This window comes from Rhododendron vialii, chromosome 5a (genome assembly GCF_030253575.1).
Source record: "Rhododendron vialii isolate Sample 1 chromosome 5a, ASM3025357v1".
NCBI lineage: Eukaryota > Viridiplantae > Streptophyta > Magnoliopsida > Ericales > Ericaceae > Rhododendron > Rhododendron vialii.
Window position 1 is genome coordinate 1,406,673 of NC_080561.1, and position 107,690 is coordinate 1,514,362.

The 107,690-nt window shown below is 38.2% G+C and overlaps 9 protein-coding genes and 1 long non-coding RNA gene across 36 annotated transcripts in view; 4 read left to right on the top strand and 6 right to left on the bottom strand.

The window, feature by feature from the left end:
- Positions 1-1,359, top strand: part of LOC131325375 (UBP1-associated proteins 1C) — a 3,640-nt gene extending 2,281 nt beyond the window's left edge. The window contains exons 4-6 of the mRNA XM_058357597.1: positions 1-500; positions 709-822; positions 918-1,359. The exon at positions 1-500 is cut by the window's left edge and continues 23 nt beyond it. Of these exons, the coding sequence (XP_058213580.1) occupies positions 1-500; positions 709-822; positions 918-980 (677 nt within the window). The 3' untranslated portion in view covers positions 981-1,359. The remainder of the gene's footprint in view (positions 501-708; positions 823-917) is intronic.
- A 16,631-nt stretch (positions 1,360-17,990) lies between these two features.
- LOC131325376 (pre-mRNA cleavage factor Im 25 kDa subunit 1) lies at positions 17,991-24,021 on the top strand. Of its 2 annotated transcripts, none has more exons than XM_058357598.1 (7): positions 17,991-18,151; positions 18,310-18,355; positions 19,109-19,202; positions 19,303-19,376; positions 19,444-19,530; positions 19,616-19,726; positions 23,510-24,021. In XM_058357598.1, exons 1-7 carry the CDS (start codon positions 17,991-17,993, stop codon positions 23,705-23,707), a joined length of 771 nt encoding a protein of 256 aa, XP_058213581.1. In that variant the 3' UTR covers positions 23,708-24,021. The 2 variants fall into 2 exon arrangements, with proteins under 2 accessions (XP_058213581.1, XP_058213582.1); XM_058357599.1 differs by lacking the exon at positions 23,510-24,021 and adding an exon at positions 20,117-20,591.
- A 478-nt stretch (positions 24,022-24,499) lies between these two features.
- Positions 24,500-25,145, bottom strand: LOC131325377 (uncharacterized). Its single transcript, XR_009199675.1, has 2 exons — positions 25,047-25,145; positions 24,500-24,758 (listed from the first exon to the last, which is right to left on the bottom strand). It is a non-coding gene; the product is annotated as an uncharacterized LOC131325377 (long non-coding RNA).
- A 7,916-nt stretch (positions 25,146-33,061) lies between these two features.
- LOC131325379 (mitogen-activated protein kinase kinase 2) lies at positions 33,062-38,518 on the top strand. Of its 5 annotated transcripts, none has more exons than XR_009199676.1 (10): positions 33,062-33,318; positions 33,510-33,594; positions 35,215-35,349; positions 35,709-35,933; positions 36,036-36,218; positions 36,321-36,544; positions 37,044-37,089; positions 37,192-37,290; positions 38,135-38,238; positions 38,344-38,518. XR_009199676.1 is itself a non-coding variant. In XM_058357603.1 (9 exons), the coding sequence occupies exons 1-8, from the start codon at positions 33,242-33,244 to the stop codon at positions 37,279-37,281; spliced, it is 1,065 nt and encodes a 354-aa protein (XP_058213586.1). In that variant the 5' UTR covers positions 33,062-33,241; the 3' UTR covers positions 37,282-37,290; positions 38,135-38,518. The 5 variants fall into 5 exon arrangements, 3 of the variants coding, with proteins under 3 accessions (XP_058213586.1, XP_058213588.1, XP_058213587.1); XR_009199677.1 differs by having other exon boundaries at positions 37,192-37,289; positions 38,124-38,238; XM_058357603.1 differs by having other exon boundaries at positions 38,135-38,518.
- A 1,281-nt stretch (positions 38,519-39,799) lies between these two features.
- On the bottom strand, positions 39,800-43,848 carry LOC131325378 (protein phosphatase 2C 53-like). 3 transcript variants are annotated; one of them, XM_058357602.1, is made up of 5 exons: positions 43,706-43,842; positions 42,061-43,293; positions 41,597-41,950; positions 41,386-41,491; positions 39,800-40,324 (listed from the first exon to the last, which is right to left on the bottom strand). In XM_058357602.1, exons 2-5 carry the CDS (start codon positions 43,015-43,017, stop codon positions 39,987-39,989), a joined length of 1,755 nt encoding a protein of 584 aa, XP_058213585.1. In that variant the 5' UTR covers positions 43,018-43,293; positions 43,706-43,842; the 3' UTR covers positions 39,800-39,986. The 3 variants fall into 3 exon arrangements, with proteins under 3 accessions (XP_058213585.1, XP_058213584.1, XP_058213583.1); XM_058357601.1 differs by having other exon boundaries at positions 43,399-43,838; XM_058357600.1 differs by having other exon boundaries at positions 42,061-43,848.
- Positions 43,849-48,571: 4,723 nt separating this feature from the next.
- On the bottom strand, positions 48,572-62,514 carry LOC131325380 (uncharacterized). 13 transcript variants are annotated; one of them, XM_058357618.1, is made up of 16 exons: positions 62,250-62,511; positions 58,707-59,222; positions 58,537-58,630; positions 58,357-58,449; positions 57,099-57,370; positions 55,127-55,312; positions 53,646-54,404; positions 53,430-53,521; positions 53,272-53,331; positions 53,097-53,185; positions 51,661-52,242; positions 51,261-51,335; positions 50,632-50,702; positions 50,486-50,543; positions 50,086-50,362; positions 48,572-49,636 (listed from the first exon to the last, which is right to left on the bottom strand). In XM_058357618.1, exons 2-16 carry the CDS (start codon positions 59,093-59,095, stop codon positions 48,948-48,950), a joined length of 3,786 nt encoding a protein of 1,261 aa, XP_058213601.1. In that variant the 5' UTR covers positions 59,096-59,222; positions 62,250-62,511; the 3' UTR covers positions 48,572-48,947. The 13 variants fall into 13 exon arrangements, with proteins under 13 accessions (XP_058213601.1, XP_058213600.1, XP_058213599.1 ...); XM_058357617.1 differs by having other exon boundaries at positions 58,351-58,449; positions 58,537-58,627; positions 62,250-62,510; XM_058357616.1 differs by having other exon boundaries at positions 58,351-58,449; positions 62,250-62,510.
- Positions 62,515-65,975: 3,461 nt separating this feature from the next.
- On the bottom strand, positions 65,976-80,399 carry LOC131325382 (uncharacterized). 4 transcript variants are annotated; one of them, XM_058357621.1, is made up of 14 exons: positions 80,038-80,399; positions 79,053-79,227; positions 77,779-77,862; positions 76,552-76,793; positions 76,178-76,421; positions 75,038-75,117; positions 72,129-72,213; positions 69,957-70,088; positions 69,762-69,875; positions 68,787-68,837; positions 67,920-68,004; positions 66,801-66,851; positions 66,466-66,703; positions 65,976-66,346 (listed from the first exon to the last, which is right to left on the bottom strand). In XM_058357621.1, the coding sequence occupies exons 1-13, from the start codon at positions 80,211-80,213 to the stop codon at positions 66,612-66,614; spliced, it is 1,611 nt and encodes a 536-aa protein (XP_058213604.1). In that variant the 5' UTR covers positions 80,214-80,399; the 3' UTR covers positions 65,976-66,346; positions 66,466-66,611. The 4 variants fall into 4 exon arrangements, with proteins under 4 accessions (XP_058213604.1, XP_058213603.1, XP_058213605.1 ...); XM_058357620.1 differs by lacking the exon at positions 67,920-68,004; XM_058357622.1 differs by lacking the exons at positions 65,976-66,346; positions 66,466-66,703 and adding an exon at positions 67,241-67,383 and having other exon boundaries at positions 66,815-66,851.
- A 7,187-nt stretch (positions 80,400-87,586) lies between these two features.
- On the bottom strand, positions 87,587-89,354 carry LOC131325383 (protein ALP1-like). The gene has a single exon (XM_058357625.1). It carries the CDS (start codon positions 89,186-89,188, stop codon positions 87,746-87,748), a length of 1,443 nt encoding a protein of 480 aa, XP_058213608.1. The 5' UTR covers positions 89,189-89,354; the 3' UTR covers positions 87,587-87,745.
- Positions 89,355-94,495: 5,141 nt separating this feature from the next.
- On the top strand, positions 94,496-98,485 carry LOC131325384 (glyoxylase I 4). 2 transcript variants are annotated; one of them, XM_058357627.1, is made up of 5 exons: positions 94,496-94,732; positions 96,390-96,570; positions 97,359-97,442; positions 97,540-97,743; positions 98,243-98,485. In XM_058357627.1, the coding sequence occupies exons 1-5, from the start codon at positions 94,685-94,687 to the stop codon at positions 98,335-98,337; spliced, it is 612 nt and encodes a 203-aa protein (XP_058213610.1). In that variant the 5' UTR covers positions 94,496-94,684; the 3' UTR covers positions 98,338-98,485. The 2 variants fall into 2 exon arrangements, with proteins under 2 accessions (XP_058213610.1, XP_058213609.1); XM_058357626.1 differs by having other exon boundaries at positions 94,513-94,732; positions 97,344-97,442.
- A 669-nt stretch (positions 98,486-99,154) lies between these two features.
- LOC131325388 (U-box domain-containing protein 34) lies at positions 99,155-106,900 on the bottom strand. Of its 4 annotated transcripts, none has more exons than XM_058357636.1 (10): positions 106,582-106,900; positions 105,193-105,314; positions 104,998-105,113; positions 104,174-104,301; positions 103,792-104,075; positions 103,553-103,654; positions 102,180-102,608; positions 100,950-101,699; positions 100,045-100,239; positions 99,155-99,495 (listed from the first exon to the last, which is right to left on the bottom strand). In XM_058357636.1, exons 1-10 carry the CDS (start codon positions 106,775-106,777, stop codon positions 99,487-99,489), a joined length of 2,331 nt encoding a protein of 776 aa, XP_058213619.1. In that variant the 5' UTR covers positions 106,778-106,900; the 3' UTR covers positions 99,155-99,486. The 4 variants fall into 4 exon arrangements, with proteins under 4 accessions (XP_058213619.1, XP_058213616.1, XP_058213618.1 ...); XM_058357633.1 differs by having other exon boundaries at positions 99,155-99,632; XM_058357635.1 differs by having other exon boundaries at positions 99,155-99,636.
- Positions 106,901-107,690: the final 790 nt, after the last annotated feature.

Below are 107,690 nucleotides of genomic sequence, written 5' to 3' on the forward strand. Positions count from 1 at the left end.
GTAAGCAAACCCTGCTTCTCCATGCTGAGGGTAAAAAGCACAGAGCGAAGGCCCGGGCTTTCCATGCAGCTAACAAACAGCCTGAACAGGCAGAAAAATCCACTCCAAATGTCGTGGCCTCACCAGAAAGCAACCAAAAGGATGAATTGCCCAGCAATAGAAACATAGAGCCACCAAAGGGAGAAAATCTCCCTAAAGTTGCTTCTATGCACAGCTCTGAAGCAGAAAATTGGAGTGTGCAATCAAGTAAAAAAAGAAAGCTGGAAGCAACTGAAAATGATAGCACCAGGGATGTGTCCGGAGGTGCAGTGTCAGGTGAATTAGGCAATGGGGAAGTGATTCAGGTTGAAAGAGCAGAGAAACAAAAAAGCAAGCATGAAGATAAGAAAGCTAAGCACGGTGTGACGGAAGAGCATAAAGTAGTGGAGGATAGCTCAACCAAAGAAGATGCAAAGAAGAAACTTAAGTGGAAGAAATTGATCAAATCAGCCTTGAAATCGGTATATACTTCCATGTATTTGTTGTTACTCTAGCATTACTGTTCGATTTGTCCAAAAGATGAAAAGATCCATTGCCAATTGGCCATGTAAACTAGTTTTGTTTTTGGCCAGTGCCCTATGAATTTGAAGTTGTAACACATTATAATGCATGCAGGTATTTTCAAGGTTTGTAATGCTAAAACTTTTATTGCTTTTTCTTGTGGAACAGAATCCGGATGGAGTTCTGAAATTGAGGAAACTGAGAAAACTTGTTCTGGGCTCTCTAAGAGAGTCTGGTTTTATAGAGGATGAAAGCCAACTCGCAGATATGCTTGAGCAGAAGGTAAACCCATCTGATAAAATGAGCCTCTTTTCGCCGCCTTGCAAGAAATAAGGAGAATTTTGGTGTTTTGCTTATGATATCTGTGTCTTATGCAGATCAATTCAAGCTCCAAGTTCACTGTTGATGGCAAATACGTCCGTTTGGTGGCCAAAAGTTGAGGATGCCTTTTTTGTTCTTACTAGGAGATTGGAAACCCTCGAAGCTTCACCTGCCGCCTACTGTAGTATCTTTTCCATTGCAATCCTTTCTTTATCGGGCAAGTGGCAAGCATTCAATTGGCTATACTTTTCGGATCTTTTGATCGAGTTCTATATATTCATCTGTTGTTGGTATGGAAAATCTGGGGTTGTCTTGGAACAAGACCAATTGTTTTTCTCCTGCATTTTCTTTCCTGTAAGAAGGGTTTGGAAACATTAGTAACCTAGTGTGAATTCAGTTTTGGTGAATTAACAATCTGTTGGAAAATAGGCGAGTGCAAAAGGACTTATTTTACTTTGGATGATATTCGATAATGGAATTCAAATGATGTTATTGTTACCTTTGCTTACGCTAATGGGCAAGGATGGAGGGGACAAGTGGCGGCAGCCGCCACGATAAGGATTTTATAAAATACAATTATAATTATAATTATTATATATAAAATGTATACTGTATTTATTCCAAATTATATAGACCCACCATCACTAGAAACCTTGACATCCGTGGCCTCAGGCTACGGCCACTTTGAAAATGCCGGGCCCAATTTTTTGTTGGATAAATTATATGATTGGAAAAATTCTAGAAGGATACAAATGACTAAATACAAAATAATAATCAACCAAATATAACAAATAAATATTAGCAAGAGAAAGATAAGAACAGCCTGCGGGGTGGTCGAGGCCGGCGAATTATGTTGTTTTTAAGGAAGGATACGCCTCTCCTGCACATGATTGAATGATGCTCTTTCTCGAAGACATGACGACAACCTTCGAACTTCTTTTTGTGCATCAAAGAGAACTCACGAATCGATAGTTTTGCAACACTCAAAATATCGTATAACAATAATGTGAATAACAAATTAAGCTCTCGTGTTTCATATCACTTGTGGGAAGGAAAAGAAGTTTGCTTGTTTGTAAAGAGGAATTACTCTAATAAGAACGTTAGTTTGTTAGGGATTAATGACATTACTCCAACAAGAACTTGGATAAGAACTATGCTTGTTTATTTACTCCGATAAGAACATTAGTTTGTTAGGGATAAATGACATTACCCCGATAAGAACTTGGAAAAGAACTTTGGTTGTTTGTATAGAGGAATTACTCCGATAAGAACTTTAGTTTGTTAGGGATTAGCGACATTACTAAGAAATTGGAAAAGAACTTTGCTTGTTTCCATTAGTGGAATTACTCAGATAAGAACGTTAGTTTGTTAGAGATTAACAACATTACTCCGATAAGAACTTGCTTGTTTATATATAGAGGAATTACTCCGATAAGAAAGTTAATTTGTGAGGGATTAACGACATTACTCCGATAAGAACTTGGATAAGAACTTTGCTTGTTTTATATATAGAGGAATTACTCCGATAAGAACGTTAATTTGTTAGGGATTAACATTACACCGATAAGAACTTGGAAAAGAAGTTCGCTGGTTTCTATTAGAGGAATTACTCAGATAAGAACATCAGTTTGTTAGGGATTAACGACATTACCTCGATAGAAATTACCCCGATAAGAACGTTAAGTTTTGACCAAGAGAGTATTTACTCAACCCCCTTCCCCTCTTTATATCCAGATTCCCCTGAACAATCAAAGCCGACCAACTCGCCGTCTTCCTCAGCATCTTCGTCGGCAACCCCTCTCTCTCTCTCTCTCTCTCTCTCTCTCTCCCTCCCTCCCTGAATAATCACCCGTGTTCGTAATAAACCTTGTTTTCCTCTCTCTCTCTCTCTCTCTCTCCAACACCATGGCAAGTCGTGAAACCAAGCCCTTACCCCATGACGCCGGCACTCCGCCGGACGCCACCAACGCTGTCACAAAACCCTATTCTGATCTATACGAAAAATGCGTAATTCGCGGTTTCGCGATATTCGCGGTTCTGTACCTCGCCGCTCTCGTATACGCCATCGTCCTTGGTGGGGATCCGTATAGCCCCGATATCCGCGTCCAGACGGTGTCCCTCTCCCTCGACCACGACCTCTCCTCGTCGCGGATATCCACCGCGGGCGAAATTACCTTTAATTTATCACTAACATTTTTCTCCACCCAATTCGACAACGCCACGGAGGTGTCGGTTTTGTACCGGAAAGAGCTCCTCGCCAAGACGGTCACGGATTCCTTCCCTCGCGATACGGCGTCCTCCCCTTGCAATGGGACGGTCCGAGAGAAATTGGCGAAAGCCGTTTTCCCTCTGTCGGAGACGCCGGTTTCGGATGAGTTGGCCGGGGACTTGAGCTCGAGCAAACCGGTGGTCGAGTTAACCGTCCTCGCGAACGCGAGGGGGAGCCTGCGTAAACCGGGGGAAGACGAGCGTCGCGGGTTTAACATGACAATTCGGTGCCCGGGCGTGAAGCTCAGATTCGACCCGAAAACGAGGGCGGGGATGATGGCAAGGGAGCCGTCGGAATGCAAGGTGAGCACCGTGGTGGAGTACAAGGCTCGGTACGATGATCCGCCGAGGAGAGATGATTGGGGCGATCAAGGATTCTACAGGATGCAACATCTCTAATGTGCCATAGTACATTAGGAACTATCGTGTATGGTACAAATTCAAGTTGTACCTCTGTTCTTTTACATTTTCGGTTGTTGGATCAAGTTGGAATAATTTTTATCCCTTGATATATTTTTACATGATGTGATGGCAAAAAAGGCATTGAAACATGGGTACATTTGATTTTCGGTGTACGGATTTATTGGGACTTGTGAGTAATCTCTGTTGATGGATGCCTTTGTGACAGAGGCGTCAAGATTATGTACCAAAAGTCATGTTTTATGTAATTTATTGATATTTGACTCGTTATTTAGAAATTAATTTATCCATTTCTCTGATGAGAATCTTAATTTGGGATCAGATTGACTGATAAAAATATACAGAATAATCTATGCATAATAGAAGCACAAGTTGGCGCAATGTTCATTTTCGTTATGCTATTTTCGTCCAAAATGTGGCTTTGGTGCATGTTACGTCGTGTAAGCATTACATAATAGAGCCCTTCCCTTTTTTTCGTCATGCTTCGCATTTTTTCTAGTTTTGTAAACCATAAACTCTAGACTCATTTTTTTCTTCTTTGTTTTGATCTGCAAAGATTATTAAAATTCGAAAGGGTACATCAATATAAGGGTAAACAAGCATCGCAACTAGATGCATACATCCCACAAACCAATGGGATCTATATACCATTTGGTCAACGGAAATTACCAATGGGATCTATGACTAGGAGGAGACCCATTTCTAACTCAAACCGTTAGATGCATATTTTAAAATGGAAGTCGGAAGACTCATAAAATCTAGTTTTTTGAAACAGTTGAATTATTTTCTCGAATGACAGTTCAAGGAGTGACCCGTCATACCTAAATAAAAACGAGCAATGATACGAACAAAACTTTAAAATACCACGAGAGAAACCTATTCACAGAGAAGCCGTAAATAAGCTGTTCACAGCAAATACACAATTTCATCCATCCATTTTTGCAATTAGCAGTTGAGATATGTTTGTAATTTTTGACTGATAATAGATATCTCTTACAATAGTTTGCAATAGTTTGTTTTCAATCCGAATCGTCCCAAATAGCTTTGGACGATCGAGATTGGCTTCCGTAAATAAATTTTTTTCCCTAAAATAGAAGCCCGGACACTACTGGATCAAGAATAGTTCAGTGCATATGGATTCACGTATATCAAATAATTTCGGGTACAATTGTGTTTAGAACGTATATTCCTAAAGTTTTTCAATAAAAAATGAAAGTAGAATGAATACTCTATTGCCATATCCACGTGGACGGTGACCTTTTTCAGACCCACAGATTTCTCTGGAACCGCCACGTCTCAAACCACTACTCTCCTTCTCCCTCTGCTCTGGTCTTTCCACATCCACGGAGGGTGTTTAAAAATAGTTTCAAGTCAAACAGGTCAAGCAAGGGATAAAAAACCAGCTTTCGCTTCCTCTCCTTTTCTACACTCCTCTGCTAATCTCTCTCTCTCTCTCTCTCTCTCTCTCTCGATGGGCGATGAAACGGCTGATAATGATCAAATTCACGGCAGTAACATCTTGGAGATTTAGGCTCTGTTTGGAACTCAAAGAAAGGAAATAAAAAGAAAAGAAACTAAAAATTTTTCTCTTCTATTTTTGGTTAAAAGAGAAAGAGAGAAGAAAATAACAATTTTAAAATTTAAGAATAGTAAATTTTTCCTTCTTTTTTCCTCTCATTTTATTTTATCTGCCACAGGTTCCAAACAGAGCCTTACCCTCTTGGCTGTTACTACTTCAGCTCCACACAAGCCCTCCCTTTCAAGGACGAGACCTTGTCCGATCGCTTCCACCGTTTGAAATCCAACTCTCTCTCTCTCTAAAAGTATACTTAATTATGTGTATATAAAGTTACCGGTGTTTATGGTCCATAGTTCAATTGGTTAAAGGTTATGGAAAATGGAATTATCAATTATGTTAATTCGAAGTTTTGTAATTTGTAATTTCAGCTATGCTGCTCACGGGATGAGGACTTACGTGGAGGCAGTTATTCTGGTTAACTCTTTCCTTTTTATCTTTGGTTTTTTTTTTTAACCACGCATTTTTTCTGTCCTTTTATATGTTAAGTAATTTACAAGATTAACATTTCGTTTCTATATTCTTCCACACTTAAGTTGGAAAAAAATTGTTACTTCACATTGCAAGAGGACAGAATAGTGGTGCATTTATTGAAAAAGGAGTGTGAAAATCAATTTTTCTTTTTCTTTTTATCTTTCTCGTTTTGGTGTTTAAATAACAGGCAATATGAGGGCTAGGGTATTCATTAGCTACACTAATAACTTACGCATTCCGAGTTTTTTTCGCCAGTCAACTACTCAGATCACTAAGATGAATAACCGCTCAGGTGTTATCAACTCATATGGACATGGCTCAGTCCATACATACAGAGCTTTGCTTCAGCTTTAAATGGGGCCACCGCTAGTAGCTAGTGGGATGAGTTTCCAAGAAGTAATTAAGGTGGGCGAATGCTGGCTCTAACATCCTGAGATCCTGGGATAAAAAAAAGACAGAATACTCAATGTCATTGCTGTAAATGGTTGTGATAAAATTCAATAGCATACGTTTTGCTAACTTGGATCACAATGTAATTTTGTGTCCATTACTGTGACTCCCTATGGGTTGTAAAGTTACTGTAAAGCAACTGAAGTTGAGGGATTTATTATGCTCTTTACTTTGATGCAGAGAAACATGAACCAAGGGATTAGATAATATGATAGAAAGGTGTAGGCGCCTTTTTGGGAGTTTGATTCAGTTTTGAGGCTAAATAGGGACCTTTTGCACCACGCCACCACGCAGTTCTTCTAATTTTCGAATTTCATTTTGTCTTAGTTCAATAATCGAGTAAATACATTATTATAAATAAATACATATTTGTAAAAGGGGGGGGGGGGGGGGGGGGGAAGGGGGTTTGGTTATGGTAAAAAATTCATTTATTTCCGTTATTTCACAAAAAGAAAAGGAAGAAAATCAGGGATCTGTTGAATTTCAAGTATTCTGTTTTACCAATAAGATACGAAAACTTTCCTTACATCTGGAATTGCACAGAAAAGACTATCTGTCTACAAAAAATTGTGGTCGTCGGCACCTCTGTCATTAGATCACTAACTTCCTTGACCTTCCGACAATGGGTAGGCATAAGCCCTTGTACATGGTCTTACGACTTTGCGGAGACCTGTGTTTTTGGTAAACATTTGCCCAAGCCTGGTCACTGCGACCCCCTAACAAAGTGCTAGGGGGCACCCCTTCTCCAGAAGTTACGGGGGCTATTTTGCCGAGTTCCTTAGAGAGAGTTGTCTCGTGCCCCTAGGTATTCTTTACCTACCCACCTCTTTTCTATTGGTTTTGGGTGACTATTCCTTCAAGGATAGTTTCGATGTTTTGACTGTATCGCACTATGTATCATTTGATAACCCCATAAACCCTCTACCCTTGCCTCAATTAAAATTGAAAATGGAGAAATTCAAAAGAAATTAGTAAGCTAGATTTATTGTCATAATCCGTATTTTCCAAAAAAAAAGAGATCTATTTAAACCACGAGCATGAGCAAGTGCATAAATATACTCCTGAAAGATAAGCAGATATATGAAGTCATGTTGCTGAGATCTACAAGTCATCTATTGGCTCGTTTCGTAGGATACAAAGAGGTAAAGATGTGTTCTTTTCTCCCATGCAAAAAGTTGGTCAACAACCAACAAATATGGATGGTTCAGGGCATACTTCGATCCTGCCACTTTATCTTTTCTTTTTTAATGCTGTCTGATTTCCCATGTTATGGCTTAGTATAATGTCCTTAAATTATTCTCTTCATTTTAGTAATTTGTTTAAATCTTTGACAATACACCCAATTGCTTCGATTTGCATTATCCAAAAGAATTGATGGTTCGATTTCTCAATCTTTCTGACTTGCTTCTACGGAACCCTATATGACATGACCGATCAATAGCAATAATCCAACACCGCACATTTATCATATATTCCATACATCACACTAGATAGATATCAATATATCATATTCATGGAATACTATTCACTTTCAAGATGCCGAATAGGAAGAGAGCGTAATCAGAACTAATCAGAACTTTTCTTGTATAATCAATGGAACCAAAGTATTATGTGACTCTCGTTAATAGAGTTGCCTCCAAGAATTTAGAATTGCCTCAAAAGAGCGGAGATGGAGTTAAGGGGAGTCGAAATATTCCCGATATGAACCATGCATGTTATTGAGCTAGACCCAGTTCACAAAACTTGGTGTAAAAATGTGATATATACATATATGTATATAATTGTATTTTTTGCCTAATTTTTTTCTTATGTTTCTTAGAGCAACTAAAAAGAGCATGAGGATGAATGATCCCGGATTATCCATAGATAAATAGGTGAAAAGTGCTGCTTTGGAATACAATCCTAAGTTTTTTAGTAAAAGCATTTTCCAAGTTTGGCAGAATGATTAATGACTTTTCCCTTTATCATGTAAGGTTTGGAGCATCCAAAGTCGATCCAAACGATTAAATGGGTACCCACATCATATAAGGAGTACTACATCATTGCTAATATTAATTCTTGGACCACATCGATCGATCAGTACCACAAGAACATCTAAAACCTCTGGAGCTGGTTGAATTCAGAGATGATCAATACTGTTCTCTCTCTCTCTCTCTCTCTCTCTCTCCAACTCCAAACTCAGTGGTTTCTGATTATGAGGAAGTACCCACCAATCTGGCACAGATCACTGCATACTTCAAGTATGCCCATATCCGTTGAGGTGTAAAGTGCTAAGAATTTTGCTAAATAAGTCAATTTGTTGTTATGTTCAGGAAAAATATGGTCCGAAGGGCCAAGGGAAAGCTCCAAATGGAACGGCTGCAGAGCCAAAAAATGAGGCAAAGCAGAAACCGGATTTCGATGTAAATGTTGGATTATCTGAACGCCCTCCATGGTTTTGTAGGTATGCTTGCATGGTTGAACTTTTTACTCCTTGTTTCTGTACGCGTACTGTTCTTTGGTTGCGACAGGAAATATAACTAGACACCTAACAGATTGAACTATTACAGGGCCCATTTGATTTTTGGCTTGACAAAAGGATGAAAATTGTTGAATGCCTGAATTAGTCGAGATTCTGTAAGTAACGGACAATCGTCATATATTTGAATTTCAAGAACTGTATTTGTCCATGACTCCACGTATCTTAGCTTATAACACCATGATTTTATGACAGCATGAAATGTATAATTGCAGGGGTCTATTTTTAGCTGTAACTTGAGGGGTATTATAAACAGTTAACTAGTAACTGACTTGTAAGTTTGTATTGAGTGATTACCACGTTGTAGAGTGTTTCTAGTGGAACTCCACAAGGCACATAGTAGAACTTCCCCCACTGTTCCAACTTCCAAATGTAATACTATCTGTAGTAAGCTCCCCCTTGTGTGGTGCTCCAAAGGAGTGGATTGGACATCACTAACCTTGAGGCCCTTGGAATTATTTGTGCAAAGTAGTTCTTCCAATCTTAACCCTATGATGGTCCGAACTTCTACTGTTACACCATGCAATGGGTGATGTTCTTAGATGATGAGATCGCAAATTTAGTTGAGGTTTAAGAGTCTTGGTCTCATTTTACTCTCTGTTATCATGATTGGGGTCTGAGTTATATTTATGTATATCTTCTCTTCATTTGCCGTTTCTGTAACACTAAGGCTACTAGTAAGCAAACCCTGCTTCTCCATGGTGAGGGTAAAAAGCACAGAGCAAAAGGCCCGGGCTTTCCACGCGGCTAACAAACAGCCTGAACAGGCAGAAAAATCCACTCCAAATGCCGTGGCCTCACCAGAAAGCAACCAAAAGGATGAATTGCCCGGCAATATAAACATAGAGCCACCAAAGGGAAAAAATCTCCCTACAGTTGCTTCTATGCATAGCTCTGAAGCAGAAAATGGGAGTGTGCTATCATCAAGTAAAAAAAGAAAGCTTGAAGCAACTGAAAATGATAGCACCAGGGATGTGTCCGGAGTTGCGGTGTCAGGTGAATTAGGCAATGGGGAAATGATTCAGGTTGAAAGAGCAGAGAAACAAAAAAGCAAGCATGAAGATAAGAAAGCTAAACACGGTGTGACAGAAGAGAAAGTAGAGGATAGCTCAACCAAAGAAGATGCAAAGAAGAAACTTAAGTGGAAGAAATTGATCAAATCGGCCTTGAAATCGGTATGTACTACCATGTATTTGTTGTTACTCTAGCCCTACTGTTAGATTTGTCCAAAAGATGAAAAAGATCCATGGCCAATTTGCCATGTAAACAAGTTTTCTTTTTGGCCAGTTCTCTATGAATTTGAAGTTGCAACACATCATAATGCATGCAGATATTTTCAAGGTTTGTATTACTTAAAACTTTCATTGCTTTTTCTTGTGGAACAGAATCCGTACGGAGTTCTGAAATTGAGGAAACTGAGAAAACTTGTTCTGGGCTCTCCAAGAGAGTCTGGTTTTATAGAGGATGAAGGCCAACTCGCAGAAATGCTTGAGCAGAAGGTAAACCCATCTGATGAACCGAATCTCTTTTCGCCGCCTTGCAAGAAATAAGGTGAATTTTGGTGTTCTGCTTTTGATATCTGTGTCTTATGCAGATCAATTCAAGCTCCAAGTTCACTGTTGATGGCAAATACGTCCGTTTGGTAGCCAAAAGTTGAGGATGCCTTTTTTGTTCTTACTAGGAGATTGGAAATCCTCGAAGACCTGCCACCTACCTGTAGTATCTTTTCCATGGCAATCCTTCCTTTATGGTGCAAGTGGCAGGCATCCAATTGGGTATACTTTTTGGATCCTTTGATCGATTTCTATATATTCATCTGTTGGTACGGAAAATCTGGGGCTGTCTTAGAACATAGACCAATTGTTTTTTCTCCTGCATTTTCTTTCCTGGAAGGGTTTTGGAAACATTAGTAACCTCATTGTGAATTCAGTTTTGGTGAACTAACAATCAGTTGGAGAGACTAGGCGTAATCTTATTATATACCCGGGAATGGGAATGGTGCTGTGTAGGAGGTGCTATGCACCATCCCAGCAGTTCATTCGGTAATCCAATGGTCTAGATTTTATCTTGGCAATGTACGGCTCGGATGTTACACGGTGGAGATGAGATTTGGACCGTTGATTGCCGAACAAACGTCTTGGATGGTGAGCACCGTCTTAGAAGAGAAGAGAAGAGAAGAGAAGAGGTGAGTACACAGGACTTCTTTTATTTTGGATGATATTCTTTCTTCTTTTTTTGGGTACGTCGGAAATCCTTTGGATGATATTCGATAATGGAATTCAAATATGTGCAAATGCTCGTTGCCTCGTCGCTTAAAAGCTTGTAAACTTTTTATGTTTGGACGGAAATTTATTGATGATGTTATTGTTACGTTGCTTGCACTAATTGGCAAGGATGGAGCTAGTGGATAAAGCAGCAGCGATCGTCATGATAAAGGATTTTATAAAATGTAATTACTATTTATAAAAAATATATATAGATCCACTATCACTAGTAACCTCGACATCCGCTGCCTCAGGACACAACTATAAATGCCAGGCCCAATTTTCTGTTGCATAAATTATAGTATGATTAGGAAAATTCTGGAAGAATATACAGAATAATAATCAACCAAATATAACAAATTAATATTAGCAAGAGAAAGATAAGAATAGCCTATGAGGTGGTCGAGGCATGCGAATTGCGCTCTTCTTAAGGAAGAATACGCCCCCTCCTGCACAGGATTATTGAATGGTGCTCTTTCTTTAATATATGATGATGATCTTCGAACTTTTTTTTGTGCATCAAAGAAAACTCACGAACCAATAGTTTTGTAATGCTCAAAATATTGTATAAAAAACAGCAGCAAATATAGACGGAAGAAATAATGAAAAACCGATCCGCATACGAGGCAGGGAATTAGGAAGATTTATAAATGGAGCATTTGCCATATATATTTTGTGAAAACAAAGAACAATAATATGAATAACAAATTAAGCAATGTTTCTGAGAATAGATCAGATCAAGTAAGTTAGAATATTCACCACAAATCTTGTGAAATGTAAGTAGTGGTTATAACAAGTTTGAATGTAAGTTAGAATATTCACCACAAATTTTGTGAAATGTAGGTAACGGTTATAACAAGTCTGATCAAATAAGTCAGAATATTCACCACAAGTTTTGTAAAATGTAGGGAATGGAAGTAAGTCACCACAAATTTCGTAAAATGTAGAAGTCACCACAAATTTCCTAAAATGTAGGTAATGGTTATGATCGATTCCATCGAAAGAACAAGGAATAGTTTGTTTTAGGGACGAAACCACAAACGCCTCTCTTAACTCTCTCTCTCTCTCTCTCCAAATCCAAGGAAAATAATCCAAGTATGTGTCCTGAACCCAAGCCCTTCCCCCACGTACGGCACACCCGGCGCCGGCGGGAGGTCAATACCCGGAGGCCCGACACTCCGACGGACGCCACCAACATTGTCGCAAAACGCAAATCTGATCCATGCGAAGTATGCGTAATTCGCGGTTTCGTGATATACGCTGTTCTATACCTCGCCGTTCTCATATACGCCATCGTTCTAGGGGGGGATGCGTATAGCCCCCATATCCGAGTCCAGACGGCATCCCTGTCCCTGGACCACGACGTCTCCTCGTCGCGGATATCTACCGCCGGGGAAGTGACATTCAACTTGTCTATCACGTTCTTCTCTCCGCTGTTCGACAACGCCACGGAGGTTTCGGTTTTCTACCGGAAAGATCTCCTCTCCAAGACGGTCACGGATTCCTTCCCTCGCGACACGGCATGCTCCTGCCCTTGCGACGGGACGGTCCGAGAAAGAACGGCGAGAGCCGTTTTCCCTCTGTCCAGCGCCACCGTCGGGACGCGGGTTTCAGACAAGATCGCCGGGGAGTTGAACTCGAGTGCTCCGGTGGTCGAGTTCTCCTTCGTCGCCAAAGCAAGGGGGAGCCTGCGTAAACCGGGGGATCCAGAAGACGAGCGTCGCGGGTTTAACATGACGATTCGGTGCCCGGGCGTGAAGCTCGAGTTTGACGCGAAAACAAGGGTGGGGATGATGGCGGGGCAGCCGTCGGAATGCAAGGTGAGCACCGTGGTGGAGTACAAGGCTCAGTACGATGATCCACCGAGGAGACCTAGAGATTGGGACGATCAAGGATTCTACAGGATGCGACATTTCTAATTTGTTATACATTAATGGTAGAACTATGGTGTATGAATTTCCGTTTGACCGAGGAAAATAAATAAAAAAACCTATGGTGTATGGTAAAAATTCAAAGTTGACAGCTGAAATTAATTTGCTCCAAAGATTTCAGTTTATCTTGGTAATAATGTTATTGGAAAGACGTGAATGGATGAGATGCTTGAGAATTTGTTCCAAATTTGATGCATTTTGCTTGCCATATAATCTGGTTTTGAATTTTTCCCCCCCACCGGATTATGAGCCTAAGTGGATATATAGTAGTTTGGTTTGAAATAAACAAGGGGAATTTGATGTTCTAGAGTGAGGGAGGATCGATGTGAGTTCAAGCCCTCCATGCCAACTATCCATATTCCTTTGTGTCCTTTGTGCCTCTGTAATTTTTTACATTTTCGGTTGTTAGATCAGGTTGAAATATTTTTATCCTTTAAATTTTACATGATACAACAGCAAAAAACACACCGAAACATGTGTACACTTGATTTTCGGTATGCGGATTTAGTGGGGCTCGTGAGTAACTAGCATGTGAAAGAGATGTTGAGATTATATTATACCAAAAGCCATGTTTTATGTAATTGATATTTAACTCGTTTATAAATTAATTTATCCCTTTCGCTGATTATAATCTTTATTTGCGATCAGATTGACTAACAAAAAATATACAGAATAATCTCTATATAATAGAAGCAAGAGTTGGCGCAATGTTCATTTTCGTTCAAGTTGCGCCTTTGGTGCATGTTAAGATTTTGCCCGTCTCTAAAATGACATTGTGTAGGCTTTACATAATATAATAGAGCTCTTCCCTTTTCATCATGCCTTTGCATTTTTCTGGTTTTGTAGACCATAAACTCTAGACTCTTTTCTTTTTTCTTTTTCTTTTTTTATCAGCCAAGGAAAGAAATCAACAAACAAGTAGCTTTCGGAAACATAATATAATATTTTTTTGAACAGCGAAACATAAACATAATTAAATAAAGCAGGAAAGAAAAAAAAAACAATCCAGATTTTAACGAAAAGACACTAAATTCAGAAACTAAACTCTCCTAACTTAATTTATTCAAAAGATCTCATCGAGCAGCTATGATATGAGATCTCATCGAGTAGCTACGATATGATAAAACCTCATAAGAGAAAAACAAAACGAAATCCTAGACATTCTAATTAGACCACAGATATTATTTTTTTCCTTCTCCCTTCTAACCACTAATCACATGCGTCGGGATACATATCATAAATAATATAAGGGCCACCAATACATTGACCCCATTGTTGGAAAATACTGCAACAACGCTCCTTGTCAAATTGATGAGCCCAATATGCCCTAACGCAATCATAGAAAGAAAGTTCATCGCATCCCAAAGCCGGTGGCGGCTTTGGAGTGGCCGGTGGCGGCGGAGTTGGTGAAGGCTTTGGAGTGGCCGGTGGCAACGGAGTTGGTGGCGGCTTTGGAGTGGCCAGTGGAGGCTCCGGAGTGGCCGGTGGCGGCTTCGGAGTGGCTGGTGGCGGCTCTGGAGTAGCTGGTGGTGATGGAGTGGCCGGTGGCGGCTTTGGAGTGGTCGGTGGTGACGGAGTGGTTGGTGGCGGCTCCGGAGTAGCTGGTGGTGACGGAGTGGCCGGTGGCAGCTTTGGAGTGGTCGGTGGTGATGGAGTGGCCGGTGGCGGTGATGGAGTGGCTGGTGGAGGCTCCGGAATGGCCGGGGGGTATGGATAGTATGGGTTAGGGTATGGGTAGTATGGTTGGGGTGGATAGTATGGGTACGGTTGTCCATATCCACCGAAGTTGAGTGATTTGGATGGCGACAGAGGTGACTTAAGTTCGGCATTGATGGTCATCCACATACCAATGCAAACTAACATAAAAACAATGGTAGCTGAACCTCCCTTCATCATCATGACTCAAATCTCTTTCTCTCTCTAATTAAGTTTAATTTGTGGTGATAGTAGGATGAAGGTTTGTGATCACCTTTTATAGCCTTAATTAAGTGAGGTAAATGGATAACAACAACTATAAAATTCGAATGGGATTTTTGAAATTTGAAGGAGATAACAATTGATCAGATAACTAATAACTAGATAAGTTACATACCTACGTACTTATCTTATTTTCTCAAATCGTATTTTTATTTATTTTTATCGACAAAAGTAACGTTTTATTAAGGGAAAGGATAATAAAAATTTGAAGAAGATAACAATTGATCAGATAAGTAATAACTAGAGTTACATATTGACCTACATACTTATCTTATTTTCTCAAATCGTATTTTTGTTTTTTGATCGGCAAAAGGAGTATTTTATTAAGGGAATGGATAAGTTACATATCTAAATGATCTACGTACTTATCTTATTTTCTCAAATCGGACTTTTGTTTTTTTGTTTTATCAGCAAAAGTAACGTTTAATTAATAGAAGGGAGATAGGAAAATCCAACCAAAGATTGAACATTACAACCGGATGGGACACACCCATACACAACACCTAAGGGCGAAGCCCAAATCGTATTTTTGTTAGCTAGGTTATCCAATCCATCGAATCAGTAAAAGAACAAACGAAAGATATCTCTCTTGTGTTCGAAATTTTTAGCATGAACCTTGCTTGCAGTATTTGAGCAAACTTCTGGTTCTGGTCGTCTTTCTGAGTTTGTGTTTTAGCATATGAACATGCTATACAAGTGAGTATGTAGGGTTAGCCTTAGGCATATGTCCACAAGACGACCGTCTAGGGCCTTACATTTTTAGCCAAATAATTGAGCCCCAAAATAGAAGAATATAATAAATATTATTTATGTAAAGCATTCAACAAGTAATCTGATGTGGCGTAGTGGTAAGGTTTGCGCGCAATAGGCAATAGGGCCGCGAGTTTGATTCACAACCTCATCACTTTTAAAGGCCAGTAGTAATGACATATTCGAGACTCAAACTCGCAACCTAAGATATTAAATTGCCGGTACAACACTTTAGCCACTAAACCACAACACTATCTTGTTTCTTTATGGAACAAATAATATGTATATTAACATAAAAGGCCCCATTTTCAAAGACCGTCTAGGGTCTTGAAAAACTCAGGGCCGGACCTTGAAAAACTCAGGGCCGGACCTGTGAGAATGCCTTCTAATGACTTGGTTCTGGTTGTGAATCAATCAACAGCTTTTGCTCTTTTAACAGGAATACATACCAGTGCTAGAAATTTACTCCTATCTCTTTCCATCTCCTGCTCTGCAACCATACACAGTGATTAAACACTTTTCCCTACCTATTGCTTTTGTTCCTACTGATCATATTCGACCATCATCTTTCATATACACATATTTGGTTCGGCATTAATTATATTTGGTTTTTGAGTGTCGGGAAACCAAACTGTTCATGAGTTCAACTTACTGCACGGAAGAGAACTTAAAGGTCGATGTATCTTGAAAAATGAGTACCATTCAACCTAGTGTAGGAAGATTGGCCTCTTTTGGGCATGTAAGCGACGACCACCATTTTGGCTGGATTCTCCAAAAAATGCCCCCTAGCTCTTGTCTTTAGTGCTTTCGGTTGTGGGGCTTTTGGTAATTTCGCAGCTTTCGGGACTACTGTTCATGCACTGTATGTTAAAACGATGTTTCATGGTATGCCTATTTTGTGATGTTCTAGAGTAAGGGATGATTGATGTGAGTTCAAGTCATCTATGCCAGCTACTCTTTTCCTTTAATTTTTGTAACTATCCATATTGGATAATTGATGCGAGTCCAAGTCCTCTACGCTAACTATCCATATTCCTTTGTACCTTTGTTTTTTTTTTTTGCATTTTCAGTTACGTAGTTGAATCAAGTTGAAATATTTTTATCCTTTAGATTTTTACATGACATAATGGCCAAAAACACACCAAAATATGGGTACACTTGATTTTCGGTATGCGGATTTATTGGGGCTTGTGAGTAACCTCTATCTGTTAACGGATGCCTTTGTGATACATGCGTAACAAGATTATATACCAAAAGCCATATTTTATGTAATGTACACCATATGTACACTCTTTCATCTGTACTCTTAGCATTTCTGATTTATAAATCAATTTATCCCTTTCTCTGATGAGAATCTTTATTTGGCATCAGATTGACTAGCAAAAATATACAAAATAATCTCTATATAATAGAAGCATGAGTTGACGCAACGATCATTTTCGTTATGCTATTTTCGCCCAAAATGCGGCTGTGGTGTATGTTGAGATTATGCCCTGTCTCTAAAATGGTTTCATGTAGGCTTTACATAATAGAGCTCTTCCCTTTTCGTCATGCTTTGCATTTTCCACTAATTTGTAGACCATAAACTCTAGACTCTTTTCTTTTCTTTTTTTTTGACTGGCAAAGGAAAGAATTTTATTAAAGCTCAAAAGGATACATCAAGACAAGGTTAAAGAAGCATCGCAATTAGATGCATACATCCCACAAACCGATGGGATCTATGAGTCTATGGCTAGGAAGAGATTCATTTCTAAGTCAAACTGTTAGATGCATGTTTTAAAAAGAGTTTTTTGTGTTTTCATATCCTTCAAGCTATCACATTTTTTCTACTTCGTCCTCAAACTATCAAAATCACTCATTTTGTCCTCAAACTACTACCCGATTGCATTCTATTTAGGCCAATTGGTAACGACATCCACGAATTTGGACGGAAAATTGCTAATCTTTGAAATCTTCTATGCAGTAATAAATTTTAATCGTGATAAAATATGATAATGCCAAACTGTCGTCACTTTGCTAAAAGCTACTCCGTATGTACAAAAACCGGAAAATTAGTCATTCCTGTAAATGAAACTCAGTGCAATTACAATTTCATCACAAACTCAAAATCGTGTAGTTTGGCTTGTTTAGCTAGCCTACCATACATTCGACCAGAAAAATAAAAAAGAGCAATGATACAAACATAACATTAAAATAAAACCCCGAACAAAATTGCATCTAGAACTATTCAGAACATATGAGTTCAATTATATCAAACAATTTCGGACACAGTTGTGTTTTTAGAGTTTTTCAATAGAAAATGGAAGCAAAGAATGAATACACTATTGCCTTTTGAGACCCCAGAACTCTCTTGAACCGCCACGTCTCAAAACCACTCTCTTTACTACTCTCCTTCTCCCTCCTCTGGTTTTTCCACATCCTTTCCTTTCCTTCTCTATACACTTCTCTCTCTCTCTTTCTCTCATCGGTGAACAGCAAGGGCCAATTGGGGGAAGTTGAAGATGGGCGATGAAAGGGCTCTACCGGTGGTCGATACTGATCGAACTCACGGCAGTAACGTCTTGGACATTTACCCTCTTGGCTGTTACTACTTCGGCTCCACCCGAGCCCTCCCTTTCAAGGACGAGACCTTGTCCGATCGCCTCCACCGTTTGAAATCCAAGTCTCTCTCTCTCTCTCTCTCTCTCTCTCTCTCTAAGTATACTTTAAGTATGTTATGTGTATATAAAGTTACCTGTGTTTGTGGTTCATAGTTCAATTGATTGAAGGTTATGGAAAATGGAATTAGGTTAATTCGAAGTTTGTTACGTGTAATTTCAGCTATGCTGCTCACGGGATGAGGACTTGTGTGAAGGCAGTTATTCTGGTTAACTCTGTGCTCTCTTTCCTTTTATCTTTCTCGTTTTGGTGTTTAAATAACAGGCAATATGAGGGCTAGGGTATTCGTTAGAGAAAGTACTAATAACTAACGCATTCAGATTTTTTTTCCCTAGTCAACTACTCGGATCACTAAGCTGAATTCCGCTCAGGTGGTATCAACTCGTATGGACATGGGTCAGTCCATCCAGAGTTTTGCTTCGGCTTTAAATGGGGCCACCGTTGGCACACTGTGGGATGAGTTTCCAAGGAGTAATTGAAGTGGACGAATGCGGGCCCGAACATCCTGAGATCCTGAGATAAAAAGAAAGATGAATTAAATTTCATTGCTGTAAATGGTTGTGATAAAATTCAATAGCATGCGTTTTGCTAACTTGGATCACAATCTAATTTTGTGTCCGTTACTGTGACTGCCTATGGGTTATAAAGTTACTGTAAATCAACCGAAGTTTAGGGATTTATTATTAGGGGATTAGATAATATGATAGAAAGGGCCAAGGGGTAGGCGTAGGCGCCTTTTTGGGAGTTCGGTTCAGTTTTAAGGCTAAATAGGGACCTTTTGCGTAGTTTCTTATTGTATAATTTATTAGTGAGCTCAATATCAGACCTATTGGTGTTGAGCTCTTTTATTAGGCACTTTTTTCGTGAAAGTTGCTCACTACTGAACCTTGTCCTCAAAATTAAGCATTGTAAGAGCACATGGTATGTTACTAAAAGGTTCTTTCAAAAATGGTTAAAACAGGTTGAATTGTTTAAACACCCCCATCTATTACTCTTGCAAGTACGCAATTCATTGTTTGAGCTCCCTGGAGGTCGCTTACGACCAAGTGAATCAGGTAAAACACTTTCTTCTCTTGTGAAGACATTTTTTAATTTATAGGAAACAGTATTTAGATGTATCAAAAGTCCAAAACTACACTTCGTGTTACTTTGCAGAAGTTGATTGTCTAAAACGCAAGCTTTCAAGTAAGCTATCTGTTGATGAAGAAGGAAGCGTCCTTGAATGGGAGGTAAATGCATTTTCTTACGTGGTTCATTGCAGTATTTTTGTTGAGTGCACTAATTCTCAATGTTTAGGTGGGAGAATGCATTGGAATGTGGTGGAGGCCTGACTTTGAAACCTTGATGTACCCATATTTACCACCAAACGTGAAAAGGCCTAAGGTAAATTGGTAGCTCTAACGGCTTCTTTTGAGTTTTGCTTGATGGCATGTTCCTAATTTAGTGTTCTTGGCTCTTTTGTTTGAAGGAATGTACAAAGCTCTTTCTTGTCAAGCTACCAGAAAGTCGAAAATTCATTGTACCAAGAAACTATAAATTGCTTGCCGTTCCATTGAGCCAAATTCATGAAAACAACAAGGTATGTAAATTCCACCTAGAGTGAAATATGCAAAGTTGATAGGATAATTCAATGTTCAATGGTTATTGAATTGGTATTTTTATCGCAAACTGCGTTGGAACTTGGAAATAGGTCTGGTTTGTTTGCTTATGGGTTGAGCAATCAAATGCACTGGAGAAAGTCTTGTTTATGATCTTACTTCCATTGGCATTTGTTGCTGTATGGCATCTCCATTGTGAATTCCAACACTTTGGAACAATAGAGAACCTGAACATCACATGCATATTCATTTTACATTGGACATCTAAATACCTTTTTGTTACTGGATACCGAATGCTGGAATTGGTATTGACGCTTACTGGATACCGAATGCTTGAATTGATATTGATGCATTCAAGTTGTGTTTTGTAGACATATGGGCCGATTATATCTGGAGTTCCACAACTGCTCTCAAAATTCTCCTTCAACATAATTGGAACCTGAGGTAGGCTATTGCTTCAGAATTGATGTTCTGTAAGGTTAAGTATAGGGATAGTTCGTAAATACTATCTTTTGGTTATAAGTGAGAGAGAGTTTGAATAACTTCAATGAGTATTGGATAGGGATTAGGGGCCATACCGTCATGGCAAACAATATCGATTGTCATCCTGAGCAAACCTTCGTAAAGGACATAGCTTTGTTAAGAATAGTATATTTGCTGTTTTTGTATCCTTGGATGAAGCAGTATGATTGCGTATCGTAGTTCTATTTTGATGGTTTTTGCTCAAACTTAATCGTGGCAAAGAGTATCTGTAAATAACTTGATTTCCTAAACTGGGTTCAGCTTATGTTACTATGTAGCTTCAATCATGCATGAATATTCAAATTCAGCACTTGACCTAGTAAATTCTTACTTGTTGGGCGCTTTTCTCTCTTTACATCTTCTATCATGTTTGTTCCCTATAACTCATCAGTCCACCCAGGCTTCAAACTCATGTGTCGAGCCTTCACTGTAGCCGTGTAGGGCTTCCTTGAAAGCATCTCGACAACATACTTGAGTCAAAGATGCTTATTGTCTCCAGCTACTGCCTTTTCCTCAGTTTGCTGCTTGTGCTTTAGATAACACATTTAGTTGCACGAATTCCTTTCCCTAGAAACTAGCTAATATGGTAATCATAATCCGTAAAGTTTTGTTTGCCAGTCTGGCAGCTCGTTTTTTAGAAACTGATGTATGCCAATAGTTATCTTTCTCTCTTTCAATTTTCCTGACAATCGGAGATGGTTTTGGGAGTGCTTTTAACTGAATTCTATTGTTGAGCTTTTACCGAATTGTTGCCTCATGCATTCTTGGATTGTTTGATGGTTTCTATTGATTTTCCTAAATAACGAAGACTTCCAGTTACATTGGGGCAGTGAATTTGGCACTACCATTTGCAAGGCTGTGTTTTCTATTGTTCGATCTCAAGTTCAAGTCCAACTAGTTTAAGGGGCTAGTCTGTGTTGGGTGGGTCCCTCCTAATTTGGTGGGTTCCCAAGGGCTTATTTATTAAGTTCAGAAAGATATGGGGTCCTCTTGTTATTTCTTAAATAACAAAGGGGTGAACTTCTGATTTATCACAAATGATAAAGGAAATTTCTGGAGCCTTTGTCTCCCAAGTCCAGTACGTGAAAACTGGATAGTATACAGAGAGCAGCGAGAGAAAAAGAAAAAAGGGGCAAGGGTTTTGCTCAAGCTCAAGCCAACATTGGGTGTTCATCTCTTATCCGATTTTGATGGGTTTTTGGTATGTTCTTCACTTCGATTAGCTCTATGTGTTTATCAGAGCGGATCGGCAAGTTTCTCTCGGGATCTACGAGTTTGAGATATCCATTTGGTGAGACCTAAAATTGCAACTTTTGTTGATATTTGTTGAAATCCACCTTAGAGTGATGTTTGTATGCCTCTAGTTGCTTGCTAGGGAAGAACTCTTGTAACCCAATTATCATTATAGTGGAAGATTTGGTAGCGATTACGCTCCCGTGGATGTACCTCTAATTTAGGGGGAATCACGTAAAAATCTGGCTCTTAGATTTATTGTTAGTTATTGCGGATTGCAATATTTAGCTTATAATTTTTGGTTTGAACTAATTTCAACAGCTAGGGTATACCTGCGATTGTCTAAGAGTGTTTTTAACAGCTTGCTATTTTCCTGAAATTCATCCATGTATTGCATGCCTTGATAATATTCCTGCACTTTTTGAAGCATTGCGTACTCAATAGTTGATTTCTTCTTGAACTTCCAAGGGATTCTTTATGTTTATTTACTGGTCTCCTATATTCTACAATTGGAAGGATAAACGAGACTTGCTCAACGTAGTTGAGAAGTTCTCTTAGCAATCCATTGAGGATTTTAAGATATTGGTTGTATATGATACTTACTCTTCCTCGCAAGCAGCTCCATCTACGCATCCTTCATTCGGATATTCGATTTCAACTATGAAAAGTTGGAAGAATAGGGTACAGAATTTGCCACAAACCGACCCTATGTATGTAGTGCATTACTATTCGCACAATTCTAAACGATGCAAAGGATCTAGTGGTATTTACAGGTTGAATAGGTGTTGCCTTAACCATATGAGAGTGATGCTCATAATGACTGCGACCAAAAGGCCACCGAAGACGTGCTCATTCTTTTCCCTAGAGCTCTGCTAGCAATTTTCAATAGATTGATAGTTGCTTTAAATCGTTAATCACCTCCTGCATTTGGGTTCATATTCATATTATACACGACCACTTCTAATCAGTAGTTTTTGCATTTTGTATAGGAAAAGGCTAACAGTGGTTTTGAGAGGGGCTTTGAAAGACGGTTTGAAAGAAGGCATGGTTTAGAAGACTTATCTTGGTAACTTGTGGCTGCCCCTTCACTGGTGAATCAAAGTCTGCTACAAAATAGTATTCGAATATTTTTGACGTTTAAATTTCGGTTGAGCTAATAGATGGTGTTGCATGATTCGCTCGTGAATCGTGAAGGGGCAGCATCATCTTTTAGCTCATCCGAAATCAAAACGAGAAAGTATTTGAATACTATTTTAAAGCAAACTCTCGTTGATTCACCGGTGAAGGGCAGCCACAAGTTACCAAGATAAGTCTTTTAAACCTTGTCTTCTTTCAAACCATCTTTCAAAGCTTCTCTCAAAAACACTTTTAGCCTTTTCCTATAGAAAATGCAATAAACCAAGTGATTATTTGTATAATATCAATACGAACTCAAATGCAGAAGGTGGTTGACGATTGAAAGCAACTATCAATCTATTGAAAATTGCTGACAGAGCTCTAGGGAAAAGAATGAGCAAGTCTTCTATGGCCTTTTGGTCGGAGTCCTTATGAGCATCGCCTTCATAGTGAAGACAAACACCTATGCAACCTATAAATACCACTAGATCCATTGTATCCCTTAGAATTCATCGAATAGTCATGCACGGGGTCGGTTTGTGTCTGATTTTGTACCTTAATCTTCCAATTTTTCTGGAATCGAATATTCGGATGAAGGATGTGTAGATAGAGCTGCTTGCGAGGAAGAGGAAGCATCGTATACTACCAATTTCTTAAAATCCTCAATGGATTCCAACGAGAACTTCTCAACTACGTTGAGCAAGTCTCGCCTATCCTTCCAATTGTAGAATATAGGAGACCAGTAGATAAACATAGAGAACACCTTGGAAGTTAAAGAAGAAATCAACTATTGAGTACGCAATGCTTCAAAAAGTGCAAGAGTACTATCAAGGCATGCAATACATGGATGAATTTCAGGATAATAGCAAGCTGTTAAAGGGTCTTATCCTTAGTTGCAGGAATCGCTTGACTTGAAGCTGCTCTCCCGTGAGAATTGCGATGGGAGTGCATTCCTGTTGAGACTGGATCGCATTACTAAGGGAAATGGGGGCTTACAGTTCTCCAATATCTCTCACCTCAACATAAATCCCCCTGCGAAAGGTAGACGAAAGATGGTTGAAAGTCGCCTCAGAGTCGCCCTACGAGGTTGAGAGTCATCGAAGAGGGTTGAAAGTTGTCGGAGATGAATGATCTGGTTCACAGTATCTTAACCGAGATGGAAAAGGCATTGTTAAAGGTCTGGTTCACAGTATTTTGCCCGGTAAGTGGGTTGTCGGTAATAGTTGTTCGAGAAGAGGAAACAACAATATCCTCTATTAAGTATGGAGTATTTCATTTTTTCGTGCATTCTTCCCTTTTTGTTCTTGTACATGGGTGACACGCCCTTGGTGTCCAATCCATGATACCTTCTTATGTTACAAAACAGTAATTATTTAGTAAGTGTAGCCATACAATATTGTAGTAAGTGTAGCCCTAGTGTTGCCTTAGCAAATGGTATGTAAACCCTGTTTTTATGGTAAGTAATATTGCGATTTTTTGGTGAAAAAATAGCAAAATCTTCTTTTTTTTAGCAAATTCACCTTACTTTTTATCGGTGGTTTTGATCTAACGGCCGTGACTTACATATTTTTCAATCGAAGGGTCCATATTCAACAGAAACATCATGCTCCCATACCTCTTCGGAAACATGGCAGAAATTTTCCTACTCAAAACGTTGCAGTATTTGTTCTCCTTTTGCTGAAATATACAAACATAAGGAAAAGATGTGGAAGTTGATGTTCTGGTTTAAAACCGAATGGACTGAAAAATACGACTATATTGGTTAGTTATGGCTGGTGTTATTTGATTTTGTTATTCTGATAATTATGGAGTGTGTAGATGTGTAAGCTCAATGGGTGTTGGTGATCTTTACCTTTTATGAAATCGTTATGTAATGGGGTCGGTTTGTTTTTTACGAATTCTTGTATGCATCGTTAATTTTAAGTGAAGCGTGGTTCAAACTGGGACAGAACCGTTACTCGCTTGTTCGGCTTGGTCTGATCTAAGAGTTCCACGGACAGGTTGGTTTTTTAAAATTCTAGAAACGTATGGAGTATGGTTCAGTCCCATGTTTAGCTGGAAACAGGACTGGTCCCTCCATGAGTGCCCCTAGCAACAACTCTATTCCATGTGAATATCCAAACTTGGGAATGTGCCCGCTCTCTTTTCTTACGGGCCGTGCCGTGAAGTTCAATTGTATCGTATGTTAGTTGGGACAAAGGCAAGAATTCCTGGCCTGGTCGGGTAGAGATTCACTGCCTCTTCCTGGTGCAGGGACAAGGATTCACTGCCTCTTCCTGGTGCAGGGACAAGGATTCCCCTTTCGAACAAGAAGACGTAGGTGAATAGATATCCTGGTGCAACGGATTCAGCTTCCGGTGAATAGCCATTCCTGAAAGGAGTCATTTATTAGTGGAACCTATGACTGGCAGGCTTAGGAAGAATTTCAACCAACTTATGATGAACTTCGCTCGCAATCTAGCTATGGCAATCTTGTGTACTGGAGATCCGAGTAATTTTAGTTTGGGAAGAATTCAGCCACCAACTTATGATGGGTTTGGGAAGAATTCGGCCACCAACTTATGGGTTTGGTAAACCAGGAACATAACATAAACTAATTAAGAGTCATACAAAGTCTAGGGTACTCTACCTCACTTTGGTCATCGCAAAGATGCGAAATAATACAATTTGGAGCAACATCGAAGATATGAAAGTCTAAGCCATCATTGATGGACTTCACTCGCAATCTAGCTATGGCAATTTTGTGTACTGGAGATCCGAGTGATTTTCTTTGTGGCTACAATGTGAAAAGGTTAGTAAGTTCTACTGGGACCTTTTTAAGAGTTGCCTGATCACAGAGTACCAAGAAGCTTTCTGCCTGAATGCCCTCTGCTTCATTTGAGCGGAAAGGGGTTCTGGTTTCTCACCCTCGATGATCTTACCCTCGATGATCTTTAGGGAGATTTTACAAAAAGTTTGATGCTCCAAGCTTCACGTTGTAAATGTATCCATGGCCCAGCAAAGGACCAAAGCTTAACAGTCTCTAGGCTCCGGAGCATGGCCTCGTGCTCTACGTTTACACCCTATGCCATAGTTCTTCCTCCTTTGGCCCAAAATGTTTTGCTCCTTTACACTTCACTGTGTGCCATAAAATGTTTCTATGGCAAAATAATCGTACTCAGCTCGAAGTGCTTGATAATACTTTATACTTTCTAACGATAATTGGGCTATGGTTGACAAGACCAGGGGAAGACATCATTCATGCCGCTTCTCTTTTAAGTTCTAGCAGCACCTTGATTAATTATATTTTGTTTTGGGTTTTTCGATAACGAGTCTCGCTAGCTTAAGCACGTACATCGACTAATTCCAAATTCTAAGGTTAACGATTGGGTATGCCTCCGGTGGTATCTGAAAATTAAACTCTTTTTACTTGTGATGCTCCTGCTCGACCAAATTCACTTTATTTGTTTCCTCATTAAACGTGTTTCGAGTGACAGAAAAAAGGAAACAGAGGGAAAGCAAAAAAGAAAGGACTAAGAAAAAGAACAAATAAAAAAACCCAGCCTGACATGAATTCATCTGCTGCGATTGAACTCATTTTCCTCATTTTTCAATTGTAGCAGATAAAGTCTACACCTTTGCATACCCATAAAAAAAACTTGTTTACTCAAAAAAAGGGAACGTGAAGCCTTAATGTAGTAGGCCTCAATTGAGATTTGAAATTTTGCATCTTAAATTTTTTTTTTAAATGTAAGCATAGTTTGTTGTTATTGGGTGTATCTACTTTTTAATTGTATATTAATTATAATTAATGTTAAAGTATAAACCAAATTTAGTATTTTGACAAAGCTCCAATGGACAAAACCCAAATATGATAGCAATAGATATTATCAAAAAAGATATAAATGTCTAATTTTTAGAAACTCTAAAATATTTAGCTCTAGAAGCTCTAGAATATTGTTGTAAAATAGCTAGAGTTTTTTTGTGAGAATAGTCACATGTGTAATTCTAGAATTATCTCAAAGTTTATGTTGTATAAAAATATCTTTGTACTAGAGTCTTCCATGGAGTAGTATAAACCATTTTGCACCAAGCCAAAAAAGTTTGAGTTCATGTGACAAACACTCTTCTTCCCTACTCTTGTCTTTTAGTATTCTCCCTCTTCCAAAAATATTGTCTAAGTAAACAACCTTGATCATGATAATCTTCCATCGAATTGGACTTTCTAGACACACTATTCATCTCATTCTTCAACTGGTGTATATGAGATCTTGACAGAGAAGTGAAGCGTTTTTCAAGAGAAGACCAAACCTCATTACTCGTATCATGATACAGAATAGATGTATAATTTGAAGGAGATAGCGTTGTTGTGATACAACTAAGAAGATGTGCGCCGCCCCCGTTCCACTAACCTTGAAGGGAGTTGGGGTTGTCGTGAACTTACCCTTTAACCCTAACAAAAATATTGATTGGAAGCTAAATTTGATTACCTCATTTCTTCAAGGTTAGTTTTGTACAGCTTCATATTTGCAAAAAGCTTGTAAAATGCACGGAGCGCTGGTGATTCCTTTGGGAACTGTCCATTGACTCTGGTGATTCCTTTGGGAACTGTCCATTGACTTCAATTTGAGTAGAGTGTCTCTTGACAGCCATCTTTACCAAAGTTCTCAAATCCTTCATGTCCTTCTGCAACCAATTGCAAAATCTGAAAACAAGCACCAGATGTAGCTAAGAAACAGAAAAACAAAAGGACAGAACAACGACAACAATCAAGCACAAATATGATATGGCTGCATCAAAGCATAGCAAAATTGGGACATGAAGGATTTCAGATGTGCTTTTTTCTTGGGTTAGTTAAGAACTTAAAGATTTTATAGAACCACCAAAAAGCTTGTAAGAATTTTTTGACCAAAAAAACGTATATATTGCTTACGACAGAAATATGTTTTATATATCAAGCAACACTTTCTATGTTACATGGCTTCTTTTCCTTAAGAAACACTTACTATACTTGTTGAGAACACTTATCACGTTACTGACACACTTGCCATAGAATAAGAAAAAATGACTTGGGAGTTGGGAGCATCATAGCTGGAGCCGTCTTGTTGACATACTTGAGCTACATACGCTTATTGTTGCTGCCCTCAGTATGCTACCTGCACATATTTAGTTGCTCGAATGTTCCTTTCTCCAAAAACTATCCAATAGAGTAATCTGTAAACAATTGTTTGCCAGTCTCTGGCAGTTCATTTTTTAGAAATTGATGTATGCCAATAGTCATTTTTCTCTCTCTTAATTTTTCCTGACAATCGGATATGGTTTTGGGAGTGATTTTAACTGAATTCTATTGTTGAGCTCTTGTTGAATTGCTGCCTCATGCACTCTTGGACTGTTTGATGGTTTCTGTTGATTTTCCTAAATACTCATGGAAGACCTCCAGTTTATATTAATTGGAGCAGTGAATTTGGGACTACCACTTGCAGGGTGTGTTTTCTGTTGTATCATAGCACTTTACTTCAAATCCAACCCTACGTTGTTTCCAAAATTTTGTTTTCGGCTTTTCGGTAATTGAGTGTCCAAGTCCCGCCAGTTTAAGCGTGCACCTCGACTAATTCCAAATTCTAATGTTAACGACTGGGTATGCCTCCGGTGGTCTCAAGAGTATTTTTTATTGCAACCGGAGATGAACCGGCTAAGCGGCTAGCTTGAAACTAAACTCTTTTTATCTGTGACGCTCCTACTCGACCAAATTTTTTTTTCTTGGTAATAAATAGAGAAGCAAGCACAAATTCATTTTATTTGTTTCCTCAGTAAACATATTTCGAGAGACAGAAAAAAGGAAACAGAGGGAAAGCAAAAAAGAAAGTAAATATAAAAATAACAAATAAAAAACTCAGCCTGACAAAGTCTACGATTGAACTCATTTGCTGCGATTGAACTCATTTTCCTCAATTTTCAATTGTAGGCTTGCAGCAGATAAAAAGTCTACACCTTTGTTTACCCAAAAAAATAAAAATTGTTTACTAAAATAAAAAAAGGGTCTACCCCTACGGTCAAGTTGTGCATGCAGTGTTACCATGTCAACGTGCTTGACACAATATGAACGGGTTTGGGTCAACCTTTAAATAGGTTCACATGAGCCGTGATGAGTGTCACTTGGGGCATTTCTTGTCATTTTTTCCTTCCGGGTATGTTAAAGCATCCAACTCCAAATTAATTGGCGAAGAGTGGAGGCTCATAAATTCCAACACTCCCCAACACTCCCCCGCACGTGCGACCCCCGATTCGCACATGGAGAGGTTAACAAAGGATTCGGAACACACGGATCACAATGAAATAAAGTACAACTATGACAACTATGGCACAAACAAAGGGGAAAAGCCTCCGAAAGTCTAGCTCTGATACCATGTTAAAGCATCCAACTCCAAACCAATTGGCGAAGAGTGGAGAGGCTGCCCAGGCTCATATACTAGTTTTGGAGGAGATAATTAACCGATGTGGGACAAATCCCAACAGGATAATATATGGGATTCCGGACCAGCTTGCACACGACTAGTCCCTTCCACTCTCTTTCCAAGATTAATTACACAAGAGGTGACTAATGGCCTAAGAGTTGCTGATAAGGAGAGTCGAACTTGAAATATTAAGAAAGAGCAAACTAGTTGGGGTCATTTTTGTCAAATTGAAGAATGATATGCAATATTTTCCGTAATAGGCTGGGTAGAAAGAAAAAAAAAAAGGCCAAGAGATCAATGTTAAATTTTGGAGATTAATTGCAGGGTGCAACTGAACAAGGTGCAAGTCGTCTCAGTAGTTGACATTTGATAATGGCTTGAACAGTGGCGAATGTGGTGGTGGTTAAGCAACTGCCGGCATGGCGGCCTGATACACAAGGGCGGAATCATGAATGTAATCTGCTTTGAATTAAAATGGGTTGGACTAAAATTATTTAGGCTAAATTTTACACATAGAATTTTCATTTTATTCAAAGCTGACTTGGTCTATAACCCGCCCTTCTATACTTATAGTTCCGCCCTTGCCGAGAGATTTCGTGGCTCAAAGTAAGCGTACGTAGTTGGTTCATGGTCCTCATATCTCAGTTCAAAATGTCCTCTGTGGGTCTCTACTTTGTGGAAAGTAAGCGTATGTAGTATGTAGTTGGTTCATGGTCCTGATATCTCAATTCAAAATGTCCTTTGTGGGGCTTAGCTACTTTGTGGAAAACAATGAACCATGCTAGTGGTACAGATAATTTGTGCACAGATTTTGTGGTGGGGCCCACCACGGGTCCCACACAAATGATTCGAGCCGTTCATTAAATGTAAAATATTTTTTCAAGAGTCTCCGTAAAAAATCAGCTCAATCTAATACCTATAAGTGCTCGATCCAATTATCTAAATTTTCATTCAGATTTCCGGATAATAAAAAATTAGATGATTAGATCAAGCACCTTTAGGTATTAGATTGAGCTGATTTTTTATAGAAACCCTTGAAAAAATATTTTACATTTAATGAACGACTTGAATCATTTGTGTGGGACCCATGGTAGGCCCCACCACAAAATCTGTGCACAATCTGTGCACAGATTATATGTACCAATAGCATTTCGGGAAAAGAATTCACAATAATATGCTAGACAGTTATCAATTCGCTATGTCCTGTTGAACATTTACGCAGTTCCGCGAACCAGGTCTCCAATGTGACGTTTTCATGTCATCGTCAAGAGCGTGAAAAGAAAATGGTGCTTTCTACAGTCCTATTTCGATGATTACGATGATTGTTCATTTTAAAGAGGCTCGATCTAAAAAATGTTCATGTGATAAACTCGACTTTATTAGATTTCAATAGATATCTAGGTGAATCGTAAAATTTGTTTACGATCATTTCTCTAGTGACAAATAGAATTTGTCAAGATGTATCAGATCAATGTAGTTTTTTTGCACGGATTTAGTTTTGAGATTTGACTTTGTTCAATTAAAATTTTTGAATTTTAAATTTTAATTATTATTCTATTTTTTTAATTTACTCATTATCATTATCTCTAATTATTACTTCTTCTTTTTTTATCTCTTTCCAATCATTATTACCTATATTTTCAATTATTATTTTATTTTTCTATTCTCTCGTTAACTACAAATTTAAATCCCAAATTCCAAAACGAAAGGGCCGCACTGACCAGGAGAGGATTCCATTTCAGCGTCAGTAAAACTTGTTATTGCTGACGGAATTAGTAGAAAGGACAAGCCTATTTATAGCCTCAGGCCAAGGTTTTGACTTTTGGCTCCATTTGTTCTCAGAAGTTAGGAAAATAATTTTGTTTTTGTTAATGTCACTCCCTTGCAAGTGTATTTTTGATGCAAAAATATATTTATAGAGAAATGATGTTAACAAAAAAGAGTGTGACAAAATCAGCGACCCAAATAAAGCCTTTTCTGAAACATTGAAGTACTGGACCGGGGACATAGCACCATGTGGAGGAAATAGCATTAGGGTGAGTTCCAGAAACCTTCTTACGGAGTATACAGTATATTATAAATATTTATTTTGGAACTTCTAAAAAAAAATTAAAAGAATTATTCCACAAAACCTAAATAAATACGTGATTCACATTTTCAAACTCAAAAATAATGTAGATAAAAAATAAATTTTCAATTTTTTTGCACCATATTAAAGATCTCAATGAGATCTATCAAATAAGATACATGTTGATAAAAAAATTATTTGCATAAGCAGATAATTTTTGAGCTCGAAATTATCTTTCTAAAAAATAAATATTTAATTTTCTTTTGTAGAACATGCTTTATTATTATACAAAAAAGAAGAAGTATTTATATACATTGCCTTACTCCTACTAAGAATCAATCACTAATGTGCTCAAGGCTGAAGTGAGAAAATGATTTTTTTTCTTAACCGAATGTCCAGAGTTTATGTGTATCTCGACTAATTTTGGGATCCTTAAGTTAACAATCGGATAAATTCTCTGGTGGCTCCAAAGATTGGAATATTTGGCCTTTGTGGGATTCAAACATGCGAGCTTGGACAATCATTTATTTGCTTTCTCATATCTACTCGGCCAAATCTTACATGAAAATTCTACGACTAACATTGAAAGTGGAAATCAATAATTTTACGACCACACACAAACAGTTATACATACACTCACAAAAAGAGTGTGCCCCATACTGCACACCTCTGTGGAGCTCACCCCTTTATGAATGTGTGCAAGTGTTTGTACGTGGTTATAGTGTTGGGTGGAAATACCTCCACTAAACTCCAAAATCCCACATGTAATTTGGCATTTCATTTTTCGTATATCTAATTTGACATAACAAAGAGTGACATGACATAGTGACATGGCTCTATTTTTTTTAGTCATTGGCACGTGGGTCTCCCCACATTACATATATATTTTCATTATTTTCATCTTGAGAAAATTCCACATTTAAAAATAGTTTATTATAGTACTAACTAACAAGGCTAGACGTATTGGTTGTAATGTCAATTTTTAGAGGGGTAAAGTGCCGGACTGGGAAATGCTGGCCAACATCTCCCTGGTAGCATTCTCAGTAGAGCGGTGCTGAGTAGCCAATCTGGCCGTTCATCCCGGTACGGACGATTCGGATTGAATTTAAGCGCATATCAATCTGAATCGTCCATTACTCGGTTAAGATTTGAATCGTCAATTGCAAAAATGAACGATCAGATCAGCCGTTCTACACCCGCTCTACCAGGATGCTCGGCAGCATCCCCATTCTGTGTGCCACGCTAACTTTTAAATAAATATGACATCTTTAAATTTCATATTTTATGTAAAAAAAAAAAATCATATTATGGGAAATAATTATACTAGTATTTTGGCAAAACCAAAAGAATTGGGATCAAGCGTAACTACCGGCGGGGCCCTGTAAATTTGTCCAATTACTTGAATAGTAGTAAGAGATAGCGGCAAGGCAAATAAACCAGTCAAGTTTCTCACCATCTTCCTCCCACCCTTCCTATTTTTCCATTTGTTGACTGGACTCGCAGTCTCTACCCACCCTTAAAAATATTACTCCATCATACAATATATAATCACATAAAAGCATTTGCGTGATCTGAGCACGAAAAGGGCCTTTAGAAAAACATCTCAAACTGCTCAACTTCCACAAGAGTGAGAATTAGAAGAGAAAAATAAAACAAGAATTGAGAGCTGAAAGGGAAAAACGTCTTTAGAAAAACACAGACTCGTTTCAGAACAAAAATAAAAAATAAAAATATTTTTTAAAAAGACAATTTGAAAGTCAAAATAATGAGTTTATTAAAATATAAAAATATGTAATATAGATCTTATTTGAAAGAATTAGATGAAATCTGTTATACAGTATAAAAAAATTAAAAAACTATTTTTCACTTGTATTATTTTTAAATTTAAAAATCTAAAATAAGTATATATTTTTTAAGAATGTTTTTTGGAACGTGGCCAAATCGCTCAACTTTCACGAAAGTGAAAATTAGAAGAGAAAAATAAAATGAGAATTAAGATCTGGAGCGAAAGATGTACCATTAAAAAGCTTATATTACCATTTGGAATTGAAATTGCAAAACCTTGAGAGAGAGAGAGAGAGAGAGAAAGAAGAAGAAGAAGAAGAAGAAGAAGGAATCACAAGATGAACAGGGGCGCTCTAGGCCCGAGCCTCAAGCTCTCCCTCCCTCCTTCCGATGAAGTCGCTTTCAAACAGTTCCTGTATACCTCTCTCTCTCTCTCTCTCTCTCTCTCTCTCTCTCTATACATGTATGTTTGTGTGTCTGTGAGATGATATACGGATGTGTATAAGTGTATTAATACGTAATTACATATCGCTGTTTCTCTGTTTTAACATTTCTGCGTGGTTACTTATCGAGAAAAAAAAAAATTCTGCGTGGATTTTTGTGCAGAACTGAATCAGGAACGTTTATGGACGGAGATCTGCTGGTGAACAGGGATGGAGTTCGAATTGTGTCGCAGAGCCAAGTCGAAACCGTAAGATATGATTTTCCCAAATTCAAATTCAACGTATTCAACTTTAATTTAATAGACTCTGATCTATGGATATTGCATTTGATCTGCAAAGTTCTATACTATCATAATCGACCAATTCAGTACGTCAATTTGTATCAGTTGCTTGTTTTGACGCTCGTTAGCAGAATTACGTAATGACCAGTTCGCTGCAAATTGACGTTTTTTGTCTCGAAATTGCATGATCAATTGAAGCCAAATTAGCTGCAAGTTGAAGTTTTTATGATGAATTTGCGTGTTATTTGGTATAATTGATGATGATCATAAGCCAATTTAGCTGCAACTTTACGTTTTTAAGATGAATTTGCATGTTATTCGATATAATTGATGATGATTATTAGCCAATTGAGCTGCAAGTTTACATTTTTAAGATGAATTTGCGTGTTATTTGATATAATTGATGATGATTATAAGTGTGCCTTTAGCAAATCGAGTTCGTATCTGACCGATGGAACTGTATCTATAAGATAGTTTGGAAAATTCAAATACAACTATTACCTTCTACTGAATCGAGTTTGATACATTAATGTTGCATTAGATCTGGAAGGTTCTACACTATCATAATTGATAGATTCACAGCATATCAACTTGTTTCATTGGTATGTTGTGACATTTTGTAGCTACTTAATGACCGGCTTACTGCAAATTGACGTCTTCACGAATGAAATTGCATGCTTTTTCTTTTAATTAACGATCATTTTAGCCAATTTAGCTGCAAATGGATGTTTTTTAATGGTGAATTTGCGTGTTCTTTGCTTTAATTTATGATGATTTTAACCAACTTTAAAATACAGTAAGCCTTTTGCAAATCAAGTTTTTATGTTACTCATGAATTTATGATTCATGCTTATTAGAACTATGAACATTTATTTCCCACTGTGAACAAGAGAAAGTTTGGCTCTTTATTAGATTTTGACCCCATAACAGGAATTTCGGCCCGGTCTCTGAGTTGACTCGTCTTTAAATTCTAGTTATGTTGGCCTAGACACCTGAGTTATCAAAAAATATTCTAGTTATAGTATAAACAACTAAACACCAATATAGGCCTTTTTAGTTGCTTCTTTGTACTCCCACCGTCCCAGTTTGTTCCGCCTGTTTCCTTTTTGGAACATCCCAAAAAATTGTCTATATCTCACAATCTATAATGTTTTTTATGATTTTGAAAACTTTGTTTAATAAAATAAATTAAGATCTATCAAACAAGATTCATATTGAATATATAAAATATTATAAATTGTGAGATATAAACAATTTTTTGGGACGTTCAAAAAAGGAAACAGGCGAAACAAAGTGGGACGGAGGGAGTAATACACAATGTCTGAAGTGGGTGTAAGACAATAAATGTGTAAGACTCCAAATGATTTTGTAGATGTTAAAGTTATTTGGCAGTTTCCTCAACTATCTAACAAGAAAAAATAGACTCAAAAGGATGATTCTGTAGAAGTTGAAGCTATTTGGCAGTTTCCTCAGCTATCTAACAAGAAAGAATAGACTATCAAATAAGGATGCAATTGGATAATTTTGAGTGTGTGCTACCTTTGGAAAATTCCTAATTGTTTTATGGTTATGTGAATTTGCATTCAGCCACCACTTATAAAGCCATCAGACAACCAGATAAGCTTGGCTGACTTTGATGCATGTAAAGTCATTGGAAAGGGGAATGGCGGTATTGTGCGACTGGTGCAACACAAATGGACCGGGCAGTTTTTTGCTTTGAAGGTAAATTGCTTCCATCTATCATATGTATTACCTCTGTTTCCTTCATCCCTCTCCCCCAACTACAAAGGGGGAAAAAGAACAAAAAAAGAAAAAGAAAAAATGGGTGTAATAAGCAGACTTGCCTTGCTGTTCTAGGCTTGTGGTCTTGATCTGATAGTGATGGACACAGCGTTCAAATTTCATCAAGTAATCATTTTCTTTGCTTATCAAGATTTTTGTTTGGGCTGCATTGCTTACTTTCTTTTGGACTGGCGTGAAAGTTGGACGCTGTTAATTTTCATATTTGTAGCCATCAGTATATCTTAGTGTGTTTACCACTAATTGGGAAGATCAGTTCTGATATTTTCTCCAACATCCAGATGATCCAAATGAATATCGAAGAGTCTGCTCGGAGGCAGATTGCACAGGAACTGAAAATTAATCAGTCGTCGCAGTGTCCGTATGTTGTTGTCTGTTACCAATCTTTTTATGAGAATGGTGCAATTTCTATTATCCTGGAATACATGGATGGTGGATCTCTCTTAGATTTTTTGAAACATGTCAAATCAATTCCGGAGCCATATATTGCTGCCATATGTAAACAGGTGGGAACTATGCAATTCATATTAACAGTCAACTTTTTGTATTCTGTTATTTTAATAAATTGCAATAGCCTTGCATGATAGTTTTTGCTTTCTTGAATTCAGGTGCTCAAGGGCTTGTGGTATCTTCATCATGAAAAGCACATAATTCACAGGGACTTAAAGCCTTCTAATTTATTGATAAACCATAGAGGGGAAGTCAAGATTACTGACTTTGGTGTGAGTGCAATACTGGCAAGCACCTCTGGACAGGCCAATACTTTTGTTGGCACATACAACTATATGTCTGTAAGTATGTTTGAAACGAACTTCCTATGTTCATTACCATCCAACCCTTCGATCTACTTATAGCAAACTTAAAATTTGATCATGCTCTATTCTGAGGTGTAGCCAGAGAGAATCAGTGGAAGCAGATATGGTTACACAAGTGACATTTGGAGCTTGGGGTTAGTTTTGCTCGAGTGTGCATTGGGCCATTTCCCATATTCTCCACCACAGCATGGTGAAGGGTGGACAAATGTGTATGAGCTCATGGAAACCATCGTCGATCAACCCCCACCTTGTGCACCTGCTGACCAATTTTCGCCCGAGTTCTGTTCTTTCATTTCTGAATGGTATGTATCATACATTTCACATGTTTTGTACTGGTGATGAGAAGTAAACCCTCAACTGACTTAACTGACTTTGCGAAAGGTAACCATCCAACTAGTTCTGTGGACCATAATGACCTGATAAGATCATGCTGTATTAATTTTCCCCGAAATTTTAGTAGTGGACTTGAGTTTAGAACCATTTTATTGCACTTTTCGATGTGAGCTAGTCTTGAGAAATTTTTTCACATGTTCATTACGACATCTTCACTTTTTTTTAATCATCGCATACATGTATTCTGAATGGTCCATCATTTCCATTTTATGTAGAAATGATGTGCGCTATTGAACTTCCTTCCATCTTATACTTCATCAGTAACTCGGCCACTTTAGCGTGTTGTGTGATCCTGTTAATTACATGTCCGTTGGAACTAAGTTGGACTCCCTCTGGCATTCTGTTCGTTTTTACCTTTAGTAACTTCCATCTCTGTTATCTTGTTGAGTCGGTTCATGTCTATTTCAGTCTACAGAAAGACCCAAAAGACAGGCGGTCAGCAAATGAGCTCATGGTATAAATGAATGTACTCAACTTTCATTTCTTTCCAAGTCGCTACCCTCTTTTTTAAATCTTCCAGGCCAACTAATTTAATTGTTTGTTTTGTCATATATAGACACATCCTTTTATCAACATGTTTGAAGACCTGCATATTGATCTTGCATCTTACTTCACCGAAGCAGGATCTCCACTTGCAACACTTTAGCATATGTTGGTATGTCTCCACAGAAACCCACACGTATAGCTTCCCTGTTGCAGCTCTTATTGATATTGTGCAAATGCAGAGTAAATGACAGCATTTTCTTTTTATGGCCAGAATTGCATTTCTTCACTATGTTAGTTACTTCAGCCTCTTGTTTTCTGATTGTAGTGTGTATGTAAACATACGATCATTTCCAAGCTGCACCTTTTGGTAGGAAGTAAGCAAGGAAGTAGGGATGGCTTCTTACTGCAACTTTATGTTTTTTAGATCAAAGATTTGATAATTTTCCAGTTTGTTCTTGTGCATAACTGCATATTGCTTCCATTTTTCGCTGCAGATGTGCAAGAGATATAACTACTGGTGCAGCTTATACATTATTTATTAGATAATTATAAGCACCATCTTTCTACTTTTGGCACCATCTTGCCACTTTGACACCATTTCCAATTGTTCTACAAACATTACCACTTTTGGAAGTTCAACCTACTTTCTTACCCTGCGTTAGTTGCATCCAATGATCCCCATCTCAACATTTCTACTTACAACCACCTGTGTATCGTCGATGTGTTTCAATGTTACATTAACATAATTGCAATGAGTGTGGCTCGTGTTACCTCTAAGATTAAGAAAACAGCTTTTAAATTGAAGTATGGATGTTACCTTTTCAAGTATGTATGAGTCCGAAAGGCGATTGTTAGTATGTAACTATGTATTGGTCCATGTTACCTTCCAAGTGTTTTAATTTGAAGCATGAATGTTATCGTCATCAAATTTGGCTTTGAACTATCTTTCATAACTAGTTGGTCATCTGGGCTAGAAAACTGGTGCTGACAAACTTTTTTTCGGCATGTGACAGGATAAGGGGCAAATCTATTTAATCCATAATGGTTCTACTTTGCAAAAGATCATGGTGATTTCTTAAGTGGCAGGGGTGATTCCAACCTTACTTAAAAAACAAAGGTGAGTGCTGTGATTCCATCCCGTCACTACAAGGGAATTATTATGGTTCTTGTGTTATTTAGAGTGACAACCAGTGAATGTACTAATTATTGGCGGGATTACAAGGAATAACGCTGCCAGAAGAGCTGTTGTGAGAAGCTACTTTCAGAAATCTGAAGCATGGAAACTAGTGTCTGTAAACTTTCATGTGTAACTGTAACAGCTAAATTAAATCCTCTCCAGGAAGCATAAGTTAATTGTATTAGATGTTCTACCTCCTGTCTATCTGTTTCGGCACAAACAACTCAGCTTTGGAAGCTGTTTTTGATTTGATTATGACATTGCGATGAGTAGTGATTCAAATTCTATTTTTGGTTCTCTGCAAAAAAACTAGTACATTTCAACCAGTCTGTTCTGAGATTTTGCAGATTTTCTGGATGAATCATTATAATGACTAATGGATACCAAATTGTCTTTGGATTGATCAAAATATCCTTTCACTTGGTCCCCAAAATGGAGCATCCACTACTTACATAGTCATTGTGATTGAGATTGTGTCCTATGTCTTCTTGTTAACAAGTCAACAGTGGTATCATTACTAGCACCACTACAATGATTAATGGATGTTGATGATGCATTGATTTTTTTATGGGACATGATTGAATTTGGTATCTCCTCTTTTTTCATTCGATGGTCAGGGGAGTCTGGGGAGTCTGGGCTAGCTTACGTGCACCTCAACTATTCCCCTCCTCAGTCCGGTCAAAAGCAGTCCAATAACGCCGGGACTTAGGGTTCATCCTTGTTGCCACTTGAGCTACCTTTTGGTTAATTTGTAATCTATTTGACAATAAGAGTTGTTTATGTTTTCTGTTGATCCACATTTCTTTATTTCCTACCTACTGATGCAAAAATCACTCTTTTGTTGACCTCTTGTTCTATTACAACTATTGGATGATTAACAAAATTGGCCGAGTCATGAGCCACTACTTGTACAAATAAGAGTTGGGAGGAAAAGAGCACTCTTCCATCAATTACTAAAAATGACTCCAAATTCCTCCCCCTTTCTGTTTACTTCACAAAAATGCTGTGCTAACTGTTTGTGTAAACTAGAAACATTAATTCACACAACACCTCAACTGCATTGGACCCATCATTCAGCGTTTTAGAAAAAAGAGAAGAAAAGAAAAGAAAAGAAAAGAGAAGAGGAGCAACCAGGATAACCCCCACTACAGTGTTATGATGCACATTCTAAGCCGTTCAAAAGTATTTTTAATAGTCAAGATTTACTAAAAGCATCCTACAATCTTACCTGTACAATGCTGTTTGAAATCTAAATCTTTGATTGTAGAGATGGATGGACGGCTCAGATTGCTCACAAGGTCCAGGTGCGTTCCCGGGTCCATAATAACTTGCCTGATCAATTTGTTCACCAAGATCTTTTGACGCATGTAGCAGAGAGAGAGAGATTGCTCACAAGATCAAGGGGCGTTCCCGGGTCCATAATAACTTGCCTGATCAATTTGTTCGCCAAGATCTTCTGACGCATATAGCAGAGAGAGAGAGAGAGAGAGAGAGAGAGAGAGAGAGAGAGATATTTCTATTTGAGGAGGATTTGTAGCATATACAACCAGTTCTGCACTAAAGATACAGTTAACCAGCATGAATGGCAGAAGGTTCTATTCCAAATTAGAGGAATTTTTATAACTTGCTATATAGTAACAAAGATAGAAAAAAAAATGAAAAAACAAGAAAGAAAACGAGAGCTTAGATCAAGTTTTCTTCTTAAATTTTCTTTGAGCTTTCAAGTCCACCACAATCACAGAGATGTTGTCTCTGCTTCCTTTATGGAGAGCAAGTCTTGAAAGGTAGTCTGCTGCATCTTGAGCCGCAGGATCGATTCCCTCACCTCTTTGCTCAGGCGGGTTAGAGCCGATATTTCTTTTGTGCCAGAGAAGTATTCGCTTTCGTGCTACCTCACAAGCCTCCTCATTTGTCATGACATCCCATAGCCCGTCGCTCGCTAGGATAAGGCATTCATCTTCTTTTGTTCGCGGAACAAACATCATTTCTGGATCCGGAATAACATAGGGTTCCAAGTAACTGTCACCTGAAACCCACAAAGAATCACAGAGAATGTATTCAAAAATAGGGCAGTTTCATGTCAGATAAGAAATTATAATCAGAGTCAATCGGTCACCTCAACGTGCTTTGGAAAAATACTTGAAAGTGGGTGGTGTAAAATGTCAAGTTACCAATTGCTACCAATTGTCCAAAAAGCTTAAGTTGTTAGGAAATGGACCCAACAATATACATCAAGCTATCTAATATCCTCCCTCACAAGCGGATGCAGATATCCATTAATCCTACGAAAGCATAGAAAGGGGAGAAACATAGAGCAAACGGGGTACAAATGCAAATAGAGAGACATAAACCCAAGACCTCTTGCAATCTATGCTAAGTAACCAATTGTCTAAAAAGCTTAAGTTGTTAGAAATTTGACCCAATAATATATATCAAGCTATCTAAACAGACGGGAGTACTTTCAAATAATACATCAAACTCTTTGAAAATGTGTGAAAAGAGCCCCAGGAATAACCTTAGCCATAAAGGTTGAATCATCATCAAAAATGTGAAAGCAGATGACCAGATTAGCTATTGTAAGTTTGTAACAAAAAAACATATTCATTGCTGATAGGTCACCTGACTCGCCTCACATGACAAGCTTCGTAAAAACAATCAATTAACAGGTACAAAGAAGAAGTTTAGAAAGGAGGTAGACCGGGGACTTGGGAACTACAACTCACTCTAGCAATCACTATAGTCTATAGCACATGGACTGAAGTGCAACAATGAAGGTGGCCATATCTTTGATCCAAGTATCAGATGATTTGGATCAACATTTTAGACAAGTATATGATGCAATTCATCTCAAGTTTGTCTTGATCTGTTCCTACTTTCTGTCTGTATGGTTCAGCTTACGACTTTCTCTTACAGCTCAAGGAACAGTAGTGGATGTCAAGTGCTCCGCATCAATGGTTTGATTGTACTAAAACAATAAAGAGATAATAATGGAATCTCATTGTCTCATATATTTTTTAATTAGGAACATGTAAATCACAGCAAGATCACAGAAGAATACTTTTGGTACTTGAGCATCGATGCGCATACCTATAGACCTTGACATTGCAAGTACACCTGAAACACGAAATCCCATCCATTGAATGACCTTGCCTCCTAAAGCTTCTATCCTTGCACGCTCATCTTCTCTGTCTGGCTGCAAATAATGCAAAAAGGTATTAAAGATCAACATTCCAAACGGATCTCATGATAAAAATGAAAAATCTAATTAAAAGCAGAAACCCAAAAACACAATCCCTACTTTATGGTCTACTGACAATGGCAGCGCTACTTTCCCTCGACATAGAACTGCCCTTGAATCACCACAATTAGCGATAATGAGGTGGGTTGGACAAACAACGGCAACCACAGCAGTGGACCCCACAGCACCGGGAGCAACTGGTTCAAGATAACCCTCAGAGGCATCCGCAATGCCATGGTTATCTATAGGAGCTCCTCCAACCTCAGCATTTACTTTCAGAAAACAACTCAAGAAGGCTTTCTCCCACATTTGTTGCCAATTACTCCCGAAACTCCCTTTAAGCAAATCCTCCTTTGCGATTTCCACCTCCTCAGCCAAAGCCAAATGAATGCGATCACGGCAATAATTAGCAACCTATGCCAATAATGAGAAACCAATTTAAGCATTCAATTTTCCAAAGAAAACAAGATAAAGAAAGGAAGACACTGAAAGAGAACAAGAGAGGGAAATGAAATGACTTAAACCTGAAAGCCCCCGTGTCCATCATAGACTCCAAAAAAATCAGCCGTTACATGACTTGGATTTTGATTCATCCCATTTGAACTCTGAACACCAATTATCATTTGAGAAGGAAATCTCAGGAATCTTGGTAAAGCCACTACAGCATCTTCCATTTCCGAGCTCTTTCCACAGATAGATTGGTATCCCCAAAGGGGTACACAACCCAACTCAAAGGAATTTTCACTGCATAATCTTATCTTCTTCCCTTGCGGCGCCTCACTAAGTGCAATAGAAAAATTCTTATCAGATTCAATGTCCTTGCTCTCATGACTCACAACCGCTTGTTCCGTATCCCCAACATTCTTGGACATGGTATTTGTCAAATTCTTAACAGATCCAATTTCCTTGCTCTCATCATTCACAACATCCTTTTCCAGATCCCAAACATCCTTCGACATGGTATTTGTCTCCAACAAAATCGAACCATCAACCGTCATTTCCTTGCTCTCATCATTCACAACCACCTTTTCCAGATCCCTAACATCCTTCGACATGGTGTTTGTCTCCAACAAAATCGAACCATCAACAGTCTCAATATTTCCATTTATCTTCCCGACATCCACATGAATTTTCGAGTCTGTATTAGACTTCTCCTCCAGATCAGAAGTATCACTTGAAACCAAAACGATTTCATCTTCAACTACCCTCTCTGTGTCCTTTCTTACTTTCTTGAATTCTTCTATTGGCGATAGTTTCACTATTGTAGCTCCACTATCAAGATTAATACAATCATAATCATCATTACCAGTGCTAATAGACACTAAAGGACGCTTGGTTGAAGCGGGTTCCGTTAACAAGCTTGTTTTACTAGTTATAAGCTCGAACCCGGCTATTTCCACATGGGTTGTAAGCACTGACTCCTCATAGATCAAATTACCCAGCACAAATGGCACAGCCATTGCTGCAGATATTTCCTCCATCTATTTAACCCTCCAAATGATCCAAAATCAAATCAAACCACTACCCTTCCCAACCTATCCCTTTCTTCTTAATTGGGTCGACTTCAAGTCAACACATGAGGGTTTCAAAATCCATTGACTTCTGGTTGCAATCCAAGAAAGAACACAACTTGATTCCAAAATTAAATTCAAATGGGTGGTCTGATCTAGAGGTTCTTGATCCAAAACTTCAACAAACAAATTAAGAAGAAGACCAGTGGAGATCCAAATCCTCTTTTCCCAACCTTAACCAGTCCTCTGATTTCACAACAAGAAGTACACGAATCAAATCAGACAATAGGAAACAATGAATACCCCAAACTGCTAAATCACAAAAAAGCACAAACAAAGATTACAACTTACAAATCAAAACCCCAAAGAAAAATCTGGGTTGAAAAATCTCAAGGATTTTTTCCCTTCAAATAAATCTGGATCAGAGCCCCTCCTCTCTTTCTTGTGGGTTCTCTCTACTCCTCTTTTAAAACCCACTAATTCAATCAGAACAAGAACCAAGAAATTGAGTTACCCTCTACTTTTGCTCACCTTCTGAGTCTTTTTCCTCAAAATTTAACACGCACCATTACAATACAACCAAAAACAAACAGCTGTATGTCACAATCTTTACACAGGTAAGTATGATGATTAAGCAAGGGGTAAGTGAGTTGCTTACCGTTCCAAAACACTCCCTTGTGAAGAAGACCCAGAAGGGCAGAAGACCGAGAGAGAGAGAGAGAGAGAGAGGGAGAGAGAGCCACGTACGTGTGTCAACCAGAAGATAGTCCCATGTTACTATACTATACAAAGGACCGGCCGTGAGCTTTCACTGAGCAGAGGCTTTCCCCTAATTGTTTGGTCACGTGGGTCCCACCCAAGAGACCACGTGTCCACCTAGATTAACTAACCAAAGGGTTGGATGTGCCTTTCGGTGAACTAACTCTCGATCACTGGGTCCCACTGTCATTGATGATGCGCCACGTAGTGAAACTGGTCTTTGTGAATCATGGGATTGGGTGGGTGAAAAAAGGTAACGTGTGTTCAAGTAAATGGTTGGGATAGGGGTGCTTTGTGTAGTTCTTGAATACTTTTGGGGGTGGTTGTGTAAAGCCAGTTGACTACATACATTGCACTTGAATGAAGGGAGAAAAAATATCTTTCCATTTGGGCCATAAATTTCGGTGTAGTAAAGGAGTATGACAAAGAACAGTGTCATCATCTTTTTGTGGGCCCTTGAAACGTGTTCCAATCCTGAGATTTTGAATTTTTATTTTTTTTTTGATCAGACTGAGATTTTGAATTTGAAATCCCAAAAATCGGAGTATGACAAAGAATATATTTTGAACGCTGCTATTCGCAGCCCTTTATTTTCTCTCATAGTCCATTACATTTCGGTAATTGATTGTTGAAAATCATACATAACATTTCGGTAAATAGCTGTTGAAAACAAGATTATATTTCGGCAACTACATGTCGAAAATATGTTCAACTTTCGGTAAACAACTGCCAAATATACATTTTTGGTAAATAGCTGTTGAAAAAAATATTATATTTCGGTAATTAGATGTTGAAAATATATCTCAATTTCGATAACTAACTATCGAATATAATTGAAAATTTTTAACGAGCTATGGAAAAAAATAAAAGGCTGCGAATAGCAGCGCCCTTTTTTTTTTTGTCTAAAATATTGATATTCAAATGGGTAAATTATGTTTTGCATCCAGTGTTTCCCCTGAAATTTAATTTTGCACCCTTCAACTTAGGCATGTTAATGGATCAGATTGGATAGATTCAAATCCAAAATAGTTCAAATATGATCTGAATCCGTACTCGATATATGTGATTTCAGTAATTTGAATTTGAAAACCGGATATTCAATTCAAAAATTCGAATCCGATCCGATCCCCACCCCCCGCGCAATTATACATATTTTTAGAGTACAAGCCACAAACAATAGAAAAGCCCACAAAAATTTCCGAAGCCTAGTCGTATATATATTTGATAGCAACCAATTTCCCACAGAATTGGCAGAAAGTGCGAAGTGCAAAAGCTGCCTTTTGGAGTACAATAATTAGCTTTTTGCGTTTTTTAGATCATGAGAGCAAATTTGATACAATGATTGGAGAAGTGTTGTAGATACCAAATTCGAAGGTGTTAAATTGCCACATCGCCACATCAGCCTCAAAAAATTTAATATCTCCAATTTGAAGCAAAAACTGGAGATGCTATACGTTAACAAATTTGTAGACCCAAATTCGTTTTGGGCAAAAATAGAAAACCACACAAACTAACCTAAACATGAACTACGGAAGTTAAAAAGAAAGGTTTCCAGTTTCCACTGAATTCTTTCTTTTGAACAGCAGGTTTCCACTGAATCTTATCCTTAGGAACTGAAAACTATGAACTTCGACAAATTCTTCACCCATACCAGAACTACCATTCAAGAATACCAAGAAACAGAAGACCTGCAATGCAAGGGCGAACAAAACAAAGCCATAACAAGAAACAAAAACAGATACTAACCGACTATAGGATTGTACGGCATTCAGGGGATTTGACAAGATGGTCGCTAAAGCCGTCTTCAGTAACATGCAGCTTTTTACGCTTTCTCCAACCAAAAGTTCTGAATGGTTTGACAGACCTTGGTTTCAAAGCTCTAGCAATGTCATGACTTTGGTGGCAGTATTCATTTCAACCAGCTGAAATTGGAAGACATGAACCCCACACAGCCAAGCCTTTTTAGTCTCACAGCCATATCTAGGGATTCACAAATCCACTGTCAAACTCATGAAGCGCCGATTTGATGTGTGAGATCATATGCCACAACGAAGTTTATATTTCTCATCGGAGGCTAGTATGATTTCAGGAGGACAGTTTAGAGATGATACAATGATCTCGCTCTTTGATACTCTTGTCCAACTTAATAGAAGATTGAGACATTAATTCAATATACTTCAATCCTACAATCAATGATAAGCATTTCAAAGTGCATCCGAATGCTGGACTAAAGTTCAAAATGAATGCGAGTGTCCACCAAGAACGTTCAATTCTGTTGATGGAAGTCCGTCAAAAGGAAATATCATCCATATCCAGCAATAGAATGATGAAATATATAAGCCTGCACACTGAATTAACTGGGTAATAGTGTGTTTCAGGAGCCTTGTTAATGCACCCGCATGTTTCCAGTCCACCCATTACACGCCCCATAAGCCTTGTACATCAGCAAAAGAATACGGTTGTTGAGAGAAATCTTGGAAGGTGCATATAGAATCAATCGTGCTCTCGCGAAAACCTGTGTACAGAAGTTCTTTTTGCACATCTAGTTACAAAGAACTTTAAGAAGAAAAAGAGTCGTGAAAAATGGTAAGGACAGCATATAAAGGAAAAAAAACTTGGATGCAAAATGGCAACAATAAATTTTGTTTTGCGAATTGTTAACAGAATCATACTCCTGCTACTACAAGTCTAGACTTTTCCACCCAAATATGCTACCTTCATCTTTTCTGTATCAGCAAAGCTTAGTTAGATAAATTAGTTAGTCCAATAGAACGGGTAACGAGTCAGCGCATTAAGTAGAACAACATCGTAAAGAACAAATCATTTGACATGCCGAAACATCCTGGTAATTCTGTCCTACAACAAAATTAAACTGTTTTTACCTTCCTTTACAAGTGATAATGCAGCAGAAAGGTAATACGGCAAGATCCTTACTAACACTAGAAAGTTGGAGAAGAATTGCAGCCCATAAATACTTACAACAGTTTTGCAGCTTTACCAAGCTTTTGAGAAAGTTGCATGGTCTGAAAAAAACCCTTCAAAATTAGGCACTCATAACAAAGGTTGCTTCTATCAGTAATGAGAACACCCTCACAAATGGTTTAAAATGGCCATCATGGACTCGCCATCGAGTAATATGACCTTGCTGGCAATGCCCTAGTTTAGCAAAATAGAAACAAAACAAAACAAGAAACGACATCTGTCAGCATTATGCAGTTAATAACATGATGACATAAAAAGGCCTACTCGAAAAGAGGTGAGAGATGCAACCAAACTTCATTACATATCTAGAAGCATACCTCCAGACTTCGACAACACTGACACATGAAACCCAATAGTACATGGCAGGTATATAGATACTTCAGAATGTGTTTCCAAATGTGAAAGAAACTTGTAAATTTCCTTATTTTGGAAACATCACAACACTTGCTTGTGCTTAAACAAGAACAGTGCCGTATTTGTACATAATTGTCTACTTCATTTTCATGGCAGGAAGAAAAAGGTGATGTGCAAGTGGCAGTGAAATATGAAAGCAGGGCCAATGCAAAGGTGCTGGGTGTTTACCTTGTGATTGAGATGATAGCCTCCACACAGCCAAGAATGTCAGTTTATCTGAATTTTGGCCTGCCCAACAGTAACGGAGGCCTGCCACTTGACATGAAGCTCTCAGACAAAAATAAAAATAAAATTACATACTGCGAGACAATCAGTTGATATCTAAAACAGCCCACTCATTGACCTCAACTTACAAGATTTATACCACAGTTTGGGTCAGACACTCTTCATCACTTTGTTTTCTCTTAGTACAAAGTACTATAAAAAAACAGAAGGAAAAAGGTAGGCAATACTATGAATGATTAAGTAGTAACAATCACATTATCCATCCTAACTTTGAAATGTACTTAATCATCACACAGTAGTTCTGAAACCATAAATGAACAGAAAAAAAAATGAAGGGAGTGAAATTTTGGTAGCCCCAATTCCAAAAAACAAAAGTCAAAAAAGAGGTTCCAATTAAAACACAAGCATTAAAGAGCGACACCCAAGTACCAAATGAGTCAAATGTGGTAAGATAGGCTTAGAAAGACTCTTACAGCTGTACGTTGCCTCAACGCATCAACTGGAAGTAGAGACCTCCAGCTGCAGCGCCACTGTGTTACACAGGCAAGGATTTCAAGTCAGCTGACATAGATCTGTTTACCTGTCTGAACTCTGAAGATAGAAATAGGATTTGAAAATTTAACGAAGACATGAAACTAAATTGTAAGTTGTTGCCCTACTCAAGATGGCACCTTTGAATGATATACAAACAGCAGATAAACCTGCCAAAAGAATTCAACACACGACAATATATCTTCCGACAATTAACTAGTAACAAGAAAAACTCAACACCTGCTAGACCCGTGTATTATTAAAGCACCAAAAACCTGCACTACGAACTCACAGTAAAATCTGCACCAAAGATGCTAAGCAGAAAACTATTACCCAAGACCTGATACTATCTTTTTGCTCAAAACTCGGAAGTCACCATCACAGATGAAATCACAACTCTTCTTGGTAGATTATCCTTTACCCACCCTCCCAGGAAAAAAAGAAAAAAAGACTTGTACCTTGGAAAAGAAATCCTTTATAAACACACGTTGAACAGGTTACAATGCCATTCTACACAGTTTTGGCAAAAACTGCAACTAAGTTGGTGGTTCAATCTGAAAAGATGGAACAGTAAAAAGAGATTAAGAGAAACATATATTATGCACACTGCATATTACTACACAGAGAGAGATGATTTTATTGGAACACAAAGCTTATGTACAAAAGGTATTGTTCTCTGATTTGTAAATGCTACAACCAGAATACAGTGTTTACTAAGATATAATGACTAATACATGCTGGCTTACGCGGTGAACAAAAAGATCATTACAGTCAAAGGTCACCAACTTAAAAGGGGAGCAAAATCCAAAACATCCGACAGGCTACTTGGAAAGCAACTTGTGCAGGAGTCTCAGGAATGATCTACAGTCTAGTTATGGACCAGAGAGTCAAATGACCACTCAAGTAGTTGGTCATTCCTAGGGCACAGTGACTTTGGTTTTCCTTTGAACACCATACCGAACACGGGAACATACAAAGGAAAAGTAACTTCAAGCCATCATATTTAAGTCTGCTAGGTCATCCATTGGAATTTCAAGGCCATTAAAGTTATCAAGATCTTGTAATCCATCATCATCAATGTTCAACCATGAACCAATGTCCTGCCCTTGATCACCAAGATCATCAGGAACGCCTAAAACATCCATTCCAGGGAGTTGCAAATGGGATAAATCGATGGCCTCATGTTCTTCTAATACACCCAAGCTGAACTCATCCTTCTCCTTAACACTGCCACTTCTAGTAACCTCACCTGACTTTGAAACTGAGGATAATGTCACTTTATTTTGCTCTGGTAACTTGCCAAGTAAGCCATTGACAGAAGCAGATAATTGAGTTTTCTGCTTAGGCTTTGTTTTAGACTTTCTTTCCCCCTTAATATTGCCCGATGCAGGCCGGCCGATTTTAGCAGTACCATTTCTAGATGAAACCTCTCTGTTGTTTCCTTTACCCTCTCTATCCCTCTCACTTCTTTTTCCTTTTGCACTGCTGGAAAGAGAAGTTCCAATACCTGAAGGAGCTCCAACATCATCAAGCAACAACTCCCTTTTCTTCACCCTATTTGACCATGTGTCCTCCTTACCATTAGTTTGTTCAGACGAATGATTAGCAGAAAGGAGTGGATTAGAAAAATAGATGTCATGGTTGTTGAAAGAAGGGCTTTGCTGAGCACCCATCGTAGCTGCAAAGAGGCAATCACAGTTAAAACTGACATCTTGCATTACAAAGAAAAAATCAATAAGGCGAGAAAATCATGCAGCGAAGTTTTACTAATGCACAATACTCACGTTATTCCCTGTCCCTCAATGTATTTCCCTTTTGCAGATTCAAACTTTAAAAAAAGATGTGCAATAAATGCAGTGAACTTGACTAAAAAGCATTCAATACCAGTTGTACCCCTTTATTCCATCTTTTGAATATAATATTAGCCCTATGTGGAGATGTTTTTGAGAAGTACAAGTTTTATCCTTCGACTTCTCAAAGAGGACTAAGAATTTGCAACATCCCAATAAAAAAAAGATGGGCTGACAGTAAGGGACAGGGGTAGAAATAAGGTAAGCAAATTTATAGGCATGATGGACACATAGCCAGCTCCCAAGAAATTTAGCTGCAAGGCCTCAAATGAAGTACCTGAAACTCTAACTTCCAAAGAGCAACCAGATGTGTTGGTATACTGTTTGCTCGATTCAATAACAGCAGTATGATCAACTAGTTGCACATCATGGTGGCGTGACGAACTAGAAAGGAACATATCCCTAAATAAGGTTTCACTGAAGCAGCTCTTGCCAGAATCTTCGAATTTTTGGCATCTCTCCAATGTCCGTTTAACAAAAGCTAGAGCAGCTTGCTTGGCCATCTTACTGCTGGCGCTCTTTCCCCCAGAGGAATTGGAACCCCGGCAATTCTGCTGAACACAAACTGGGTCACTTTCATGTTTTTTTTTATTCGAAAGGCAAAATGGGAAAAAAACAAAATAAAGAAACGCAACTATTTACTTCAAATGATAAAGCAAAACATCCGAAATATTTACCATATATTTCTCAAAAGCCATAGCCACAAGCTTGTCAAGAGCACGATGTTCAAACTCCCTACAACACCAAAATGAGCAGATTAGAAAGATGTTGCTCAAATTAACAAAAGCTCTGAAGCAATCAAAGTTATCAACAAAATCATTACTTCTCTTGAAGCTCTCTCCTCGCCAGAGCAGAGTTTAACAGTTTGCCAAGCAATGGTTTCTTCTTTGTAACCTATGATTATCAACTAAACTGTGAGAGAAGTCCCAAGGAATCAAAATAATTCATTACAAATCAATTGAATAACCATAGCTATCAACAAAAAGCTACATGATAGAAATGCTAATTACTGTTCCAATTACCAATCTAAATCTATTGGCACGGCTATAGACTGTGGAAGAATGGGAAAGCGACAGTTTCGATATGTGTTCACAGGAGATAAGACATAGGAGATGCCACAATTCTGAGAAGTCAAGTCTCAAGGTGTTCGTTCCCAGATACATCTGATCTACTATCACCTTCATCAAGGTTTGATCAGGTTTACTGATATCTACCGTGGTGAGCAACTCCAGTGGACCAAAAAGAAACATAAATGCAACCAACTCAAATGAATCCGGCAATATCATTATTGCTTTATCCCACCATGCAACGCATATGTATGCAGCAATGTGCACACATTACAAAGGGTGAAAGTGGAAAAATGTACCATTATTATGAATAATATAGAAAAACATACTTGTGGGCACAGAATTCAGAGAGAGAGAGAGATTTCACTTCGCAATCAGAAACTACCTGCTCATGGTACATGTCCTCCAGCGTACTGATTTCCTCACTGATTTCTTCATCCACTGTTTGGGTTAAATCAGGCTGAATAAAGGGGGAAAATCAACATTAAATATAAACTCAAGCGATTGTAACAAAGCTGAAACAGCATCACCGCACTAAAAAGAAAATTCATCATGTGCCCCTTCAATAAAATGTCAGGTGGACAACCATGGTCTAAGTTTTTCTATTTTTAATTATTATGGGTGGGGGGGAAGAACTGATGCCTTCATGGCTGCCAATCTTTTTGATGAAACAAGCAGGTAAAACACAAAAAACATCCCTCCAGCCCCTCAACACAAAAATCAACATGGAGGAAAAAGGAGGGGCCGATAGAGAAAAGAAAGTATCTGTGTAACAAAGGACATACCACTGGCTCTAGATAAAGTCCAACACTTCGCATCTCCAGGATAATTCTTTCATCTATGGACAGGTTACCATACTCGGTCACAGAACAGGTCATGTCAGGCGCCATTTCTTGGTCAGAATGCAAACCATTTTGCAAGTATCCGAAATTTGAAATCAACCCTTTTCCCGGTATAGCAATTACATCAGTATCTAGCAAACTGTGGTCCAGCTCATTATGGGGCCTCTCATTGGCAGTTATCCTATAACCGTTCAAACCAGAACGTCCAGCGAGCTGAAAGTTCCCTAATAACCGGTTATTCAAAGCGTGGGATTCTAGTGGGTCTAACTCAACTCCAGATCCATACATGTCAAAGTCAAGGTCTTCACTCCCGCTGTAGCAGAGCTCTTCGTTTCCTTCTTCTGAAACTAGGGCTGCTATGAGTCTCTGGCAGAGGGGAATCTCTTTACTTCTTGTTGCAGGGTATTTTGTTTCACTTGTATCTCTGTCGGGTTCAACCAATCCAGATCCATTAGGGACAGTACTGAAACTCCCAAAATCTACTTGTACTGGTAGTGGCGCAGACGCAGCAGACCCACTATTTCCCTGTAACAGTAAAAATTGAAGACTATTCAGAATAGTTCCACTCTAAGTTCAATATGAGAAGAAATTCCCACTTTGCAATTTCAATCAACTATCCTATAATAATTAAGCTATCATCTAGATTTGCATTTTATGACAAGAGTACGAGTGAGTTCTACAATATATCCAATCAAACTCTTACAAGACATCATGAATCCTGAACAGAAGGCCATCATGCTTCAAATAGCATCAAGTGGAAAAGTGGTACTATTCGAAGTAAATGACTGAAGGGCACCTTCAACTTGGTATTACCAAATCTGTAGACCATGTAAATAATTAGATGCTAAGATTTTCATTTTTTATCATGAGTTGCTGCACTGGTCAACACTTTAACATATTCTTACGAGTGGGCAATAGATCATTGATTTCAAAAATCACACACTACCCGCATGTGTTTGGCCCACTAAAGGAGAAGAGCATGGCCACATGTGAGGGGCATGTTGAGTATATAAGCAATTTAAGCTTTTAGAACATTTTGTGGTCACTGGCCAACGATAAGAAAAAAGAACTGGATCTTATGAAAGGACAAAACAATTCATATTCAAAAGCAAAGGGAAACAATGGAAAGAAATTAGAACTGTGCGCTTTCCTTCTTTCTTTTACGGAGAACAATTTCTCAAAGTACCTACAACTAGCCCATACTAAAATAGGTATAACAACATCAGCTACCAAATTACTGAAAAAACATATTCCTTTCTCTCAAACAGTGCCCGTACCAAGTATGATAGACAAAAACGGTAAATATAGTTACTTCCTATACAATGCATTTCAACTAAAGACAATTTTGTGTAATGTAATAAGAAAAAGCAATAAAATACCTGTTGTTTTAAATAGGCTATGTCTACATCTGATATAAAACTAAAGCACGACTCCATCTTCCTCCAGAATGAGCTGGTAAAGCAATGATCTGCATGAAAAATTAGCTCAATCAAAAGTTCAACTTAGAATAAAAAGTATGTTAAAAACAATGAACTCCTCGAGTGAAAACAGCACCAGGATTAATAACAGCCTCTGCTGCAGCCAATAGTTCTTCATGCCCATCATCTGAACCAACTAATGAAGTACAGAAAGTGGTCAGAGGACTAGGGGAAAAAAACACTCAGTTCAGAATGACTCATAAAGAAAATATTGGATAACTGGGATATAAGTACCAAGAAAATCTGCTGTACTGATTGTAGTATGCTTCTGACGTGTGTAAGCCCTACGGTCAGAAAGTTTCCGAGTTGGTGGACGACCTACTTTGCTGAACAAGACGCAAAATGCATGGTAAGAGATCAATCAGAAAAATCGAAAATCATCAAAACAGAGAACAACAGCATCCATTAAAGCAAAAACTCAAAAAGACTGGGAGGAAGAAAATATCCAACCTTTCAGACTTATCAAGACCAAGTCGGGTACTTCTGAGTTGTTTTGCAGTTCCCACATTGCTAATCTTTTCTACTGCCATTGGCATCAAAGATCTTGAGGAAGTAAACCCTCGTCCAGTCCTCCCTTGCCTACGAACGCCGTCTCCAAGGTCATCCCCACTGACCGGCTTATTCTTTCTTTGTGGGACCACCAGAGTTGAAACCCTTTGAACATTCTGACTGGCTTTCTCATCCACCTCCTCAGCCTTTTCACCCTTATCCCTGGACTTAAATTCAGCAACACCAGACTCCTCACTTTCTGACAATGCAGCCGTTGAAAAATGGTCACCCTTGGATTTAACTTGCTGTGGAGAATTACTGGACAAACGTTTAATTAAGCCTGCCTCAATTTCATTACCAGCAACCTCAGATGTGGCATCCAAAGCAGGGCTCTCATCATTACTCGGAACTATAGGAACGAAATTTGTAATTCTAGCGGTGCGGGAAATCTTTTGTGGCCTTCGGCCAGCCCAATGGGTAACAGGTGGTGATGAAGAGCGAGTTGATGGAGTGCGTTTGCGAGTGCTAGCACCAACAGCAGCAGCAGTGCTCTTGCTTGTACAATGAGAAAGCTCCCAGTCATTGGCAACAGTAGTTCGTTGAACAACAGGGGACAACTTGTGCAAACCATTTGAAACAGATCTTGGAGCCCTAGCAGCAGAATTCATTTTCGTGTTTGATGTAGGGCTAGCTGCACTGAAATCGTCCCTGGAATTTGTCCTAGACAAAGTAAGGATCAAGGTATGTAAACACTACAAGATCTGCATAAACCCCCATGATAAGGCTAAAATCTTACAAAAATCAGAAGGAAATTGGCTATAGAAAGAAAATACTACCTTTCAATGAAATGAGAATCCGAAAGGGAAACACATAATGCATACAATATGTATGTACACATGAATGTATGTGCATAAGCATATACATATATAATTACACACATACAATATGTATGTACACACGATTGTACGTGCGCAAGCATATACATGTATAATTACACACATATACATGAGTAGTACCGATAGAAGATAGTTCTCAGAGAAAATCGGCCAAGGTGGTTAGGTCACATAAACACACACTGAGGCCATGCATCAGTTAAGGAAAATTGATAAGATCACTGTTCATGGCAATGCTAAGGGGAGAGAAAGGCCGTCATTAACATGAAATGCAATTGTGAAAAAAGATATAAACTTAGTAAAATAATGGATTAACATAGCCCTTATAGAGCAGAATCGCTAAAAAGGATGCATGTAGCCGACCCAATTGATTGGGAAACAAGGCTTGGTTTGATTTGCTTAGGTATAGGCATACATATACAGAGAGAGAGAGAGAGAGAGAGAGAGAGAGAGAGAGAGAGAGAGAGAGAGAGAGAGAATGTTAAACATTTGAGAGTTTGAGAAGTGTATTGAAGTAAACAAGAGATGTGTTTAGGATGCTCTGCATACTTGTTTACAGTTCTGACATTCACCCTTTCTTTGTCTGAGGAAGCAGCCGGACGATCTCTTCTATCATGGAGAATGGAGCTGTTGTCCTGGTCAGGCTTAGGCATGGAAGACCGCATGCCTAAGCTAGTTGGTTGCGACACGGCATCTGCTTTTCCAACTCCCACTGCTCCATTAGCAACTCCCGGCCTACATCCAGATACATATGAAAATCGGTGAATGCAAACTAGTGTCTCTTTTAATAGCCCGTTCCAGAACATGTCCACTGAACCAAAAACAGAACTAAAATATTGCCAAAGAGGTTAAATGTTTTCGAAACAAAACTACATAACCCAGATCTTATGAAGACATTTTCTTTTCTGACAATTCAAAGGAGGACTGGGTCTCAACATCTACTCTCAAAACATTACAACATGCAATAGTGCCAATTAGCAATAGGTAACAAACAATGATACATCTGGTAAACAGTAAACTGAACGAAAGTTTTTAAGAAAGGAAATCGTTGTACCCCAAGAAAGTGCCTCTTCACATTTTAGATCATGTGCCCGATTGTTCTTGCACGTGGGCCTGTGTGGCCCCGAGTCCCTTCAGATTCAAGAAAATGTTGCTTAGGGAGGATTTTATAAGATGGAGGGTCTCCCAACTTCTGCTTTGCAAAAAAGTTGCAAATCTCGAATTAATATTTGAACATGTGGAGTATGCAAACTTTTGGTTAGGTGTGTTACAGCATCCAACTCAAAACTAATTGGCAAAGAGTGGAGAGGCCGCCCAGGCTCATATACTAGTTTTGGAGGTTGTAATTAATCAATATGGAACAAGCTCTAACACTCCTCCGCATGTGAAGAGGTTAACAACTGATAAATGACATGCAAATCACAACGAACAATGAAATGAGGTGTGATTAAGGCACAAAGAACGGGGCAAACAATCGAGAGAGTCTTGGAGAGGCCGCCCAGGCTCATATACTAGTTTTGGAGGGTGTAATTAATCAATATGGGACAGGCTCTAACACTCCTCCTCATGTGAAGAGGTAAACAACTGATCCATGACATACAGATCACAACGAACAACGAAATGAGGTGTGATTAAGGCACAAAGAACAGGGCAAACAATCAAGAGAGTCTTGTCCAAAATCCTCCGAAGCCTAGCTCTAATGCTATGTTAAAGCATCAAACTCAAAACTAACTGACAATGAGTGGGGAGGCCGCCCAAGCTCATATACTAGTTTTGGAAGTTATATTAACCAATGTGGGACAAGCTCTAACAAGGTGGAGTTGAGTGGATGGCTAAACTGTCAAGAAGTGAAGCACACAAATGAGAAGGAAGCAAGGGAAGGTATATCAGAGGGTACAGAGGCTGAGAGGGGTGGGGGTGTTAAGGAGGTTGATAATTTATGAGTAGGTGAGTTGGAAGGGTAGAAGACTAGATCATTACTTAAAGGGATGAGATAGAAACACCACATTTTTCTTTCTTTTTTATTCATTAATAATAATAATAATAAAAACAGCTAACACCCAAAAGACCTAATCACATCAAATGTGAAACACTGAAAAAAGGGGCGAATTCGTAACATGAAGAAAGTGCTTAACGAGGTTGCAAGATTTTTATGCAAGCTATAAGAAACTCAAGAAAAATTAAACTTAGTGAAGAGACATTATCAGGAAATTTAGGCCAGTTATGCTCTAGCTCAATTTTTATTCCTATCTTTAATTTCTTTACGTGGGTATTTTGGAAATTCCAATATTTCTCAGCAGGGGATGTGCTTGGGTTGTAATATGGGTCAAGCTCACAGTAGTCGACTTTATTTTGTAAATTAGCTCTATCCCGAATCAGGTGAGGAGTGCATGGAGCTTACCTAGGTTTCACAAATGTATAGAAAATACACACAAGATGGGGAAGCACACATTGCTCAATGAAATTAAAAAGGAATGAGCCCACAAAATGAGTTGTGTAGGGCCTGATGGAAAAGCATTACCTGAACCCATCGGAGGCAAGAAGCCTTGGCTGCATTCCTTGCCTGGGTTCCCTGTAGCCATCAATAGGTTTGGGTGCCACTGTACTTGGAGAAACATCTGGCTTTATCCCAGACCGCTTCTTCTTCATCTTTGTCTTTTCCCAACCATCACCGCTGGTTGTTAATGACCGCTCTTCAACCTGAGCTGCACCGCTATGTGGAAGTCTTAACACTTCCCTATCCCTGTCCATATTCCCAGATGGCCTAGCAGGAGTATTTGCCCGTACATCAGTCTAGATCAATCAAAATTGGAATGTCAGCACCCTTTGGAAATGTTACACTCTTCCATTCATAAGTGGGAAACAAATTGTCAGCGAAGAGCATTGTCACTCATAAGCACACATTGGGAACTAACTCAAGGAAGTTATAAATACAACAAAATGACAAGCGTAGCGGACTGTGACTCCACAAATACGGACACGGCACGACACAGTCAAGCGGATACATTATTATTTCAAAAGCTAGGACACGGACACGTTGGGAGATGCGAATATTTAAGTACCTATATGTCATCAATGTATCTCAATTGTTGAAAGTATAAGTAATAAAGTTGCCCCTCTCTCTAACAGCTTAAGCTATTTGAGATGAGTTGGTGGTTAACAATCTACTATGGTATCAGAGCAAGCAATAGATCCTGTGTTCGAACCTCACCGCCTACCCAATGTTAAAATATTTACATGTGTTTAGCCTGCTTATGGAGGAGAGCCTGGCTACACGTGAAGGGGCGTGCTGAAAGTATAAGTAATAAAGTTGCCCCTCTGTCTAACAGCTTAAGCTTTTAGATGAGTTGGTGGTTAACAAACTAATATCAATAACTCATATAAAATAAAAGGAAAGTTCTCTACCAAATCAGTATACAAAACACAATTTATATTGACGTTGTCAAGATAAAAACCATCATTCAATATGTATTCATTAAATATGCATCCAGGTCATAGACAAGTCCATGCTTCTTAGGACTGTGTAATGGACCAACACCAATAAAAAAACAAAAGACAAATGTGTTGATTGCATAAGTAGTACATATAATGAAGATCTAGTCATGTCCATGCAATCATACATATATGGCATTATTGAATGAGATCACAGTGTAAAATTGAGAAAACAGAATATGCCATCACAAATATGAATAGGGAAGCTTTTTACCCTCTTTTGATAAGAAAATGGCTCAAGGAAAAAATTAATTAAAGAACAAAAAGTCCGAGTAACAAACCCTCACATCCACCATAGAAGTTCGGGTCCGTTTGTTTGGTATGGCAATTTTGGTCCTTTCTTCTGACTTTGGCGGCTCTTCAAAACCACTTGAAATGGCATGACTTTGTGTTCCCATCTTACCAATGCCTGACCCTAGAACTGCCCGATCAGTAGGGAATAAAGTATTCGATCGATCAGCAGATAAAGCATCTGACCGAGATCTCTTCCTTGATGGGATGCTCGGGAAACACTTGTTCACGAGGGACAAGGCATCAGTGAAAATCTTCAAACGTTCCCTGCTACATTAGACAACATCATAAACTAAATACATCATCATTCTTATGTCAAAGTATAATATTACATACAAAAAAATACCTGGCCTTGATGGAGTTTTCGCGAAGACCAGCCTTGAGCCGTTTGAGTTCGTCCAGAGGAGGAGAAGATGTAGGCTTGACTTTTGAAGAAGCAGATAGAGAATCATCCACCGGAATGCCAACAGCAACACTTGTGAGACGCTTAAAATCAACTTGTCGGCCAAACTTTGGATCAAACCGCAAGCATTGGAGGAAGTTGTGCACGTCTCCTTGTGATATGGCAGAACTGCTTCTTGACATGCTCGGAAGTGATGATAGGATTGGATTCTCCATATTCTCACGGAAGCTACCCGATCTGTCCAATGAAGCAGTGGTATAGGACCCACGCTGGGCATATAATGCCCTATCCGGGCTACCAGAAGACATATTGAACTTACTAGACGCTGCCATTGCTCTAGGTTCAGCAGACCCTCTATTCTATAACCCCAGAAAACCCAGTAGTGCATGACAATTTGCACGAAGACAGCACATCAAAGCCAAACTCAAAAGTCTTGATAAGAATGGCAGAATAATACACCTGTAAAGGGCGGTGAGTTGAAGGATACAAAGACAGCTTCAAATAAACTAAAATTACCGACTAAGAGAGTGGAAAATAATGAGCTGGAACTAAACTAGATAAGAGCGACAGTAAACCACATAAAGGTTAACACTTAACAGAAAGCAACCAAGCTCAAAATCTTACGTAATTCACGGGCCCTAGTTAGCGAAATGCCTCGTTCCGTGCATCACTAATCGAAAATATTTCCAACCTAATACAAAATATTCCGCTGGGTCCGGTCACAAGTATTGACAATTGTATCCATGCTATTTGGTTAATCAGTAAAAGCATTTAATGATGCATAAAAGCATTTAATGATGCATAGTCATGAAATAAAGTTAAGGCCATTACCCAAAACTCTTCAACATGTGAAACATGAAGACAAAACCGATTATTGGACTGCAACTACCCAATTCCTTCAAAAATTCAACCAATCAGTTTCATGACTTCCTGTTTTGAATTGATGTCCACGATCCCCAAAGTAAACTATACACATAAGTAATTTTGCTCTTGACTTATTTCTCACTTTATGCTCTTCGTAGAAGATTCATTTTTCTTTCAAAAAATTAAGTCCATGTAAATGCTATGAGCTTATGATTCAAATGATCAAAATGGCAGAGTTGCCATTCTAATAACCATTGCTATTGTTCCTTTGTTGCAATAAAGCTACCATTTCTGAAACTTCAAACCGTGATGCAACATAACATAAGAGAGGGTTTTTTTCCACTATTTTTTATTTGTTTATAAGTTGGTTGTTTTCCACTATTGCTTCCAACTACCATCTGTTCTATCATTATTTTAGTCGTATAATAAGACTGTCTTTCACCGCAAGTAAAAATGAATAAAAAATCTTACCCCTGAACCTAATAAAAATTGATCAGTTGATATACTTCTTTGATAGCTCCCTAGACCATGAATCGTGTCTATTTACTAGTGGATGCTTTTCATGATCAAATGCCTTTCATGATCAAATGCCATCGCCCTACTTGACCCATCAATGAGGAACACTAGCAGGAGTAGACCATGCATCGAATATATCCTTCTACATAGAAAATGACCATTCCTTTCTTCTTGTGCTTTTGCTTAGGTTGGCGTGCCCCATGCCACTTGATGAAGACAGGATAAAGGGCACAGCCAAGCCAAACGTTCGGTTCTGCGGCTACAAGCGCGGGGCGTGGAAATAGTTCCCATTGGGTCGTGCGTGACAGCTGCCAGCTGGTATAGATGAATAAAGGCGGGCCGCTTGAACGGAAAGAAGGAATAGAAGAGGAGTTTCACGTCTTTTTGGAATCTAGAGTTCTCTTCTCTGTCCCATCTTCCCATCACAGAAACTAGCTATGAATATTCTACTCTACTCGCCTGTTTCAAGCTATCCTTCCATCTTGCTCATTTACCTAGCGGCAGCAGTTCTTTGAGCGAATGAAACAGTATGACACAAATGCAAAGGCGTCGATTTTGTGTAGGGAAGGGGGAGCAGAGCACAATTCTTCTTGGAGGGGGGTTGGTGGCAGCGCAGTGTCTCTTGAACCCATGCAACCGGATTCAAATAAGAAAGAGCAATAGAAGCAATACATTATGCTGAAAACAAGGGTATTATCGAACCAAAGTGCAAGTGAGTTTCTCCAAATATACAAAGTAAAAGTTTACAACTCGTCATTTCCGAAAATGAGTTCAACAATTTCAAGTTGTAGACACCATAAAGTGCATGTGAATCAATTGAGAATTGCAAACCCAAAACTGGAAAGGCAATATTTTTAACCATGTCTACCTATTAACAATAACTACTCCATTTTGTTTCCCACTAAATACTCCTTACATTATCACATTCCATCAAGCATTTTTTTCCCTGATATACCCCCAATTGCAATTATCCAAATGTTCACTTCCTCACTTGAAAGTTAAAAAATCTACGCAGTATCTATAATTCTAGGCAATAATCGTAACCATGTCTTCCCTATTGAATAACTGCTACATTTCGTTACCCATTTTTTCCCTGTTATACCCCCATTTACATTATTCGTGTTTCCCTTAAGTTACTTTTCCTTCTATTTTACCTCCATTTTTCATTTGTCCTAGCGTTCACCTCCTCACTTGAGAGTCGAAAAATCTACCCTATAACAATAGTTCTGGACCATGACAGCACATTTACAATTACTCAAACTCCTATTTACTCCTTACATTATTTAATTTCCCCTAAAGTATTCTCTTTTTCTCTGTTTTGCCCCCATTTTCGATTGCTCTAAGGTTCACTTCCTCACTTGAAAGTTGTAAAAATCCCCATAGCAATAATTCTGGACCATGACAGCACATTTAAAATTACTCAAAACTCCTATTTACTCCTTACATTACTTACTTTTCCCCAAAGTATTTTTTTCCTCTGTTTCACCTCGTTTTCGATTGCCCTAACGTTCACTTCCTCACTTGAAAGTTGAAAAATCTACCCTTTAAGTTATAACAATAATTCTTCGAGACCATGACAGCACTTTTGAAATTGCTCAAACTCCTATTTAATGCTTACATTACTTACTTTCCCAAAAGTGATTTTTTCTCTCTGTTTTGCCCCCACTTTCCATTGCCCCGGCATTCACTTCCTCACCCGAAAGTAGGAAAAATCTACCCATAACTATAATTCTGCACCATGACAGCACATTTACAATTACTCAAACTCCTATTTACTCTCTTACATTATTTCATTTCCCCTAATGTATTTTCCCTCTGTTTGGCCCTCATTTTCAATTGCCCTAACCTTAACTTCCTCACTTGAATTTGAAAAAATCTACCCTTTCAACAATAATTCTTACCATGACATCACATTTACAATTACTCAAACTCCTATTTGTTTCTCTGCTTTTCCCCCGTTTTCGATTGCCCTAATGTTCACTTCCTCACTTGAAAGTTGAAAAAATCTACCCAATTGCTACAATTCTGGACCATGACAGCACATTTACATTTACTCAAACTTCTATTTCTTTGCCTACAAATCAATATGTCGATCAAAGGGCTTACCTTTACAGATTAATTCTCCAGCTTGCCCAACCTCTTCAGAATCTATCTCTGAATCCCTCCAAAGGGTTGTAACCTCTTTTCGAAACTTGAATGGTGTGTGGATCGGACATCACAATACTGTTCCAAGGAGTGATTATTTACTAGGGCCCAAAACATGTCGTGTTTAAGCATCTAAATTAACCATAAAAGAAAACAGCAAACAGAAATATAGACGATGAGAGAGAGAGAGAGAGAGAGAGAGAGAGAGAGAGAGAGAAGGGTACCTGGCTCGATTTTGGGTTGGTTCTAATCGCGTAGTAATTTTTGGATATACGTGACAACGATTACAAAGAAAACCCTAGAGTTTGAACCTGGTCTCAGATTACCCCTCAATAGTCATAAATATTTTCAATTCGAAGTCACATGACTTCTTAACAACAATGTCAACCTCAGTTGCTGCCGTCTATCCAATCATTTGAGGGCTATTTCATACGGAGCATCTGCTCCGATTTCAAACGGGACTCCGCTAGTGGACGGTGATGTGTGTATGCTGGTCGTTATAATAAATATAAAAAAATCGTCAAGCTTCTATAATAGTACTACTCAACTTCTTCAAGGGAGCTACAATATTTAACCATTTGAACTTTTTGTAAATGTTTGATACACACTTTAATCAAAATCATCTTTAAGGTACCACACCACATCACGAGCAATTCGTGTTCACATTCTAATATATTCATGTATGTGGAAACGAAAAATTCTCAATTATTACTCGTAAACTCCATTTGCAAATCACTTTTTTTTTCTCATTCTTTTTTTTTTCAAACACAACAAAATTGGTAAAAATAATAAATTACGTATATAAAACTGTTACACCTTATTACAATGCTTAGAGTTTGAGTTTCGATAATTATGCTATGATTAGTGTTGTAATTTAGAGTTGAGCTGGTCATGGTTGGGTGTTGTATCTATTTATATCATAGTCATCAATCGCGAAACTCAAACAATAGACGCCGACAGATGATAGAAGAACACAATAACAAATAGGTGTTGACAAAGTTATCTGATGTATGCATACTAAGGACCATACTATAAGTACATGATTTATGAGGGTTGAAATAGCAAAAAAAAATAGTACTTGAGTGAAAAAATTGAATGTGTAAAATATCTGCAACAAATCTGCGAGTTTGAGGAATCGGGAGTTAGTTAATTTTGGGGATTCTGAGACGTGGTATTTTGAGCTCACCAGGTCAAAATCGAAGTTTCATTCAAAGCCATGGACTTGGATATAGCTCTAAACTAGTCGAGTCGAGCTTTGTCGAGTTTGAATTTGGCTTGTTTATTGAATTAGAGAAAAATTTGAGCTTCACTCTTAACGAGCCGAGTCCTTAACGTGTTGACTTTAGTCATTTATTAAATAAACATTTTTAATCGAGTCACCTTAACGAGTTAAGTTTTTGTCGAACGAGCCGAGTGAAGCTAATTTTTGCTCGGTTCATTTGTAGCCCTAGACTTGGAGGACGAAATCGACCTCGGCAATGATAAAAAAGAAGAAGAAGTAATCAATACCAAAACGATTGGTCTGATGGTCAATACGTGAGTTTTGGGAGTTTACTCATTCTAAAGATCTTAGATCTGAAAACTTCTTAGGTTCTATTAACTTCGTTGGGGTCAGTTCATACAAAATTTTGCTTTATCTTGATGGCCTGAATGCCTGGCTTTTGGTGAATTTTTTTTTTTTTTTACGAGCAAAAGTTAGAATTGTTAGAAAAATTAGATTAGTACATTGAAAAAGGAATTTAACTCCTACACCTATCTAATCATAGTCTTGGTGAAAGTACAAATAGGCCCTTTGTCTGTGCCGGCGAGGAATCGGGGAGGTATGGTTTTGGGTAGGGGTAGTGTTGGAAGATAAGTGTTGAGTCGGCTTAAACCAGCTCTAGCCCTTTGCTTTTTTAGTAAGTAATTTCATTTCTCCAAAAAGCAAGGAAGCTACAAAATTTTCGAGGCATCCCTCGAACAATCAATAATATACGGCTCTAGCCCTATTTTTGTTTTGTTTTTTTTTATCATACTTCGTTTGGGGTGGATGTCTGAAAAATATTAGTATACAAAATATAGACCCTTTTTGTTGTACAATTGTGGTCCGTAAACCCAAAGAAAAATAATATGAGGGAATTTTTCTTTTCTCTAATTTATCTCCCAATAATTTTCTTTCTTTCCACGGGTTTAAGTACAGCGTTCCAATTCTTCTTTTTAGCGATTTCACATCGATAGGGTTGGATCAGAGACCAACGCAAGTCGAGTTTGTTCTACTACTTGCTAGGGTTGAATCACACACTGGGGCGTGTCGAGTTTGTTGCCAAGGAAACATATTTGACTTGGGGGTTAGGCCTCATTTGCACTAATTTTTGGCTATTTTTTGTATGATTTTTTTGATTGTTTCTCTTAAGTCTTGTTAGATTTCAGTCAAATTTTTTGTGTGATTTTTTTGATTGTTTCTCTTAAGTCTTGTTAGATTTCAGTCAAATTTTAACATCACCTAATTTGTCTCAATAATAGGAATCGAAAAAGCATTACTTCTAGGTAAATAATGAATTTGAAAAAATTTAAAAATTAATCTTCATGTGCACAATAGAGATTGTGGTCCTTCCCTCACCTCTCTCCTAAACTCATTACACACATTTTCAAACATAATAAAAAAAAAAATAGGGGAACGACTTCAGTGTCTCCACTCTTTTTGGAGACACCGTAATTTTTTGCATAACGGAACCATTACAAGCATAACCAAAAACCATTACAAGCATAACAGAAACATAGGAAGGCATAACCAATGCAAAACAAAAATCAACCAAGGCATAACCAAAAACCAACCGAAGCATGACCAACTAAGTTATGCCTTGTAATGGTTTTGGTTATACTTGTAATGGTTTTGGTTATGCTCATAATGATTTTGTTATGCCAAAAATTACGGTGTCTCCAAAATGACCGGGGACACCGAAGTCATTCCCTCCTAATGTTATAAATCTTTAAAAGTACGATGAATCCCTCCTAGATTCTCTTATAAAGTGTAAAAAGTGAGAATAAATTACAAAATTTCCCTCCAATATGTCACATCCATTCTCTATTTTGAATTTTTAGAGATGAGTTAGAGATGCTCTAATGAAAATATAATTTTGACAGCCTCAAGGGTTAATCTAGACGGTTGGTAGGCTTGCTCCCCACATAATTAAACAAGGTTTGATTCTTGAGATCTGACCGCAAGAAAGTGATTTTTTGTAATACTACAAATACCATACTATTAAGAAATAACGAGTTGAGAGAGAAGAGAATGTAGAATGAAAATATGGTTCTGATAGCCCCAAGGGTTAGTCCGTTCGGTAGGTAGGCTTCCTCCCAACAAAATTGAACAAGGTTTGATTTTTGAGATCTGACCGCAAGAAAGTGATTTCTTGTAAATCCCCTAGTCCTGGCGTGAATGGCCAGTCTTTGCCCAGGCGGAGAAAAAATTAGTTAAGGTGCGTCTAAGTTGATCCGGATACCCTGACCTTCGAACCACCAAAAGAAACAATATATTTCTGATGTAGCTAACTATAAATAGAACAATGTGGATTATGTTCAAAGTTGATTAACTCCTACTTTATTTTATTTTTCCGAATTTTTCTTCTTTATCTAGAGATCAATCTCCTGGTAGGAAGTAAGAAATGCAGTCCTAATCTATAAAGATGAATATACCAACACCAAACAAAACGAAAAAGAAAATCGCTCTGATTACCAACTGTAAACAATAGTCTTCCACCATAATCATACTATTGAATCTCCCAAAATAACAACTTAGTTTCCTGTCTGGATAAACCCAACACCAGGATTTCCACAAGATCTAAGCAATCAAGGTTTTATATACAGCGATCTCACACTGCAGAGCATCTAAGCATATCAGCTAGGGGAAGAAAGAAAAAAACCGCAAGCGAAGGCATGTTTAGCTCTGCCAACCTGGACAGTTAGACTTCCACAAAATTTTGAGTTATATTTACGGCCATTTCTACCAACCAACAATACGACCGGCTTTTTCCTGGAGTTCTTGCAACACTACTGACAGTTCAAACTTGAGAGGTTTTCTGCAAAATATATAGAAATCAGCTTTATCAAGGACAAGCTCAAGGATGGGTATGGATCATGGATTTGAGAAAAAGGATATTGACAGGGAGAATTATTTTCTTATCCCATTCTTCGTTACCTCATTGTTTCTGTCCGTAATTCCCTCCACTATCAATGCCTAAGGCAAAACCTGACAAAACACCATTTTGATATGCATACAATCCACAAGAAAAGCTTGTCCATCTATCATATAAGATGCTTTCCAAGCGTATGGTGGTCTGCTTATCACTGTATAATAGTATCTGCGGATGAAGAACGGACCAGTGTCTCTGCCCCATCAATTGCGTATTTGGCAGAGTAGTCAACTCCAGAATCACCTAGAAAGTTGTCGTAGAACATCAGGAAAATCCAACCCCATACTATTGTCAGAAAATGAAAATAAAAAAAATAGTGTATGTGATCAGAATCCATTACTGAGGATGGAATCAGTAGATGAACGTGGTGGTGACGTGCCTTTCTTTCTATCTGCAAGGGTAAAACAATCACTTGAGATCTTTCACAAATATTATTAACCTGAAGTAAGCTATCCATCCCAAGACCAGGAATGTAATAACATTACAGCACACACATGAACTTAACTACAGAACCAATACTAGCAAAAAATGGAACGCCACTATCTTAGGAATTTCAAAAGCTTATACTGCCGTCAGTGTTTGTATTCACTCCAAAATGTTTCCCCTAATTATCTTGGGCTGTAGAAAAGCTTTGTGATATAATCATAAATGCCCATCTCTATAACACTGAGTAAACAAGAGCTGCCCCAATAGATTTCCGTAGGCCCAATAGTTCTTTAGTTGTCATTCCGCTGCTCTTTCCCCTCCTTAAGAGCCATGATGACTAGTTTCGAATCTTACCACTGCAAAATGCAGCTTCACATTCCCCCTTCTTCTCTCTTATTTTTTTGATCATTCATTCCCCCTTCTTTGTTTAAGGGCCATTCATCTATGACACATTGAAGACCAAGCGGTCGGCCTAACTGCTAAAGCCCTGACAAAAGCTATCAAAAGCTTATTGTCATAACATTATTGCCATCCGATTTTAAGCTGAAAACAGGAAAAATTACAACGAGCAAATACATAACCAGAAGTAAACCAGCGAATAAAATGCCACCATGCCCTGACTTCATAATCAAATAAGAGATTTTTGGCTAATCCATCTGAGTCATCTGACTATGCATCTCCTCGTACTTGACCAGTTCTGGGAAGAGATCTCATCTTTTTTGTGATCAGAGGGGTAGAGATCCATAAGAATTTTCCTAATTCATGTGGCGTGAATCACAAGCCTACTTTCTCCTTAGTCACCAACACAATACTTAATGTACCACACCAAAAGACATTTATTTTGGGATCAGCCTATCTAAACCTTAGGCCTCAGACTATGTTCAATACCTTAAGTTACTAAGAAATACAAGAACATATCATAGAGATATTAGCAACTATTTGTTTTCCAAAGATAGCATGCAGAACAAACAAGATTGAAACAGGACCATAAATAATCGACAAAATAAACCATACTTCAGCAGAGGTCACATACCAAACGAATAACGTAACCCTTTCACAGCCTCAAAATTCTTGTATGTATACCCAACAAAATTTAAATCCTTCGGAGTCATCAACATCTGTCCATAAGTTCAAACGAATGGAATAAAATGTCATGCCGGACTTTTCAAGCATGTTTAGAAGCAGAGAAAAACAAATTTAAGTAGAAGCATACTTAAATAGGCAAGTGCTTGAAATGTGATCTATGCTCCTGTTTTAGGTTACCATGCTGCTGGTCAGGTTTTTTGAGTGTGCTATGTAAATACAAAAATATAATTTTACTCTGTTGGAATACAGCATAATATAGCATGAGAATGGGGTATAATCTTGTTGACACTAGGGAGAAGCTTTGGGAAGGATTAGAAGAGTTTAGCTGCTGTTGAAGAAGCCGTGAACAGCACTATGTGAACAATAACAGAGGATTCATATGTGTTTTTTTACTTTTCGTAGGCTGTAGGCAACACGACGGAAGATTCTTCATAGTAAGTAGGAGGGTTTATTTTATGGTGAGAAGGGTGGGGGGTCACAAGTGGAAGGTAGTCTGAGCATTTTCTTAGCCAAGGAAAAGAAACTTGCTCATAGAAGAGCATTATTCTACTCGTTCTGCCTCAATATTCAAGATGAGAGGCTTGATATAAAACATTCGTGATGACCATAGAGAAATGCAAACAATAAAAGCAGACAAAATCCTAGCTTTTGGGGTTCAAGAATAGTATACACCTAGACAGAAACCCTCACCAGCACACATACCCAAGCCCAATTACCTCAAATATGAATAGGAAAAAGAAAAGAAAAAAGAAAAAAGAAGCATCAACCTGTGCAAATATGGTTTCCTTTTCCTTAGTACAGAAAAATAACCCACCTTTCTCAAGGGTCCAGAACCCATTCTAGCTCCTGCAGCTGGAGGATACACCTGGGGTTGTTTTTAAAATATATTTCAGAAAATGGAAATCAAGAAGACAGTATACTGAATATAAGAATGACAGTGTAAACATCCATATTTAAAAAACAAACACAGATACAAGCAAATGAAGAAAACTAATACCACTACAAAACCCACATAATTCACTCCATACATTAGCAAGGGATAATTAGCTTTCGGCCAATATGCACCTTCTTACCAGAACCAAGTTCTTAGACGAATGAATAGACTGACAGTTGCAAAATCATGAAGACCGTGTTTCTGTGTGTTTGTGCTGCAGTGGATGGTGTTGGTGGCACGAAGGTGGGGGTGGTTGGGGAAGGGAGGGGGGGATTACAACCGCAGACACGAAACCAACTCATAAAATTCTAGTAAACTCGGACAAGAACTAGACTCCCGAAATTACAGTTTTCAGGTTGATGCTGTCAATTGCAAGTGACAAGCATTTCTTTAAACATAATATTAGATTTTTACTCGTAACATGAAAGGCTTACCCTTCATGATCTAGAATTATTAGTGATTATGTATGTGAACGAGCTTGAATGTGCTAGACTTTTTTCCAAGTCTTCCTCTTTTTTGATTAGCACGAGATTTTAGTAAAGTATACGCAATTCCAGATTTTATGCACAAAAGAAAATGTTCCATACTAATGAAGTCGGGTCAGTAACCACTCCACAACTTAATTCCACTCAACAAGCCGTGTTCCCCCTCACTCAGGGTTGGCAGCATGAAAGTTCCAAAAACAAGAAGCCTTACATAGTCAAATAACACTTCAAGAACCCTTCAGATAAGGATAACTAAGCCATAATACCAAATGAAGTAGAAGTAAAAGGTTGCAAGGATAAAAGATGCAAAAAAGAAGAAAATATAATGATGGCTTGTTATTAGAAGAAACCATTACGCAAGACAACTTACCTCATCAAATTTCATGAAATTTTGAGTATCAAGTTCCCCATTGACCTCTGGTTTAAATGCTGCCTCCATTTCATAGAGTTTGTCCCAAACAACATCTTTGAACCAGGGATGAGCCTGAAACGAATCAATGAATGTTTAGCACAAGATAGCAAATCAAAAGAGAAGAAAAGAATGCTACAGTTAAAAAAAACATACTTTTATTTGGTGTGCCCCTCGAGTACCTAGCCTATGTTCAACATCACAAAGCAACCTACAGATTAGATCCTTCGCTTCCGGAGTTAACCTTGCTTCCTGGGGAAACTTTAAGTGATTTTTCCAATGCACAATCTGCAGATGTAGAACAACAAATCATGGAACAAGAAATGCATCCATTTGTTTAAACAAGTTAATGCCTTAGACAACTAATAATACAAAACAGAGCTCTAAAGTAACTTTTCAAGGTGTAGAGGAACCTTTGCATAGGGCTTAAGAGTCTATTTGTTTGCTACTATTTCCAATGGATGGTTGTCTGAGAAATCTTTCCCTGATCTCAATCAAATAGTAATTTTTTTATATTTTCGTCCCTCGTAAGAATCTCTTGAATTTTAGGCCTCATTTTTCAAAGCAGTGAGGGTTATCACCTTTGACCTTTTAGTTCATAAGCAGCATCCTTTCAGATGCTTATATTATATATAACTTGCTTTGCTTAGCAAAAAAATTACAGTTTCTATTTATGGAAACATGACCAATTTGAGAGACCAAAACTGTGTCATGTGTCATGCTTTTTCTTCCAGAATATATTTCACTTAAGGAAGTTGAGTGTATTCACTTTGATTCTTTGCTTCAGTAGGAGTTTAATGGAAATGGCACGAGAAGGTGATAAAAACGAGGCACCACACTCCCATTGACCTCTTGCATCATGCTTCGAGGGTAAAGTGCTCAAGTGGTGGGGCTGCTACATTGTGGAGGCTTAACTAGAGTTGGGTGATGGCTAAGAAAGTAAAGTTGATTAAATCTCACATGAGGGAGGTTGGAAGGAGTTGTTTGGTGACTTGCATGGTCAGAAATCTAAAGTTACAGACATCCAAAAGTGGAACAATAAGAAGAACATAGTTGCGTAACCGTTTGAGTCGAACAACAAGGAATTGATTCCAAAGCCTGTACCCGAAACCGAACTAACGGTTTATAGTATATCTAAGCCCTTAGACCTAGCTTAAACACTCTTGCAGATGAGGAAGCTATGTACTAAGAGAAGGCCAAGGCAGAGTTTGGAGGATTATTCTAATACACGAAATTAGCTGGAGGCAGAAGGCAAGGGGCATATGACATAACGAAGGAGACCAGAACACCATTTTTTTCTTACACTATGCCAACTCACAAAGGAAACTAATAACGTTGGTCTGATGGAGAGTGTACCAGGAGTGAGGGAAATTCCTGAGGGATTGGAGCAGTGAGATCTACAGAGAGACTTCTTTGACAAGACATTAGAAGGGGAGATAGCAGATTAGGAACTCTTTCCTGAGTGAAAGTTCTATTTTCTATTAATGAGTGCAAAGGGGATGAGATAGACCTCCACAGTTTACTGTAGCATTTTTGTTGGCTGGTTGGAGTTCTATTTGGGTGAACATTACGGCTCCTTTTCACCATTTTGAGACAAGATCTCTTGAGAGAAGTGTTGATGCCTCTTTCATTGCATTAATTCCTAAGAAAGGCAGAGCTACACAGTTGAAGGACTTTTGACCTAGCAGCTTGGTGGGATTCCGGGTGTTACTTATGAAAGGCAGAGGCAGTGGACTACAGATTGAAGAATGGGGTCCCACGTGTTATTTATTATTGAGGTATACAGAAAGCTTAGACACATGGAGTTGGGGGCATTCTTGTATGTCAGCACAGAATTGGCTTCAGGTTATAAGTTATAACGGAGAACATGGATCATATGGTGGGTTTCACTCACATTCTCTGTTTACCGGATGATTCTCCCGTAAGCACTAAGGCCTGAGTCAACAGGTGAAAATATGGGAAAGTTAGAACTTACAAGGGGATTATGTAAGCCTAGTTGAGTAGACGCTCATAGTCGGTATTAACACTACAGAAAAAGGGAACAATGAAAAGGAAGAACAAAAGTTTCACCATGAGTGGATCTAGGAATGATACCAACAGAAATCAACGGTAATGAGAAAAGATATAAGAGAGAAGAAACAAGAGAGGAGGAGAATGAACAATTTAGGACTGAGAAGGTGAAAGAATTTAGGGGTCTCCCCTTTTCACATGTATTTACACTGGATATCATTCAAATTTCAAAGTACAAAAATACCCTCATAACAAATACATGATTAACATATAACTAAGACTTCGTAGGACACAATATAAAGTACATAGTGTGTTCACCTTTCTACATGTTGTTATAGGATCATCAGAGTAGAATGGGGGGTAGCCAACCAGCATCTCATACATTATGGCACCAAGTGACCACCTGCAACCAAGCTAGTGTAAAACTACATGACAGATTGTACTAAAGGAGAAAATTCCACAAATCATCCACCATACTACCGCATTGCACAGAACTGTATCACACGATTCACCAATTAAAGCCACAATGAACACAAAGGAAGTCCTCATGGAACTGCTAATAACTACACAAAGGAGACAAGCAACACCTTGAATGAATATAACGAGTAGATATCTATTTGTATTCACTTGATGTTCAAGTTCAACCTGTCTTTTAAGATTGTTTACTTCCAAAGCACAGAAACAATTACTAGAGCTTGTCTCACTATCCAACAGTGCTCAATGAATCCCTCTTCATTTAGATATAGAGAAGATATAATTCCAAAGGTACAAACAAGATTTCAACAGAGAGCCAAAGAACCACAAATATGTATCTGTCCATTAGCAAGTAAACTACACCATAATAATAAATCAGATAACCCATCTTGACGTTCTAGTCTTGTCAATTGTAACTCAAGAATCCTAACGTTCGATGTGAAACATTTCTGGCTAGGCATTATATGACGTAGGCATTTGGATTATTTTATTCTCCAGTGTCATATTATAAGATTCATGACCAAGTCACTGATCCTGGCCAGCTTTATCAGTCTATCAGAGTATTCTTATTTGATTTCTATAGTTTCTCCTCCCTGTGGCTTGACCTATTTTAAAGTTTTTGTTTCCTTTATTATATTATGAAACAATCACAAACCTTTTATTCAAAAGATGAATCTACTACCTAATAATCCTGCAGAACCTCGGATGTAATGTGCATCCTAAAAAATCTCATTTCCAATCATTGAGACCATGTTTGTTTTGGGACTCTAGCCTCAAACTTTTCTCTCTGCGCATGGTCCCCAATAAAATTTCTCTCCAATTATTACTCTAATTTCTCTATCTATCTATCTCCACTCTTTACCCCAAAAAACTTCCTCAAGTCTCAAACTGAACATGGCCTGAACTATTTCAATTTACTAAGCTCAATGTCAGCCATATTAGTCGAATTTGCATGTTTTGGCACAACAAAAATATGTTAAGCATAGACCCAGTACCCTGGCGTTCTTTACAAGTCAGGTAGCTCAATCTTGTCTTGTCATCTATAGTTATTTGAGGTCTAGACGGTTCAATTTTCCTTTTGATCTGTTGTTAATAAGTCTCTATTCATCTCTATACCTCCTGTTTAAATTTCCATTACCTCCCATTCTTATTGTTTATATACAAGAAAAGAAATAGCCGGAAGGGCACAATCTTTTATACACAACATGTAACAAAAGTGAAAAACCAAGGCTATCCAAAAACTGCCTAACAATCTGCAGGGATACGGAAAACCCCAAGAACATACAAAAGAATGCAAAGAAATGGGACAATCATCCCTACGACAAAGAACAAGGATGCTGGTACCCAGCAGCTGAAGACACAAACGGAGCTTTCCTTCCCCTCAAAAGAACTAAAGTTCCTTTCCCTTGGATCGTAGCTTGGCTTTCAGTTCATCACTTCCGACTTCCCTCCCAGTTTCATATCTTTATGTTTCTCAGTTGAGTATTATCTATGACTTTCCCACTGAAAGGAAGCACTGACCTTTGAAAACATTGGGCCATGAACAGGTTACGGAGAACATGAAGGATCACCTAAATGGCCATTCGTTTTTTGATCGTTGGGGATGTTTTATCTACCCGCAATTTGTATTTATTCTGGTATTTACTATTTCTTTCTGTTCTGTGTTGTCTTTTGGGGTTTCAGAGTTTGCCTATAGGTTGAATGTGTTGGAGTAATTAGTTACAAATGATAGAGCATTAATTTTCTACTGGTATGAATGCCTTTACTTCACCTATGTGCGAATTCCTAGGGTTTTCTTCCTTCCCTGTTATTCTGAGTTTCTTTCCTTCTTCAGTCATTTTTTCTATTCTTCTTCTTGATTGTACTGCATCAACAGGTCTCTTGGACTAACAAATTCATCTATGAGAGCTTTTATAAACACAATACTTCTCCTCCTTTCACGATGCATCATGACGTAGTAAAAGAACATGTGGCTTTTCCCATAAGGGTTACATATCATCCCTGTAACATGTTTGACGTTACACACAAATCTATCAAGAGTAGGAACAGTAATAGCTAACAATGCTACAACTATTTCTCCTCCTCGCATGCTTCTTTGCCCAAAGGACTTACCCTCAAAACATTGTGTTGATCCTGTCTACAAGACTATGAAGAATCTAATAGAGACCCCCTAATGCCAATGGTCTGAATCCATTTCATCTATTGTTGGAGCTTTTCCCACATCGGTAAATAATCACCTCCAAAAACTAGTATATGAGCCTGGGCGGCTTCACCACTCATTGCCAATTGGCTTTGAGTTGGATGCTTTAACAATAATTATTTCAGAAAAAGGGGGAGGAAAAAGAGAGTGGAAAGTTAAGCTATGAAGATGTGGAAACTTACACAATAAAGTGAGTTCCATTGTAATGTTCTTTAGAACCACAATTTAGAGCTCTCAAACCCAGCTATAGCAGGCATAACTTGAATATCGGTTTTTCTTTTCTTGACCAACGGCATCTTCATAAACAGTTATACATGTTTTGTATCTCTAGAACAATTTACTGAAGTTTAGCAAAACAATGATGTCATCTTCCTTTTCTTTAGCTTCTTTGAAAACCTAATAGCACAATCTAAAAAGTCAGAACTCTGCACATCATTGGTATATATTAAGTAACCTCAATACACAGAAACTGGTAGGAGAGGACAATCATAGCGTTACAAGACAGGTATTGTCTAAATTTTTTGATAAACCCTCATCATTCAAACTTACTAACCAGTCACACTCTGTGCCATATCCTTTTTTCAGTAACACTTCAGGGGCAATATAATCAGGTGTACCCACCGTGGAGAAAGCCTGGAAAAAGAGAAAAAGAAGATGGTAGAACCTTAAAAGCATTATTATTGTCCCAAGTCAAAAGTATTTGATGTTCTATAACCACAACAAAACAAAGAATAAATTGGCACTGACTCAATTGTATCTGCAAATGACAGTGGCCTAACAACACAAAAATCAAATAATAGCATGATTTGCTGTAGGTAATCATATTGTAATCTTGCAGAGCTAGTGGAGGTCGGAGTTCCAAGTGAGGGGGGATGTTGGGGAGCTCAATACACATTGTTTGACACCCGTTCAATAACAACTTGAGCTCAATACACATTGTTTAGAGCATTACCATTTACCAAGAAGTCCAAAATAGTTGCACTAAAACATTTGACAAAATTATTAAGATCAAAGGATGGTTTGATTCAGCAAATGGTCTATAGAAAAAATCTACAAAATTTAGTGATTATACCGAAAACAAACTTTTGAGTTACCTAATCAAGGTGTTGCTGCCCTCCAAACAAAATTTCAGCACGAAGTTCTCACGTTGGAATATAAATGCAGGACTTTAGTTGGCCTTGGTTCAAATGTGAAGTTATGAACGATAGAGAGTGATTTGTCCTAAAGAAGATTCTGGACTTAACGAGTAAGGAACAACTATGTTGAAGTGAATGATACTTCAAGTAACACCATATGTTAATCCACCGAATTGTCAAGTAGATGTCTATGTTCGCTAAGCGATGAAGAACTTTACATTACCTAGTATGTGTGGTGACGTTGAAAACTAGATCCAGGTCTCTTCTTTTCCTTTTTTTCATATTTATATATCAATTAGTTTCTCACAAGACCCTGGAAGACAAGTCTTCTACTTGTTCAAGAAATGGCACTATACAGTGGTATATGCCTTTAGCATACACCTGGGCCCATCATTATGTACTAAATCCTCTGGTCTTAAGATTTCAACTTTCAAGTTCTTTATATTTGACTTCATAGAACACAGCAAACTAGATACCGATGTTGGAAGTTAATATCAATAGTACACCATAAAGTGCCACATATATAATTTGAAGGAAGAAAATAATCTACTGCTTACCAATGTCCTCCTGTTCATTTGCCAATGCTGCAACTGTTCAAGGGGGCTTTTCCAGCGACTTCCATTACCATCATCTGGAAAGCATCCATTGTCGTCCATCGCTTCCCTCAAATTGTCATCAGTCATCACATCATTTTCATTTATAGGACATAAATTTGAACAGTCGAGAGGCTTGCAAAGACCAAAATCAGAAAGCTTCATATGACCATTTTTGTCCAATAGAAGGTTGTCAGGTTTAATATCTCTGCAAAAAATATGGTTGGGTAGATATGATCACAATGACAAAAATAGACAGTCTAATGTAAAAAGCTTTGCAACGAGCTTTACTGTGCAGTAACACTCAGGTAATGTGTGACTAGCGAGATAATACCAACCTGTGGATGTAGTTATGCTTGTGGATAGACTCTATAGCCAGGACACTTTGAGCAATGTAAAATCGAGCCACAGTTTCAGTTAAAGACTCTTCTCTCATCAGCAAAGTCATGATGTCACCACCAGGCAAATATTCCATTATCAGATACAAGTATTCAGCATCTTGAAAGGAATAAAAGAGTTTTACGATAAAGTGGCTGGCAACTTCTGCAAGCAAATTCCTTTCAGCTCTAACATGTTCAACCTGTTCCACAAATAGAACCAGTAGAACCTATGAGCAGATGATAAACTACTCGACAGCTTGGAGTCTTTTTTTTTTTTTTGAACAGCGACAGCTTTGAGTCTTAAATATCATTAGGATTCTTCTCAATACTTTTCCTGTATTTTCCCTTCTTTTAGGCCATCCTAGAAGCTTTAGTGATAGGATTTTAGCTCTATTAAGCACTTGAGATGGATATGATGAGTTTTACGAGGTTTCTTCGTGTTATAAGAGTTTTCAAACCCAAAATAGCCTATATTGCTGTCAAATCCTTGTCAGGTGGTCCTAACTCCTAAGTGTGCCCCTCTCCAATGTAGGAACAAAATTCAGATTCATCAATACATACTGCGATTTCTTCTAATTCCCCTTCTCCTATTTGGTAACTCACCTTTCATCCTTTTTCATCACCAACTCACATTTTATCTTTAACAAACAAATCATCCCACCAATATGCTTATCGCATGTACGAAGAAATCCTTGTGAATGCCATGCTACATCAAATATTCACGGATAACGTGACGGGGCACACTTAAGGAGTTAGGACCACCTGACAAGGATTTTATTTGGAACAGCCATTTCTTATTATAAGACCAAACTTCTTCATTCATCTTGTTTTTAACTTTTAGGGAATATTGTTAGGTTATCTTGATCCTGTCTTCGCTTTAACTAATAGTTATCACATGAAAGAGCCTGTTTAAAGGACTCTCGGACTGGGTGTGACATAAGACTGGCATAAACAAATGTCTCTACTTGCTCAGGTGCGGATTCCTATTGAACTCATTATCAATAGATTTAAAGCACGATAGACCTTTTTACTGAAACAAAGAACAGTTATGCACATTATTAGCATTTACCGCTCCAGATGTAGAACGATAAGAAATCAGACAAAAAGGGCTCGTTGTGAAAAGTACAGAATAAATATAGTGCTCATAAGAAACATAAAGGAGCTGCTGTTGAAGGCTAATCTCACCTGTCCCCTACTAAGCATTTCTGACTTCGTAAGTTTTTTCATGGCAAATATATTGCCAGATTTCTTCTCCCGACACAGCCTAACCTGTAAACAATTCTTTGTAAGCACCCATTACACTCCTAGTTGATAATATGAAAGCAAACATTATAATTCAGGGCTGGAAGCATATACAGAAAGCAAAACAAGTAATAAAACATTATCCAGCACATTTCAATCAAAAGAACTCTGCACAGTCAACACGTTACCTAAGAACTGTGCAGTTAACTCCCAAATTTTATAAGGACAGGGTGCCAATTTTGGAGTTCTATAGGAAATAACTTAAGAGTGCAAAGTACAAGTTGTAAAATTGCAGTTCTAATTGTGAATCAAAACCCTGTTTTCCTGAATCTGCAATAGAATAAAAGAAGTAAACTGTAAGATTCAATGAAATTTCAAAAGTACCTAAAAAAGCTTGACATCAATATGAAAAGGAGAGCAATAAGTAGGTCATATAATATGTAACTTAATGACATCCAGTGAATAAGACACTTGAAAGTAACCAAGCATATTCCGCGACTATTTGTCTTTCAACTGTTTGTTGCATTAAGATGGTTAGCTTTATTTGATTTGCATTTAGATGGTAACATAGTTTGTCAAGAAGGCGATTGTTAAAGCATCCTACTCAAAATCTATTAGCAATGAGTAGAGAAGCTGTCGAAGCTTATATGTTAATGTCGAGGGGATAAATAACCGATGTGGTACAAGCTCTAACACTCCCCCGCATGTGTGGTCACTAACTCGCACGTAGAGAGGTAAGCAAATGAAAAGTAACATAGGAATCACAATGAAACAAAGTGCACAAATGGCACAAACAAAGGGGGTACTAATCTAAAGTGTCAAGCCCAAAAGCCTAGCTCTAAAGACTCATATACTAGTTTTGGAGAGAATATTTAGCTGATGTAGGACAAGCTCTCATAGTGACAGTAGCACTTGTTACATTAGCACTTAGTACTTGATAAGAACCAGTATGCTAAAGCAAACAAAGAAGTGTAAGGTTGGGAGAAAATGACTACATGGAGCTGTCTAAATATGGTTAACGGAACCAGAAATGTACACAGTAAGTTCACTGAAATAATTGGAAACTTAGCAACAGAATAGATCCAACGTAACTAAGAATTTGTACAAAATACAGTATGTCCCAAATTTCGCACAACAGAGCTGTCTATACTGTAATTATTTTGGCTTGAGTCAAAAGAAGCTTTTATGCATATTAAAGAGCGAGTCATTTCTCGAACCTCCCCAAAGGCTCCTCTTCCAATAATAATTAGAAGCTCAAAATCATCAACACAGATCTTATGCCGTTTAAGTCTCATATACTGAGTCTCTTTGCGCTCCAAATCCTTCAATAGATTGATTTGTTCCTCCTCTGACACATCTGAAGAAGCTAACTTTTTTTCTAGCACCGAGCGCCTACAGTGCATTAATAAAAGTAGTCAGAAAAATTTACCAAAAAAGCTCTGGAAACTACATCCTAAGCAATACTACTGTTTAAGAAAATCAAGTTAATTCAACTAGGAAACGTAAGTAATGCAAGTGTTAAATTGGTAACCACTAACTCACCTAAAAGCTTAAGCAAGTATAGAAGGGATAACTTTATTTTATATTACTAACACGCCTCTTTCGTGTGGCTAGACTCTAATTCGTAAGCGAGCCTAACTGGCGCAAGAATTTTTACGGGATGAGGGGCCGATGTTCAAGATTAACAGTCTTATCCTTTCAACTTCAAAAAGTCGAAGGAATGCAACCCCACATTGGGTCAAAAATTTTGACATGTTAGATATTTTTGGTTTTGGAGTTTAGTTGGTGTATAGGTCTTTTTATTGTTTGGCCTTATCTTTTCTTTTCTTTTCTTTTTCTTTTTTTCCGAATCCTTGGCTTTCTTTTGTACATGGGTGGTACCCCTTAATGCCTTTCCAATAAACTTTATTACTTATCAAAGAAATAGAGTAAACTATATGCATGTCATGACAAAGACCACTGAAACTCAAACTCCAATAGAATTGGAAGCAAATGACTGAAAGCGCGATCGAATTCCGCAAAATGCACAATCTAAAACAGAGGTACATGCAATCTTGAAGCAGAGGGAAAAAAATGCTAGGGTTAGGGCACACGATTAACGTACATTTCGTGAATAAACGATGTCGTTTATAGACACACACCTTACGGTACCTATACATACACGAACAGATACATGCGTATGCGGTGGCGAATTGGTGGTACCTTTCCCTGCGCTCTTTGATGTGTTTCATGTGAGATTTGTAGTGGTTCTCGATGAATTGCTTGGCAACAGCGACCCTCTCGAGAGTCGAGCTCGAACCGAGCTGTTCTCCTTCTTCCTCCGCCGTCTCTTCCTCCTCCTCCGGCGCCGCTGTGTCGTTGTTGTTGTGATTCTCCATGGCGTCTGGGGGCGTTTCTCTCTCTCTAGAATCTGGCGATCACCGGCGACATGTGACAATTGCACTTTCTATTTCTGTATCTGGTTGTGAATTATCTGTGTGTGACAACGAAAGCAGAGGCAGACGAATTGACAGTTATTTTGAGAAGTTATTTGGTGCTCTACACCGTATGCGTGTTCACCCTCCAGCATAAACAAGAAATACTAATCTTCTTCTTTTTTTAATTTGATAATCGGACGTTTACGGACAAGTTTGTGTGCACCTCAATTAACACCAAGTCCTTTAGAATAACCGGACAAATCCTCTATTTTCCCAAAGATTGGAAAATGAGAAATGCTAAGTGCAAAGAAAATGGGTCATGAACGGCTCAGATTAACTGTGCAGTAAATTTGAGCCGTTCATGTACACTTTAAGAGTCTTTTCTTTACTTATTTTTTTTTCCCTAACACTCCTTTTGAAAAATTTGGTCTCTATAATATACGAACATTCAATTTTATGAAAAACAAATACTTAATGATTTTTCATGCAACTTGGCCAAACTAATCGGGTTCATAATCATTTTTCTTGGGGGTGATTGTGAGGAGTAATCATTGCTCTTGTGAAAATGTAACTTTTCAAGTATGAGTAATATGCTTTTGACTTTTCAGAATAAGTATATAGTTTAAACAAGAAGAAGCAAGAGAGGAATTGTAGAGGGTGACTTGTTAACTTCTAAAATTCTTTAAAATAATTAAATTAAAAGTAAAAAAAGAAATTGAGAACCCGATTTGGGACAGGGAGAAAAAAAATTATATGATAGGGATTAGGGAATCGAGAGAGTATAGTTGTTTGGACCAAGTTTCATCATCTGTATCAATAACATCTGAGCACAATTTATTGAGTGGATTGTAAAAAAAGGAGTGTGAAAATCAGTTTCATGTTCAAGAACATCATCGTGAATGCATTATAGTAAAATCTAGCAGAAATGCTACACACACATACAATATGTGCACAGATTGTGCACAGATTTTGTTGTGGGGCCCACTACGGGTCCCACACAAATCATCCGAGCCGTTCATTAAATGTAAAATATTTTTCAAGGGTCCCCGTAAAAAATAATCTCAATCCGATACCTATAGATGCTCGATCCAATCGTATAACTTTTCATTATCCGAAAATCTAAATGAAAAGTTAGATAGTTGGATAAAGCACCTATAGGTATTGGATTGAGCTTATTTTTTACGGGGACCCTTGAAAAAATGTTTTACATTTAATGAACGGCTTGGATGATTTGTGTGGGACCCGTGGTGGGCCCCACAACGAAATCTGTGCACAAAAATCTGTACCGGTAGCAGGACTCAAAATCTAGTAAACTTGTGGTATTTTCACAATTACAATTAAGAATATACTACTTCCTCCGTTTCAAAATGACTGACTTTTTTAAGATTTCGTGTCATTTTAAAATGCTTATATCTTTCGATTTATGAAGTTTTATGTTATTTTAAAAACTTTGTTTAATAGAACTAATTAAAATCTATCAAACAAGATTCATATTACATATTTTTTAACACTCACATTGAAAGATATAAGTAATTGAAAATGACACGTTTTTTCAAAAAGGTCCCTCATTTTGAAACGAAGGGAGTATTAAGTAAAAGTATTCGTTTACTGTTCATTGAAATATCGGTGTTTGGGGTGGCAATGAAAGGGAAAATAATTGAAAGAAAATAATTCAAGCTAATTTTTTTGGGGTGAATAAGTTGTGGCAAATTCGCATGCTGTTCATATTAATCAACAAGTTTAGTTTGTTGTTTACCCTAAGCAACAAGTTATTAGTTAGTGTGAATAACTTGACATTTTCACACAACTCTCTATCACAACAAACAATACAATTTTTCATCTACTTATTTGTTAGTGTGGACGACTTGACATTTTTCAGCAACTTATACGTTAGTGTAAAATAACTTGTGATTTTCAATGAATAAGTTGTGGTGCACAACTTATTCATTAGCATGAACACCCACGGTCTTCTAAATTTGTCCAACTAATTTGTTAAGGGATCTAAATTTGGTCGCTCTATACGATAAGTACACTAAAAAATAAGGAAAACACGTATTTCTATATCTTTTTTACACCATTTAATACACATTCACACATTTACTATTGTATTTTAGAATTTTCCATCTAAATTTTCCAAAGAGGATCTAGTTCACCTGGAATCTTGAGTCTCATAACCCCATTCGTTTAAGGGTTTTGGATTTTAGATTCTAATCATTATCCTATTTTTCTCCAATCATTACTCTTATTTTTTCTTTTTGTGTCTCTCTAATCATTACCCCTATTTTCAATTATTATTCTATTTCTTTCTACATTTATTACCTACCAATCCAAATCCAAAATACCAAAACGAACGGGGTATGTTGTCTTCAGATTGGGGGGAGCTGATGTCCCTTGCGTGCTATCCCGGTCGAGGGGGTCCCGCTCCGGTCTTGCTTTGATGATCGAAAATGTTCACTTCGTAGAGTTCGTCGAGTTAAACAAGTATGCAAAAAATCAGTTTGATCGGATATCATTAAGTGTCTAATCGGAACACATATAATTTGCCAATAATGGGTTCTAGTAGATTTGATCCAATATTTTGGATCCATTCTTTTCAAAACAAAAAGGTTTTGATTAGGCACTTAATGATATCCGATCGAGCTGATTTTTTACATACTTGTTCAACTCGACGAGCTCTACGAAATGAACGTTTCCGATTGTTGAAGCAAGACCGAAGCACAGCCCCCTTGATCGAGACGGTAGGCTGTTGTCCCTTAAAGGAACAACAGCTCCCCCAACTCCGTTGTCTTCATATTGTTTGTACCTTCTCCTGACAAAACAAACAAACATTAAGACGCAGGGTGACTCAATGAAATAGTACTACTAATTTGTACATGTTCACACTGCAAAAGAGAATGGGAGAACCAGCCACACACCAGAGTCAACCCCGAAGAAGTTCTTTTTGGTTACACAAATGAAAGTGTTGGTATGATACAACGTCACATCCATCAGGAAATATCTCCCGTCACACGACACCACTATTCGTAGAAAATTTGACCGCGCCTATATCTGGATCAAATTCGAAGCTAAAATCCCACCACTACACAAATAACCCTTGACCCCAAGAATTTCGTCCAAAGACCAAAATGTCCAAAACTACCTACCTCAGTTTAGAATTTCACAAGAGCACAGACTGTCCAACTGACCGTTTGTCCAAAACGTAAAATATAACTCAATCCAACATGTCACACTGTCACAGATAAAACCCGTTGACCGTATTTAGCCCGGACCATCCATTGACGTTTTTTTTTTTAAACCAGAAAATAAAAAAACATTACGATAGCATTACTAATTAGCAAAGTACATATTTAGCCAGAGTATGCGCTGCTCCGACCACTTGTTTTGGATCTTTAATTACATCAATATATGAAAACGTATGCGCTAACGATAAAATGTCCAACAAAACAGGCATAGCATGACAAACTACCCTTTGACAAGTACCTTCATTTCGACAAGCAAAATTAATACCCAAAACCGAGGCAGTATCATACTTATTTGTAACAACAATCAACAATTACCAAACAACGATCGTGCTTTTCGTGCAAAGCACGAAGGAGCGCACCTAGCCACTCGTACAAAAAATGGAGGGATAAAATGCAAACGGCACTACACATCTTGGTGATTAACTTTTCAAAAGGAACGCGTATTTCACGACTATCGAAGTATACCAAGAAGAAGAACCTGCAAAAAATGAGCTACGTCCCGACATGAAAAAATTTCAGATCCCTCGTCACACGATAATACTCCCTTCGCCCCATTTTGTTCGTCCTTTTTTGATATCCGTGTCTGTATTCAATCTCTTATATTTTCCAATATGAATTTGCCAAAAAATGTAACATGAATTTTGTTTGATAGTTCTCGATTAAGTCTATAATACAAAGTTTTCATAATTATGAAAAATATCATATATTGGGACATATACACATTCAAAGAACGGAGGGAGTACTTTTTGAAATTAGACGGAGGGAGTACTTTCTGAAATCTATGTAGATCATGCCAACCAATAAGAAAGACCGCGCCAAACGAGATCACCACTCGGAGAAGATCTAGTTCAGCATCAAAGAACAAACAAAACAAAACAAAACAAAACAAAGTTTAGCTCCCTCGAAACACAATGATACTTTCTCAAATCTGTGTCGTAGATCAAGGTCCTTCCCGATGATGTTCTGTTTATACCTCAGTTTGCCCAAAAGCTCTATTAACACGACTTGTACGTAACTAAACTCAATACTTCCCTCAAGTTGTGTCTAGATCAACGACTTGTTGGAAATTTAGAAACCGATTGTTTTGGTTTGGTTGTTCGATGACAAGATTCGGCTGATGGGCTAGTTTCCGATCACTAGTCGCCCTGGGTGTGACGACTTGCCAGAGTTCTTTCGGCGTTTGCCTTTTTGGTCTTCGCGCTCGGAGCCCACCGTGGCAGCGGGGGCTTGCCTTGGAGTTTCTTTACTGCTCTGGTACGAGGTCTCACTTGCATCCTCTCTTGAGGGTGTATCGCCTCCTCGTCTGGATCCAACTGGGGTGCTTAATGGACATAGTCCATGGGATCGGATTTCTTAGTCTTTGGCTGATTTTCTAGTTGTTTAGGAATCCACAGGTGTGCTATATGATTATGCATTGATTAGACTATTTAATCGCGTGGGTGCCTATTTCTTTGTTGTTAGTTGGCTCTGATGACTGACACACGAAGTGTCGGTTCTATTAGTACAGTGTATGTTGTGCTTTAATGGAAATAAGTAGATAGCCCTTTGATGTAATTTGTATATTTGTCGGCTGGGATGCGCACTATTTTCTTATTTTCATAGTTTTCATTGGATTCCATTGTAAGTGTTGTTAGGCATTTAAAATGATATGTGATTGCAGGGTTTTCAAAACAAAAAAAAAAATGCATTGTTTGGCTTTGTTCTTAAAATCCTTAATTTGTGAGTATTGATTTTGTGATTGATTTATTGAAACTCTTAATTTTTGAACAAAGACAAAAATAAGTTTAAAAACTTATGAGTTTCAATCAAAATTTTATATTTTTCCGATTCCTCTTGCCGAAACGAATCAGAGTCACAAAATTTTGACGCAACACTAACAGCAAAAAAAAGAATTAAATAAAGACAAAAAAATTAAATTACTACTACGTATTTGACTTTTAAAGTCAAATTCACCCTTACCCCTTAAAATAAAAAATATATACTCCTATGTTAAGCTTCATTGTGCATTACGAGCTTAAAGGAACAAAAAAGAAACAAACCCAACGACCTTTTGGCAAGAGAAATATTCCGAGTGGATTCCCTTTCTGTGGGCTTCATGTGATGCTTAGTTGGCTCCTTGAACTGGTCAATCAGCTTCGGGACATACTTTCCCATTTAACCACCCCAGATTTTGATCTGAACAAATGTTGCTCAAGTCAACAAATTGTTTTTAGTTTGTACCTTCTTCTGACAAAACAAACAAAATTAGGCCCTAGGTTGACTCAACGTACAGAATAGTTTTTTTTTTTTTCTGGTAATGTAGGGTATCTCGGTCCAGCCTACGCGCATTTCGGACTAATTTTTACAACCCCTTATACAACAGTTTCACACATTTATGCGTAAGGTAAGGTGAGATCACCGCAAGAATTATTTACAAAGAGAATCGAACATCAAATGTTTAGAATGGAGCAAACATTTGAGTCTCAAGCTTAATCCCATTTGATCAACCCGTTGGGTTTGAACAGAATAGTTTGTACAACGTTCACACTTTTTAAAAAGAGAAACACCAAACACCACATAGTCAAATCCTAAGAATTTCGTCCAAAAGACCAAAACTACCTCACTTAAAACGAGAGAAGTTCCACGAGAGTGCAGAATCTCCAGCTCATCCAAAACCTAAAATAACTCATGCCCAAGACGTCACGGATCGAACCCGTTGACGTTATCTAGCCCAGAACATCCATTGACCTCATTTGGCTCCAAATTGGTCTTCAAGACTTCAACAATTACTAGCATCCAACAACTCACTTATATTCTTTTGGTTCGACGGTCCAGGATGTCTCGACCGACTTACACATTTCAATTATTTCTCTCACTGGTTAGGTCTAAAGATCGACCATCCATGTCGGAACTAAGAGCTTTACAAGAGAATTTCTCTCTAATGACCGCAAGAGGTTGTCATGTTTTCGAATTCAAAATGTCTAGATTTATAGTTCATTCATGCTGCTACTTGAGCTATTTTGTTGGGTTATCGAACAACTGACCATAGTCTATAGTCTTTCAAAAAGTGCATAATCGAAAGAAATTTAAGTTCGTAGAAAAAATACACGACTTACACAAAGTAAGTAAATTAATCAACGATTATAGATGGAAAATCACGTAACCAAACTCACATGTTCTAAAATTTGTGTTTAGATCATGACTTTTCAGGAAATTATGTGTTGGGAAACTGTGGAAAGTAAGAGAAAGAAAAGGAAATTGTCCAAGAGGGAGAAGGTGAAAAAAGTTGGAATCTTCTTTAACTCTCTCCTTCTAGTTAAAGATAGTTAGGGAGATGGTCATTAACTATCTCCTTCAACCTCTACTTTTCTCTCTTTCTTTTTCACTAGCGTTTGGGCACACGAAATGCATGTGTAAGTGAGCGGAAAAAATCTGCTGTTAAACCATCTTACGTGATTAAACGAAATCACCTTATGTGATTGAACAAGTCAATTGCATCAAAATGAAAGGGGAAAAATTGCGAAGTAAAAGAGAGCAGTTGTGGAAGATTGGAGTCATGGCTTCCAAGTGGTGGGTTTCTCTTTTGCCCTTAAGATTGAGTTCGAGTATCTAATATTGTTTGGTAAATACAGTTAGTGGTGGAGGACTTTTGAGTCTACGAAAAGTCCATATAGCTTCAAGAAAGGGGGAGACCAAATTTGGATTCTCTCTTTCTGTATTAGAATAGACTTTTCCTAGCAACCAAACAAATGGACCCAGAGACCATGTAGTTAGCAAGTCACTATAGAAGTGTAGTGATCATTTGGTCTATCCGTTCCCCCAATCGATAGTTTAGAATCGTTGTAACTTTTACCGGTAAGAGTTAACAAACATATATCTGAACCATTAATTGTCGATTTAAACGGTTCAAATTGTGCACTACAGATACAGGGTGCGCTACAGAGTTGCTCACTATAGGATTCCCGGATTGACCAAACAATAGGATGAGATTTTTATTTTTCCCGGCACTAATCACTGCAAAAAACATGATCCTAACACACCAAATAAGAACATGTTCTGATAGGTTGGAAGCTCACTTTGATCAAGAAATATTATGCATCGATTAACCAAGGGTTGAAAAACAATCTGTGTCAATTTACTATATCGAAAAAAACAATCTACAAAGCTACAAGGACAGTATCCTATAACATGACTACATCAAATGATGGAAAAGAATCAACACCAAGTACACAAAAAAACCTACTAGCTACTAATCTAGTGGTAGCAGCACAACTATGGAAGACCAGTGTCCGCAAAACTGTGGTGTAACAAATGGTGAGCAATCTGATCCCTAGCTCGCATCGCGTCGACGGACCTCACGGCATTCTCCGGCACAATCTCATCGTCGAAGAGATCAAAACCGGTCTCGCTCGGTTCCATCGCCTCGTTCCTCATCTCGCAAATGTTGTGCAGCACGCAACAAGCACCGAGGACCACGGGCAAGTCCTGGAGCTTCACCTCGGTCCTCTTCTGCAGACAACTCCACCTCCCTTTCAACCGCGAAAACGCTTCCTTCGCCACCCTCTCCACCTCCCCGGCTTTCTCGTTGAACACCCTCTGCGTCCACAGGTTCTGCTGAGCGTAAGGCACCAGCACCCAGTCCATCAAAGGGTACCCGCCGTTCCCCACGATCCAAATGTCCTTCAGAAGCCCGCGACTTGCCCTCTGCGAAAGCGCCGATTTCTCCAGAACCTTGTCATCGCTCATAGACCCCGGCCACCCGATGCAGACGTCCGTAAACACCCCCTTCGAATCGACAACGCCTTGTACCGTGATCGAATACGACGTCTTCTGGTTCCTCTCCGTGTGCCTCTTGTTGAAATAAGCCGGTCCGTTCACCTTGGGCGCGATGATAGGCACGTGGGTAGTGTAGATTGATCCGCCCAAGTTCGGAATCCCGGAAACCAGCTCGAATTCCCTCTTCACCCTCGTCATTCTCTCCTCGTCGGGCCAGTTCAAGAACTTGCTCATCATGACGCTCTTGATGGCCCCGCAGACTTCCAGCACGAGCTTGTGGCACGTGGAGATGCCCAGACCGAATTTCTTGGAGACCAGGCGCAGGGGCTCCCCGGTGGCCAGCCGCCAGATGCAGACGGCGACGCGCTGGCGGACCGGTATGGCCAGCCGGAGCATGGTGTCCTTCTTGTTGATGACCGGGTCGAGCTCGCTGCATATGAACTCGAACGTGGATTTACTCATTTTGAAAGCGCGTCGAAATTCTGATTCTGGGAAATCCGGGTGGCTGCACTGGTCCCACCACGCCTTCGACCGGCTCTTCACCCACAAACGCCGCGCTCCCCCGCCTCCGCCGTTGGCCGACGCCTCGGAAGCGGTCGCGGAGACGTTGGCGTCGGGTCCGTTCGGGGTTCTGGCGCGTTTGGGTCGGGGCGGGTCCTTTTGATCCGGTTCTTGGAAGAAGCCGTCGATCGGGTAGAAGCCGTCGGTCATTGTTTGGGATTGGGATTGGGATTGGGATTGGAATTGGAATTGGGATTGGGATTTCGTGTTATCGTCTTCGTCGAAGGAGAGGAACGAGGAGAGGATGTCTCTGAACGGCGTCGAGTCGGAGTTGACGGGGTCTGTTTTCTGGCGCTTCTGATCGGGTTGTTCTTGGAATGAGGTGAACAAACTGGCGAAGGATTCGTGGTTGAGGAATGGGAAAGGGGAGACTTCCATTTCTCTGGGTTCGTTTTTGAAAGTGTTTATCAGAGTGAAGTTTGGGTGGGGAGTTTTGAATTGGGAGTGTGAAAGCAGTGGAGGGAGGTCTGAACTTGTTGAATTTTGGAAATTGAGAGGTTATATATATACAGAGAGAGGGGGGAAGAGAGAGAGAGAGCGTGTGAACGCGGGGAGGAGAGAGAGGGGGGAGGAGAGAGATAGATAGAGCGGGGGGAGGGGGGGAGGGAAGATTCGAGGTCGGGGGGGTTGACTAGGACGCTATACGCTGAATTACGCGGTTGGGGATTTGGGGGGATTTGAGTCCCAGGTTTTTTTTTTATTGCATTTGGTGTGGGGGTTTTCAGGTGATGTTTTTTGTTTGTTTTTAGAGAGTACTTTTTAGTATTTTTGGTCAAAACAGTGAGAGGGGAACCTCGAAGAGCAACACGTCTCTAAATCGTTTCGGAAAGTGGCAGGAAAGTTCTCGTGTAAGAAAACCGGACCGGGTGACCGACCACCCAAAACCAGGGGTGATTTCAGTTCGGGATAAAATTTCCAAAAGACCGATTTGGTTCGGTCCAAATATTTCTAGAATCGATTCCGACCGGAATTGAGTTCGGTTTAGTTTGGTTTGGGATGGGATCAGTCTGGTCGGGGATTTTGGGGATTTTGGTCTGTCCGAAATATAAATTTTCCATTTTATTTTATGTGTATATATGTAAAATATACTCCCTCCGTCCCAATTTAGTTGTCACTTTTTGGAGTTCGTGCCACTTTTCAATTGATTATATCTTGTAATTTATAATGTTTTAGGTGATTTTGAAAATATTGTATTATAGAACAAATCAAAATCTATCAAACAAGATCCATATTGGATATAAAATTCATTACCAATTTAAAGATATAACTAGTTTTTTAATCCGGTTAGAATAGAACTGGGACAAGTAAATTGGGACGGAGGGAGTATAATATAAAAAATATATAGTTGTTCGGTTCGGCCGGGCAGAAATTCTAGGAAATCGAGACCGAACTGATTTCGGTTCGACTTGGTTTGGACTGGTCCAGAAAAATTCCACCATCACCCTGACTGAAAACAGAACCGATCAGTCGATTTTTTCAAGGTTTTTTTTTTCTATCCGTCAGTTTTTATAACACCCCTACCCAAAACCACCAAGTGATGGTTCAATTGGTAAATACTGTTTGAGTTTTTCGTGTATTGCTTCTGGGCGATGGCTATGATGCTTTCAAGCGGTTTGGGAGCATGGTGCTCCAAATTGATCCTAACCATCTAGATTGTAGGAGTTTATCTCAACAATTGATCTCAACCATTAACTTTTAAAATATCTCAGTAATAAGTATCGTAAGTGTAGCCATACAATATAGTAAAGTGTAACTGTATAACAATAACCTAGTATGTGTTGCCTTAGTAAATATTATGTAAATCTTATTTTTTATGGTAAATAATGTTGTAATTTTTGATGAAAAAATAATAAAATCATCTCGTTTGCTGGAGGCACTACTCCCCGATAAATACATGAAGTAATCTATATGTATATCCCCTTTTGTATCAAAAGATCTTCAACTTAAAATCTAGTGATCTATTCATTTGATATTTATTAGTAGTAGCATAGCCTATTGACATAGTAAAATATCTAATCGTGTGGCAAGGAAAAGTCTATTTTGGAAATAATTTGGTCGATTTTCGATGCTACTCACATAATATTAAGGCTCCGTTCCATAAATTTTCTTAAAAAATAAGCAGTTTATTTTACATTTTCAAACTCAAAAATAAAGTAAATGAAAAATATTTTTTCAATTTTTTTTTGCACCGTATAAAAGATCTCATCGAGATCTTCCAAACAAGATCCATATTACATGTTTTTAGATTTCAATAAATTCATAATTTTTGAGCTTGAAATTGCCTTCTTAAAAGATAAGAATTTTTTTGGGGTTCTAGAACGGAGCCTAAGGGGCGCATGGATTAGTTTTTTAGTGTTTTTCTCGCACTGTCTTTTTGGTTGTTTTTGCACAATTTTTTAGATTCAGCTAAAAACGTTTCATCACATTATTAGGTTTGATAAGAGGAGTTAAAAAAGTATAGAAACATGTCTTAAATTTTTAAAAAAGATCACATAAGACAGACACTAAAGACAATAAAAGATTGACCATCGAGTCATTGGATTTGATCGTAGAAATTTTACCTAAATCTAGTGAAAATTACAAAACCAACCAAAGAGGCAAAAAGATAGTAACAAGTTAGCCAAAGGGCCCTAGGTGAGAAAAATAGTACTCCAGTAGTTTCTTTTGCGTGTAAGATGCACAATCTCGGCATCTTTTTTCAGACACAAGTAAATTTTTTTTACCAAAGTTTATCATTTGATTATACGGAGTATCAATTTAAATGGAAAGAGTGTTTACGCTGTAATCATGACACTAAGCTGCGTTCTTATGAGCTTAACTTAAACCTGAAAGTTTTGTTCTTATTTGAATTTTTTTCACATTTGTTAGTTTTGCGTCAAACTTTTGTGGGTAATTGATTCGTCTTGACGAGAGGAATCGGAAAAATAATTTTTTTTTACTTTTAGCCAAGAATTTTAAGAAATAATCATTTTTTAGTAAAAATGGTTACCTAAAATACTTAAGTAAAAGTAAAAAAAAAAAAAAAAATACTTTTCCTATTTCTCTCGTTGAGATGGATCAATAACTAACAAAAGTTAGACGCAAAACTAATAAATGCGGAAAAAATTCAAATAAGAAGAATTTCAAAATTTAAGTTAAGTTCATAAGAACGCAGCCTAATTAGTTTACCATAGTCTAATATTCAAATCTCTTTCATTAATCTTTGCTTGGGTACTACACTTAGTTTCAGTATAAAGAACAACCATTATTGCCTTTAACACATGTGATTTATAACACTATCAAATTAACAATAAACCCGAAGAGGTTGGACGGGTTGTCAAGATCTGACACTTAGAAATTTGCTACTCTATTCGAAAGTCTCAGATTTGAAACCTCTCATGCATAATTAGACTCTGTGGGACTCTAGAGGATTGCCCAATCGTTAAATTAAGATTTCCGAAATTATTTAAGAAAACTTTCCCGGAACTTGATCATAGAAAAAAGAAAACAAACCAAAAAACAACAGCTGGCAATCTATCCCTTCCCATTCCCAAACGTCACAACCACTTTATTAGTTGACATTTGATTAAAGCAATGGATAGCTATAGTTTACGTGTGAATGTGTCCACCTTTCATATTTTACATGAAAATCACATGTATAATTCAGCATCATTGTTTAATCTGCCTCTGTCCACTTACAGGCATGAAATTGACATGATAATTCAGAAAACAATTACAGCTCTATCCGCATGATGTGTAGGGTAAATTTCATTGACACCACTCAGAAGTGGATCTTAATGACAGATATTTTCTTTACGAATGAGAAATGATTATAAATTCGCTGTGATTTCAATGTTTATTTCACTTACATGCAACTAACAACTGTTCGACCAAATACGCTATAGATTTAGCCAAAAGTGTATGACATTGACAAAATCATCCTTTTTAGTGATAGAATAAATAATAATAAAAACTCTTTAATTCTCAATTTGTTTGACCCAAAAGTTATCATGGTTTTGTTTTTGGATAATAATTGTGGAGAAAAATAGGGGTAATAATTGGGAGATAAGAATAATGATTGGAGAGATGTAGATAGAAAAAGTTAAAGTAATAATTGAAAATAGGGGTAATAATTGGGGAGAAATAAGAGTAATAATTGAAAACAAAAATGAAAGTGAAAACTAAAATGGAAACCGAACAAAGGCGTCGTTTTTCTAACCCAAAAATGGTCCTTTTGAGCAATAAAAAATAAATATATAGTTAGAAAGAAGTTTTACTAATTATCAAAAGAGCTCATCTAATGGGAAAGAAAAGTCATTTTGATTCAAAATAACCGAAAGTTGATAGTTTTGGATTACTTTTTATTATAGGAAACAATGACTTTTTTCGATATAAGTCACTTTCGGCTCATTCCATCACGAGTTTGGACAAACAATTGTCAATTGAGGGTGTAGGTGAAACGCATATAAAAATCACAAGAATTCATTGTTATTTCTCATATGTGAAGAGGATATCTGTCATTTAGACAAACCTTATGAGTGTTAGTGAAACCCTAATGTGAATAGGCTACTGAATGACAAAACAACGTCTAACACTTGTATTTAGTTGACAGTTTGACTAACAAAACTCACTAGTATTATATATTTTCTTAAAAATATATATTTTCTTAAAAACAAGAGCTATCTTAAGCGTTAATTTCTTCCTCTCTGTATCAATTGAAGCAATGAAACAAAGGGACGATTAACCTTCCTAATCAAACAAACGGATAAATCCATTGTCCCTTGAGAGCTAAAGATTCATGCACTAATCTTGGCACAATTTCACCATCGATCAACCAACGGGTGGACCGATTCAAGTTAGAGTAATATTTCGAATGAATCGACACTCAGACACATACTAGATTTTTAACCTGAGATCTTATAAGAAACAACAATAATCCCTAAATATCATGCCTGGCAAGGTCTTTACTTTTTGATTCTTACCCCTTAAATCCCCTAAAGCAATTGCCAGCATTTAGTTCAGAAACCATTCAATATTTCAACTTGTGAGATACTACTAGTCTACCATATTCTGGGGGGTATGTCACTGATACACTACTCTCTAGTTTGACCTACTATTCCTACAACCAACCCCCAAAAAAAGAAAATAATGGAAGACACAAAATAATCTTCGGCTATGTTTGGAACTTATGGAAAAAAAAGAAAAAGACAAGAAAATTAAAAGATTTTCCTTTCTATTGTTTGGTTGGAAGAAAAAGTGAAAAGAAAAGAAAATTTTTAAATTTAATGAATAATAAATTTTCTTTCATATTTTCCTTTATTTTCTTTTATTTTTTGTAAGTTCCAAACAGAGCCTTCATTTCCTGCAGGCTTACCCAAAACAAACACTTAGGCCCCGTTCTGGAATGTAAAATAAGTCCTTATTTTTTAAGAAGGCAATTTCAAGCTCAAAAATAATGGGTTTATTGAAATCTAAAAATACGCAATATGGATCTAATTTGAAAGATCTCGATGAGATCTTTTATAAGGTGAAAAAAATTTTAATTTTTTTTTATTTACACTATTTTTAGTTTGAAAATATGAAATAAACTGCTTATTTTTTAAGAAAATTTCTAGAACGGAGCCGTCATGCTAAATCTGGAGTGGGTCCCGCGTGACCATGCATGATTGGTAACCAGTAATCGGCGGTGCTCTTTTATTTTATTTTATTTGCCACTAGTGGTGCTCTTCACCTGTGAAATCTAAACCGCGAAATCTTAGGAAGGAGTGGTTCTCAGCTGTTTTGGATTTCCAGTGAAGGAAATATACATGCACACGTTTGTACATATATATCCATAAATCAATAATAAAAAAAGAAAAAGCTACAGACGATTTCACTGAGAATCACTGGTCTCCCATGGCGGCTCTTCTGAGTCCCTCTCTCTCTCTTCATCCTCAAAACAAGGTACTACACATACACATCGGACATCAATTTGTAGTTATTTCTGTTTCTTCTCTATGTATATGCGTCCATATATTTTATCATGATTGAAACCTTTTGATTGTAAATATATGGATTGGTGTGGCGATTATATAATCTGGGTTCAAGGATCGACGGAAATTGGATGAGCCCAGACGACCGCCCTACCCCAAGTTTCAAAATTCCTTTGAGACTTATTAAAAGTGGAAAGATGAACTTTAAAATATTGGTGGAAGTGGAAAGATCTTATTAAAGTTCATATTTTGATTTCGGAAAACCACCAGCGCAGTGGCTCTGAACTAAACCTCGAGGTGTGGCTGCCGTAGCCCTCGAAAATTTACAAATGTTAGGGCCCTCCTACTTTTGTACTCCTTATAATAGTCCAACAAAAAGATCCCATCTTTATTCTTCGCTTTAGGCCTCCGACAAAAAAATCCCATCTTTAATGTTCACTTTAGACCTCCGAAAAGTCAGCGCCGGCTCTTACCACTAGGAAATGCTCTTACCACTAGGAAATTGAAACTTGGGTAGGGCGGTTGTTTGGGCTCATCCACTTGGGTCCATCCTTGAACCCAGATCAGATAATCGCCCTGAAGTGGAAAGATTTTAAAGTTCATCTTTTGCTTTCGGAAAGCCACCAGGAAGTTTTACTTTCTTGGTTCTTACACTCAAAATTCCAAGTATGTTTCAATCACCTCAAAATATATATAGCGTCTTGTTTTGCAAATCTACAATTTGTGGATAAATGCTACCCCAATAATAATAAGAAAATCTGCAGGAAATAAACTCATAATTCCAAAAACTTGGGTCGGAAAACAGGAATAGTTGAGTCAGACATTGGTAAGATCCAGGAAATGAAAACTTTAAACCTATTGGGCGTGTTTGATTGCAGATTTCGTTTTAGGGGGATTCGTAATGAGGTGGGATTAGGATTGGGATTGAGAATGAGGTGGGATTATTAATGAGGGGATAAATCATTTATTCATGTTTGCTTTGCACATGATTAGGATTGGGATTGGAATTGAGAATGAGGTGGGATTGTAAATAACATGTTTGTTTTGGCTAGGATTAGGATTGGGATTGGGATTGAGGTGAGTTTTTAAACTTATTTTGCTCAATCCCATGGGGATGGGATTCGTAATAACACCCCCCCCATGGGTTGACTAATCCCATCAAATGGGTGGATTGGTATTCCCATGGGATTTGTAATCCATGGGATAAAAATCCAATCAAACACACTTCTTGAACTACACTTCACTTTCGGAGTCCCATCCCAAGCCCCAATCCGGCTATCAAACACGCATTAAGTATTAAGAACAAGATTCAATAGAATAAGAAATCGCTTAGCAAAAAAAAGAAAAGAAATCAAAAGCGAAAGAAATTCATTTAAATCTATAGAGCTAATGCAGCCTACTGGTAAATTCCAGAGGACTACTTACTTTGTTGTCTTGTTTTTAGGCATAAGGTAGGATCACGTGAAGGCAAATTTCTATAAACTTTTGGTCTCTGTATACTTAGGTTTCATACAAGTTGCAGAGCGTGTGAAATATGTTTTCATCGTCCACCACTGTTAGTGCTATCAAATGTCGGCTAAATTTGATCGCTATTCTGTTTCCTGATATGTCTTCTGGAATTTCTTTAGGTTCATCCTGTTGGTGTCAGCACAATCTTTGCAAATACACCGTCGACCAGAAACTTCTTGCCTGTTGTAAGAACTGGTAGAAGTCATGGGTATCATCGTCTGATAAAAGCTAAGACGTCTGCTGAAGTAGATGTACTTGCTAAAGATTCTATTAGTGTTGAATCTGCTGATTATGCGAATGGTAATACGTCTTTCTCATTTTTGAGTGGCAATTCTTCTTTCTCCTTTTCACTTGATTAGTTGTTTTCTGTTGATGATACCAATTTAATATGAGCTGTTGGAAAATCGGGTACAATCTTGTCTCTGTTTTGTTTTACATCCATCAATTCTGAAAAACCAAATGAATACAGTTGATTTTTATGAGACTATATATTTTCCTAAACAACCGGACGAAAATAATTCGGAGTATATCTTCCTTTTCATTTGCCTTTTCTCCTTGTATTGTTCTCTCTTTCTCTTTCTTACGCAACCGCATGCACATGGCATGCATAGGATTCTCGTTCATACAAACATTAAAACAGCATACTCGTGGTATAGCATGAATAAAAAGTAGAAAGGCGTGGAAGGAAAAGACAGTCTTTAATCTTGTGAGCTCTTTTCATCCTACACTCTCTTATGGATTTACTTGAAAATGTCATTCCTAGAGTACTTGGTGGTGCAAGTGCTAAAATATGACTGTCGTTGCTTTCTTATTGAAGAGAGCAGACATTCAGGAAGGCTAGAGAAAGAGAATAAACTAGAATTGAGACTGGAGAGAGAGGGCCAAGGAAAGAGAAATTGGATAGAAATTAGGAGCTATTAAACACTTCTTCATTTGGAGTTATGTTTTGGTACTTGACTTAAGTTCAATTCGCTAATGTTGATATTAATTCTACACGGGTGTATTGTTATTTGAACACGGAATTCCATACATTCATACAGAATAGCCGAGACGTATCCAATTACATATTTCAGCTGATATTGATGCAGATTATGGACTCGTGAGCATGCACCACGTTGGAATACTCTGCGAAAACCTCGAAAGGTCACTTGAGTTTTACCAGAATGTGCTGGGTATGTCAAACTTTTCTGCTTTGCAGATGTAGCTTAACCCTTATGTGGATGTGTATACACTTCGCTTCACAGAGTTCTAACTTCGATTTAAGGTCAGGTTTGAAGATAAATGAAGCAAGGCCAGATGACAAGCTCCCCTACAGGGGTGCTTGGCTGTGGGTGGGCTCTGAAATGATTCATCTCATGGAGCTTCCAAACCCTGACCCCTTGACCGGAAGGCCTGCACACGGGGGGCGAGATCGTCATACTTGTATTGAGATTCGAGACGTGTCTAAGCTGAAAGCTATCCTTGATAAAGCTGGTGATTTTCCTCCGCCACATCATTCTTTTATTCTTTTTGGGCCAAGGAACAGATTTTCGTTTTGATTCCATCTTAGCAGCCAAAATGTTTTCCATTTTCTACTTCGAGGAAATCCGAAATGAAACATAAGAGAAATACCAAAATTCTACTGTTTCTGTGCACACAGAAAGCACCGAACCATACATGATATGAAACGTACCAGATGTTGGAAAATGATATTCTAGTTTATTCTACAGCTTTTGACGTTTTCATTATGTTCCGGCTACGTTCCTTTTTTAGCTGACCGAGAAAACATGCTGGAACAAAATTTTGATCCTTGTGGCTAGGAAAAGATACGAAGATAATGAAGTGAAAATGCTCAGTTCATTTTCCTTTCCATTTCCACGGTTCAAGCCGGCAAACACACCAAATGTGAATATGACAAGAAGATCTCCACAGCCCTTATAGCTTTTGTTGGTTCTAGAAGGGGCTTCTTATCTTGCTGGTTTTTTTGGTGCAGGCATTCCATACACACTAAGCCGCTCGGGGAGGCCAGCCATTTTCTTCCGAGACCCAGACACCAATGCGTTAGAATTTGCTCAATTCGATGCCTGATATGCTTAACATTGCGCATAAATAAATCGAAGTGTCCGTATTCCTTCAAACACCCGATCATGTACATATAATCTATCAAAAGTTTCATGTAAACGATCCTGGTTTTGGTCCTTTTGGAACAGCAATTTCCCAAAGGGATTCTGTTGGACGTGGGTGTGTATGTTTAGTCTTGTTGAGTATTGACAAGGTAGAAGTAGAACTGGTAAAGCAGCAAAAACTTCACTTGTACCCCATGTGGTTTGGGCCATGTGTGGTTCCCCCCTTCACTTTGTTGCATCAGGTTTCCCTGGTTCACTTTGTTGCATCCGCACCCATTGTGGTTTGTGGATTTTGTGTGGACGAACCCAAGAATTAATGCTTGCACTGTTAACAAAAATGACAAAGTCCAATATGTCCTCCGTCTTCTTCTTTGATTCTTCTTCATTAAATCTAAACAATTCATCCCATGTACAGAAAATTAGATCCGAACCCTTTATTATGAAGTAAATTTTCTCACAAATAATTACGTATTTATGGGTGGGTAATATTATAAATAAAAATAAAAAACTAAGCTGAAAAACAACCATAATTTCTGGAACCCAGGATTGTTTCTTGTGTGGGGGGTTCCAACCCCAGACATAAACAAAGATAGGGATAACAACAACCTCTAGCACTACATGGGCAACTAGAGCCATCTCGAATTGACGACTAAACTTTATTCGGAATTCAAATTATCTAATTTGTGATTGGAACCAAGAACCCCCATTAATCTGTGCTAATTCTAGTAGCTCTGCTTCACTATGCCACTCCAGGGATTTTTTTTGAATGGCAAAAAAAAAAAAGAAATTTATTAATCTTTAAAGTGAATACAAAAACTAAAGGGAGCGAAGTGCAGGGCAACAAGTGTCCATCTAAAACCCAAACCCTTGATTGACAATATGCCAACCAAGGAGAAAACCCTTGGGGCCAAAACCCAACACCTAAAGGCCATAAGCCCAGATAAAACAATAAAGAGCAAATGGGACGCAACCCAAACACTAGAAAAGGCCTGAAAGCTCAAATACAGCAGGATTAGCGAAGGCAGCCATGAACCCGCCGTACACCGGTCCCAAAAACGATCAGAGAGCCGCCGTATGCCACTCCAGGGATGGTTCATATGCCAGAGCAATTTCAGCTAATCTGTAAGATGGAAGAGAGAATCACTGGTCTGAATTTCAGTAAACCGTTATCCGAGAATTACCCCTAGCTGCATGACCCTAGTTTCACTCCAATAATCTGCCATTGGTAAACTTGGCACTCTGGCCTTTAGACATTTCCTGGCTGGCACACAAAAGCAGTTCCAGTTAACTACTGAAGAAAGTGGCAAGCAAATAGAGAACAAACCAACTTAGAGCTTCGATTTTCTTTACAGACATCAATGTAGACGAATGGTCTAGTAACTTGTTGGAGCCCAAAAACAAAATCCAAAATGCTAAATCTCAAGTTACTAGTAGTAGCTTACATGATTGATCATACTTCCAAAATCACTCATGTATACAAGTATAGAAGATTGCAAATGAAGATGCCCAACATACTCTTCCATTTTGTTGAGGTCAAATACTCATAGCAATAGGTTCTTTCTGTGAGTTCTATACCTTGTGTTGCCGTTATTTACATAGAAAATTCTTCCCTTGAAACTTGCATAAAATGCTACTAGCTTTTATTTGCACACAGCAGCTACAAACATACTTGCCCGGGTGAGGATGTTATGCGTGACCTCCAATCTTGTATGGCGGAACGTAATGTATGGTTTTGAATGAGCACTTTATGCTGCAGCTTAAGCTTTGTTACTGGTGATAAACTATGCCTCTCAACCCATAATTTGATTGCTCTGTGCTCGTATGTAAATCCATCAGCGGCAATGTATGGATCCTCCATTACTTCCTGAATTAGCCATGGCATAATGCACAAAGAAAAATGACTATGAGATGCAGCTCACATAAGGCTGTGTATGGATCGGTTTTGTGGATGGACAGGAAAAGGTTGGGGAATAAGAAGATAGTAATAAAGAGAAGAAGCTAAATCAATTTGTTTGGTATCCCTATCATTTTCCCCTCCCTTAGTAAGCCCTCCACAAAAACCATGATCCAAACACAAAGAAAGAGTCGAATGCTAGGAATAACAAAATATTAGAGCATCTCCAATCAGCTAGCTAAAATAGACCCCAAAACTTAAACGACAAAAACCAATAAAAGAAGAACCCAGTTGTGTGGTAATTTAAGAACAAATGATTGCTCCAATGACGTAGTTAAGCAACAGAAAAAAAAAAAAAAAAAAAAAAACTGGGTCGATTGGTCCAGTTTTGTATGTATGCATATACACATAAACACACGACTTGTGTCAACATAAAGGCCAAGTGGCCCCTAGCCCTCACTTCCCCAAATCCCTCGCTCTCTCCTCTCCCGTCTTACTCCTAACAAGCTCTATAAAGATGATAGCCTCTTAGCTACCAAGCATTATGAACGCTCTTACGAGCCACTCTATGCATCGGAGCAAAATTTGGTGCAAGTGTGTGAACTAGTCTAGTATCTAACACTAGGAGAGCCTAATTGAGAGTGAACCAGAGATGCTCTTGTGGAGTTTCAATTTTTCACCTGAAGGATTGGGCAGAAGTAATGGTTAGGTGCATGAATACTATTCCTCTGTACCCTAAGAGCAGCATCTGCCATATCAGCAAGTTTCTTCAAAAGCGGCAACACTTCAGTTTCAAGATCTGGCCTATCTCTGCATCTTAGTCTGGAGCATTTCAGGGCCATCTGAGTCAATTCCTCTGCTTCAGCAAGTGGCCAATCCGGTATAGACTTGTCCAGTATATCAAGGAGCAAATCATTGGAAAGAGCATTTTCAAATTTCAACAAAAGCCCATTTGGATGTCGTGCAGACAGCAATTGGAGGACAATGATTCCAAAAGCATAGAGATCAGATTTAGGTCGGACGGTTCCCGTTCTTTGATACTCTGGATCCAGATAGTAAAGAGTACCAGCTATACCAGAGTCCCCATATTCTGTAATACTGTCAGGCGCAACATCTGAAACGAGTTTAGCCAATCCCACGTCACCAATTTTGCTAACATAATTTCTGTCTAAAAATATATTCCCTGGTTTTAGATCTCGATGAATTACAGGGTTCGGTTTTGAGTTGTGTAAGAATGCAAGTCCACAAGCTACTTCAAAAGCTATCCGGAATCGAACAAACCAAGGAAGAGGATCCCTGCTGCTTTGGTGGGAAAGAATATCTTCTAGGCTTCCGTTCTCCATATATTCGTACACTAAGCAACCAGTCTCTGGACAAGCTCCAAGCAGTAAAACAATGTGTGGGTGGCGTAACTGGCTAAAAACTTCAATCTGAAAACAATTGACAGAAGACAACAAAAACCATTGCCACCACAGTCAGAACAACTTAAGTGGTCACGAAAGTATGGGATAAGCAAAAAAGTAAACAAGCCACAGGTTAAGCTAAAATAAGTTGACAAAAAATGCTATTTTTATGTTTTAAAGAAGAAAATTCAGCTAGGACAAGATTAGTCAACATTGTGTGGCAAAGGGTGTTTACACAAGCATGGACAACCTAACCTAATATTTCGTGAATGTTTTGAGTGAATTGGCATCTGCACATTATAAACACAGTTAATTAAGAATTTCCTTTCGTATTGAATCAGTGTTGACGAAATTAGGTTAGGTGCAGAATAAAAACTTCTCCATTCATAAGTTCTAAAAAGACTTAAAGTTAATCAAATGATCATGCCAAAAGAAAATAAAATCCTCAAGCAGACATGCAAACTTGAATTAAAACAGAAGAAAGAAATCATCAAGTAAAGAAAAAACCTCTGTCAGAAATTCCTCTTTCTTCTCCGCTGCATCAGAACGCAGAACTTTGATGGCTACGGGGATTTTATCAAGGTTACATCTGTAAACTTTCCCATATGATCCTTCACCAATCATCTTAGTCTCAGAAAAGGATTCGGTAGCTATCTCAATTTCATCCCTTGTGTACCTTTTGTACCTTCTATCGTTTGAGAAGAGTGCATCAACAATTTTCTTTTTCTCCATTGATTCTTTGAGAGCTTTTAATTCTGCTATTTGTCGTTCATAAGCTTCTTTAGCAAGCTTATTTCTCGCCATCTCAATCTCCTTCATGGTTTCCAAATACTTTCTATTCTCTTCTGCAGCCATTTTCTTATAAGCTTCTTCTCTTTGCTTGGCAGCATTTACTTGTCTAGTTTCTTCCAGGCATTCATAAGAAAGAAACTGAACCTGTGCAATGGAGCATCAATAACAGTGGTGTAGTGTAATATAGAACACAAGACAACTTATATTTTACCGTTTGTCTTTTTATATTCAAGGTTAAATAAGTGTCCATATTCTACCTCCATGTAGGATTGACTTTCACTACACTGAAGACCACTTATCAATCTACCCTGAAACTGTCTATGAGATGAGGAAGCAAGAAACTTAGGCCCTAGTTGTTTGAATGGCTAATACAGAAGGGATACATAATTTCATAGGATAGTTAATCCTTTACAATTAATAGTGAGCAGATTAATAATACCACAACCCCTAGATATTATATACTGTATTACGTTTTTTGTTTGACACAGGATATCATATCCGACAGATATTTAATCCCAGTCGCAAAAGTTTCTAAAGCATATGTTAAAGAATCAAACTCAAAACCTTGGCAATGAGTGGAGAGGCCGCCCAGGCTCATACACGAGTTTTGGAGGTTGTAATTCACCAATGTGGGACAAGCTCTAACACTCCCCCGCAAGTGGAGAGGTAAAAAATGATCTATAACATAAGAATCTCAACCAATCAACAGAGTCTTTTCCAAAAGCCTCGGAAAGTTTAGCTTTGATACCATGTTAAAGCATTCCATTCAAAACCAATTGGCAATGAGGGGAGAGGCTGCCCAAGCTCATATGGTACTAGTTTTGGAGGTAGTAATTAACCAATGTGGGACAAGCTGTAACAACATATATAGCCAAATCTAATGCTTTCATCCAGACAAACAAAAGTGGATATAGTCTCTTTTTGAATTCAAAGTTTTCTTGTCGAAGAAAATAATCATCCTTTATAGACTTTGAAAAACGGAAACTATTTCTGAAATGGTAGCAGAATTGGCAAATATTAGGAAGGTCAAAACATAACATGCATCAAAATCTATGAACCTCATAATTTTTTAAGATGTCAATGCTAACCTTGTTTCTGGCATTTACAAGGTCCTCACACGCTCTATTGTACATGCCAACAGTGTCCATTAATTCTAGACGCAGTTTTTCCACCTCAGCCTGCACATCCGACTGTAGAAAAGTATGCATCCTAAATGTTAGCCCAGACTAGTCACCGTCACACAACAGTGTGTACAAAGCAAGTAATTAATACAATGGTACGACACGACATAATGTGACAGCAGGCGAGAAAACAGGAACTAATTCACCTGCTTTGTGTTGGCAGAAGCCACGGAAGAACATTCAGTTGCTGCCTCAATATCTAGGATACTATTTCCCAAGTGTTGATCATTTCTTTCTGGGAGTGAACCAGAATGGTTGGGATACCTCTGTTCTGTATTTGCTATAGAACCCAAGTGACTAAGATCTGACACATATGACGCTGTGTCAGTAACTCCACCATCCACTGAGGAGGAATAATGGCCACCATTTAATTTATAGATGTGAGAACCACGCTTTATCCGGCTACACCACCAGCTTCTAGAGATATTCTCTGCCAAATAGAGGCAGAAAGACTAATATGATAAGGCAAAAGAAACAACTAAGTACATGGAGGCTATCAACATTTAAGAATCAGTATTTTCAACATACCACCAGTCGACAAGGGGGTGGCAGAAGTTGTGATGACCCTACGTCTTGACACAATGTAAATACTACCTTCAGCAGCATTTTTTAGGACTACCGATGGAACAGTAGAGTCTTTTCGCTTCCAGAGAATCCTATGGTACACCCCCAAAAAATTTTGGTTAAAAATAACATAAAAAAGTAAGGCTAAAAATGCATATCTAATGCAAAAAAATCCGCAACTAACCAAAAAATGTGTAACTATTGTGGAATATAAGGTATACCCCCTATGCATATAACTAAGACCATAAAAATTCGTACCTAATGAGAAAAAAATAGCGTACAATGCACCAAAAATAAGCGTACAATACTACAAAACTACGAGTACCATATATTTAAAAGGTACACCCATGCGTAACTAACAAAAAAATGTCACACCAAAAATATGCGTAATATACAAAGATGGTGTGTCACAGCTTTCTCCTAAAATTAAATACAAGCATGGCGACTTAGTTAACACATGAAAGAACCACACGAGTCATAAAAGGTTGGGTAAAGTTTAACATATCGAATTTATTGGAGTGTAAGATGGCACTTCAAACAAATGGCTAAATCATTTGCATGTATAGGAACCACATGATACTGATGATAGATACAGTAGTAAGAAGAATGTAAATCCCCCAGAATTCCTAGCCATAAAATCTTAACGTAGTATCCTCCAGGGAAAACACAAATCAGATGTATTAGAGTCTAGAACATGCAACCAGTAAAATGCCATAAAAAAATGGCCAACAACTAGAAGGATGAGAAAGACCGTGACATGAACAACTTAATCAATACATTGGACATACCTTCTGATAAAAGAGGAAGAGCAAGAGCCCAACACTAAACTTCTTACACCAGAGTCAGTAACATATTTAAGAAGTGCCGATGCAGGATTGTCACCTTCCAGCAACAAAGTTTCAACCTAAGAAAGCAGTATCCGGGATTATACTTCAAGGTAAACTCAATTAGAGTAGAACATAGCCAAAAGAAAAAAAACTCACCTTTTTTCTTTTGCATAGTTTCTTAAATGGTATAAATACTTTCTGAAAAGCAAGTTTTGTGTCCTCCATATACATTTCCGCCACATGGGCATCCAGTTGCTCAATGGGGATAGTGTCTCCGGCTGCAAAATATGGCAATGCCCACATGAGGTCATTAGTAACAGAGTAAGCAATGCTGAAAAATGAGATATAAATTATTGCCTTGTAGGAATTTGAACAGATAGAGTTTTAGATTCGCAGGACAAACTACAACACCAACCTAAAGATATACTCCTTGCATTAAACAATCCAGTTAAAATTGTTAGTCAAATCGAGATTAGTCATGTCAGATATCTTGACATACATTGTCGGATCAAATCCTAGCAGCCTAAAAACTCAACTTCTTAGATGAGTGGATGGTAAACAACTTTATATGGTACCAGAGTTGGCCTTTGTGAGTTTTTGGGCAAGATTCCTATACCTTACCAAATGGTTCCTTTTGTTGGTGGCAAAAAGGGTACCACACTTGATTGTGATCCCAGTAGAAATATTGGTTACCTCTACACGTGCGAGTCTAGAGTAAAAGATGTTGGAGAGTGGAGACTGAGAGTACTAGACAATGTCCCATATTGTTTACTTATCATCTCCAAAACTAGTAATGAGGCCAGAAAGCCTCTCCACCCTTGCCCATTGGTCTTAAGTTGGAGGCTTTAACAATCCCGGAACGGAAATGAAGGAAATTACTAGTTAGTCACTTTTTTGACATCCCGGACAACTGAGTTACTCCCTCCGTCCCACTTTAAATATCCCCTACGGAAATCCGTGCAATTTCAAACCCCAAAAAACATATTTCTACATATTAATTTCTTTATTTTCTTACACCAAATTAAAGTACTCATTAGTGGGACGGAGGGAGTATTAAATAAAGCAACGAAGTTTCTAAACTCATTGTCGAAATAAAAATGTAAAATTGACCTAATATCAATGAATAATAATGTCGAAACTCCTTTATTCTAAATCCACATCTACACTACAAGCTTTAATGTTGCATTCCCTGCCTTGAGGTACATACACGTCAATATACACACACACATATATATACTCCTTCCGTCCCTATTTAATTATCCACTACGGTTTTACATGCATTTTCGGTTTTACATGCATTTTCACGTATATTATATTTTATATTTTTAAAATCATTGTCTTATTGAAAAAATTGAAATCTATCAAACAACATTCATATCCCTCATATCGTATACTTTTAGCAATATAGGTTAAGAGATATAAGCCATCGAAAAAATGTCCGTAAAATCGCAGTGGATAATTGGATAATTAAATAGGGACGGAGGAATACATCCCTACGAATAAATACGCAGTCTTTCGTATATATAAGAGACAAGAAGAAATTACATGGAGTAGGAATTGAAGTGATTTTAGGCATGACGTGAATCAGGACGAAACGGTCGGCGACAGGAAAGAGTTTCTCCGCCGCCCACCGGACAGCTCGACGGCTTGCCTTTCCCCCGCGGCCGCCGCCTCCGCCTTTGACGGCCACCGCCACGGTTAGCGGCGGCGGCAAGGTACGATCGCTGTCCACGCTGCTCATGTTGACGAGAGTTCCATATACCACACGGATTCCCAACTTTATTTTAATTAGAAAAATCTTCGAATCTCCGAATATACTACTGAACTGAAAGAGAGAGAGAGAGAGAGAGAGAGAGTGTTGACTTGTATGAGTCGTTGACGGCTCGAGGGGCCCCACTCATCAACGAGGAAAGGTCCCTTAATGTTTGGATTAATCATTTCTTAATTACTCCTTTGTTTTGATTTTTGTCATAATTTTTAGATAATTGATCGTCACGAGATCTCAACGAGAGGAGTGGAAAAGTAAGAAATTATGTACTCGAGTTGAAAAGAGTTCATTAAAACGAGACTATTGTTGGAATCGGAGGTGTTGTATTGCACCCTAGTATAGTGTGCATTTAGTATGGCACAATGACCGTCGATCTCAATAATTAACGATTGCGATGTGTTTTTAATTTTGGTAGGTAATAAATATTTTTCGCCGGTAAAAGATTATTTTTTAATTTGAACCGTTGATTGGTAAGATTGATGGTTGTGCGTCGTTTTACACATGTACTACACCGGGGTACACTACACATAAAAACACCATTTTTTTTTTCAAATTACGTATTTGGAATTCTTTCGTGTTTAGAGTTTTTTTTTTTTTTTTTGGTGTCACATCCAGGGAAGACAGAAAAATACTCCGTATTTCTACCACAAAAAATTTAGAGGAAGGAGCCCAAGTTTACCCTACGTGGGACCCGCAATTTTGGTTATTTTAGGTAAATAATAGGTTCCGGAAAAACTTTTTCCTAGTAATCTAGTTGTAACATATTGGTAACATCTAATAGTGTGTGAAGAAAGAAGTCTATTTAAAAAATCGGTTCGTAATATTGACTGCCGATTGGTGTGTCAATAAGGTAAGAAGAATGAAGTACAAAAAATCAATTTTCGAT

Bases quoted from the DNA above. Each gene is read 5' to 3' on its own strand.
- LOC131325376 (XM_058357598.1), top strand. From the start codon at position 17,991: ATGGGCGATGAAAGGGCTCTACCGGTGGTCGATACTGATCGAACTCAC. The intron at 19,377-19,443 runs GTAAATGCATTT...CTCAATGTTTAG, and splicing joins GAAGCGTCCTTGAATGGGAG to GTGGGAGAATGCATTGGAAT. The intron at 19,531-19,615 runs GTAAATTGGTAG...TTTTGTTTGAAG, and splicing joins CAAACGTGAAAAGGCCTAAG to GAATGTACAAAGCTCTTTCT.
- LOC131325379 (XM_058357603.1), top strand. From the start codon at position 33,242: ATGAACAGGGGCGCTCTAGGCCCGAGCCTCAAGCTCTCCCTCCCTCCT. The intron at 36,219-36,320 runs GTAAGTATGTTT...TCTGAGGTGTAG, and splicing joins GCACATACAACTATATGTCT to CCAGAGAGAATCAGTGGAAG. The intron at 36,545-37,043 runs GTATGTATCATA...TGTCTATTTCAG, and splicing joins TGTTCTTTCATTTCTGAATG to TCTACAGAAAGACCCAAAAG.
- LOC131325378 (XM_058357600.1), bottom strand. From the start codon at position 43,017: ATGGAGGAAATATCTGCAGCAATGGCTGTGCCATTTGTGCTGGGTAAT. The intron at 41,492-41,596 runs GTAGGGATTGTG...CATTATTTGCAG, and splicing joins CATTGTCAGTAGACCATAAA to CCAGACAGAGAAGATGAGCG. The intron at 40,325-41,385 runs GTATGCGCATCG...TGTGGGTTTCAG, and splicing joins TGCAATGTCAAGGTCTATAG to GTGACAGTTACTTGGAACCC.
- LOC131325380 (XM_058357606.1), bottom strand. From the start codon at position 59,095: ATGGCAGCGTCTAGTAAGTTCAATATGTCTTCTGGTAGCCCGGATAGG. The intron at 53,186-53,271 runs GTGCTGTTTTCA...TTTTTCATGCAG, and splicing joins AGAGGCTGTTATTAATCCTG to ATCATTGCTTTACCAGCTCA. The intron at 49,637-50,085 runs GTACTTCATTTG...GCCTCTTTGCAG, and splicing joins TTTGGAAGTTAGAGTTTCAG to CTACGATGGGTGCTCAGCAA.
- LOC131325382 (XM_058357620.1), bottom strand. From the start codon at position 80,213: ATGGAGAATCACAACAACAACGACACAGCGGCGCCGGAGGAGGAGGAA. The intron at 72,214-75,037 runs GTTAGTAAGTTT...GCTTGGTTGCAG, and splicing joins TATGGCACAGAGTGTGACTG to GTGGTCACTTGGTGCCATAA. The intron at 66,852-68,786 runs GTGGGTTATTTT...TTACCCTTGCAG, and splicing joins GTTCTGGACCCTTGAGAAAG to ATAGAAAGAAAGGCACGTCA.
- LOC131325383 (XM_058357625.1), bottom strand. From the start codon at position 89,188: ATGGAAGTCTCCCCTTTCCCATTCCTCAACCACGAATCCTTCGCCAGT.
- LOC131325384 (XM_058357626.1), top strand. From the start codon at position 94,685: ATGGCGGCTCTTCTGAGTCCCTCTCTCTCTCTTCATCCTCAAAACAAG. The intron at 94,733-96,389 runs GTACTACACATA...GAATTTCTTTAG, and splicing joins CTCTTCATCCTCAAAACAAG to GTTCATCCTGTTGGTGTCAG. The intron at 97,744-98,242 runs GTGATTTTCCTC...TTTTTGGTGCAG, and splicing joins AGCTATCCTTGATAAAGCTG to GCATTCCATACACACTAAGC.
- LOC131325388 (XM_058357633.1), bottom strand. From the start codon at position 106,777: ATGAGCAGCGTGGACAGCGATCGTACCTTGCCGCCGCCGCTAACCGTG. The intron at 103,655-103,791 runs GTGAATTAGTTC...ACTTTTCTACAG, and splicing joins CTTCTGCCAACACAAAGCAG to TCGGATGTGCAGGCTGAGGT. The intron at 100,240-100,949 runs GTGAAAAATTGA...TGGCTAATTCAG, and splicing joins ACTTCTGCCCAATCCTTCAG to GAAGTAATGGAGGATCCATA.